Below are 116335 nucleotides of genomic sequence, written 5' to 3' on the forward strand. Positions count from 1 at the left end.
TAAGCCCTCTATCTCCATCATTCATTGGAAAGTCATTATAGACAGGGTCACCATTTTGGTAACTCTTGCCAAAGCCCTTAGAAATTTATAGATCTAATATAATTTAACCATTTGGTAACATTTCCCAGAGGTACTCTTACTTTCAACCATTTTTTTTTTTAATTGTGGGAGACTATATTAGTTTAAAGGAAGGAAAGAGATGATAGTATGAAGAGCTCCTGCCCATGAGAAGGCAGAGGTGGTACGGTCCACCTAGAGACCGAAATTGGGGTCTTCATAGGTTCTGAATGGGGGCTGAGCTAACCAGCCATTATGCCGAGTTTTAGGTGCTGAGCCTAACCAAGCACAAAGCTGGGTTCAAATGCGGCCCTCCCAGGGGTCTAAATCCAAGGAAAGGGGAACTATTTCCTAGGGAAGGACTTGGGTTGTTTATGCAAAACTGGATCTAGGGAACTCCTTCAGGCAAGTGATAAGGAGAGGCCAGGTCCTTCTCTGACCTCCAGCACAGTGGAGACTGAAGGTCAGCCTCAACGACATCCCTGCTTTTACTTTCCAGGACACAGTCCCCTTAACCTGCTTCAAGCCCCTTCTCAAGAGGCAAACCTCCCTGCGTTTGGGGAGTTGGAGCCATGGCCAAATTGGCTTCTTCGGGAGGAATGGAGCTGTTGGGTGTGGCAGTTAGGAAATTTCCCCCATGTGAATATCTAAAGGACCTGAAAGTGTGTTGGTATAATATGAAGAGAGTACTGAATGAGACATTGTCGGGGATGGAGGGGGGGGGAAGCAAGAGTTAACTGAAAGAGGAAACACAAGACTGGAGCCCTATAGGGTGCCTGCTCTTGTAGACTTTCAGGAATTGGAGGGTGTTGGAGTAGACCCAGGTATATGGAGTTAGATGCTTACAGGACCCTCTGAGTGTGACTGACTGTAAGCAAGAGGAGATCTAATTTAAACAACAGCTGAGTCCACAAGGTCCCAAAATAAGCAGAGTTACTATTACCAGACAAAATTCTCTTTCTCCATTTTACTGAAGACCCTTCCCAGTTTCCCATCTTCTCTGTCTCAATGTTTAAGACCCAGCCTCCCAGACTGACATCCCCACCCGGACATCTCCCCAGAACCCGATGGAGAGCATCCCTGGGCTGCAAGTCATTTCCCGAGGGTGGTTAATACTTCCATGTTTGCTCTGGCCTCCATCCTCCCTGGGCCCTGTAGCCAGCCTGAGCTTAGCTCAGGGCTCAGCTGCAGCCCCGCCCCCTCCTGCACTGCTCACTCCTGCCCTACTCCAGTCACCTCCACCTTCACAGCTGCGTGCACTGAGCTGGCTGAGCCCAGTCCTGGACTTCTGCCTTAGCAAATACGAGGTAGACGATGAGGCTTGTCACATTAATGCCTGCCGCCAGGAGGAAGATGACATGCCAGGAAAATTCAGCACTCTATAGATTAAAATACAAAGGACAAGACACTGTTCCAATTGTTCATCTTCTAACATTTAAAATGCAGTGTTAATGTGTACACTCGACACAGTTATTTCAACATGGAAAATGTCATGATCAATAAAACCAGCATTTCCTTCTGTATGAATGATTGCTTTCATTATGGTATGACATAAACAACGGATAAAATTCTATTTTTTCACTAGATAAATACACCTGTCTGGTATTCATAATTGATGCACATTTTCTTGTTTTGTTTTATTTCAAAACCTCCTCTTTCTTTCACAGTGTTTCATGTAGCTAAAGGTGGGATGACTCAGAAGGTATCACGATGCTGGAAAGAAGTGTCCGCCACGCACAGTACTGCAATATCTCTATCACACCTTCCAAGGCTCAGGGTCAAATGCGGAAAGAATGTAAGAGCCAAAGGAATGGTAGGACTCCTTTCAACGTGCTCCTTTCAGACATAAATGGCCTGGATATCCATGGCCTCACAGTGCCTGACACTACCTGCATAAGACCATCATAAGACGAGGAAAAGATGATGACATCAAAATTAAAAGAGAGACTGATTGAGATGGGGATGGGATATGATGGAGAGTGGAATTTCAAAGGGGAAAGTGGGGGAGGGGAGGGTATTACCATGGGGTATTTTTTATAATCATGGAAGTTGTTAACAAAAATTTGGAAAAAAATGACTGAGTCCTACTTTCTTTCCAATGAGTAACAACATGAGGATTCCCAGCAGAACAAATGGACATGTAACAAGAAAGAATCTGTTGACCAAAACAACTGCCTAATTTAGTGAAATCTGTTTACAATTTACTTTCAAACTCATCATTAAATTGCTACTGACCTCTAGTCTCTGACTTTTTTATACACACAGAGTATTTGAAAACACACACACAAACACATACACACACGTGCATGTGCAAATTTATGTCTTTCTCTGCACAATTAATAGTGGAACAACAGCTTTGTGTGTGTGCGAGGTACGCACCTGACTGAGTACTTGCCCAGCAACAGTGGTAGAAATCATGGCTCCTACAATTCCTATTAACATGGTGACTCCTCTGAGAAACCCATAATACCTGAAAGAAAATTAATGTTGATACACACATGCCACATGTCAGATGAAGCAGATGCCTTGGTAGAAGCTAACCTCGCCAAGTGGGATTTAAGAGTGGTGATTCCATGAGTTAACCTTCCCTAATTCTCACTCATTAAAATGTCAGAATATTGTCTACACATGAGCAGCTTTCTGGATAATCAATAGTGTCAGGAAGACTGAATCAAGCGGGACAGAATGTTCAAGGAGATCAAGATGATGGGGGCATGTCTAGAATGACTCCAGCAGACACTGGAAACTCCAAGCACGATCAAGAATTCAGAGATTACCTATGTTGTGACCGGAATTGGTTTCCGATTATTTTTTCAACTACTTCTTGTCGCTGTTCTTAAATAGAAACTTTGTATGGACACGTCACATGTGGGTACCATCATTTCCCTCCTCTCTGGACCCTCTCCCCTGAGGGCGCTCTTAGGGGGATCGCTGGCGTTCTCCAGGGAGTTGTGCTATGAGTCCTGAGAGGACACTGTCCTCATGGGGGGGGGGGGCGGGGCAAGGCCTCTGGATATTTCTCCAGCCCTGTGGCTCTTACATTCTTCCTGCCCCTTCTCCCTCGAAATCCCCGAGCCTTGGTGATTGTGTAGTAGGTCCACTTTAGTGCTGAGCTTTCAGCACCTTCTGAATTTCTGCTTGGGCGCATGTCGAGTGTCCTCAGCGTCTGTCTCCATCACCCTGGGGCAGGCCGTCAGGCTCGGCGAGGAGGCAGCGCCTGTGCGCATCCTGCCCCGCCATGCTTACCTCTCTCTCTCTCTCCCTGGAGTAAATCATGAATGAATAAATAGTAGATGAATAAATAATTAACTGTGAACTAGAAAACAGAAGGGGTGTTTCAAGGTAATTAGTAATTTTTATTTTTTAATTGACTTTGGTTAAAGGAAGAAGTTCAGTTATGCAGGAATAAATTCAACAGATCCATTGTAGCACAGGGTGTCTTCAGTTAATAGCAATGTGCGTTATTCTTGAGCCTCTTAGCACAATAGACTTCAAGCACCTCATCACAAAGTAACGGATTATGTGGGTAGTACATGTGTGTCCACAGTTCAAACTATTCTTTGGTACAAAATAACATATGTACTTCAGTTTGTTAATAAAATAAGCAAGTTTTGAGGTCACCCTACCTGGGGGCAATGTCCAGAGCATTGATATGTCCTCCAGCTGCTGAGAGATTGAACAATGCATTGGCAAGTACCAGGAAGGTGACGGTGACATGGAAGCCGAGGCCGGGGGCCAGCAGGCTCAGGCTGAAGATCACAGGAAGGAGGAGTCCTGGCAGTGACGCAGACAGCAGTTAGGTGCGTCCTGAGCATGGGGTGTTGGCTCCCCCAGGTGTCTGAATGTCCCGGCTGTTCTTACCTAATGTGGTGAAAAGCTTCCGGATGGTAAGTAGGCTGAAAATCTTCCTGGACTGGAAGAAGTCTGCCATCTCACCGGCTACGATAGCACAGATGTAGGCACACAAACCGGGGAGACCCGACAGCAGCCCGTTCTGAGGAGGAAACGTTATTCTGAGAGTGAGTACGATGGAGAAGCAGTGTTGTTTGTACACAGCAATCTTTTCACTGACGTTCACTTACTAATGCATGTGCTGACCTGAGGGTGCGCCCAGTGTCACATCTCCTGCCTGGTGTGTACCAAACCCTGGGTTCAATCCCAGTGCCATAAATAAAAATAGATAAGTGGATACACACATATATGCATATAGAAAAATAGTTAAATGGTTAAATTTTATACATAATACCATGAACATGCAACATCAGAGATCTGTCTAGGACCTCACAATCCAATGTAAAGAGAAAACAAGTTTTGTGGTCAGTAATATTTGTCACATCTGGGCTGGAGAGATGGATTAGCAGTTAAGACACTTGCCTGTGAAGCCTAAGGACCCAGGTTCGATTCTCTAGGTCCCACGTAAAACAGATGCACAAGGTGGTGTATGAGTCTAGAGTTCGTTTGCAGTAGCTACAGGCCCTGACACACCACTTTTTTCTCTCTTCCACTCTCTCTGTCTCAAATTCAAAAGAGAAGTATTTGTCGCATCCCTACTTTTAAAAAAACAGTTGTGAGTTTCACGGGATCTACAGTATGAGGAGAGGACCATGTTGAGAACAGCAGAGAGCCAACCTTGTGGAAAATGAGAGAGTATAATGAAAATTACATATGCATGGTGCCAACACTAACTCAGGCATGGTTAATCTTGCCTAAAACACTGTGGTTTCAGGCTAGAGAGATGGCTTAGCGGTTAATCGCTTGCCTATGAAACCCCAGGACCCCGATTTGAGGCTTGATTCTCCAGGACCCAAGTTAGCCAGATGCACAAGGGGGCGCACGCATCTGGAGTTCGTTAGCAGTGGCTGGAGGCCCTGGTGTGCCCATTCTCTCTCTTACTCTCTCTCTCTCTTCTCTCTACCTCTTTCTTTCTCTGTTGCTCTCAAATAAATAAATAAATATTTTTTTAAAAAATAGTGTGGTTTCATGGAAGTTTAAATGGTGTCAATGAGCCTTTGTATGGTCCGTGCTATTCTGCGTCCTGGCCTGAGGACTGGGTCACTGTAGAAAGCTTCAAAGTGAAAGCCCAGCTCCATTTCTGAGGGAATCTGTTCTGGTTACTTTAGTGTAAAAAAAAAAAAAAAAAAAAAAAAAGGAGGTTCCAAGCATTAGAGACCCCAAGTCAGATAGATAATGGAATGCCAGTCCGCTCAGGGCAAGACCCACGCCATAGACATGGAGCCCAGCACTCTGGTCCTTTTAGAGTTGAGCGTGGTGGCAGGGCCTGGCCCAGGTACTTTGAGAGAAGGACCACAGCCCCTGAGGGGAATGATTTAGTCAAGTTCTTTTCTCGTGTTTTGTATCCCAAGGTGGCATTGAGTAACAGCAATCATCCCACCTCGGCCACGTAAGTGCTATAATTAATGGTGTTCACCACCACACCTGGCTTGTATTACGTCCCAAGTTACACAAAGAGCAGTTATGGATGGGGGAGGCGGAACATGAGTGCATGTCCATTTGTAGTTTGAGACAGTTTATTTATAATTTAAAAAATTATATTTCTGGGCTGGAGGGATGGCTTAGCAGTGAAGGCACTTGCCTGCAAAGCCAAAAGACCCTGGTTTGATTCCCCAGGACCCACGTTAGCCCGATGTAGGAGGGGGCACATGCATCTCGAGTTCATTTGCAGTGGCAGGAGGCCCTGGCACACCCATTCTCTCTCTCTCTCTTTCTATCTCTCTCCATCTTTCTCTGTCAATTAAATAAATAAAAATTTAGCCAGTCTGGGTGGCATGTGAATTTAATCCCAGCACACAGGAGGCAAAGGTAGTAGGATCAACTAACTTCAAGTCCACCATGAGACTACAGAGTGAATTCCAGGTCAGCCTGGGTTAGAGTGAGACCCTCCCTCGAGAAAAAAAAAAAATTAAATTTCTTAAAATTATATTTCTACTTATATATTTGAGGGAGAGAGAGAAAGGGTGCACCAGTGACTTTTGACAAGGCAAAGAAACTCCAGATGACCACAACACTTTGTAATCTGGCTTTACTTGGGTCCTGGGGAATCAAACCTGAGTCAGCAGGCTTTGGAAACAAGTGCTTTACATGAAGAGCCATGTCGCCAGCCCATATTGATAGCTTTTATTAGGGGCAGTGTTCCCATAAGAATGAAAAACCATGCATCTCCAGCTACAGAGCAGCGGTAGGAGGTAAACAGACAACAGGCTGCTGTCACACGGGATCAAGTCCTTCATACACTTGAAGATGAGGACGAGGGCGGCACTCACCTCTCTCACGTTGACATGAAGCATGGAGCTGAGATACGTTGGCGTGTACACATCAAAGAGGGAGGTTGACCACACGAAAGCAAAGACAGAAAGGGTGATGGCCCATACAGGAAGAGACTTCAGCATAGCCTTGATTGGCAGACGTCGTCCACATGCGCTGACCTGTAAAATACACCATTAATCCTTCTCCAGTGTGGACACGCGGAGCCTGTTTGGTTGGAGCAGGACGGAGGGGAGACAGAGCGGCGCTCTACCTGCTGGGCAAGAGAAGAGTTGATGTATTCCTTCTCCCTGATGCTTATCCACGGGTGGTCCTTGGGGTCATCATAGAACAGGATGAACCAGAGAAGAGACAGAACACAGCCAAATGCACCTGCCAAAGGCACACAAATAACAAGTGCAAGTTCAATTCGCAGTTCTTTCTATAGTGGGTCTCTTTTTTTTTTTAATTTTTTATTTATTTATTTGAGAGCAACAGACACAGAGAGAAAGACAGATAGAGGGAGAGAGAGAGAATGGGCGTGCCAGGGCTTCCAGCCTCTGCAAATGAACTCCAGACGCGTGCGCCCCCTTGTGTATCTGGCTAACGTGGGACCTGGGGAACCGAGCCTCGAACCGGGGTCCTTAGGCTTCACAGGCAAGCGCTTAACCGCTAAGCCATCTCTCCAGCCCCTTTTCTTTATTTTTAAGTCAGGGTCTCTCATCATCCTAGATCTTACCAGCTAGATGCTTGCCACCATGACTGGCCTTTTTACATGGATTCTGGAAATCCAATTCAAGTCCGCATGCTTGCAAAGCAAGCATGTTATTACTGACTGAGCCACCTTCCCAGGTCCAAATACACAGTTTGAGACCTCGGCCTTACCTGTGTTCTGATACACAGCCAAGGCTTCAGAGGTAATCAAAATCATGTAAAGATTTGCCAAAAGTTGTGTTGTTTTAGAAGTTGTTATCCTAATAAGCTGATCATGAGGATATGTCAAACTACTGCAGAGAGTATGTAACACTGAATATTTAGTCTTTTATGGAACAAACATGGACAAAATGCTTTTCATATACCACATTCTAGCCTAATGCTTGAGGTAATAGTGGTGGATAGGCAAAAATTCCGATTTTCATGGAGGTCACTGGTAAGTGGTTTAGAGATTATTTTCCTTTCCCCTCACACTCAGCCATGTGAGGTTTAAGTTCGGGAAGGCCAAGAAGGGAAAATGCCAAATACAAATACACCCAGCTTGTTGGCTCCACATCTTGCACATTATCAATCCCCAGAGGCAGACATTGTCTTCATCTGCACAGGAATGCTGGGATTGGTTAAGGTGAGCAACAACACCAGAGCTGATTAAACAGCAGCCTTGGTCCAGTTTTTACTCTGCCTCTAACTTGGGCATTGACTGCTTTTCCTGAGACTTCCATTACGGTTTGGGGGGGCTAAATCCCTAAATCACTGCCCTCTGACCCCATTCTGTCACATCTCTGTGTGTCCTATGACCCTCTCTCCGCCCCTTTCCTCCTGCTTTGTCCCCAGGGGGCTGCATTGAGGGGCATGGACAGCCTTCATGCATCTTTCCCATGGATCTGACGAGTGGAAAATCCGGGCACAGGTGAAAGGGAAGGATTAGACAGAGAAGGGTCTTTCCAAACCTGGATCTCTCTCAGATTTACCCCCGATTTGTGTTCACTATGAAGAAGTCATCCGTCCTCTGAAGGTTGTGCTCTCCAAAAGAGTCTCTGGTGGATTCTGATAACAGCTTCCTATGTCGCTTCCTTTGGTTCCGGGGCAGTGGTAACTCTCACAGACCAGCCCCACGTTACTGCCGCACTGACCTCTCCTCGTGCCTGTGATTCCTCCCGCTTCCCACAACTACCCTTTCAAATAGTCACTTTGTACATAATAAATCCTGAATTTGCCTGTTACGTGACATTGCACAATGTTGTAGTTTGAATATAAAATGTCCTCCGCTGGGTCATGTGTCTGCACATGGGGTCTCCCCAGCCCACGGCTCTCCCTGCACGATGGTGGTCCCTTCATGAGGTGAAGGACCTGAGTCCGCGGGAGGGCCTCAGGCCCCAAGCCTCTTCCTGGCCACTCTCTGCTTGGCCCGACAGACGCACCGTGACCAGCCGCCTCACACTCCCCCACCGAGCCTTCCCCCCACCGTGGACTGTGTTCCTTATTCAACTAAACCAAAACAGCCCTTCCTCGTTTTAAGCTGTGTGCTCAAGCAATGGGAAAAGTAACTAATAAGGACCTGCTTCCCAAGCCCCTCTTTTGTTCTCATCTAAATGTGCATAATGTGCCCATCCACTCTCCGCCAGCCTCAAATCCAAAACCCTGAGGAGAAAACCAAAGTCATTCATGACTTATTTGGCAACAGTGATTCTTCATGCTTTTTATCTTTTCCAATTTGTGTAGAATTTATTTTTCACTGAAGAAATCAATGTGTCTGACAATGGCTGGGTGGTATTATAGAGCATGCTCGAGGTATAGAGCATTCTAGAATATTCATCATATGACCTTTCAGAAATCTGGCAAGTTAACAAAGATTAAAGGAAAAAAGTGGAAGGGGCTCAGGAAGAAAGTGAGACACTCCGGAGAGCATGGGTGTGGGCTTCTCTAAGGAGAGCCCCTGTCCCCCATCTTCACAATAGTCATGTGAGGAATAGGGTGGGTCTGCAAGCTCTTCTCTTCACAGGGTTGCCAAGCAATTACATGATGCCACAGAGTAGCTCCTGAGGGACACCGGACAGGGTTCTATTGAAGAGGAAAAACTCTAGATTCCAGAGAAGCTGGAAACTGTCCACGACAATGAGGCTTTTCCCAAGGCTATGTACACCCAGGGCGTGAGAATAGGTAACTGCTACTTTAACACAAAATGTCTACATACAAAACAGACATTATTTCTACATGAGTAATAAATGTTGTTGACTGCTGGCATTTAATTTTGTTTTTCATTTGTCAAAGTAGGGTCTCACTCTAGCTCGGGTTGACCTGGAATTTACTATGTTGTCTCAGGCTGGCCTTGAACTCAAGGTGATCCTTCTACCTCTGCCCCCCAAGTGCTGGGATTAGAGGCGTGCGCCACTATGCCTGGCTTGACTGCTGGAATTCTTGATTCCCAATGCACAGGTTTCAACCTGTCAATGGGGTGAGGGCTCCTTCCCTTCCCCAAGTCCCCTCAGTCTAACTGTCTTTCTACCTTTCCAAAGAATTTTTCATGTAAAATGTACAGAATTATTCTATTGATTAATCTGTGTACTATAATATATGTAGTTCTTACAGTGACTATGTCCTGAGAATTTCATGAAAATTGACTGATCTTTTCCTCAGTGAAGTGCATAGTATTTAATGTAGAAATCAGGTAAATTGTAACATATTCAGTTTTCCATCCTAAATTCTGAACCATAACTGAGCTTTTATCAAATATATACTCTCGGCCAGAGAGATTGCTCAGTCAGTAGAAAAGTCACTTGCCTGAAAATCCTAAGAACTGAGGTTTGATCCCCAGTGCCCAGGTAAAGCCAGATGCACAAGTCGGCACATGCCTTGTTTGCAGAGACTAGATGCCCAAGTGAGCCTATTCTCTCCCTCACTCTATCTGCCTCTTTGCCTCATAAATAAATAAATTAATTATACTCACCCAAAATATAGAAGACCATGGGCCAGCCCAGAAGATCACAGATGAATCCACTCACAAGCATGACCAGGAATGATCCCAATGTGAACCCTGGTCAAAGGACATTTCTGTTACATTAATGAAGACATCATACAATGCAGGCCATGTGGTCTCAGCGTCTCCCGTGGGAGAGCTTCAGGGGTGGGGAGGAAAGAGAAGGTGTTTGCTTGTGTCTCTTCTGTTCTTTGAGATGAGGCTGCCTGATTTTCATTCTGATTAACTTCCCTCTCTCTCTGTCTCTCTCTCTCTCTGTCTGTCTCTCTCTCTCTCTCTCTCTCTCTCTCTCTCTCTCTCTCTCTGTGTGTGTGTGTGTGTGTGTGTGTGTAGGTATGTTAGGTTTGCGTAAGGGTGCCCATATATGCGTGTTGGAGGCTGGAAGTTCATGTCTGGTGTCTTCCTCAGCATCTTTCTATCATGTTTACGGAGGCAGCGTTTCACTTGAAACCAGGCCTAACAACTTTTGCTGAGTGTAGCCAGCCAGCTTACCCTGTGAATTCCTTGTCTCACTCTAGAATTCTGGGATTACAGCTCTCTATACCACCCAGCCATTTTAATCCCACTGGGGATCTGAATCCAGGTTCTCACACCTGTACAGGTTTTTTTCACTCTGATCCATTGATGGAGCCCTAACGTACTTATCTTTGAAACAAGAATGCTGGAAGGGATTATTTTTTCAACCCCGTTGACAGTTCAAAGCACATAATTCTGTGGCCTGCATAAAGAATGTGATTTGAGGGCTGGAAATTAATTCAACCATTCTTGGCATAAGTCCTTACCTGAGTAACTCACAGAGGTAAGTCGGCCTCGTTCTAAGGGAGGAGCCCATTTGACCCATATTGCGTTCTGGGCTGCCAAAACTGTGCCCTGAAATGAGAAGAGGAGGACATTTTTTCTCCGTTATTTACTATGGATTCATACCCTGTGTATTTTGTCCCATTGTCTTAATACCTGGGCTATTCCCTGGAGCACTCGACACACGATGACCAAAGCTGGTCCAAGGCGAGCTGCTCCTGGGGTGAGCAGGGAGAACACAGAGCTGAGGAACACGGCAGAGCCAATCAACTTCTTCACAGGGAATCTTCCAGATAGGTAGCCAACAGGAACGTGTGGTATGAGTGCACCATATGAAATGGCACTGAGTATGATCCCCTGGATATCAGGGCTCCAGTTATAGGCAGGGTTCTGGAAGAAAGGGGTGACAAGTCTAGCTGCTCTGCATAGTAGACTTACAGTGAAAGGTAGGAATTCTGGAAGTTTTGTCTTCCTGATTAATTCTGGTCTAACTTGTTTTTTAAAAGACTCCTTTTTTCTCTCATAATGCCTGTATATGTAACATATACTAACATATACACTCTACACATATATATTTCTTTGAAAATTTTATCTTGAGTATCTTTTAAGAAATGTTTGACATCACAAGTGTTTCTTATTATTGATTCTAAAGTATTCACATATATTGTTGTTTTGGGACAGAATGGAATTCTAAATATGAAATCAACTCAGGCTTTATAAACACCTTCTCCAGTCATGTAGATAATTATACATAATATTTAAAACACCTGCATTTTGTCCATGACCTGCCTCATGGCATCAGGTGTGGAATTCTGTATTTATGCCATCATGCCACAGCTTGGAAGTTTCAGATTTTAGAGCACTTAGGATTTTTGGATGCGGAACTCTCAGGCCATATAACATAAAATCCTCAAGGTCAAAGGCACCATCATGAAGTCCAGTACCTGTCACAGTACGGCAGTTAGCAGTTGTTTCATGAACTTGTCTGTAAATTTCATTTCTGCTTTATAAACTCTCTCTCTCTCTCTCTCTCTCTTTCTCTCTCTCTTCCTATTTCCTAACCACCTCATTCCAACCCTTAGATATGGTTATTTTAAAAGTCATACAAGCCCTTCACAAATACATCATACTTTAATCATAGGGTATGCTTTTTAGGAGGCTACTGATTGACTGAGATTGGAGCTTCTTTGTCGAATCAGGATTGTCTTGTCAACAGTATTCAACCACAACACAAATTAGTTCATTTGGGTCACATTTTGGATTTACCTTTGTGTCGTCCAGCTTCTGCCCTGCAGATATGTTGGGCACACCACTTGTGTCTGTTCTGTTCACCATGGTTACTATGGTGAGGCTCAGACACGCACGCTGTGCGCTGACTCCAAGGTTAATGAAGTGCAAAAGCACACTGAGTCCATAGCGACAAGAACAAAGCCCTGGGACTGAGAAGTACAACGAAAGATCTCAGTTATTAACTGATACAGAAGAAGTCAAGATAGGCATTTAGAATTCAAGGCATAAATAAAAATTTTGTTTATTTTATGGACTTTGAGAAATTACCAAGAAGATGTGTGACCTATATGATAATCCCATTTTACTGCAAAATATAGTTCCAATTGGGACGACCAATTAAATTTAGCCACTTTGGCAACGATTTTGACTCATGTCTATGGCAAAGGGACACTGCTCTGTGCTTCAAACGATTAAGATGGAGTCTTACATTTTCATGTTGCAAAGAAAAATCACATTTACAAAATACAATTGAATATTGAGGTAGTACCTATATAGCTATGAACAATTCTGGTGTGAAACCAAGCGAATTCACCAGCAGAGAAAGCTTGAAGTCCAGAAACACAAATGTACCTAATGTTAATTGATTTTGAATGAATGTGCTAATGTGATTCATTGGAGAAAAATGAAGTCTTCCTTGAAGAATATAATTTTGCAAGAAAAATAAGAATATTTGTTCACCAAAAAAGTCTTGTGCAGAAAACCATCTTGCAGCTTTCCTTTTTAAAAGCAGAAAGAGAGGCTGGAGAGATTGAACAGTGGCGAAAGGCACTTGTTTGTAAAGACTAATGGTCTGGGTAGAATTTCCCAGTAACTAAGTAAAGAGAGACGCACAAAGTGGCACATGTATCTGGAGTTCATTTGTATGATCAGGAGGCTCCAAGAAACCCATTCAGATTCATGCTCTCTCTTTCTGTCTCTCATTCTCTCTCTCTCTTGGGTGTGTGAGTGTGTGTGTTAGTCTCCCTCTGCCTCTTTCTCTCTGTATCACTAAATTAATGAATAAGTATTTTTAAAAAATCAGAAGGAAACCAGAAATGGAGGTGCACACCTTTAATCCAACTACTTGGGAGGCAGAGGTTGGAGGATTACCATGAGTTTGAGGCCATCCTGAGACTACATAGTGAATTCCAAGTTGGCCTGGACTACAGCAAGACTCTACCTCAAAATTATAAACTAGAAAAGAACGAAGAAGAAAGAGGACGGGGGGTGGGGGGGGCAGAGAAGAAGTAGGAGAAGGAGAAGAAGAAGAATCAGAAAGATCTGGGTTTGTTGCCACATGTATCGTCCCAGCACTGAGAAGCCTGAAGTGGGAGCCTCACCTTGGTTTCAGGCCCAACCTAGGGCTGCAGAGTGAGGTCCAAGTCAACCAGAGACAGATTAAGACCAGGCTTCAAAAAATAAGAAATCCAAGCTGCTTAGAAGCAGGAAGGCATAGTAATGACAACCATGCCACTCTGAATTAATAGCTAAATGAGCCTGATATACTCGGCATCAACCTGGACTAATCTCAACAAAAACTTGCTGTGCTAAAGACACTGCATATCAAGGAGCAGGAATCTATTTATATGACGTCTGAACACAGATCAAATTATCAACATGGCACGCTCCATCTCCAGAACCAGCTATGGAAATCTATATAATGGCAAGTCTCTTTCATTTCCAAATCTCTCTAAGTGCTCCATCTCTGAGTTCTACGTCTAGATTGAATGGGCTCATGTGACAAAATCTCTCTCATCTGCATAATTTTTTTGTTGTTGTTTAAGATCATCAGGTTGTAGATCATAATGACATATATAAAACTGGTTTAAGCTGCACCTATCTTAATATCTGCCTAAGAACCTGTGAGAGAATAAGCATATATCAGGACCCAGGAAATTTATGTGAAATCATGCAATTTTGTTTATCATTGCCCATTGTATTATCATTATTTCATTGCTGTAGCAAATGCGTACGAAGCAACCTAAGGAAGGAAGGTTTTGCTTGGTCATGGCTCAAGGACACAGCCCGTAATGGAGGGAGGTTTGGCGGCAGGAGGAGGAGGCAGCCGGCCCTGTGTCTGTGGTCAGGAAGGAGAAAGGATGACAGCTAATGCTCAGCCTGCTGTCTCCTGTAGTTATGTGCAGGACCCCAGCCACGGACGATGCAGCTGCATGGAGATGACTGCTCCTTTAACCTTAGGCAGAAACTCCCTCACAGACATGCCCAGAGGATTTTCTTCTATGTGATTCCAAATCCATTCAGCTTGACAACTGACATAAAGATCACTTCGATCCTCTAGCCCCTAAAGACTGGAAACTAGAAGTGGCTCTACTCATCACTACCCCTAGTCACCCAGCAGAAAAGACCTTACTTTCTATTCTCATAAAGTTCGGCTCTGCTGGCCCAGAAGTCCTCATTCCAGAGGGCAGAGTTCTATGTTCAGAAAGATCCTCATCCCTATGAACCCATGGTTCATAGGCATGAGGAATCTTAGGAGCCATCCATCCTTTACTTAGACTTTTTATCTGAATAAATTTCCCCAATAAAGGGAATTTTCTAGATCTGTTGATCATATAATTTTTCTCTTTTAATTAATTTCTTATCTAATATACCACAATATTTTACATATCTCAGATAACCTTGACTGTGACTTAGTGCCCTTTAAAACAATAAATTAAAACAGAGATGAGGCAAAAATTTTAAAGTATCACAATAACCAAGTACCACCTTTATAAGAATATATAATTTTATAGACCACTAAATTTTAGTATAAACCAAGTGTTTTGTATTTCCACGTTCTCCTCCTTTGGTATATGCATTGACATGACATAGACATAAGTCTAGACATAATGATAATTTTTTATTGTCCTTAAACTGCCTCTGCTAATACACTTTCTTGCAAATTGTTCAGTAAACACCTAGATGATAGACATCCAGGGACAAAGTGATTGAGAACATTCTGCTGCCTCATTTCCACAACAAGCTAGAGTCCTTGAGGAGGGAACCAAAGTGGTGTGCCTTTTCTGACATTAGCCACCTGTGATAAACTGACAACAATGGGAATGTTGGAATATTTCTCTTTAGAAATTATTCTATTTTTTAACATCACTTTGTGAATATTTCACTTTTTCTTCTGAGATAGAATCTCATATAACACAGGTTAGCCTCAAACCTACTATGTAGCTAAGAATGACCTTGAACATCTTATTCTTGTGCCTCCCTGTCCTGAGTGATGGGATTATAGGCATGTGTCGCTATGCCTAGTTTATGCAGTGGGAGTTTGACCTCAGGATTTTGTGATGTTGAGAAAGCACTCTCCCAATCGAGTTTCTTCACCAGTCCTTGCCTGAACCTCCTAAGACTTTGTTTCCACAGAAAGATTCTCTCCCATGACTCCGAGGTTGTACATGGAAGGACAATCCCCTGTAAGGTGCTGTGTTACCTTTGCCAGGAGAGTGCTGATTCTCCATTGGGTATCTCTCTTCCTGCTTGGCAGCATTGGTTTCCATCCACTGTGAGTGCAAAACACACTGAGGTCAGACAAGTCAAAGAAAGCAACTGGCCAAGTACCCAGAACTCCTCTGTGGCTTGAAACCTTGATCACTTGGCAGCTGGTTCCATTTCAACCAGTGCCCTTTCAACTCCACTAAGGACCTCAGAGGATATTCCATTTGGGAAGCTGTGTAACTGATTTAAAATACATGGGCCACTCGCAACCTATGCAAAAGAAACTTCTTTGTCAACGGAGAATTACATGGCCATTGACAATACCCCTCCAAAGCTTAAGAAAAAAGTAAAGATTTTATCAAACAAAGAACAAATGAGTGAAGTATTTATCTGTAGTTTTGCCCTAAGAGCCATAATAAAAGAAGGCCGCAGGTGAAAAGAGGCTGCCACTAATTCGAAGAGTTCATGCATGAAAATTGCAGAACACAGTGGAGATGGAATGAATATATATATATATATATATATATATATATATATATATATATATATGAATTGAAGTTCCTGAAAAGTTGTCAGTACCTATTTCCAACAAGTTTAGTTGACTGATTAGGATTTCTGGGATGGTGGACAGATGGAATGTTACACATAAGGAGGAAAATAGCCTTGGTCTGTGTTTAGTCCCCTCAGTTACCTATTTCCCATCTCTGTGTCTAACTTCACTTGCTTGTGACCCTCAGGAAAAACCTGTCAGGATGTACTAAAACCCCATTGCCCACCAGCTCAAAGGTTCTCATCTCAAAAAGAACAAAACAGAGATTATAGAGCACATTTTGATTTACCATGGCCTTAGAACACAGATTCAGGTTCCCCTAAATTCCATGCTCCATTTGATGACAATTCCATGAAGATGTTATAGTTGCAGAAGAAAAGACAATCACTAACCAAGACTGTTCAAACGCAGTGGAGGAAACCCCAGGCGGGTGATTAGAGCCAATGGGGAAATCTCTGCTGTGGGCTTCTGACACTCTGTGATGACGGTCTCAGCTTTCAGGATGGTGGAAGTTACCAGCTCTGTTCATATGTTCCAAATGGACTTACCTAATAAACACCGGATGTCAGATCACACACAGAGGTGGGTGATAGCATGTCATATAAGGGGCTAAGACAGCCCATGGTAACTCGGATGTAATATTTCAACCACTCCAAAATCATTGAAATTATAATAAGGGAATCTGCCTGGTAGGGTGTAATTCCACTTCGGAACACTTACTGAGACCCAGCACACAGCGTGCACCAGACACAGCACACAAGGCACGGGGAGCCACAGTACTTCACCAACACAGACACGCTTCACCACTCACAGGAGCCTAGGAACCCTGACATCACATTCTTTCTCCTCTCATATCTGGGAGAAATGCCCATTTTACACTCATTCCTTAATAAAGGGTCTTATTCTTTTCCTGTGAGAAGTCTCAGAAGATAAGCAGCCTTTTTTCTCTCAAAAATTTCCCCATATTAATTACCATCTATAACCTTTCTTCCATGAAAGGCTACCCGAAGGCCTCTCAAGAAGTGATGCTAATTTCACCTGACAGGGGTAAGACTCAGACTAACCTGATTCAGGATGGAATAGAAGCTCCTCTTCCCAGAAATTTGTTTCCATGAACTTTACACAGCACTGAATAATCCATTTTGCTAGAAAGTGTCAGTATATCTTAGTTCAAAGACTTTGACCTCATCTTGCTAAATCTAGAAGTTTAATTTTTAACTATTGTTATGTTACTTTGTGTTAGGTCAGGATGGGATCCCAAAATGGATCACCAAGCACAACGGAATGGCAACAGAGGCCTAAGGAACTGGATCATCTCCATTTTTCAAGAAACCACCCAGCCATCATGCCTTCCTGGCCTGTCAATGACACTAGGCCACGGTTTATGACCCTTTATCTTGTAAGTCACCTGGACATTGTTCTGCTCTCACACCCTAGCTATTTGAAATGGCTAGGGTAAAGATCTCCCCTAAAGGAATATTTTTTGTTGTTTTTTTGAGGTTGGGTTTCACTCTAGCTGAGGCTCTCCTGGAATTCCCTATGTAGTCTGAGGATGGCCTCAAACTCACAGTGATCCTTCTACCTCTGCCTCCCTAGTGTTGGGGTAAAAGTTGTGTGCCACTATGCCGGGCTTAAAGGAACTTTTCTTATTCAATTTTACAAATGAGTTCATTTCCCTTCCTCACCTTCCTTCAAGTGAAAAAGCCCTATAAAACCCACAGCCTAAAATCTCAGGTTGGCTGTACTCCTCTCTTGAGAGTCAATCCTGACAGCTTATGCTTTCCGGAAGAAGAGCTTTCATCTTTGCCTCACTAAGGTTTGCATGGTCTTTGTCACTCCCAAACCTTGTTTGCCCTCTTGGGTACACAGACCTCTTTTTCTCTGACCAAATTGCCAAGCTGCCACTGACCCTCTGAAGGCTTCAGACCATCTCTGCCTGATACCGGCTTTAACTTCCACCAAAATTCAGCCTCACTCTTCTTCCCCTCTTCATCTCCTTCCTCCTTCTCAGTAAGTGTCCCTCTCAGATCAGCCTGCCCTTGGGTTTAATCCCTCCTTGCGAAAGGCATGCCAGCACACCAGGCTACAACTCCTCGCTCACATTAGGGCCCAATCCCAGGTCTGGAGAAAGGCGCACTCTCGACACCTCGGATCTCTCGCTATCTGGTCCACTGTACCCTAAGGGGCGCCTTTTGGTTCTATTGCACAATCTCGGAACACTCTCTACTTCCCTCCTCTCTCTCCTGAGATCTCATCTTTCACTGCCAAATGCTTAGACATGTACATCAGGAACACAGATACTTCCTCATAGAGATACAGCTGTAGAACAATGAAGTTTGGGGAACAAAAGGTGGGGAAGGAAATATTTATGTATGTATAAGGATATGTATGTATAAAGGATGAGTACTATCATAGTCAGTGGATGAAATAAATGTCAGTGACAGGAAAGGATTAACTGGAAGGGAGTAAAGCTGTGAGATTTCTTAACTTACAGGAATAGATATCTGAGCTGGTCACAGAGAGATGTCAGATCACATGCAGAAAAATAATATGATTGGCCATTACAGGGCTAATATAGCCCAACATATTATTGGATCTGGACTGATAACATTTACTTCTCCATAATCATTGTATTCAATTCTTGAAGTTTTAGTCACACAGGTGTTGCTTTTAGGACTCTCAGCTTTTGGTTCTCTATTTGCCAATGTTCACTTTCCAGTTTATGTCCACAGTAGGCTGTTATCTCACATGGATCTTATGAACAGGCAAGGAGGCAGCTCATCAAGACAGTGATACTTATCAGAGCCATTAGGAAACAAACTCCTAGGTCATGTTAAATCCGTTAGCCATTACGATCTGGTTATTATATATGTATCAATTTTCTTGCATGTGACATGATATTTACAGGTAACACAAATATTGGATTTAATGTTGAAAAATATTTATAATATATGTGATATGTAAGGGAGAAGGAAATGTTAACTTGTATGGAAATTTAATTGGAATACTTGGAAATATAAAGATTTGCTTTAAGTAAGGTAGGGAGTATAAGAGATTAGTATTGAAAAAATATTTGAAATATCTTAAGCTATTTTAAATTTAAACATAATAGGAACTATGAAGTTAACAAATTTGAAGTTTAGGTTTAAAGAGTTTTTTATAAGTCTTTAATAAAGAAGCCTCATACTCTTTATTTTCTTGGTCCGAAGGTCAAAAGTTCTTAGCTTTACAAGAACTAGTAAACTATCAGCACTCAGGAGGCAGAGGTAGGAGGATCACCATGAGTTCAAGGCCACCCTGAGACTACAGAGTTAATTCCAGGTCAGCCTGGACCAGAGTGAGACTACCTCGAAAAACCAAAAATAAATAAATAAATAAATAACTAGTAAAGTATGTTAGACTGAAAAAGCTAAACATTTGATTAGTCTTGATAATTCTCTGTGATCTGTTGATTATTTTATAAACATAATGAAATTATGTTTATATAATTATATTGATTATGTAATAAAGTGAAATGCTTTTATATAATGAGGCCCAGTTTTATCTATCAGAATAACCTTATAGCAAACAAATAAAGAGTAGAATACTTAAGATACCTATTTTTGTAAACAGGCACCCTATGCAACAAAATGAAGGCTTTATCAGATAGAAAACATATGAGCTTAATATTTGGATATGATTTAGTTATCTCAGTCAGAAGTTAAATAACTTTACAACCCTTTTAATGTTATCAGGGGCAAAGCATGGGCCTGCATGTTAATGACCTCCAAGCCTAATGGCTGTGTATAAAAGAAAAAAAAAAAAAGAAAGATAAGCTGGGTGTGATGGTGCATGCTTTCAGTCCCAGCACTTGGGAGGCAGAGGTAGGAGGATTGCTGTGAGTTCGAGGCAGTAAATTCAAGGTCAGCCTGGGCTAGAGAGAGACCCTACCTCAAAAAAAAAAAAAAAGATAGGAGAAAGACCCCATGTTTTAGAAAGTTGGGTGACAATTTTTTTTTAACACTGCAGTAGAAGAACATTTTTATCCAGTAGAACTCTGATTAGAAAACTACAATGCGACATTCTCATTTCAGCCAAACAGGAGATGATATGGAGACACTAGTGGATTTGCGATTATGTACAAAGATAAAGGCTTTAAAGCGACACTGGGGATAGTTATGCAAATCAATAGGGTTTTATGCTTGGTTTGGATATGGCAGAGAAATGCAACTGAGTAACACAGGAGGTGGTTTGGTAGTTTTGAAGACAAAGGTTTTTGCTGGCTGCCCTACTGCCATCGTCGTGACTGCTGACCAGTGGAGAAGAGTTCTGCGATTTCTTTTAGAGTTGCATATGGAGAGGAACCTGACTGGAAAAGGAGGCCATTACAGGTGACTCCACACAATACTTGGGTTAACACAACCTGTCTAATGGGGTTGATAGATACAGGAGGGTAAGCCTATAGTCATGAAGATACTCTGGTCTAGAACCAGTAACATCATTCTTGTTGCTTAAAAGTTTGTGTGGGGGCTGGAGAGATTGCTTAACCATTAAGGTGCCTGCCTGCAAAGCCAAAGGATCCTGGTTTGATTCTCCAGGACCCACATAGGTCAGATGCACAGGGGGCACATGGGTCTGGAGTTGGTTTGCAGTGGCTGGAGGCCCTGGTGCGCCCATTCTCTCACTCTCTCTCACTTTCTCTCCGTCAAATAAATAAATAAAAATGTTTTGTAAAAAAGTTTCTGTGGAAGGTCTTGCTAATAGCCCACTGGCCTTGGAATTGCAATTCTACTGCCTCCGCCTCATACACTGCTGGGATTATAGAAGTGGCCACCACAAATGTCTTGCTAGTTTATATTTATGCTCTAGAATTTGTATTCATGTTACACACTTATTCCATGAGCTAAACTTAAGGCTAGGCATTTACTACTAAACATATTCACTACTTTGAGGTATAATTTAAGCCTTTATTTTTAAATGTGTAATTCAAAAAAATTAGCATATTGCAGAAAATGGGGAACTGAAATTTTGCGGGATGGTATGCACAGTCCCACAGTGGAAACACTGTTTAAATGTCGAAGCTCAGCCGTGTGAATCCTCTTTTGTCTTCTCTTACATGGGAATGACATATCATGTTGGCAGAATGAGTGAAATTACCCAAACAATTCGACACGTAGAAATTGAGGGGTTTTATTTACTTGCACATGTGTGTGCATGTGTGCACCTGGGCCTCTTGCCACTGCCACCAATGCCTGTCTGGCTTTGCCTGAGTGTCTGGGAATTGAACCAAGGCTGGCAGGCTTTGTAAATGAGTGCCTTTCCCCAATGAGCAATCTCCCAGGCTAGGTTTTTTTTTTTTTTTTTTTAAGATAAACTGGACATGTAAATGATATTTTATCTGATTTTATAAGTGGTCTTGGGTCAGTCATTAACTAGACTCACTCCATTAAGAAACTGTAACACTTCCAATTTATAAATACTGGTTGGTTCGTGGGGAAAATACAAGAGTTTTAATATCTTAATTGGGAACTTGAGATTAGGTAAGACTGTTTTCTTCCCATTTTCTCTTTGAAATAATCACTAAATCTAGAAAATAAATATCTAAAAGCCTACTGATTTGAAATGCAAAAATTGCTTTCCCAGAAGTGTGTTAGACAGTTGCCATTTTCTCATTTAGTACAGCTACTCCAGCACACAGCATTAAAAAGGATGCATTCAGGCAATTCTGACCTTTTAAATCTTTCTGTTCTAAAGCCAATAGGTTGGCTTTCTCGTTAATTTCCAACCTATATAGTAGAAATCACCAAAACTCCTTATTACGTAGGTTCTCACAAATTATTTCTGATTTACTGGGTTAGAATTGAGGGATGTTTTCCAGAAACACCTTTATTTTTAATTTCTTAGGTTACTCTGATGACTACTGGGTCTAGTTGATTACTATGCCTACTTCTGCTGAATGGCAGGTTCGAATGTGAGAGTATGTTACTATTTCCCGGCTTTCCAGCCATTACTCTTGCATTTTTTATGCACCTGTGGGTATGTGCATGCTCGTGTGCAAGTTCAAGTAGTGCACATGGAGAGGCCGGATGGCAACCTGATGGGTTACCCTCAGGGTTGCCACACAACATTTTTTTTCCTCAACTTTAATCAACATTTTCCATGATTATAAAAAATATCCCATGGTAATACCCTCCCTTCCCCCACTTTCCCCTTTGAAACTCCATTCTCAATCATATCCCCTCCCCATCTCAATCAGCCTCTCTTTTATTTTGATGTCATCATCTTTTCCTCCTCTTATGATGGTCTTGTGTAGGAAGTGTCAGGCACTATGAGGTCATGGATATCCAGGCCATTTTGTGTCTGGAGGAGCATGTTGAAAGGAGTCCTACCCTTCCTTTGGCTCTTACATTCTTTCCACCACCTCATCTACATTAGACCCTGAGCCTTGGAAGATGTGATCGGGATTTTACTCAGGATGCCAGTCACCTCTTTCCAGCACTATGACACTTTATAAGTCGTTCCAAGGTCACTGCCATCTGCAAAGAGAAGATTCTCTACCAAAAGGTTGAGTAGCATTAGTATTAGGGTATGAATATTAAGAGAAGTGCGTACTGGGCAGTTTGATGAGCATAGTATATACATTTATCCATACATCAGCAGATATTACACCCCTAGGTCTCATGACTACCCCTGTTTTAAGTTTTCTCTATAGGGATGTATTCCCTCCCATGGAGCGGGACTCCAGTCCAATTGTAGGACAGTTGGTTTCCACCAACTGTTAGACATGTTGGACATGCCACTATTGCACCTATTGGCTCATTTGGCCTGGCTGGCCAATTATAAGACTTGCAGTGTCCACTGTTGAGTATCTTCACTGGTCGTACCTCTTTCTCCTATTGAACTGCATGTCAAATGGCTTCTTCAAGCTTTCTGTCAGCTGGTCTACATGGAGGAGGTTATCAGCTCAATTCCAGCAAGATTTCTCAGTGGCTTTGCAGCCCAAGTATGTGGAGTCTTCAACAATAGGGTCTTACCATGTACTCCTGGTAGGAAACCAAGGGCCTTGGCAATGGCCTATAATGTTTTGGGGGACATCAGGCACCTCCCTGGCGAACAACTACCTGGAAGGTATCCCATCCCTGGCACTGAAAATTATCTAGCCACGATCTACAGCTCCTGAGTGTTCCATTGTCCAAAACTGGAGAATTCCATATGATTTATTTATATCCTCTGAGATTTTTATTAGCCCTCCCACCACCTTTCCTTTACTAAATCTCTTCCCCTGACCTCACTTTGGGGCTTTTCACCCCCATAAATCTATTCTTCTACTTCCATATATACAATACCAACCTATTAAGTACTCTCCTCCCTTCTTTTCTCTTCCCTTTATATCTCTTTTTTAGCTTACTGGCCTCTACTACTGAAATTTTTCCTTCTCACACAGAAGCCCAATCATCTGTAGCTAGGATCCACATATGAGAGAGAACATACAGCTTTTGGCTTTCTGGGCCTGGGTTACCTCACTTAATATAAACCTTTCCAGATCCATCCATTTTCCTGCAAATTTCATAACTTCATTTTTCTTTACCACTGAGTAGAACTCCAGTGTATAAATGTGGCACATCTTCATGATCCACTCATCAGTTGAGGGACATCTAGGCTGGTTCCATTTCCCAGCTATTATGAACTGAGAGGCAATAAACGTGGTTGAGCATGTACTACTAAGGAAATAGGATGAGTTCTTAGGAAAATGCCTAGGAATGCTATAGCTGGGTCATATGGTAGATCAACTTTTAGCTGTCTTAGGAACCTCCACACTGATTTCCACAATGGCTAGACCAAATTGCATTCCCAACAACAGTGTAGAGGGGTTCCTCTTTTTCCACATCCCCACCAGCATTTATGATCATTTGTTTTCATGAGGGTAGCCAATTTGACAGGAGTGAGATGGAATCTCAATGACTTTTAACCTGCATTTCCCTGATGACTAGGGATGTAGAACTTTTTTTTAGATACTTATACACCATCTGTATTTCTTCTTTTTGAGAACTCTATTTAGCTCCATCGCCCATGTTTTAATTGGCTTGTTTGATTTCTTATTATTTAACTTTTTGAGGTCTTTTGATATCCTAGCATTAATCCTCTATCAGATATATAGCTGACAAAGATATTTTCCCATTCTGTAGGTTGCCTCTTTGTTTTATTCACAGTGTCTTTTGCAGTCCAAAATCTTTGTAATTTCATGAGGTCCCAGTGGTTAATCTGTGGTTTTATTGCCTGAGCAATTGGGATTATATTCAGAAAGTCTTTGACAAGACCAATATGTCGAAGGGTTTCCCCTACTTTTTCCTCTAGCAGTTTTAGAGTTTCAGGTTTGATGTGAAGGTCTTTAATCCATTTGGACTTAATTCTTGTGCATGGAGAGAGAGAGAGAAGAATCTATTTTCATCCTTCTATAGATACATGTCCAGTTTTCCCAGCACCATTTGCTAAAGAGGCTGACTTTTCTTCAATGAGTATTTTTGGCATTTTTCATCGAATATGTGTACCAGCTGGTAACCGCACCCCCCCTCGCCCCGCTTTGGTAATTTGTGATAGATATCTAGAAATTTCCTAAACCATTAATGTAGCTTACAGATGCCATGTGTGTTACTTTTTCTTATAAGTAAACTGAGGCCCTGTAACACTCAAACATGTCAAGGTACAACTTGCTCCTAGAGCTTCATCCATTAATTCAGTGAGTATTTAGTGGGAACCTGCTTTCCCCTTGGCTCCAGAGCGCACTACTGAAAGTGCACCTGCTCACGCTCCGGCTCTGGGTCATGAGCCTTCAATTCACCCTGCAAGTCACGCAGAGACCACGGTTTTCTCTGTACCGGCAAAGCTTTCTTTGGACTTTCATCAGGGGTATTTCTGAAGTGTTCACATTTATCTAATGTCGCCTCCTCTCTTTGTCTGTCATTTGGTACTTAAATCTATGTCATGTATTTTGTCTTCATTTTCAGTTTTCTACAACCTATTCTTTTAGTTTTGTCCAGCCTGTGGACTTTCCTGCAACTCAGTGCTGTTCCTTGTCACTGCTTCCCTTTGCTTTTCTTGACCCAGTCTGGTCATTTGGGCTTTCCCATCCTCCCTCCTCAGGCTTCTTATCCACCAGGTGACTAGTAGTGACACAGCCTTAAAGGCCAGGTATCCAGTGAGTTCTGCTCATCAGCACTTCCAGTCAGTGCTGCTTTGCTCAAAGACACGCGTACACTTCAGATCTCCTCTGCAACAACGTTCTTACTGAACGCTGTTCAAAACTATCCACAAAAAATGGTTCCTTGAGGATTTCTGTCATGTAAGTGGGTATTAAAAGAATACATAACACAACAAAAGATGTTTCTACTCTTGTCAATTAAATTATAAATACTGAGTTTTGCAAGATCTCAGTTAAAATATTTGGTTAAGACATCAATTTATAGATACAACGGATACATCTAAAAATTCACATTTTGGCTTCATGATGAGAAATTAAAATTTATAGAATATATTAAGGTTGAAACTTAAAAAAAAAAAGACCCTAAACAAAGTTGGAGAGATGACTTAGCGGTTAAGCGCTTGCCTGTGAAGCCTAAGGACCCCGGTTCAAGGCTGGATTCCCCAGGACCCACGTTAGCCAGATGCACAAGAGGGTGCATGTGTCTGGAGTTCGTTTGCAGTGGCTGGAGGCCCTGGCATTGCCCATTCTTTCTTTACCTGTCTATCTGCCTCTCTCTTGCTCTGTCTGTTGCTCTCAAATAAATAAAAACAAATAAATAATTTTTTAAAACCCTAAACAATAAAAAACTAAGACTTTTCACTGAAATGTCTATTAACTTCATCAGACTATATAGTAATCAAACTACGAGTTTGCAAGTAAGATAATATCAAGTCAATTGTCATAATCCATTTACATTTCAACTCAAATACAAGTATGATGTAAGAGTAAGTAAACTTTAACTTTCCAAACGTTCTGGCTAAGAATTATCAGTCAAGTCAGATAATTCATTTACTACAAGTGAACTCTCAATTGTTCTGAGGTAGCAGTCAATGGTACCACCTTCTCTGGAGGTCATGCCCTCCACCCATGAGGCTTCCCATTTCATATGAAAACTACGAACAACAAGGGACAGAAGAGCCACCATTCATTGGTTCTTTGATTCTTGGCATTTTCATAGAATCTTAAGTACCTGATTTCAATTTTACAGCAACAACAAACATCAATATTTATTCTGGTTGGTAACTGTGCTCCAAGTTGCATGTATTAATGACTTCCATCACCATCTCTAGGAATAATTCGTAGTTCTGAACCATGCTTTAGAAAAACATTCCCAGCAGCCTGAGCAGGATTTATTCCTAGTCCATCATTGGTAATAATTGCACTTGTGGCTGCAGGAACTTTCAGTCCTTCTGCTGCAAACTTTAAGACTGCTGTAAAAGGTGTACTTTCAGGAACACTGAGTGGAATCTATTCCCAGAGGAGCTCGTAGTGGGCCCACCTTCCCTCCAGGCCCGGGTGGCCCTCAGGGGTCAGCATGCACAGGGCATCTCCCTGCAGGCTTCGGGACAAGGGGACAAGCTCAGGGCCTACAGCCGTGCGATGAAGGCAGACGAGGAAGGAGAGCAGCGGAGGGCAGACCGGGGACCCCGCGCACCCCAGCCTGGGCCCAAGCCCGCCACAACCACTGTACTCACACTTTGTAGGGCAGCGGCGGGTCCCAGGTGAGTGTGATCTTAAAGGACTCCTGCGACATGATGGAGCCGCATGGACGCCCCGCCGCCCAGGGCTTGAGCCAGTGGAGTAGGTGACGATTTTGAGTCTTACTTTTTCAAGCTGAAGTGGGATGGTGGAAAACAACTGGATGACAGCCTCTGCTCACAATATACATATATATATATATATATATATATATATATATATATATATATATATATATATATGACACTATAAATAAATTTACTGCCTTATTATAGAGAATTAAGTTTGAATTTATAAACAAATAAGGTGAGAGAAATACAGAGAAACAGTTTTTTAGAAGGTAGGCAATCTTATTTTTTAATAGACAGAACATATTATCAGTTTTGAAAATGCTATTTTTATTAACAAATCTCAACCAATTAGTTTAATTTAGAAATTGTCAGGAAAAGATAAGAAAGACCACATAAAGTTTTGGCATTTGTATTTGATAACATCTTTGATTAGTTTAGATAACTGTGTGGGTACCAGCAATTACCCAGGGAAGGGTGGAAACGGGGTGTATAGTTTGAAATCATTTACTTTAGATAAAGACCATTGTTTGAGCATGGGGCTCTACCCTGAGGAAGAGAATATGTCTTACAAGTTAATTTACCTATGAGCAGTGAACTTGAGATATCACAGATGAGAGAGGAGGAGGGATGGGAGAAAGGAGGAGGGAGCGGTACAGGAAGAGAAAGAGGAGTGGGTGACGTGGAGAAAGAGCATATGGAAAGGGAAAGGAGAAAGGATGGAGAAGGACAAAAAAGAGAAAGTAGGCTCAAAGAAAGGAGAAGAGAAAAGAAGGGAAGGAGGAAAGAATGCATGGAAACCCCCATTGTCCCCAGGGCTTTGAAGTCACTCAGCTGCAGTGTGGATTGTTTTCCAAGTCTTGATGGTATTCATCCTGCTCCACAGGCTACAGGACACTTGAACCATCCGAGGTCACAGCCGGCACCTTCTGCTGCTTTCTGGAAAAGGGGCCCTTTTAATGATTGAGAAACCCACAAGTCAGCACTTGTTGAAGGCGCATGAGATGAATAAACGTCATTCCCATGTACAGTCCTTGTCCTAAGTCCTGAGTGCTGGTTACCCAAGGCGGAGGTGTCCTTCTGTTCACAGGCCCTAAGACGTTCTGCTGCTCTGTGGGAGGTGACCACACGTGAGTGAGTTGAGGAACGACGCACAGGGAAGCAGCCACACAGGCAGGACATGCTCGGCCAGAGCAGACGCTCCTCTTGCACCTGGGCAGCCTTCGGTCCTGGAAGGGCTTCTAGGGTAACCAGTCTAGCCTGGGCATGTCTGCAACCCCAGCGCTAAAGAGGGCAGCCTGGGCTACACTGCAACACCCTGCCACAAAATAAATAAAGAAGCCAGGAGAACGATGGCCCTCTGCTGGGAGCGAGCAGATTGGCAGAGAGGGGAGCAGATTAGATGCTATAGCAGACACCCTCATAGCCCTCCATGAGAGGGTGAGGATGGAGGGTGGCCAGGGCAACACCCACACATCTGGCTTCTACCAGATCAGTGGGAACAGTGCTCAGAAAGACAGCAAGAAAGTCACTTCTAGGGAAGACCCAAAAAAGGCAAAAGAGTCAGGTCTGGGCTGCACCTGTGAGATTTGGACAATTCTTGTAACTTTTGGAATATATCAGATGTACGTTGTGATTAGATCTTCAAGAAGGTTGAGATTTCCGCAATCAAGAACATAGCTAACGGAGAAGGCAGGCTTGGGGCGAATCCTCGAAGAACTCCAGCCTTTATTGATCACAGGAAGGAGGCATCAGTAACAAGCAGGTTTCAGAAGCAGCAGAGCAGTTAGACAAAGGGTTATTGAAAGCAGCTGTATTTTCAGATGAGGTTTGGCAACAGGATATAACAGCTCTTGGCTTCGTGCCGCACCACTTCAAAATCCAGACACGTCACTTGTTACACACGACACACGAGACAGAAGGGCAGCGCGCAGGCTGTGACAGGTGAGCCTGGCCGCCAGCGCCCCTGGGTCCACCTCGTCCCGGGGCTGCCGCTGCCTCCAGCTCGGGCCTCGTGCACGTTCCTCTGCTCTTCAGAAAGGAGGCTCCAGGCTCTCCGTGCGCTCCCCCTTCACTGAGTGCGCAGAAGAAGGAAGAAGCGCATCAAGAACGTCGCTGCTGAGCATCTAACCCAGAGGACACGAGGCTTTTCAACGTTTCAAAGGAATGATGGATACTTTTGTCCAGTCATCTCCCTTGTCCAGAATTGGGTTATCTGACCTGTTTTCACACGTCTTACCTCAAACAGGCCCTTGGTTGAGGCACGTCTCTGTGCCTCTCTTTTGGCCAATGTAACAGCGTCTGCCCTTCAAGACCTGAATGGAAGGCTTCAGTGTGGCCACAGAATGGGTCCAATTAGCATTGTTGTTTCATACCTTTGTATGTGGTGAAAAGCTTCAGCATTCCTGTCCTCCCCTTTTAACTCTCCCTGGCTAGTTTATGTGGCTCCCTTTGAGCACACCTTCATATGCCCTCTGTCTCTGTCATTCATTTGAAAGTCATTCAATTCAAGGTCACCATTTTGGTCACTCTTACCAAACCCATCAAAAATTTTTTGACCTAATATAATTTAGTAGCATTTCTCAGAGGTTCCCTTACCCTTTTACATTACTTTTTTTTTTAATTTTAGAGAAACTTTATTGGTTTAAGGGAAGGAAAGAGACAATAGTATGAAGAGCTCATGTCCATGAGAAGGGAGGAGTGGTACGGTCCACCTAGAGACCGAAATTGGGTTCTTCATAAGTTCTGAATGGGGGCTGAGCTAACCAGCCATTATGTTTTATGTGCTGAGCCTAACCAAGCACAAAGCCGGGTTCAAATGCGACCCTCCCAGGGGTCTAAATCCAAGGAAAGGAGAACTATTTCCTAGGGAGGGAATTGGGTTGTTTATGGAAAACTGCATCTTGGGAACTCCTTTAGGCAAGTGATAAGGAGAGGCCAGGTCCTTCTCTGACCTCCAGCACAGTGGAGCCTGAAGGTCAGCCTCAAGGACATCTCTGCTTTTACTTTCCAGGACACTGGTCCCTTAACCTGCCTCAATCCCCTTCTCAAGAGGCAAACCTCCCTGCGTTTGGGGTGCTGGGACGATGGTCCACCTGGCTTCTTTGGGAGGAATGGAGCTGTTGGGTGTGGCAGTTAGGAAACTTCCCACGTGTGTCTTTCTAAGGAACTGAACGTGCCTTGGTGCAATATGAAAAGACAGTCTTGAATGAAGACATTGTGGGGGAGAGGGGAGCAAGGAGTTAACCGAAAGTGGAGACACAAGACGGGAGCTTTTTAGGGTGCCTGCTCTTGTAGACTTTCAGGCCTTGGACGGTGTTCGAGTGGACCCAGGTAGATAGAGTTAGATGGTCACAGGGCCCTCTGAGTGTGACTGACTGTAAGCGAGAGGAGATCTAATTTAAACAACAGCTGATTCTACAAGGTCCCAAAATAAGCAGAGTTACTGTTACCAGACAAAATTCTCTTTCTCCGTGAACCTTTCTCATTTCTTAAGACACCACATTCCCCAGTGCTGACTGCACTTTACTGAAGACCCTTCCAAGTGTCCCGTCTTCTCTGTCTCAATGTTTAAGACCCAGCCTCCCAGACTGACAACCCCGCCCGGACATCTCCCCGGAACCCCATGGAGAGCATCCCTGGGCTGCAAGGCATTTCCCGAGGGTGGTTAATACTTCCATGTTTGCTCTGGCCTCCATCCTCCCTGGGCCTTAGCCAGCCTGAGCTTAGCTCAGGGCTCAGCTGCAGCCCCGCCCCCTCCTGCACTGCTCACTCCTGCCCTACTCCAGTCACCTCCACTTCACAGCTGCGTGCACTGAGCTTGCTGAGCCCAGTCCTGGACTTCTGCCTTAGCAAATACGAGGTAGACGATGAGGCTTGTCACATTAATGCCTGCCGCCAGGAGGAAGATGACATGCCAGGAAAATTCAGCACTCTGTAGATTAAAATGAAAAGGACATGACACTGTTCTAAGTGTTCATCTTCTAACATTTAAAATGCAGTGTTAAAGTGTAGACTCAACACAGTTATTTCAACATGGAAAATGTCATGATCAATAAACCCGCATTTCCTTCTACATAAACGATTGCTTTCATTCTGCTATGACATAAACAATGCATAAAATTCTATTTTTTTTCACCATATAAATACACCTGTCTGGTATTCATAATTGATGCACTTTTTCTCATTCTCTATAATTTCAAAACCTTTTTCTTTCACAGTGTTTCATGTAGCTAATGGTGAGTTGTGGCATATAAGCACGTATAGATAGGTATGTAGAGAGGGAGTGTTTTATATACTAGTTGGCAGATTAACCAGTTCCGTCAGCCATATCATTTTGTGAATATACTTTCCATGCTATTCTGTATTCTCTCTTGGCATTTTCTATTACCATGCAGAGTTTAAATCCCAACTTCTCTTCCTCAGGACTCTTGTAATTCTTTATAGTGTGGGGCCTACCTACACCCTAGCACTTGGGAGTCGGAGGCAGGTTTTTGGCCAGCTTCAAAGAAAACCTCAATGTGAGACCTAGAGAGATGGCGTAGCAGTTAAGGTGCTTGTCTGTGAACCCTAAGGGCCCTTGTTCAGTTTTCTAGTACCCATGTAATGCAGATGCATAAAATAATGGATGTGTCTGGAGTTTGTTTTGCAGTGGCCAGAGGCCCCAGTGCACCCATTTGCTCTCCTTCTCTCTCTCTCTCATAAATAACTAAATAAATAACATATTACATAAAACTCCAGTGTATATATTACCATATGGTCATTATCCATTCATCAATTGCTGGGCATCTACAGTGATTTCATTGCCAGCTCTTGTGAGTGGAAAAGCCACAAGATGGATGTGCAAGTACTTATTAAGGCACATGTAAAGTCCCTAGGGTATATGCCTGTTGAGAGACCTGGACGTGAGGCCTAGTGGGACTTCCTGAGCCTAGCTAAAGTTTGGTGATCTGTGTCTGGACAGCTAGGACTCAGCAAGACACCTAGTGGCTTCTTGCCTGCTACTTCCTCACAGGAGTTGGAATTATCATTTCAATAGTCACAGTTTACTATTGGCCCTTACCTCTTCCCCTATCCTAAAATCCCCACCTTCAGCCCCAACATTATATAGGCAATTGGTTGTAACAATAGCAAGTTCCTGTGAGTACCTGCTTCCACAAGACGCCCGACTCAGTGTGGTTTTTCTCCAGTAAACAGGAGAGGTTCTGAGTCGTCTGACACTCATCTTCCTCCTCAACCCCTTGGAGGGAACCAGCTGGCCTGTCCCTCCTCAGCACTACCTGCCTGCCGGGGAGGAGCCTGGCATATGCCCAGGAGGACTATGCCTGGGTCATATGGTACATCAATCTTTAGGTTTTTGAGAAAACTCCATACTGATTTCCATAGTGCATGGACAGGTCTACACGCCAGAAGTAGGAAAAAAAGGTGTTTCTCTGTCTCAACCACATGTTAGGTTTTGTTGTCATCTATTTTTTTATGATAACTATGTTGAATGGAGGAAGAGAGACTCTCAGTGTAGTTTTAATTTGCATTTCCATGATTGCTACATATGTTGAATAGTTTAAGATATATTTATTGGGCTGTAGAGATGGCTTAGCAGTTAAGGCATTTGCCTGCAAAATCCAAACGATACTGGTTCAACTCTCCAGGACCCACGTAGGCCAGATGCACGAGGGGGTGCATGCATGTGGAGTTCGTTTGCAGTGACCACAAGCCCTGGGGTGCCCATTCTCTCTCTCTCTCTTTCTCTCTCTCTTTCTCTGTCAATACATAAAATTATATATACATATATATATATAATTATATTTTAATATATAATTTATATATAATTATATATTTATATATATATATATATATATATATATATATATATATATATATGTGCCATTAACCATTGGCCATGTGAGCTTCTTCTTTTGAAAACTCTGTTCAGTTTAATGGCACATTTCTTTGATTTGGGTTGCTCGATATTTGTATTAGTTTTTGCTTTTGAGGTGGGGTCTCTCCTAGCCCACATTGACCCAGAATTAACTCAGTGGTCTCAGGCTGTTATTGAACTCACTGCAATCCTACCTCTACCTCACGAGTGCTGGGATTAAAGGCATGCACCACCATTCCCAGCTTGCTTGATATTTTTGTTTAGTTTCAGTTCTTCATATATTCTGCTATAAATCTTCTATCAGGTAGTTAGCAGTTGAAGATTTTCTCCCACTCTGAAGCTGGTCTTTTGAATCTATTGCTGTGCAATAGCTTTTTAGTTTCAAAAGATCCCATTTGTGAACTCTTTGTCTTATGTCCTTGGCTACGTGGGGTGAAAATTCAGAAAGTTCTCCCCTATGTCTGTATCTTGAAATGTTCTCTCTGCTTTTCCCTCTCATCATATTAAGGATTCAGGTCTTACTGTGTTAACTTGGGGGCCTGGTGAGAGATAATGCTCTAGATTCATTCTTCTGTAGGCAGACATTGCCCCTTCAACGTGAAAGTGACATTTCCCCACCATGCAGCCCAGTGCTCTCCACTCTCCATCCCCTCAGATCACAGAAGTGTGCGACCACACCCTGCTTTTTAAGTAGGTTCTAGGGAACCTCATCTCCAAGATAGACATGTCTTTTATCTAACTGTTAAATTGGGTAGAGCATTTTAGATATGCTCACTAGGAAAATATTAAACAAATTTGTAGGTGACAATGCCAAAAAGTTTTCATAGTTCCGTCTTTAGTCCATGTATTTGATTTTTTTTTTCTGACAAAACTTTATCTTGTTACTTTTGCCACCACTCACCATGTTTTTTGTTTTACTTATTTATTTATTTATTTTTATTTTTTGGTTTGTCAAGGTAGGGTCTTGCTGACTTGGAATTCACTATGTAGTCTCAGGTGGCCTTGAACTTGTGGTGATCCTCCTACCTCTGCCTCCTGAGGGTACAGATTAAAGGCATGCAACACCATGCTGGGCTTCAACATTGTTTTTGGACAAAGCCATGCATTTCTTGTTAAAAAAAAAAAAATGACTGAGTCCTACTTTCTTCCCAATGAGTAATGACACGAGGGTTCCCATCAGAAATAATGGGTGTGTAACAAGAAAGTAAATGACATCGGTTGACCAAACAGCTGCCTAATTTACTCAAATCTGTTTACAAATGACACTAAACTTGTCATTGGCCTGCTACTGACCTCTAGTCTCTGATTTTTTTTATACACACACAGTATCTTCACACAAACACATACACACATGTGCGTGTGCAAATTTATGTCTTTCTCTGCACAAAAATAGTGGAACAATAGCTTTGTGCGTGTGCATGGTACGTACCTGGCTGAGTACTTGCCCAGCAACAGTTGTAGACATCATGTATCCTACCAGTCCTATTAACATGGTAACTCCTCTGAGAAATCCATAATACCTGAAAGAAAATTAATGTTGATATACACATGCCACATGTCAGATGAAGCAGATGCCTCGGTAGAAGCTAACCTCGCCAAGTGGGATTTAAGAGTGGTGATTCCATGAGTTAACCTTCCCTAATTCTCACTCATTAAAATGTCAGAATATTGTCTACACATGAGCAGCTTTCTGGATAATCAATAGTGTCAGGAAGACTGAATCAAGCGGGACAGAATGTTCAAGGAGATCAAGATAATGGGGGCATGTCTAGAATGAACTCCAGCAGAGACTGGAAACTCCAAGCACGATCAAGAATTCAGAGATTACCTATGTTGTGACCGGAATTGGTTTCCGATTATTTTTTCAATTACTTGTTGTTGCTGTTGTTAAATAGAAACTTTGTATGGACACGTCACGTGTGGGTACCATCATTTCCCTCCTCTCTGGCCCCACCCCCCAGAGGGCGCTCTTAGGGGGATCGCTGGCGTTCTCCAGGGAGTTGTGCTATGAGTCCTGAGAGGACACTGTCCTCATGGGGGGGGGGGGGGGGCGGGGGCAAGGCCTCTGGATATTTCTCCAGCCCTGTGGCTCGTACATTCTTCCTGCCCCTTCTCCCTCGGAATCCCCGAGCCTTGGTGAATGTGTAGTAGGTCCACTTTAGTGCTGAGCTTTCAGCCCCTTCTGAATTTCTGCTTGGGCGCATGTCGAGTGTCCTCAGCGTCTGTCTCCATCACCCTGGGGCAGGCCGTCAGGCTCGGCGAGGAGGCAGCGCCTGTGCGCATCCTGCCCCGCCATGCTTACCTCTCTCTCTCTCTCCCTGGAGTAAATCATGAATGAATAAATAGTAGATGAATAAATAATTAACTGAGGAGGGTTTTCAAGGTAATAAGTAATTTTTATTTTTTAATTTACTTTGGTTAAAGGAAGAAATTCAGTTATGCAGGAATAAATTCAAGAGATCCATTGTATAGGTTGATATTGTATATATGCAAGTACAATGATTGAAATGGGGAGGTAATATGATGAAGAATGGAATTTCAAAGGGGAAAGTGTAGGGGGTGGGGAGGGAAGGAACTACCATGGGATTTTTTTTTATAATCATGGAAAATGCTAATTGATATTTTTAAACTTAAAAAAAAAAAAGAGATCCATTGTAGCACAGAGTGTCTTCAGTTAATAGCAATGTGCGTTATTCTTGAGACTCTGAGCACAGTAGATTTCAAGCACCTCATCTCAAAGTAACATGTGTGTCCACAGTTCAAACTATTCTTTGGTACAAAATAACATATGTACTTCGATTCATTATTAAAATAAGCAAGTTCTGAGGTCACCCTACCTGGGTGCGATGTCCAGAGCATTGATAAGTCCTCCAACTATAAAGAATCTAAATGATATGGAGATGAGAACCAGGAAGGTGACGGTGCCATGGAAGCCAAGGCCCGGGGCCAGCAGGCTCAGGCTGAAGATCACAGGAAGGAGGAGTCCTGGCAGTGACGCAGACAGCAGTTAGGTGCGTCCTGAACGTGGGGTGTTGGCTCCCCCAGGTGTCTTAATGTCCAGGCTGTTCTTACCTAATGTGGTGAAGAGCTTCCGGATGGTAAGTAGGCTGAAAATCTTCCTGGACTGGAAGAAGTCTGCCATCTCTCCGGCTACGATACCACAGATGTAGGCAAACAAACCGGGGAGACCAGACAGCAGCCCATTCTGAGGAGGAAACGTTATTCTGAGAGTGAGTACGATGGAGAAGCAGTGTTGTTTGTACACAGCAATCTTTTCACTGACGTTCACTTACTAATGCATGTGCTGACCTGAGGGTGCGCCCAGTGTTACATCTCCTGCCTGGTGTGTACCAAACCCTGGGTTCAATCCCAGTGCCATAAATAAAAATAGAAAAGTGGATACACACATATATGCATACAGAGAAAAATAGTTAAATTTTATACATAAAATCATGAACATGCAACATCAGAGATCTGTCTAGGACCCCACAATCCAATGTAAAGAGAAAACAAGTTTTGTGGTCAGTAATATTTGTCACATCTGGGCTGGAAAGATGGATTAGCAGTTAAGACACTTGCCTATGAAGCCTAAGGACCCAGGTTCGATTCTGTAGGTCCCACATAAACCAGATGCACAAGGTGGCGTATGAGTCTAGAGTTCATTTGCAGTGGCTAGAGGCCCTGACACACCACTTTTTTCTTTCTTCCTCTCTCTCTGTCTCAAATTAAAAAAAGAAATATTTGTTGCATCCCGACTTTTAAAAAACAGTTGTGAGTTTCATGGGATCTACAGTATGAGGAGAGGACCATGTTGAGAAAAGGAAAGAGCCAACCTTGAGGAAAATGAGACAGTACAATGAAAATTACATATGCACGGTGCCAACACTAAGTCAGGCATGGTTAATCTTGCCTAAAATACTGTGGTTTCAGGCTAGAGATATGGCTTAGTTGTTAAGCGCTTGCCTATGAAGCCCAAGGACCCTGATTTGAGGCTTGATTCTCCAGGACCCACATTAGCCAGATGCACAAGGGGGCGCACGCATCTGGAGTTCGTTAGCAATGGCTGGAGGCCTGGTGCGCCCATTCTCTCTCTCTCTGCCTCTTTCTCTCTCTGTTGCTCTCAAATAAATAAATAAATATATATATATATATTAATTTTTTATATATTTTTTTATTTATTTGAGCACGACAGACACAGAGAGAAAGACAGATAGAGGGAGAGAGAGAGAATGGGCGCACCAGGGCTTCCAGCCTCTGCAAACGAACTCCAGACGCGTGCGCTCCCTTGTGCATTTGTCTAACGTGGGACCTGGAGAACCGAGCCTCGAACCGGGATCCTTAGGCTTCAGAGGCAAGCGCTTAACCGCTAAGCCATCTCTCCAGCCCAATAAATATATTTTTTAAAATATTGTGGTTTCATTGAAATTTAAATGGCGTCAATGAGCCCTTGTATGGTCTCCGTGCTATTCTGCGTCCTGGCCTGAGGACTGGGTCACTGTAGAAAGCTTTAAAGTGAAAGCCCAGCTCCATTTCTGATGGAATCTGTTCTGGTTACTTTAGTGTCAAGCAAAGAAAAGGGCGGTTCCAAGCATCAGAGACCCCAAGTCAGATAGATAATGGAATGCCAGTCTGCTCAGGGCAAGACCCACGCCATAGACATGGAGCCCAGCACTCTGGTCCTTTTAGAGTTGAGCGTGGTTGCAGGGCCTGGCCCAGGTACTTTGAGAGAAGGACCACAGCCCCTGAGAGGAATGATGGAGTCAATTTCTTTTCTCGTGCTTTGTATCCCAAGGTGGCTTTGAGTAACGGCAATCATCCCACTTCAGCCTCTTAAGTGCTAGAATTAATGGTGTTCACCACCATACCTGGTTTGTATGACGTCCCAAGTTAGCCAAAGAGCAGTTATAGAGGGGGGAGGGGAGCATGATTGCATGTCTATTTTCAGTTTGAGACAGTTTATTTATAATTTTAAAAATTATACTTCTGGGCTGGAGGGATGGCTTAACTTGCCTGCAAAGCCAAAAGACCCTGGTTTGATTCCCCAGGACCCACATTAGGCTGATGTAGGAGGGGGCACATGCATCTTAAATTCATTTGCAGGAGCAGGAGGCCCTGGCACGCCCATTCTCTCTCTCTCTCTCTCTCTCTCTCTCTCTCTCTCTCTCTCTCTCTCTCCCTCCATCTTTCTCTGTCAATTAAATAAATAAAAAATTAGCCAGGCAGGTGGCACACCCTTTTAATCCCAGCACACAGGAGGCTGAGGTAGTAGGATATCCATGAGTTCGAGACCACCATGAGATTACAGAGTGAATTCCAGGACAGCCTGGGTTAGAGTGAGACCCTACCTCGAAAAAAAATATTAAATTTCTTAAAATGATATTTCTATTTATATATTTGAGAGAGAGAGAGAAAGGGTGCACCAGTGACTTTTGACAAGGCAAAGAAACTCCAGATGACTACAACACTTTGGAATCTGGCTTTACTTGGGTCCTGGGGAATCATACCTGAGTCAGTAGGCTTTAGAAACAAGTGCTTTACATGAAGAGCCATTTCGCCAGCCCATATTGATAGCTTTTTTTTTGGTTTTTTTGAGGTAGAATCTTGCTCTAGCCCAGGCTGACCTGGAATTCACTATGTAGTCTCAGGGTGTCCTTGAACTTACAGTGATCCTCCTACCTATGCCTCCCAAGTGCTGGGATTAAAGGCGTGCGCCACCACGCCCGGCTTCATATTGATAGCTTTTATTACGGGCAGTGTTCCCATAAAAATGAAAAACCGCGCATCTCCAGCTACAGAGCAGCGGCAGGAGGTAAACAGACAACAGGCTGCTGTCACACGGGATCAAGTCCTTCATACACTTGAAGATGAGGACGAGGGCGGCACTCACCTCTCTCACGTTGACATGAAGCATGGTGCTGAGATACGTTGGCATGTACACAGCAAAGAGGGAGGTTGACCACACGAAAGCAAAGACAGAGAGGGCGATGGCCCAGACTGGAAGAGACTTCAGCATAGCCTTGATTGGCAGACGTCGTCCACATGCGCTGACCTGTAAAATACACCATTAATCCTTCTCCAGTGTGGACACGCGGAGCCTGTATGGTTGGAGCAGGACGGAGGGGAGACAGAGCGGCGCTCTACCTGCTGGGCGAGAGAAGAGTTGATGTATTCCTTCTCCCTGATGCTTATCCACGGGTGGTCCTTGGGGTCCTCATAGAACAGGATGAACCAGAGAAGAGACAGAACACAGCCAAATGCACCTGTCAACGGCACACAAATTAGAAGTGCAAGTTCCATTCTTAGTTCTTTCTATAGTGGGTCTCTTTCTGAAAGTAATATTTTGGGCAGGAGAGATGGTCCAACTGTTAGGGGTACCACCTTGCAAAGTCTCATGTCATGGGTTCTATTCTCAGCACTCAAATAAGACAGATGTACAAAGTGGCACATGCACATTCAGTTTTCTTCTGCTGCTGCTTTTTTTTTTTTTTTTTTTTTACCCTTTCTCTCTCCCTCCCTTGCTTTGATTGCAAATATATAAATGCATAATTTAAAATGGGAATTTTCATTCGGAGAACTGAAACTTTTCCTTTCCTTGTTGAAACTCTCCAAGAGAACTCAGTGGCATATATCCTCTTTATAACCATCTTTGTTATCCTGCAGCACAAATTGTTATGGAAGCGAATTCTTTCACTGTCCTGATCTAAGGGCTCCTAGGTTCCTCCACTCACCTGCCTGTCTACACTGAGCCTCTGTCTTCTCAGATTCTGAATGTGTTTGCCCTCCAGAGCATGACATGACCAAACCTATACAGGACTACAGTCATCGGGTTTGGGGTTGATTTCAGCACGTGCGTGGGGGGGGGGGTGTCCCTGTATATGTGTGTCACAATGCTTGACACCCGGGTGACAACCTGGGTGTCCTAAGATGCCTCCCACTTCTTCTTCTTCTTCTTTTCTTTATTTTTAAGTCAGGGTCTCTCATCATCCTAGATCTTACCAGCTAGATGCCTGCCACCATGACTGGCCTTTTTACATGGATTCTGGAAATCCAATTCAAGGCCTCATGCTTGCAAAGCAAGCATGTTATTACTGACTGAGCCACCTTCCCAGGTCCAAATAAACAGTTTGAGACCTCGGCCTTACCTGTGTTCTGATACAGAGCCAAGGCTTCAGAGGTAATCAAAATCATGTAAAGATTTGCCAAAAGGTGTGTTGTTTTAGAAGTTGTTATCCTAATAAGCTGGTCATGAGGATATGTCAAACTACTGCAGAGAGTATGTAACACTGAATATTTAGTCTTATATGGAACAAACATGGACAAAATGCTTTTCATATACCACATTCTAGCCTAATGCTTGAGGTAATAGTGGTGGATAGGCAAAAATTCCGATTTTCATGGAGGTCACTGGTAAGTGGTTTAGAGATTATTTTCCTTTCCCCTCACACTCAGCCATGTGAGGTTTAAGTTCGGGAAGGCCAAGAAGGGAAAATGCCAAATACAAATACACCCAGTTTGTTGGCTCCAAAACTTGCACATTATCCATCCCCAGAGGCAGACATTGTCTTCATCTGCACAGGAATGCTGGGATTGGTTAAGGTGAGCAACAACACCAGAGCTGATTAAACAGCAGCCTTGGTCCAGTTTTTACTCTGCCTCTAACTTGGGCATTGACTGCTTTTCCTGAGACTTCCATTACGGTTTGAGGAGGCTAAATCCCTAAATCACTGCCCTCTGACCCCATTCTGTCACATCTCTGTGTGTCCTATGACCCTCTCTCCGCCCCTTTCCTCCTGCTTTGTCCCCAGGGGGCTGCATTGAGGGGCATGGACAGCCTTCATGCATCTTTCCCATGGATCTGACGAGTGGAAAATCCGGGCACAGGTGAAAGGGAAGGATTAGACAGAGAAGGGTCTTTCCAAACCTGGATCTCTCTCAGATTTACCCCCGATTTGTGTTCACTATGAAGAAGTCATCCGTCCTCTGAAGGTTGTGCTCTCCAAAAGAGTCTCTGGTGGATTCTGATAACAGCTTCCTATGTCGCTTCCTTTGGTTCCAGGGGCAGTGGTAACTCTCACAGACCAGCCCCACGTTACTGCCTCACTGACCTCTCCTCGTGCCTGTGATTCCTCCCGCTTCCCACAACTACCCTTTCAAATAGTCACTTTGTACATAATAAATCCTGAATTTGCCTGTTACGTGACATTGCACAATGTTGTAGTTTGAATATAAAATGTCCTCCGCTGGGTCATGTGTCTGCACATGGGGTCTCCCCAGCCCACGGCTCTCCCTGCACGATGGTGGTCCCTTCATGAGGTGAAGGACCTGAGTCCGCGGGAGGGCCTCAGGCCCCAAGCCTCTTCCTGGCCACTCTCTGCTTGGCCCGACAGACGCACCGTGACCAGCCGCCTCACACTCCCCCACCGAGCCTTCCCCCACCGTGGACTGTGTTCCTTATTCAACTAAACCAAAACAGCCCTTCCTCGTTTTAAGCTGTGTGCTCAAGCAATGGGAAAAGTAACTAATAAGGACCTGCTTCCCAAGCCCCTCTTTTGTTCTCATCTAAATGTGCATAATGTGCCCATCCACTCTCCGCCAGCCTCAAATCCAAAACCCTGAGGAGAAAACCAAAGTCATTCATGACTTGTTTGGCAACAGTGATTCTTCATGCTTTTTATCTTTCCCAATTTGTGTAGAATTTATTTTTCACTGAAGAAATCAATGTGTCTGACAATGGCTGGGTGGTATTATAGAGCATGCTCGAGGTATAGAGCATTCTAGAATATTCATCATATGACTTTTCAGAAATCTGGCAAGTTAACAAAGATTAAAGGAAAAAAAGTGGAAGGGGCTCAGGAAGAAAGTGAGACACTCCGGAGAGCATGGGTGTGGGCTTCTCTAAGGAGAGCCCCTGTCCCCCGTCTTCACAATAGTCATGTGAGGAATAGGGTGGGTCTGCAAGCTCTTCTCTTCACAGGGTTGCCAAGCAATTACATGATGCCACAGAGTAGCTCCTGAGGGACACCGGACAGGGTTCTATTGAAGAGGAAAAACTCTAGATTCCAGAGAAGCTGGAAACTGTCCACGACAATGAGGCTTTTCCCAAGGCTATGTACACCCAGGGCATGAGAATAGGTAACTGCTACTTTAACACAAAATGTCTACATACAAAACAGACATTATTTCTACATGAGTAATAAATGTTGTTGACTGCTGGCATTTATTTTTGTTTTTGTTTTGTCAAAGTAGGGTCTCACTCTAGCTCGGGTTGACCTGGAATTTACTATGTTGTCTCAGGCTGGCCTTGAACTCAAGGTGATCCTTCTACCTCTGCCTCCCAAGTGCTGGGATTAGAGGCGTGCGCCACTATGCCTGGCTTGACTGCTGGAATTCTTGATTCCCAATGCACAGGTTTCAACCTGTCAATGGGGTGAGGGCTCCTTCCCTTCCCCAAGTCCCCTCAGTCTAACTGTCTTTCTACCTTTTCCAAAGAATTTTTCATGTAAAATGTACAGAATTATTCTATTGATTAATCTGTGTACAATAATATATGTAGTTCTTACAGTGACTATGTCCTGAGAATTTCATGAAAATTGACTGATCTTTTCCTCAGTGAAGTGCATAGTATTTAATGTAGAAATCAGGTAAATTGTAACATATTCAGTTTTCCATCCTAAATTCTGAACCATAACTGAGCTTTTATCAAATATATAATCTCGGCCAGAGAGATTGCTCAGTCAGTAGTTAAGTCACTTGCCTGAAAATCCTAAGAACTGAGGTTTGATCCCCAGTGCCCAGGTAAAGCCAGATGCACAAGTCGGCACATGCCTTGTTTGCAGAGACTAGATGCCCAAGTGAGCCTATTCTCTCCCTCACTCTATCTGCCTCTTTGCCTCATAAATAAATAAATTAATTATACTCACCCAAAATATAGAAGACCATGGGCCAGCCCAGAAGATCACAGATGAATCCACTCACAAGCATGACCAGGAATGATCCCAATGTGAACCCTGGTCAAAGGACATTTCTGTTACATTAATGAAGACATCATACAATACAGGCCATGTGGTCTCAGCGTCTCCCGTGGGAGAGCTTCAGGGGTGGGGAGGAAAGAGAAGGTGTTTGCTTGTGTCTCTTCTGTTGTTTGAGATGAGGCTGCCTGATTTTCATTCTGATTAACTTCCCTCTCTCTCTGTCTCTCTCTCTCTCTGTCTCTCTCTCTCTCTCTCTCTCTCTCTCTCTCTCTCTCTCTCTCTCTCTGTGTCTGTGTGTGTGTGTGTGTGTGTAGGTATGTTAGGTTTGCGTAAGGGTGCCCATATGTGCGTGTTGGAGGCTGGAAGTTCATGTCTGGTGTCTTCCTCAGCATCTTTCTATCATGTTTACGGAGGCAGCGTTTCAATTGAAACCAGGCCTAACAAATTTTGCTGAGTGTAGCCAGCCAGCTTACCCTGTGAATTCCTTGTCTCACTCTAGAATTCTGGGATTACAGCTCTCTATACCACCCAGCCATTTTAATCCCACTGAGGATCTGAATCCAGGTTCTCTCACCTGTACAGGTTTTTTTTCACTCTGATCCATTGATGGAGCCCTAACGTACTTATCTTTGAAACAAGAATGCTGGAAGGGATTATTTTTTCAACCCCGTTGACAGTTCAAAGCACATAATTCTGTGGCCTGCATAAAGAATGTGATTTGAGGGCTGGAAATTAATTCAACCATTCTTGGCATAAGTCCTTACCTGAGTAACTCACAGAGGTAAGTCGGCCTCGTTCTAAGGGAGGAGCCCATTTGACCCATATTGCGTTCTGGGCTGCCATAACTGTGCCCTGAAATGAGAAGAGGAGGACATTTTTTCTCCGTTATTTACTATGGGTCATACCCTGTGTATTTTGTCCCATTGTCTTAATACCTGGGCTATTCCCTGGAGCACTCGACACACGATGACCAAAGCTGGTCCAAGGTGAGCTGCTCCTGGGGTGAGCAGGGAGAACACAGAGCTGAGGAACATGGCAGAGCCAATCAACATCTTCACAGGGAATCTTCCAGATAGGTAGCCAACGGGAACATGTGGTATGAGTGCACCATATGAAATGGCACTGAGTATGATCCCCTGGATATCAGGGCTCCAGTTATAAGCAGGATTCTGGAAGAAAGGGGGTGACAAGTCTAGCAGCTCTGCATAGTAGACTTACAGTGAAAGGTAGGAATTCTGGAAGTTTTGTCTTCCTGATTATTTATGGTCTAACTTGTTTTTTAAAAGACTCCTTTTTTCTCTCATAATGCCTGTATATGTAACATATACTAACATATACACTCTACACATATATATTTCTTTGTAAATTTTATCTTGAATATCTTTTAAGAAATGTTTGACATCACAAGTGTTTCTTATTATTGATTCTAAAATATTCACATATATTGTTGTTTTGGGACAGAATGGAATTCTAAATATGAAATCAACTCAGGCTTTATAAACACCTTCTCCAGTCATGTAGATAATTATACATAATATTTAAAACACCTGCATTTTGTCCATGACCTGCCTCATGGCATCAGGTGTGGAATGCTGTATTTATGCCATCATGCCACAGCTTGGAAGTTTCAGATTTTAGAGCATTTAGGATTTTTGGATGCGGAACTCTCAGGCCATATAACGTAAAATCCACATGGTCAAAGGCACCATCATGAAGTCCAGTACCTGTCACAGTATGGCAGTTAGCAGTTGTTTCATGAACTTGTCTGTAAATTTCATTTCTGCTTTATAAACTCTCTCTCTCTCTCTCTCTCTCTCTCTCTCTCTCTCTTTCTCTCTCTCTTCCTATTTCCTAACCACCTCATTCCAACCCTTAGATCTGGTTATTTTAAAAGTCATACAAGCCCTTCACAAATACATCATACTTTAATCATAGGGTATGCTTTTTAGGAGGCTACTGATTGACTGAGATTGGAGCTTCTTTGTCGAATCAGGATTGTCTTGTCAACAGTATTCAACCACAACACCAATTAGTTCATTTGGGTCACATTTTGGATTTACCTTTGTGTCGTCCAGCTTCTGCCCTGCAGATATGTTGGACACACCACTTGTGTCTGTTCTGTTCACCATGGTTACTATGGTGAGGCTCAGACACGCACGCTGTGCGCTGACTCCAAGGTTAATGAAGTGCAAAAGCACACTGAGTCCATAGCGACAAGAACAAAGCCCTGGGACTGAGAAGTACAACGAAAGATCTCAGTTATTAACTGATACAGAAGAAGTCAAGATAGGCATTTAGAATTCAAGGCATAAATAAAAATTTTGTTTATTTTATGGACTTTGAGAAATTACCAAGAAGATGTGTGACCTATATGATAATCCCATTTTACTGCAAAATATAGTTCCAATTGGGACGACCAATTAAATGTAGCCACTTTGGCAACGATTTTGACTCATGTCTATGGCAAAGGGACACTGCTCTGTGCTTCAAACGACTAAGATGGAGTCTTACATTTGCATGTTACAAAGAAAAATCACATTTACAAAATACAATTGAATATTGAGGTAGTACCTATATAGCTATGAACAATTCTGGTGTGAAACCAAGCGAATTCACCAGCAGAGAAAGCTTGAAGTCCAGAAACACAAATGCACCTAATGTTAATTGATTTTGAATGAATGTGCTAATGTGATTCGTTGGAGAAAAATGAAGTCTGCCTTGAAGAATATAATTTTGCTAGAAAAATAAGAATATTTGTTCACCAAAAAAGACTTGTGCAGAAAACCATCTTGCAGCTTTCCTTTTTAAAAGCAGAAAGAGAGGCTGGAGAGATTGAACAGTGGCGAAAGGCACTTGTTTGTAAAGACTAATGGTCTGGGTAGAATTTCCCAGTAACTAAGTAAAGAGAGACGCACAAAGTGGCACATGTATCTGGAGTTCATTTGTATGATCAGGAGGCTCCAAGAAACCCATTCAGATTCATGCTCTCTCTTTCTGTCTCTCATTCTCTCTCTCTCTTGGGTGTGTGAGTGTGTGTGTTAGTCTCCCTCTGCCTCTTTCTCTCTGTATCACTAAATTAATGAATAAGTATTTTTAAAAAATCAGAAGGAAACCAGAAATGGAGGTGCACACCTTTAATCCAAGTACTTGGGAGGCAGAGGTTGGAGGATTACCATGAGTTTGAGGCCATCCTGAGACTACATAGTGAATTCCAAGTTGGTCTGGACTACAGCAAGACTCTACCTCAAAATAATAAACTAGAAAAGAAAGAAGAAGAAGGAGGACGGGGGGTAGGGGTGGGCAGAGAAGAAGTAGGAGAAGGAGAAGAAGAAGAATCAGAAGGATCTGGGTTTGTTGCCACATGTATCGTCCCAGCACTGAGAAGCCTGAAGTGGGAGCCTCACCTTGGTTTCAGGCCCAACCTATGGCTACAGAGTGAGGTCCAAGTCAACCAGAGACAGATTAAGACCAGGCTTCAAAAAATAAGAAATCCAAGCTGCTTAGAAGCAGGAAGGCATAGTAATGACAACCATGCCACTCTGAATTAATAGCTAAATGAGCCTGATATACTCGGCATCAACCTGGACTAATCTCAACAAAAACTTGCTGTGCTAAAGACACTGCATATCAAGGAGCAGGAATCTATTTATATGACGTCTGAACACAGATCAAATTATCAACATGGCACGCTCCATCTCCAGAACCAGCTATGGAAATCTATATAATGGCAAGTCTCTTTCATTTCCAAATCTCTCTAAGTGCTCCATCTCTGAGTTCTACGTCTAGATTGAATGGGCTCATGTGACAAAATCTCTCTCATCTGCATAATTTTTTTGTTGTTGTTTAAGATCATCAGGTTGTAGATCATAATGACATATATAAAACTGGTTTAAGCTGCACCTATCTTAATATCTGCCTAAGAAACTGTGAGAGAATAAGCATATATCAGGACCCAGGAAATTTATGTGAAATCATGCAATTTTGTTTATCATTGCCCATTGTATTATCATTATTTCGTTGCTGTAGCAAATGCCTACGAAGCAACCTAAGGAAGGAAGGTTTTGCTTGGTCATGGCTCAAGGACACAGCCCGTAATGGAGGGAGGATTGGCGGCAGGAGAAGGAGGCAGCCGGCCCTGTGTCTGTGGTCAGGAAGGAGAAAGGATGACAGCTAATGCTCAGCCTGCTGTCTCCTGTAGTTATGTGCAGGACCCCAGCCACGGACGATGCAGCCGCATGGAGGTGACTGCTCCTTTAACCTAAGGCAGAAACTCCCTCACAGACATGCCCAGAGGATTTTCTTCTATGTGATTCCAAATCCATTCAGCTTGACAACTGAGATAATGATCACTTCGATCCTCTAGCCCCTAAAGCCTGGAAACTAGAAGTGGCTCTACTCATCACTACCCCTAGTCACCCAGCAGCAAAGACCTTACTTTCTATTTTCATAAAGTTCGGCTCTGCTGGCCCAGAAGTCCTCATTCCAGAGGGCAGAGTTCTATGTTCAGAAAGATCCTCTGCTGTGTCTTCAGTGCCCATGGTTCATAGGGTTGAGGAATCTTAGGAGCCATCCATCCTTTACTTAGACTTTTCATCTGAATAAATTGCCCCTATAAAGGGAATTTTCTAGATCTGTTGATCATATAATTTTTCTCTTTTAATTAATTTCTTATCTAATATACCACAATATTTTACATATCTCAGATAACCTTGACTGTGACTTAGTGCCCTTTAAAACAATAAATTAAAACAGAGATGAGGCAAAAATTTTAAATTATCACAATAACCAAGTACCACCTTTATAAAAGAATATAATTTTATAGACCACTAAATTTTAGTATAAACCAAGTGTTTTGTATTTCCACGTTCTCCTCCTTTGGTATATGCATTGACATGACATAGACATAAGTCTAGACATAATGATAATTTTTTATTGTCCTTACACTGCCTCTGCTAATACACTTTCTTGCAAATTGTTCAGTAAACACCTAGATGATAGACATCCAGGGACAAAGTGATTGAGAACATTCTGCTGCCTCATTTCCACAACTAGCTAGAGTCCTTGAGGAGGGAACCAAAGTGGTGTGCCTTTTCTGACATTATCCCCCTGTGATAAACTGACAAAAATAGGAATGTTGGAATATTTCTATTTAGAAATTATTCTATTTTTTAACATCACTTGGTGAATATTTCACTTTTTCTTCTGAGATAGAATCTCATATAACACAGGTTAGACTCAAACCTACTATGTAGCTAAGAATGACCTTGAACATCTTATTCTTGTGCCTCTCTGTCCTGAGTGATGGGATTACAGGCATGTGTCACTATGCCTAGTTTATGCATTGGATGTTTGACCTCAGGATTTTGTGATGTTGAGAAAGCACTCTCCCAATCGAGTTTCTTCACCAGTCCTTGCCTGAACCTCCTAAGACTTTGTTTCCATGGAAAGATTCTCTCCCATGACTCCAAGGTTGTACATGGAAGGACAATCCCCTGTAAGGTGCTGTGTTACCTTTGCCAGGAGAGTGCTGATTCTCCATTGGGTATCTCTCTTCCTGCTTGGCAGCATTGGTTTCCATCCACTGTGAGTGCAAAACACACTGAGGTCAGACAAGTCAAAGAATGCAACGGGCCAAGTACCCAGAACTCCTCTGTGGCTTGAAACCTTGATCACTTGGCAGCTGGTTCCATTTCAACCAGTGCCCTTTCAACTCCACTAAGGACCTCAGAGGATATTCCATTTGGGAAGCTGTGTAACTGATTTAAAATACATGGGCCACTCGCAACCTATGAAAAAGAAACTTCTTTGTCAACGGAGAATTACATGGCCATTGACAATACCCCTCCCTAGCTTAAGAAAAAAGTAAAGATTTTATCAAACAAAGAACAAATGAGTGAAGTATTTATCTGTAGTTTTGCCCTAAGAGCCATAATAAAAGAAGGCCGCAGGTGAAAAGAGGCTGCCACTAATTCGAAGAGTTCATGCATGAAAATGGCAGAACACAGTGGAGATGGAATGAATATATATATATATATATATATATATATATATATATATATTTATTTATTTATTTATTTATATATGAATTGAAGTTCCTGAAAAGTTGTCAGTACCTATTTCCAACAAGTTTAGTTGACTGATTAGGATTTCTGGGATGGTGGACAGATGGAATGTTGCACATACAGAGGAAAATAGCCTTGGTCTGTGTTTAGTCCCCTCAGTTGTTACCTATTTCCCATCTCTGTGTCTAACTTCACTTGCTTGTGACCCTCAGGAAAAACCTTTCAGGATGTAATAAAACCCCATTGCCCACCAGCTCAAAGGTTCTCATCTCAAAAAGAACAAAACAGAGATTATAGAGCACATTTTGAGTTACCATGGCCTTAGAACACAGATTCAGGTTCCCCTAAATTCCATGCTCCATTTGATGACAATTCCATGAAGATGTTATAGTTGCAGAAGAAAAGACAATCACTAACCAAGACTGTTCAAACGCAGTGGAGGAAACCCCAGGCGGGTGATTAGAGCCAATGGGGCAATCTCTGCTGTGGGCTTCTGACACTCTGTGATGACGGTCTCAGCTTTCAGGATGGTGGAAGTTACCAGCTCTGTTCATATGTTCCAAATGGACTTACCTAATAAACACCGGATGTCAGATCACACACAGAGGTGGGTGATAGCATGTCATATAAGGGGCTAAGACAGCCCATGGTAACTCGGATGTAATATTTCAACCACTCCAAAATCATTGAAATTATAATAAGGGAATCTGCCTGGTAGGGTGTAATTCCACTTCGGAACACTTACTGAGACCCAGCACACAGCGTGCACCAGACACAGCACACAAGGCACGGGGAGCCACAGTACTTCACCAACACAGACACGCTTCACCACTCACAGGAGCCTAGGAACCCTGACATCACATTCTTTCTCCTCTCATATCTGGGAGAAATGCCCATTTTACACTCATTCCTTAATAAAGGGTCTTATTCTTTTCCTGTGAGAAGTCTCAGAAGATAAGCAGCCTTTTTTCTCTCAAAAATTTCCCCATATTAATTACCATCTATAACCTTTCTTCCATGAAAGGCTACCCGAAGGCCTCTCAAGAAGTGATGCTAATTTCACCTGACAGGGGTAAGACTCAGACTAACCTGATTCAGGATGGAATAGAAGCTCCTCTTCCCAGAAATTTGTTTCCATGAACTTTACACAGCACTGAATAATCCATTTTGCTAGAAAGTGTCAGTATATCTTAGTTCAAAGACTTTGACCTCATCTTGCTAAATCTAGAAGTTTAATTTTTAACTATTGTTATGTTACTTTGTGTTAGGTCAGGATGGGATCCCAAAATGGATCACCAAGTACAACGGAATGGCAACAGAGGCCTAAAGAACTGGATCATCTCCATTTTTCAAGAAACCACCCAGCCATCATGCCTTCCTGGCCTGTCAATGACACTAGGCCACAGTTTATGACCCTTTATCTTGTAAGTCACCTGGACATTGTTCTGCTCTCACACCCTAGCTATTTGAAATGGCTAGGGTAAAGATCTCCCCTAAAGGAACATTTTTTGTTGTTTTTTTGAGGTTGGGTTTCACTCTAGCTGAGGCTCTCCTGGAATTCCCTATGTAGTCTCAGGATGGCCTCAAACTCACAGTGATCTTTCTACCTCTGCCTCCCTAGTGTTGGGGTAAAAGTTGTGTGCCACTATGCCGGGCTTAAAGGAACTTTTCTTATTCAATTTTACAAATGAGTTCATTTTCCTTCCTCACCTTCCTTCAAGTGAAAAAGCCCTATAAAACCCACAGCCTAAAATCTCAGGTTGGCTGTACTCCTCTCTTGAGAGTCAATCCTGACAGCTTATGCTTTCCGGAAGAAGAGCTTTCATCTTTGCCTCACTGAGGTTTGCATGGTCTTTGTCACTCCCAAACCTTGTTTGCCCTCTTGGGTACACAGACCTCTTTTTTTCTGACCAAATTGCCAAGCTGCCACTGACCCTCTGAAGGCTTCAGACCATCTCTGCCTGATACTGGCTTTAACTTCCACCAAAATTCAGCCTCACTCTTCTTCCCCTCTTCATCTCCTTCCTCCTTCTCAGTAAGTGTCCCTCTCAGATCAGCAAGCCCTTGGGTTTAATCCCTCCTTGTGAAAGGCATGCCAGCACACCAGGCTACAACTCCTCGCTCACATTAGGGCCCAATCCCAGGTCTGGAGAAAGGGGCACTCTCGTCACCTCGGATCTCTCGCTATCTGGTCCACTGTACCCTAAGGGGCGCCTTTTGGTTCTATTGCACAATCTCGGAACACTCTCTACTTCCCTCCTCTCTCTCCTGAGATCTCATCTTTCACTGCCAAATGCTTAGACATGTACATCAGGAACACAGATACTTCCTCATAGAGATACAGCTGTAGAACAATGAAGTTTGGGGAACAAAAGGTGGGGAAGGAAATATTTATGTATGTATAAGGATATGTATGTATAAAGGATGAGTACTATCATAGTCAGTGGAAGAAATAAATGTCAGTGACAGGAGAGGATTAACTGGAAGGGAGTAAAGCTGTGAGATTTCTTAACTTACAGGAATAGATATCTGAGCTGGTCACAGAGAGATGTCAGATCACATGCAGAAAAATAATATGATTGGCCATTAAAGGGTAATATAGCCCAACATATTATTGGATCTGGACTGATAACATTTACTTCTCCATAATCATTGTATTCAATTCTTGAAGTTTCAGTCACACAGGTGTGGCTTTTAGGACTCTCAGCTTCTGGTTCTCTATTTGCCAATGTTCACTTTCCAGTTTATGTCCATAGTAGGCTGTTATCTCACATGGATCTTATGAACAGGCAAGGAGGCAGCTCATCAGGACAGTGATACTTACCAGAGCCATTAGGAAACAAACTCCTAGGTCATGTTAAATCCGTTAGCCATTACGATCTGGTTATTATATATGTATCAATTTTCTTGCATGTGACATGATATTTACAGGTAACACAAATATTGGATTTAATGTTGAAAAATATTTATAATATATGTGATATGTAAGGAAGAAGGAAATGTTAACTTGTATGGAAATTTAATTGGAATACTTGGAAATATAAAGATTTGCTTTAAGTAAGGTAGGGAGTATAAGAGATTAGTATTGAAAAAATATTTGAAATATCTTAAGCTATTTTAAATTTAAACATAATAGGAACTATGAAGTTAACAAATTTGAAGTTTAGGTTTAAAGAGTTTTTTATAAGTCTTTAATAAAGAAGCCTCATACTCTTTATTTTCTTGGTCCAAAGGTCAAAAGTTCTTAGCTTTACAAGAACTAGTAAACTATCAGCACTCAGGAGGCAGAGGTAGGAGGATCACCATGAGATCAAGGCCACCCTGAGACTACAGAGTTAATTCCAGGTCAGCCTGGACCAGAGTGAGACTACCTCAAAAAACCAAAAATAAATAAATAAATAAATAACTAGTAAAGTATGTTAGACTGAAAAAGCTAAACATTTGATTAGTCTTGATAATTCTCTGTGATCTGTTGATTATTTTATAAACATAATGAAATTATGTGTTTATATAATTATATTGATTATGTAATAAAGTGAAATGTTTTTATATAATGAGGCCCAGTTTTATCTATCAGAATAACCTTATAGCAAATAAATAAAGAGTAGAATACTTAAGACACCTATTTTTGTAAACAGGCACCCTATGCAACAAAATGAAGGCTTTATCAGATAGAAAACATATGAGCTTAATATTTGGATATGATTTAGTTATCTCAGTCAGAAGTTAAATAACTTTACAACCCTTTTAATGTTATCAGGGGCAAAACATGGGCCTGCATGTTAATGACCTCCAAGCCTAATGGCTGTGTATAAAAGAAAAAAAATAAAAGAAAGATAAGCTGGGCATGATGGTGCATGCTTTCAGTCCCAGCACTTGGGAGGCAGAGGTAGGAGGATTGCTGTGAGTTCGAGGCAGTAAATTCAAGGTCAGCCTGGGCTAGAGAGAGACCTACCTCAAAAAAAAAAAAAAAGATAGGAGAAAGACCCCATGTTTTAGAAAGTTGGGTGACAATTTTTTTTTAACACTGCAGTAAAAGAACATTTTTATCCAGTAGAACTCTGATTAGAAAACTACAATGCGACATTCTCATTTTAGCCAAGCAGGAGATGATATGGAGACACTAGTGGATTTGCAATTATGTACAAAGATAAAGGCTTTAAAGCGACACTGGAGATAGTTTTGCAAATCAATAGGATTTTATGCTTGGTTTGGATATGGCAGAGAAATGCAACTGAGTAACACAGGAGGTGGTTTGGTAGTTTTGAAGACAAAGGTTTTTGCTGGCTGCCCTACTGCCATCGTCGTGACTGCTGACCAGTGGAGAAGAGTTCTGCGATTTCTTTTAGAGTTGCATATGGAGAGGAACCTGACTGGAAAAGGAGGCCATTACAGGTGACTCCACACAATACTTGGGTTAACACAACCTGTCTAATGGGGTTGATAGATACAGGAGGGTAAGCCTATAGTCATGAAGATACTCCGGTCTAGAACCAGTAACATCATTCTTGTTGCTTAAAAGTTTGTGTGGGGGCTGGAGAGATTGCTTAACCATTAAGGTGCCTGCCTGCAAAGCCAAAGGATCCTGGTTTGATTCTCCAGGACCCACATAGGTCAGATGCACAGGGGACACATGGGTCTGGAGTTGGTTTGCAGTGGCTGGAGGCCCTGGTGCGCCCATTCTCTCACTCTCTCTCACTTTCTCTCCGTCAAATAAATAAATAAAAATGTTTTGTAAAAAAGTTTCTGTGGAAGGTCTTGCTAATAGCCCACTGGCCTTGGAATTGCAATTCTACTGCCTCCGCCTCATACACTGCTGGGATTATAGAAGTGGCCACCACAAATGTCTTGTTAGTTTATATTTATGCTCTAGAATTTGTATTCATGTTACACACTCATTCCATGAGCTAAACTTATGGCTAGGCATTTACTATTAAACATATTCACTACTTTGAGGTATAGTTTAAGCCTTTATTTTTAAATGTGTAATTCAAAAAAATTAGCATATTGCAGAAAATGGGGAACTGAAATTTTGCGGAATGGTATGCACAGTCCCACAGTGGAATCACTGTTTAAATGTCGAAGCTCAGCCGTGTGAATCCTCTTTTGTTTTCTGCAACATGGGAATGACATAGCATGTTGGCAGAATGAGTGAAATTACCCAAACAATTCGACACGTAGAAATTGAGGGGTTTTGTTGATTTGCACATGTGTGTGCATGTGTGCACCTGGGCCTCTTGCCACTGCCACCAATGCCTGTCTGGCTTTGCCTGAGTGTCTGGGAATTGAACCAAGGCTGGCAGGTTTTGTAAATGAGTGCCTTTCCCCAATGAGCAATCTCCCAGGCTTGATTTTTTTTTCAGATAAACTGGACATGTAAATGATATTTTATCTGATTTTATAAGTGGTCTTGGGTCAGTCATTAACTAGACTCACTCCATTAAGAAACTGTAACACTTCCAATTTATAAATATTTGTTGGTTCGTGGGGAAAATACATGAGTTTTAATAACTTAATTGGGAACTTGAGATTAAGTAAGACTGTTTCTTCCCATTTTCTCTTTGAAATAATCACTAAATCTAGAAAATAAATATCTAAAAGCCTACTGATTTCAAATGCAAAAATTACTTTCCCAGAAGTGTGTTAGACAGTTGCCATTTTCTCATTTAGTACAGCTACTCCAGCACACAGCATTAAAAAGGATGCATTCAGGCAATTCTGACCTTTTAAATCTTTCTGTTCTAAAGCCAATAGGTTGGCTTTCTCATTAATTTCCAACCTATATAGTAGAAATCACCAGAATTCCTTATTACATAGGTTCTCACAAATTATTTATGATCTACTGGGTTAGAATTGAGGGATGTTTTCCAGAAACACCTTTATTTTTAATTTCCTAGGTTACTCTGATGACTACTCGGTCTAGTTGATTACTATGCCTACTTCTGCTGAATGGCAGGTTCGAATGTGAGAGTATGTTACTATTTCCCGGCTTTCCAGCCATTACTCTTGCATTTTTTATGCACCTGTGGGTATGTGCATGCTCGTGTGCAAGTTCAAGTAGTGCACATGGAGAGGCCAGATGGCAACCTGATGGGTTACCCTCAGGGTTGCCACACAACATTTTTTTTTCCTCAACTTTAATCAACATTTTCCATGATTATAAAATATATCCCTTGGTAATACCCTCCCTCCCCCACTTTCCCCTTTGAAACTCCACTCTCCATCATACCCCCTCCCCATCTCAATCAGCCTCTCTTTTATTTTGATGTCATCATCTTTTCCTCCTTTTATGATGGTCTTGTGTAGGAAGTGTCAGGCACTATGAGGTCATGGATATCCAGGCCATATTTTGTGTGGAGAGAGCACGTTGAAAGGAGTCCAACCCTTCCTTTGGCTCTTACATTCTTTCCGCCACCTCATTTACATTAGACCCTGAGCCTTGGAAGATGTGATCGGGATTTTACTCAGGATGCCAGTCACCTCTTTCCAGCACTATGACACTTTATAAGTCGTTCCAAGGTCACTGCCATCTGCAAAGAGAAGATTCTCTACCAAAGGTTTGAGTAGCATTAGTATTAGGGTATGAATATTAAGAGAAGTGCATATTGGGCAGTTTGATAAGCATAGTATATACATTTATCCGTACATCAGCAGATGTTAGGGCTCATGACTACCCCTGTTTTAAGTTTTCTCTATAGGGATGTATTCCCTCCCATGGAGCGGGACTCCAGTCCAATTGGAGGACAGTCGGTTTCCACCAACTGTTAGACATGTTACACATGCCACTATTGCACCTGTTGGCTCATTTGGCCTGGCTGGCCAATTATAAGACTTGCAGTGTCCACTGTTGAGTATCTTCACTGGTCGTACCTCTTTCTCCTATTGAACTGCATGTCAAATGGCTTCTTCAAGCTTTCTGTCAGCTGGTCTACATGGAGGAGGTTATCAGCTCAATTCCAGCAAGATTTCTCAGTGGCTTTGCAGCCCAAGTATGCGGAGTCTTCAACAATAGGCTCTTACCATGTATTCCTGGTGGGAAACCAAGGGCCTTGGCAATGGCCTATAATGTTTTAGGGGGCATTAGGCACCTCCCTGGCCAACAACTCACTGGAAGGTATCTCATCCCTGACACTGAATATTATCTAGCCACGATCTACAGCTCCTGAGTGTTCCATTGTCCAAAACTGGAGAATTCCATATGATTTATTTATATCCTCTGAGATTTTTATTAGCCCTCCCACCACCTTTCCTTTACTAAATCTCTTCCCAAACCTCACTTTGGGGCTTTTTACCCCCGTAAATCTATTCTTCTACTTACATATATACAATACCAACCTATTAAGTACTCTCCTCCCTTCTTTTCTCTTCCCTTTATATTTCTTTTTTAGCTTACTGGCCTCTACTACTGTGACGGGTGAGCCTGGCCGCCAGCGCCCCTGGGTCCACCTTGTCCCGGGGCTGCCGCTGCCTCCAGCTCGGGCCTCGTGCACGTTCCTCTGGTCTTCGGAAAGGAGGCTCCAGGCTCTCCGTGCGCTCCCCTTTCACTGAGTGCGCAGAAGAAGGAAGAAGCGCATCAAGAACGTCGCTGCTGAGCATCTAACCCAGAGGACACGAGGCTTTTCAACATTTCAAAGGAATGATAGAAACTTTTTTCCAGTCATCTCTCTTGTCCAGAATTGGGTTATCTGACCTGTTTTCACACGTCTTACCTCAAACAGGCCCTTGGTTGAGGCACGTCTCTGTGCCTCTCTTTTGGCCAATGTAACAGCGTCTGCCCTTCAAGACCTGAATGGAAGGCTTCAGTGTGGCCACAGAATGGGTCCAATTAGCATTGTTGTTTCATACCTTTGTATGTGGTGAAAAGCTTCAGCATTCCTGTCCTCCCCTTTTAACTCTCCCTGGCTAGTTTATGTGGCTCCCTTTGAGCACACCTTCATATGCCCTCTGTCTCTGTCATTCATTTGAAAGTCATTCAATGCAAGGTCACCATTTTGGTCACTCTTACCAAACCCATCAAAAAATTTTGACCTAATATAATTTAGTAGCATTTCTCAGAGGTTCCCTTACCCTTTTACATTACTTTTTTTTTTAATTTTAGAGAAACTTTATTGGTTTAAGGGAAGGAAAGAGACGATAGTATGAAGAGCTCATGTCCATGAGAAGGGAGGAGTGGTACGGTCCACCTAGAGACCGAAATTGGGTTCTTCATAAGTTCTGAATGGGGGCTGAGCTAACCAGCCATTATGTTTTATGTGCTGAGCCTAACCAAGCACAAAGCCAGTTTCAAATGCGACCCTCCCAGGGGTCTAAATCCAAGGAAAGGAGAACTATTTCCTAGGGAGGGACTTGGGTTGTTTATGGAAAACTGCATCTTGGGAACTCCTTTAGGCAAGTGATAAGGAGAGGCCAGGTCCTTCTCTGACCTCCAGCACAGTGGGGCCTGAAGGTCAGCCTCAAGGACATCTCTGCTTTTACTTTCCAGGACACTGGTCCCTTAACCTGCCTCAATCCCCTTCTCAAGAGGCAAACCTCCCTGCGTTTGGGGTGCTGGGACGATGGTCCACCTGGCTTCTTTGGGAGGAATGGAGCTGTTGGGTGTGGCAGTTAGGAAACTTCCCACGTGTGTCTTTCTAAGGAACTGAACGTGCCTTGGTGCAATATGAAAAGACAGTCTTGAATGAAGACATTGTGGGGGAGAGGGGACCAAGGAGTTAACCGAAAGTGGAGACACAAGACGGGAGCTTTTTAGGGTGCCTGCTCTTGTAGACTTTCAGGCCTTGGAGGGTGTTCGAGTGGACCCAGGTAGATAGAGTTAGATGGTCACAGGGCCCTCTGAGTGTGACTGACTGTAAGCGAGAGGAGATCTAATTTAAACAACAGCTGATTCCACAAGGTCCCAAAATAAGCAGAGTTACTATTACCAGACAAAATTCTCTTTCTCCGTGAACCTTTCTCATTTCTTAAGACACCACATTCCCCAGCGCTGACTGCACTTTACTGAAGACCCTTCCAAGTGTCCCGTCTTCTCTGTCTCAATGTTTAAGACCCAGCCTCCCAGACTGACATCCCCGCCCGGACATCTCCCCGGACCCCATGGAGAGCATCCCTGGGCTGCAAGGCATTTCCCGAGGGTGGTTAATACTTCCATGTTTGCTCTGGCCTCCATCCTCCCTGGGCCCTTAGGCAGCCTGAGCTTAGCTCAGGGCTCAGCTGCAGCCCCGCCCCCTCCTGCACTGCTCACTCCTGCCCTACTCCAGTCACCTCCACCTTCACAGCTGCGTGCACTGAGCTGGCTGAGCCCAGTCCTGGACTTCTGCCTTAGCAAATACGAGGTAGACGATGAGGCTTGTCACATTAATGCCTGCCGCCAGGAGGAAGATGACATGCCAGGAAAATTCAGCACTCTGTAGATTAAAATGAAAAGGACATGACACTGTTCTAATTGTTCATCTTCTAACATTTAAAATGCAGTGTTAAAGTGTAGACTCAACACAGTTATTTCAACATGGAAAATGTCATGATCAATAAACCCGCATTTCCTTCTACATAAACGATTGCTTTCATTCTGCTATGACATAAACAATGCATAAAATTCTATTTTTTTTCACCATATAAATACACCTGTCTGGTATTCATAATTGATGCACTTTTTCTCATTCTCTATAATTTCAAAACCTTTTTCTTTCACAGTGTTTCATGTAGCTAATGGTGAGTTGTGGCATATACGCACGTATAGATAGGTATGTAGAGAGGGAGTGTTTTATATACTAGTTGGCAGATTAACCAGTTCTGTCAGCCATAATATCATTTTGTGAATATACTTTCCATGCTATTCTGTATTCTCTCTTGGCATTTTCTATTACCATGCAGAGTTTAAATCCCAACTTCTCTTCCTCAGGACTCTTGTAAATCTTTATAGTGTGGGGCCTACCTACACCCTAGCACTTCGGAGTCGGAGGCAGGTTTTTGGCCAGCTTCAAAGAAAACCTCAATGTGAGACCTAGAGAGATGGCGTAGCAGTTAAGGTGCTTGTCTGTGAACCCTAAGGGCCCTTGTTCAGTTTTCTAGTACCCATGTAAGGCAGATGCATAAAATAATGGATGTGTCTGGAGTTTGTTTTGCAGTGGCCAGAGGCCCCAGTGTACCCATTTGCTCTCCTTCTCTCTCTCTCTCATAAATAACCAAATAAATAACATATTACATAAAACTCCAGTGTATATATTACCATATGGTCATTATCCATTCATCAATTGCTGGGCATCTACAGTGATTTCATTGCCAGCTCTTGTGAGTGGAAAAGCCACAAGATGGATGTGCAAGTACTTATTAAGGCACATGTAAAGTCCCTAGGGTATATGCCTGTTGAGAGACCTGGACGTGAGGCCTAGTGGGACTTCCTGAGCCTAGCTAAAGTTTGGTGATCTGTGTCTGGACAGCTAGGACTCAGCAAGACACCTAGTGGCTTCTTGCCTGCTACTTCCTCACAGGAGTTGGAATTATCATTTCAATAGTCACAGTTTACTATTGGCCCTTACCTCTTCCCCTATCCTAAAATCCCCACATTCAGCCCCAACATTATACAGGCAACTGCTTGTAACAATAGCAAGTTCCTGTGAGTACCTGCTTCCACAAGACGCCCGACTCAGTGTGGTTATTCTCCAGTAAACAGGAGAGGTTCTGACTCGTCTGACACTCATCTTCCTCCTCAACCCCTTGGAGGGAACCAGCTGGCCTGGTCCCTCCTCAGCACTACCTGCCTGCCGGGGAGGAGCCTGGCATATGCCCAGGAGGACTATGCCTGGGTCATATGGTACATCAATCTTTAGGTTTTTGAGAAAACTCCATACTGATTTCCATAGTGCATGGACAGGTCTACACGCCACAAGTAGGAAAAAAAAGTGTTTCTCTGTCTCAACCACATGTTAGCTTTTGTTGTCATCTATTTTTTTATGATAACTATGTTGAATGGAGGAAGAGAGACTCTCAGTGTAGTTTTAATTTGCATTTCCATGATTGCTACATATGTTGAATAGTTTAAGATATATTTATTGGGCTGTAGAGATGGCTTAGCAGTTAAGGCATTTGCCTGCAAAATCCAAACGATACTGGTTCAACTCTCCAGGACCCACGTAGGCCAGATGCACGAGGGGGTGCATGCATGTGGAGTTCGTTTGCAGTGACCAGAAGCCCTGGGGTGCCCATTCTCTCTCTCTCCCTTTCTCTCTCTCTTTCTCTGTCAATACATAAAATTATATATATATATATATATAATTATATTTTAATATATAATTTATATATAATTATATTTATATATATTATATATATATATATATATATATATATATATATATATATGTGCCATTAACCATTGGCCATGTGAGCTTCTTCTTTTGAAAACTCTGTTCAGTTTAATGCCACATTTCTTTGATTTGGGTTGCTCGATATTTGTATTAGTTTTTGCTTTTGAGGTTGGGTCTCTCCTAGCCCACATTGACCCAGAATTAACTCAGTGGTCTCAGGCTGTTATTGAACTCACTGCAATCCTACCTCTACCTCACGAGTGCTGGGATTAAAGGCATGCACCACCATTCCCAGCTTGCTTGATATTTTTGTTTAGTTTCAGTTCTTCATATATTCTGCTATAAATCTTCTATCAGGTAGTTAGCAGTTGAAGATTTTCTCCCACTCTGAAGCTGGTCTTTTGAATCTATTGCTGTGCAATAGCTTTTTAGTTTCAAAAGATCCCATTTGTGAACTCTTTGTCTTATGTCCTTGGCTACGTGGGGTGAAAATTCAGAAAGTTCTCCCCTATGTCTGTATCTTGAAATGTTCTCTCTGCTTTTCCCTCTCATCATATTAAGGATTCAGGTCTTACTGTGTTAACTTGGGGGCCTGGTGAGAGATAATGCTCTAGATTCATTCTTCTGTAGGCAGACATTGCCCCTTCAACGTGAAAGTGACATTTCCCCACCATGCAGCCCAGTGCTCTCCACTCTCCATCCCCTCAGATCACAGAAGTGTGCGACCACACCCTGATTTTTAAGTAGGTTCTAGGGAACCTCATCTCCAAGATAGACATGTCTTTTATCTAACTGTTAAATTGGGTAGAGCATTTTAGATATGCTCACTAGGAAAATATTAAACAAATTTGTAGGTGACAATGCCAAAAAGTTTTCATAGTTCCGTCTTTAGTCCATGTATTTGATTTTTTTTTTCTGACAAAACTTTATCTTGTTACTTTTGCCACCACTCACCATGTTTTTTGTTTTACTTATTTATTTATTTATTTTTATTTTTTGGTTTGTCGAGGTAGGGTCTTGCTGACTTGGAATTCACTATGTAGTCTCAGGTGGCCTTGAACTTGTGGTGATCCTCCTACCTCTGCCTCCTGAGGGTACAGATTAAAGGCATGCAACACCATGCTGGGCTTCAACATTGTTTTTGGACAAAGCCATGCATTTCTTGTTAAAAAAAAAAAATGACTGAGTCCTACTTTCTTCCCAATGAGTAATGACACGAGGGTTCCCATCAGAAATAATGGGTGTGTAACAAGAAAGTAAACGACATCGGTTGACCAAACAGCTGCCTAATTTAGTCAAATCTGTTTACAAATGACACTAAACTTGTCATTGGCCTGCTACTGACCTCTAGTCTCTGATTTTTTTTATACACACACAGTATCTTCACACAAACACATACACACATGTGCGTGTGCAAATTTATGTCTTTCTCTGCACAATTAATAGTGGGACAATAGCTTTGTGCGTGTGCATGGTACGTACCTGGCTGAGTACTTGCCCAGCAACAGTTGTAGACATCATGTCTCCTACCAGTCCTATTAACATGGTAACTCCTCTGAGAAATCCATAATACCTGAAAGAAAATTAATGTTGATATACACATGCCACATGTCAGATGAAGCAGATGCCTCGGTAGAAGCTAACCTCGCCAAGTGGGATTTAAGAGTGGTGATTCCATGAGTTAACCTTCCCCAATTGTCACTCATTAAAATGTCAGAATATTGTCTACACATGAGCAGCTTTCTGGATAATCAACAGTGTCAGGAAGACTGAATCAAGCGGGACAGAATGTTCAAGGAGATCAAGATAATGGGGGCATGTCTAGAATGACTCCAGCAGAGACTGGAAACTCCAAGCACGATCAAAAATTCAGAGATTACCTATGTTAAGACCGGAATTGGTTTCCGATTATTTTTTCAACTACTTCTTGTCGCTGTTGTTAAATAGAAACTTTGTATGGACACGTCACATGTGGGTACCATCATTTCCCTCCTCTCTGGCCCCACCCCCCTGAGGGCGCTCTTAGAGGGATCGCTGGCATTCTCCAGGGAGTTGTGCTATGAGTCCTGAGAGGACACTGTCCTCATGGGGGGGGGGGCGGGGGCAAGGCCTCTGGATATTTCTCCAGCCCTGTGGCTCTTACATTCTTCCTGCCCCTTCTCCCTCGAATCCCCGAGCCTTGGTGATTGTGTAGTAGGTCCACTTTAGTGCTGAGCTTTCAGCACCTTCTGAATTTCTGCTTGGGCGCATGTCGAGTGTCCTCAGCGTCTGTCTCCATCACCCTGGGGCAGGCCGTCAGGCTCGGCGAGGAGGCAGCGCCTGTGTGCATCCTGCCCCGCCATGCTTACCTCTCTCTCTCTCTCCCTGGAGTAAATCATGAATGAATAAACAGTAGATGAATAAATAATTAACTGAAGAGGGTTTTCAAGGTAATAAGTAATTTTTATTTTTTAATTTACTTTGGTTAAAGGAAGAAATTCAGTTATGCAGGAATAAATTCAAGAGATCCATTGTATAGGTTGATATTGTATATATGTAAGTACAATGATTGAAATGGGGAGGTAATATGATGAAGAATGGAATTTCAAAGGGGAAAGTGTGGGGGGTGGGGAGGGAAGGAACTACCATGGGATTTTTTTTTATAATCATGGAAAATGCTAATTGACATTTTAAAACTTAAAAAAAGAGATCCATTGTAGCACAGAGTGTCTCCAGTTCATAGCAATGTGCGTTATTCTTGAGACTCTGAGCACAGTAGACTTCAAGCACCTCATCTCAAAGTAACATGTGTGTCCACAGTTCAAACTATTCTTTGGTACAAAATAACATATGTACTTCGATTCATTATTAAAATAAGCAAGTTCTGAGGTCACCCTACCTGGGTGCGATGTCCAGAGCATTGATAAGTCCTCCAACTATAAAGAATCTAAATGATACGTAGATGAGAACCAGGAAGGTGACGGTGCCATGGAAGCCAAGGCCCGGGGCCAGCAGGCTCAGGCTGAAGATCACAGGAAGGAGGAGTCCTGGCAGTGACGCAGACAGCAGTTAGGTGCGTCCTGAACGTGGGGTTTTGGCTCCCCCAGGTGTCTGAATGTCCAGGCTGTTCTTACCTAATGTGGTGAAGAGCTTCCGGATGGTAAGTAGGCTGAAAATCTTCCTGGACTGGAAGAAGTCTGCCATCTCTCCGGCTACGATACCACAGATGTAGGCAAACAAACCGGGAAGACCAGACAGCAGCCCGTTCTGAGGAGGAAACGTTATTCTGAGAGTGAGTACGATGGAGAAGCAGTGTTGTTTGTACACAGCAATCTTTTCACTGACGTTCACTTACTAATGCATGTGCTGACCTGAGGGTGCGCCCAGTGTTACATCTCCTGCCTGGTGTGTACCAAACCCTGGGTTCAATCCCAGTGCCATAAATAAAAATAGATAAGTGGATACACACATATATGCATACAGAGAAAAATAGTTAAATGGTTAAATTTTATACATAAAACCATGAACATGCAACATCAGAGATCTGTCTAGGACCCCACAATCCAATGTAAAGAGAAAACAAGTTTTGTGGTCAGTAATATTTGTCACATCTGGGCTAGAAAGATGGATTAGCAGTTAAGACACTTGCCTATGAAGCCTAAGGACCCAGGTTCGATTCTGTAGGTCCCACATAAACCAGATGCACAAGGTGGCGTATGAGTCTAGAGTTCATTTGCAGTGGCTAGAGGCCCTGACACACCACTTTTTTCTTTCTTCCTCTCTCTCTGTCTCAAATTACAAAAAGAAATATTTGTTGCATCCCGACTTTTAAAAAAACAGTTGTGAGTTTCATGGGATCTACAGTATGGAGAGGACCATGTTGAAAAAAGGAAAGAGCCAACCTTGAGGAAAATGAGACAGTACAATGAAAATTACATATGCACGGTGCCAACACTAAGTCAGGCATGGTTAATCTTGCCTAAAATACTGTGGTTTCAGGCTAGAGATATGGCTTAGTTGTTAAGCGCTTGCCTATGAAGCCCAAGGACCCTGATTTGAGGCTTGATTCTTCAGGACCCACATTAGCCAGATGCACAAGGGGGCGCACGCATCTGGAGTTCGTTAGCAGTGGCTGGAGGCTGTGGTGCGCCCATTCTCTCTCTCTCTGCCTCTTTCTCTCTCTGTTGCTCTCAAATAAATATATATATATATATATATATATATATATATATATTAATTTTTTATATATTTTTTTATTTATTTGAGCACGACAGACACAGAGAGAAAGGCAGATAGAGGGAGAGAGAGAGAATGGGCGCACCAGGGCTTCCAGCCTCTGCAAACGAACTCCAGACGCGTGCGCTCCCTTGTGCATTTGGCTAACGTGGGACCTGGAGAACCGAGCCTCGAACCGGGATCCTTAGGCTTCAGAGGCAAGCGCTTAACCGCTAAGCCATCTCTCCAGCCCAATAAATATATTTTTTAAAATATTGTGGTTTCATTGAAATTTAAATGGTGTCAATGAGCCCTTGTATGGTCTCCGTGCTATTCTGCGTCCTGGCCTGAGTACTGGGTCACTGTAGAAAGCTTTAAAGTGAAAGCCCAGCTCCATTTCTGATGGAATCTGTTCTGGTTACTTTAGTGTCAAGCAAAGAAAAGGGAGGTTCCAAGCATCAGAGACCCCAAGTCAGATAGATAATGGAGTGCCACTCTGCTCAGGGCAAGACCCACGCCATAGACATGGAGCCCAGCACTCTGGTCCTTTTAGAGTTGAGCGTGGTGGCAGGGCCTGGCCCAGGTACTTTGAGAGAAGGACCCCAACCCCTGAGAGGAATGATGGAGTCAAGTTCTTTTCTCGTGTTTTGTATCCCAAGGTGGCTTTGAGTAACGGCAATCATCCCACTTCAGCCTCTTAAGTGCTAGAATTAATGGTGTTCACCACCATACCTGGCTTGTATTACGTCCCAAGTTAGCCAAAGAGCAGTTATGGAGGGGGGAGGGGGAGCATGAGTGCATGTCTATTTTTAGTTTGAGACAGTTTATTTATAATTTTAAAAATTATATTTCTGGGCTGGAGGGATGGCTTAACTTGCCTGCAAAGCCAAAAGACCCTGGTTTGATTCCCCAGGACCCACATTAGCCTGATGTAGGAGGGGGCACATGCATCTTAAATTCATTTGCAGGAGCAGGAGGCCCTGGCACGCCCATTCCCTCTCTCTCTCTCTCTCTCTCTCTTTCTCCCTCCATCTTTCTCTGTCAATTAAATAAATAAAAAATTAGCCAGTCAGGGTGGCACACCCTTTTAATCCCAGCACACAGGAGGCAGAGGTAGTAGGATATCCATGAGTTCGAGACCACCATGAGATTACAGAGTGAATTCCAGGTCAGCCTGGGTTAGAGTGAGACCCTACCTCGAAAAAAAAATATTAAATTTCTTAAAATGATATTTCTATTTATATATTTGAGAGAGAGAGAGAGAGAAAGGGTGCACCAGTGACTTTTGACAAGGCAAAGAAACTCCAGATGACTACAACACTTTGTAATCTGGCTTTACTTGGGTCCTGGGGAATCAAACCTGAGTCAGTAGGCTTTAGAAACAAGTGCTTTACATGAAGAGCCATGTCGCCAGCCCATATTGATAGCTTTTTTTTTGGTTTTTTTGAGGTAGAGTCTTGCTCTAGCCCAGGCTGACCTGGAATTCACTATGTTAGTCTCAGGGTGTCCTTGAACTTACAGCGATCCTCCTACCTCTGCCTCCCAAGTGCTGGGATTAAAGGCGTGCGCCACAACGCCCGGCTTCATGTTGATAGCTTTTATTAGGGGCAGTGTTCCCATAAAAATGAAAAACCACGCATCTCCAGCTACAGAGCAGCGGCAGGAGGTAAACAGACAACAGGCTGCTGTCACACGGGATCAAGTCCTTCATACACTTGAAGATGAGGACGAGGGCGGCACTCACCTCTCTCACGTTGACATGAAGCATGGTGCTGAGATACGTTGGCGTGTACACAGCAAAGAGGGAGGTTGACCACACGAAAGCAAAGACAGAGAGGGCGATGGCCCAGACTGGAAGAGACTTCAGCATAGCCTTGATTGGCAGACGTCGTCCACATGCGCTGACCTGTAAAATACACCATTAATCCTTCTCCAGTGTGGACACGTGGAGCCTGTTTGGTTGGAGCAGGACGGAGGGGAGACAGAGCGGCGCTCTACCTGCTGGGCGAGAGAAGAGTTGATGTATTCCTTCTCCCTGATGCTTATCCACGGGTGGTCCTTGGGGTCCTCATAGAACAGGATGAACCAGAGAAGAGACAGAACACAGCCAAATGCACCTGTCAACGGCACACAAATTAGAAGTGCAAGTTCCATTCTTAGTTCTTTCTCTAGTGGGTCTCTTTCTGAAAGTGATATTTTGGGCAGGAGAGATGGTTCAACTGTTAGGGGTACCACCTTGCAAAGTCTCATGTCATGGGTTCTATTCTCAGCACTCAAATAAGACAGATGTACAAAGTGGCACATGCACATTCAGTTTTCTTCTGCTGCTGCTTTTTTTTTTTTTTTTTTTTTTTTTTACATTTTCTCTCTCCCTCCCTTGCTTTGATTGCAAATATATAAATGCATAATTTAAAATGGGAATTTTCATTCGGAGAACTGAAACTTTTCCTTTCCTTGTTGAAACTCTCCAAGAGAACTCAGTGGCATATATCCTCTTTATAACCATCTTTGTTATCCTGCAGCACAAACTGTTATGGAAGCGAATTCTTTCACTGTCCTGATCTAAGGGCTCCTAGCTTCCTCCACTCACCTGCCTGTCTACACTGAGCCTCTGTCTTCTCAGATTCTGAATGTGTTTGCCCTCCAGAGCATGACATGACCAAACCTATACAGAACTACAGTCATCGGGTTTGGGGTTGATTTCAGCACGTGCGTGGGGGGGGGTGTCCCTGTATATGTGTGTCACAATGCTTGACACCCGGGTGACAACCTGGGTGTCCTAAGATGCCTCCCACTTCTTCTTCTTCTTTTCTTTATTTTTAAGTCAGGGTCTCTCATCAACCTAGATCTTACCAGCTAGATGCCTGCCACCATGACTGGCCTTTTTACATGGATTCTGGAAATCCAATTCAAGGCCTCATGCTTGCAAAGCAAGCATGTTATTACTGACTGAGCCACCTTCCCAGGTCCAAATAAACAGTTTGAGACCTCGGCCTTACCTGTGTTCTGATACACAGCTTAGGCTTCAGAGGTAATCAAAATCATGTAAAGATTTGCCAAAAGGTGTGTTGTTTTAGAAGTTGTTATCCTAATAAGCTGATCATGGGGATATGTCAAACTACTGCAGAGAGTATGTAACACTGACCACTGAATCTTATATGGAACAAACACAGACAAAATGCTTTTCATGTGCCCCTTTCTAGCCTAATGCTTGAGGTAATAGTGGTGGATAGGCAAAAATTCCGATTTTCATGAAGGTCACTGGTAAGTGGTTCAGAGATTATTTTGCTTGCCCCATACACGCAGCCATGTGGAGTAGAAGTTCGGGAAGGCCAAGAAGGGAAAATGCCTAATACACACACACCCAGTATGCTGGCTCCACCTCTTCCACAGTATCCATCCCCAGAGGCAGACATTGTCTTCATCTGCACAGGAATGCTGGGATTGGTTAAGGTGAGCAACAACACCAGAGCTGATTAAACAGCAGTTTTGGTCAGGTTTTTACACTGCCTCAAAATTGGACATTAACTGCATTTCCTGAGACTTCCATAACGGTTTGGGGGGGGGGGCTAAATCCCTAAATCACTGCCCTCTGACCCCATTCTGTCACATCTCTGTGTGTCCTGTGACCCTCTCTCCGCCCCTTTCCTCCTGCTTTGTCCCCAGGGGGCTGCATTGAGGGGCATGGACAGCCTTCATGCATCTTTCCCATGGATCTGACGAGTGGAAAATCCGGACACAGGTGAAAGGGAAGGAATAGACAGAGAAGGGTCTTTCCAACCCTAGATCTCTCTCAGCATTACCCCTGATATGAGTTCACTATGAAGAAGTCATCCGTCCTCTGAAGGTTGTCCTCTCCAAAAGAGTCTCTGGTGGATTCTGTTAACAGCTTCCTATGTCGCTTCCTTTGGTTCCAGGGGCAGTGGTAACTCTCACAGACCAGCCCCACGTTACTGCCGCACTGACCTCTCCTCGTGCCTGTGATTCCTCCCGCTTCCCACAACTACCCTTTCAAATAGTCACTTTGTACATAATAAATCCTGAATTTGCCTGTTACGTGACATTACACAATGTTGTAGTTTGAATATAAAATGTCCTCCGCTGGGTCATGTGTCTGCACATGGGGTCTCCCCAGCCCACGGCTCTCCCTGCACGATGGTGGTCCCTTCATGAGGTGAAGGACCTGAGTCCGCGGGAGGGCCTCAGGCCCCAAGCCTCTTCCTGGCCACTCTCTGCTTGGCCTGACAGACGCACCGTGACCAGCCGCCTCACACTCCCCCACCGAGCCTTCCCCCCACCGTGGACTGTGTTCCTTATTCAACTAAACCAAAACAGCCCTTCCTCGTTTTAAGCTGTGTGCTCAAGCAATGGGAAAAGTAACTAATAAGGACCTGCTTCCCAAGCCCCTCTTTTGTTCTCATCTAAATGTGCATAATGTGCCCATCCACTCTCCGCCAGCCTCAAATCCAAAACCCTGAGGAGAAAACCAAAGTCATTCATGACTTATTTGGCAACAGTGATTCTTCATGCTTTTTATCTTTTCCAATTTGTGTAGAATTTATTTTTCACTGAAGAAATCAATGTGTCTGACAATGGCTGGGTGGTATTATAGAGCATGCTCGAGGTATAGAGCATTCTAGAATATTCATCATATGACTTTTCAGAAATCTGGCAAGTTAACAAAGATTAAAGGAAAAAAGTGGAAGGGGCTCAGGAAGAAAGTGAGACACTCCGGAGAGCATGGGTGTGGGCTTCTCTAAGGAGAGCCCCTGTCCCCCATCTTCACAATAGTCATGTGAGGAATAGGGTGGGTCTGCAAGCTCTTCTCTTCACAGGGTTGCCAAGCAATTACATGATGCCACAGAGTAGCTCCTAAGGGACACCAGACAGGGTTCTATTGAAGAGGAAAACCTCTAGATTCTAGAGAAGCTGGAAACTGACAACGACAATGAGGCTTTTCCCAAGGCTATGTACACCCAGGCCATAAGAATAGGTAACTGCTACTTTAACGCAAAATGTCTACATACAAAACAGACATTATTTCTACATGAGTAATAAATGTTGCTGACTGCTGGCATTTATTTTTGTTTTTGCTTTGTTAAAGTAGGGTCTCACTCTAGCCCGGGTTGACCTGGAATTTACTATGTTGTCTCAGGCTGGCCTTGAACTCAAGGTGATCCTTCCACCTCTGCCTCCCAAGTACTGGGATTAGAGGCGTGCAGCACTATGCCTGGCTTGACTGCTGGAATTCTTGATTCCCAATGCAGAGGTTTCAACCTGTCAATGGAGTGAGGGCTCCTTCCCTTCCCCAAGTCCCCTCAGTCTTACTGTCTTTCTACCTTTTCCAAAGAATTTTTCATGTAAAATGTACAGAATTATTCTATTGATTAATCTGTGTACAATAATATATGTAGTTCTTACAGTGACTATGTCCTGAGAATTTCATGAAAATTGACTGATCTTTTCCTCAGTGAAGTGCATAGTATTTAATGTAGAAATCAGGTAAATTGTAACATATTCAGTTTTCGATCCTAAATTCTGAATAATAAGTGAGTTTTTATCAAATATATACTCTCGGCCAGAGAGATTGCTCAGTCAGTAGTTAAGTCACTTGCCTGAAAATCCTAAGAACTGAGGTTTGATCCCCAGTACCCAGGTAAAGCCAGATGCACAAGTCGGCACATGCCTTGTTTGCAGTGACTAGATGCCCAAGTGAGCCTATTCTCTCCCTCACTCTATCGGCCTCTTTGCCTCATAAATAAATAATTTAATTATACTCACCCAAAATATAGAAGACCATGGGCCAGCCCAGAAGATCACAGATGAAACCACTCACAAGCATGACCAGGAATGCTCCCAATATCAACCCTGGTCAAAGGACACTTCTGTTACATTAATGAAGACATCATACAATGCAGACCATGTGGTCTCAGCGTCTCCCGTGGGAGAGCTTCAGGGGTGGGGAGGAAAGAGAAGGTGTTTGCTTGTGTCTCTTCTGTTCTTTGAGATGAGGCTGCCTGATTTTCATTCTGATTAACTTCCCTCTCTCTCTGTCTCTCTCTCTCTCTCTCTCTCTCTCTCTCTCTCTCTCTCTCCTCTCTCTCTTTCTCTCTCTCTCTCTCTCTCTCTCGGTGTCTGTGTGTGTGTGTGTGTGTAGGTATGTTAGGTTTGCGTAGAGGTGCCCATATGTGCGTGTTGGAGGCTGGAAGTTCATGTCTGGTGTCTTCCTCAGCATCTTTCTATCATGTTTACGGAGGCAGCGTTTCACTTGAAACCAGGCCTAACAACTTTTGCTGAGTGTAGCCAGCCAGCTTACCCTGTGAATTCCTTGTCTCACTCTAGAATTCTGGGATTACAGCTCTCTATACCACCCAGCCATTTTAATCCCACTGGGGATCTGAATCCAGGTTCTCACACCTGTACAGGTTTTTTTCACTCTGATCCATTGATGGAGCCCTAACGTACTTATCTTTGAAACAAGAATGCTGGAAGGGATTATTTTTTCAACCCTGTTGACAGTTCAAAGCACACAATTCTGTGGCCTGTGGAAAGAATGTGATTGAGGGGTTGAAATTAATTCAACCATACTTGGCGTAAGTCCTTACCTGAGTAACTCACAGAGGTAAGTCGGCCTCGTTCTAAGGGAGGAGCCCATTTGACCCATATTGCGTTCTGGGCTGCCATAACTGTGCCCTGAAATGAGAAGAGGAGGACATTTTTTCTCCGTTATTTAATATGGATTCATAACCTGTGTATTTTGTCCCATTGTCTTAATACCTGGGCTATTCCCTGGAGCACTCGACACACGATGACCAAAGCTGGTCCAAGGCGAGCTGCTCCTGGGGTGAGCAGGGAGAACACAGAGCTGAGGAACACGGCAGAGCCAATCAACTTCTTCACAGGGAATCTTCCAGATAGGTAGCCAACAGGAACGTGTGGTATGAGTGCACCATATGAAATGGCACTGAGTATGATCCCCTGGATATCAGGGCTCCAGTTATAGGCAGGGTTCTGGAAGAAAGGGGGTGACAAGTCTAGCTGCTCTGCATAGTAGACTTACAGTGAAAGGTAGGAATTCTGGAAGTTTTGTCTTCCTGATTAATTCTGGTCTAACTTCTTTTTTAAAAGACTCCTTTTTTCTCTCATAATGCCTGTATATGTAACATATACTAACATATACACTCTACACATATATATTTCTTTGAAAATTTTATCTTGAATATCTTTTAAGAAATGTTTGACATCACAAGTGTTTCTTATTATTGATTCTAAATTATTCACATATATTGTTGTTTTGGGACAGAATGGAATTCTAAATATGAAATCAACTCAGGCATTATAAACACCTTCTCCAGTCATGTAGATAATTATACATAATATTTAAAGCACCTGCATTTTGTCCATGACCTGCCTCATGGCATCAGGTGTGGAATGCTGTATTTATGCTATCATGCCACAGCTTGGAAGTTTCAGATTTTAGAGCATTTAGGATTTTTTGGATGTGGAACTCTCAGGCCATATAACGTAAAATACTCAAGGTCAAAGGCACCATCATGAACTCCAGTACCTGTCACAGTATGGCAGTTAGCAGTTGTTTCATGAACTTGTCTGTAAATTTCATTTCTGCTTTATAAACTCTCTCTCTCTCTCTCTCTCTCTTTCTCTCTCTCTTCCTATTTCCTAACCACCGGATTACAACACTTAGATCTGGTTATTTTAAAAGTCATACAAGCCCTTCACAAATACATCATACTTTAATCATAGGGTATGCTTTTTAGGAGGCTACTGGTTGACTGAGATTGGAGCTTCTTTGTCTAATCAGGATTGTCTTGTCAACATTATTCAACCACAACACAAATTAGTTCATTTGGGTCACATTTTGGATTTACCTTTGTGTCGTCCAGCTTCTGCCCTGCAGATATGTTGGACACACCACTTGTGTCTGTTCTGTTCACCATGGTTACTATGGTGAGGCTCAGACACACACGCTGTGCACCGACTCCAAGGTTAATTACGTGCAAAAGCACAGTGAGTCCATAGCGACAGGAACAAAGCCCTAGGACTGAGAAGTACAACGAAAGATCTCAGTTATTAACTGATACAGAAGAAGTCAACATAGGCATTTAGAATTCAAGGCATAAATAAAAATTTTGTTTATTTTATGGACTTCGAGAAATTACCAAGAAGATGTGTAACCTATATGATAATCCCATTTTACTGCAAAATATAGTTCCAATTGGGATGACCAATTAAATTTAGCCACTTTGGCAACGATTTTGACTCATGTCTATGGCAAAGGGACACTGCTCTGTGCTTCAAACGACTAAGATGGAGTCTTACATTTGCATGTTACAAAGAAAAATCACATTTACAAAATACAATTGAATATTGAGGTAGTACCTATATAGCTATGAACAATTCTGGTGTGAAACCAAGCGAATTCACCAGCAGAGAAAGCTTGAAGTCCAGAAACACAAATGCACCTAATGTTAATTGATTTTGAATGAATGTGCTAATGTGATTCGTTGGAGAAAAATGAAGTCTGCCTTGAAGAATATAATTTTGCAAGAAAAATAAGAATATTTGTTCACCAAAAAAGACTTGTGCAGAAAACCATCTTGCAGCTTTCCTTTTTAAAAGCAGAAAGAGAGGCTGGAGAGATTGAACAGTGGCTAAAGGCACTTGTTTGTAAAGACTAATGGTCTGGGTAGAATTTCCCAGTAACTAAGTAAAGAGAGACGCACAAAGTGGCACATGTATCTGGAGTTCATTTGTATGATTAGGAGGCTCCAAGAAACCCATTCAGATTCATGCTCTCTCTTTCTGTCTCTCATTCTCTCTCTCTCTTGGGTGTGTGAGTGTGTGTGTTAGTCTCCCTCTGCCTCTTTCTCTCTGTATCACTAAATTAATGAATAAGTATTTTTAAAAAATCAGAAGGAAACCAGAAATGGAGGTGCACACCTTTAATCCAACTACTTGGGAGGCAGAGGTTGGAGGATTACCATGAGTTTCAGGCCATCCTGAGACTACATAGTGAATTCCAAGTTGGCCTGGACTACAGCAAGACTCTACCTCAAAATAATAAACTAGAAAAGAAAGAAGAAGAAGGAGGACGGGGGGTGGGGGGGGGCAGAGAAGAAGTAGGAGAAGGAGACGAAGAAGAATCAGAAGGATCTGGGTTTGTTGCCACATGTATCGTCCCAGCACTGAGAAGCCTGAAGTGGGAGCCTCACCTTGGTTTCAGGCCCAACCTAGGGCTGCAGAGTGAGGTCCAAGTCAACCAGAGACAGATTAAGACCAGGCTTCAAAAAATAAGAAATCCAAGCTGCTTAGAAGCAGGAAGGCATAGTAATGACAACCATGCCACTCTGAATTAATAGCTAAATGAGCCTGATATACTTGGCATCAACCTGGACTAATCTCAACAAAAACTTGCTGTGCTAAAGACACTGCATATCAAGGAGCAGGAATCTATTTATATGACGTCTGAACACAGATCAAATTATCAACATGGCACGCTCCATCTCCAGAACCAGCTATGGAAATCTATATAATGGCAAGTCTCTTTCATTTCCAAATCTCTCTAAGTGCTCCATCTCTGAGTTCTACGTCTAGATTGAATGGGCTCATGTGACAAAATCTCTCTCATCTGCATAATTTTTTTTGTTGTTGTTTAAGATCATCAGGTTGTAGATCATAATGACATATATAAAACTGGTTTAAGCTGCACCTATCTTAATCTGCCTAAGAACCTGTGAGAGAATAAGCAAATATCAGGACCAACGAAATTTATGTGAAATCATGCAATTTTGTTTATCATTGCCCCTTGTATTATCATTATTTCATTGCTGTAGCAAATGCCTACGAAGCAACCTAAGGAAGGAAGGGTTTGCTTGGTCATGGCTCAAGGACCCAGCCCGTAATGGAGGGAGGATTGGCGGCAGGAGGAGGAGCAGCCGGCCCTGTGTCTGTGGTCAGGAAGGAGAAAGGACGACAGCTGATGCTCAGCCTGCTGTCTCCTGTAGTTATGTGCAGGACCCCAGCCACGGACGATGCAGCCACATGGAGGTGACTGCTCCTTTAACCTAAGGCAGAAACTCCCTCACAGACATGCCCAGAGGATTTTCTTCTATGTGATTCCAAATCCATTCAGCTTGACAACTGAGATAATGATCACTTCGATCCTCTAGCCCCTAAAGACTGGAAACTAGAAGTGGCTCTACTCATCACTACCCCTAGTCACCCAGCAGCAAAGACCTTACTTCCTATTCTCATAAAGTTCTGCTCTGCTGGCCCAGAAGTCCTCATTCCAGAGGGCAGAGTTCTATGTTCAGAAAGATCCTCATCCCTATGAACCCATGGTTCATAGGGATGAGGAATCTTAGGAGCCATCCATCCTTTACTTAGACTTTTTATCTGAATAAATTTCCCCTATAAAGGGAATTTTCTAGATCTGTTGATCATATAATTTTTCTCTTTTAATTAATTTCTTATCTAATATACCACAATATTTTACATATCTCAGATAACCTTGACTGTGACTTAGTGCCCTTTAAAACAATAAATTAAAACAGAGATGAGGCAAAAATTTTAAATTATCACAATAACCAAGTACCACCTTTATAAAAGAATATAATTTCATAGACCACTAAATTTTAGTATAAACCAAGTGTTTTGTATTTCCACGTTCTCCTCCTTTGGTATATGCATTGACATGACATAGACATAAGTCTAGACATAATGATAATTTTTTATTGTCCTTACACTGCTTCTGCTAATACACTTTCTTGCAAATTGTTCAGTAAACACCTAGATGATAGACATCCAGGGACAAAGTGATTGAGAACATTCTGCTGCCTCATTTCCACAACTAGCTAGAGTCCTTGAGGAGGGAACCAAAGTGGTGTGCCTTTTCTGACATTATCCCCCTGTGATAAACTGACAACAATAGGAATGTTGGATTATTTCTATTTAGAAATTATTCTATTTTTTAACATCACTTGGTGAATATTTCACTTTTTCTTCTGAGATAGAATCTCATATAACACAGGTTAGACTCAAACCTATTATGTAGCTAAGAATGACCTTGAACATCTTATTCTTGTGTCTCTCTGTCCTGAGTGATGGGATTACTGGCATGTGTCACTATGCCTAGTTTATGCAGTGGGAGTTTGACCTCAGGATTTTGTGATGCTGAGAAAGCACTCTCCCAATCGAGTTTCTTCACCAGTCCTTGCCTGAACCTCCTAAGACTTTGTTTCCACGGAAAGATTCTCTCCCATGACTCCGAGGTTGTACATGGAAGGACAATCCCCTGTAAGGTGCTGTGTTACCTTTGCCAGGAGAGTGCTGATTCTCCATTGGGTATCTCTCTTCCTGCTTGGCAGCATTGGTTTCCATCCACTGTGAGTGCAAAACACACTGAGGTCAGACAAGTCAAAGAAAGCAGCTGGCCAAGTACCCAGTACTCTCTGTGGCATGAAACCTGGATCACGTGGCAGCTGGTTCCATTTCAACCAGTGCCCTTTCAACCCCACTAAGGACCTCAGCTTCCTTTTGGGAAGCTGTGTAACTGATTTAAAAAACATAGGCCACTTGCAACCTATGAAAAACAAACTTCTTTGTCAACGGAGAATTACATGGCCATTGACAACACTCCTCCCTAGCATAAGAAAAAAGTAAAGATTTTATCAAACAAAGAACAAATGAATGAAGTATTTATCTGTAGTTTTGCCCTAAGAGCCATAATAAAAGAAGGCCGCAGGTAAAAAGAGGCTGCCACTAATTCGAAGTGTTCATGCATGAAAATGACAGAACACAGTGGAGATGGAATGAATATATATATGAATTGAAGTTCCTGAAAAGTTGTCAGTACCTATTTCCAACAAGTTTAGTTGACTGATTAGGATTTCTGGGATGTTGGACAGATGGAATGTTACACATACAGAGGAAAATAGCCTTGGTCTGTGTTTAGTCCCCTCAGTTGTTACCAATTTCCAATGTCTGTGTCTAACTTCACTTGCTTGTGACCCTCAGGAAAAACGTTTCAGGATGTACTAAAACCCCATTACCCACCAGCTCAAAGGTTCTCATCTCAAAAAGAACAAAACAGAGATTATACTTTGAGTTACCATGGCCTTAGAACACAGATTCAGGTTCCCCTAAATTCCATGCTCCATTTGATGACAATTCCATGAAGATGTTATAGTTGCAGAAGAAAAGACAATCACTAACCAAGACTGTTCAAACGCAGTGGAGGAAACCCCAGGCGGGTGATTAGAGCCAATGGGGAAATCTCTGCTGTGGGCTTCTGACACTCTGTGATGACGGTCTCAGCTTTCAGGATGGTGGAAGTTACCAGCTCTGTTCATATGTTCCAAATGGACTTACCTAATAGACACCGGATGTCAGATCACACACAGAGGTGGGTGATAGCACGTCATATAAGGGGCTAAGACAACCCATGGTAACTCGGATGTAATATTTAAACCACTCCAAAATCATTGAAATTATAATAAGGGAATCTGCCCGGTAGGGTGTAATTGCACTTCGGAACACTTACAGAGACCCAGCACGCAGCGTGCACCAGACACAGCACACAAGACACGGGGAGCCACAGTACTTCACCAACACAGACACGCTTCACCACTCACAGGAGCCTAGGAACCCTGACATCACATTCTTTCTCCTCTCATATCTGGGAGAAATGTCCATTTTACACTCATTCCTTAATAAAGGGTCTTATTCTTTTCCTGTCTCAGAAGATAAGCAGCCTTTTTTCTCTCAAAAATTTCCCAATATTAATTACCATCTATAACCTTTCTTCCAGGAAAGGCTCCCAGAAGGCCTCTCAAGAAGTGATTGCTAATTTCACCTGACAGGGGTAAGACTCAGACTAACCTGATTCAGGATGGAATAGAAGCTCCTCTTCCCAGAAAGTTGTTTCCATAAACTTTACACAGCACTGAATAATCCATTTTGCTAGTAAGTGTCAGTATATCTTGGTTCAAAGACTTTGACCTCATCTTGCTAAATCTAGAAGTTTAATTTTTAACTGTTGTTATGTTACTTTGTGTTAGGTCAGGACGGGATCCCAAAATGGATCACCAAGTACAACAGAATGGCAACAGAGGCCTACGGAAGTGGATCATCTCCATTTTTTTTTTTTTATCAAGAATAATTTTTATTAAGATCACAATTAGCAAAAGGTTAGTTTTAAAAACATTCCACCTCTAGGATGGGGAACAGGCACTAGGAATAAACGTCAGAGCAGAACCGCACACAGTGCTCTTCTCGGCTACATTAACCTGGTCATTTGCCTCCTTAAATCCTTCCCTCTAGCTCACAGAAAAGGTGACACGTGTGATCAGAGTGGCTCATAGGATGGGAGTGCTGTGCTGCTCACCCTTGTCCTGGGTTTGTCCCTGAAGGGGACCAGGTGATGGATCCAACTGCACAGGAGACGGACATGGAAGCCTTGGTCTTTTAAATAGCTTGACTTATTTGAAAGCTCACCGTGCTGCAGAGAAACATACCATGTATGTAATGAAAGGGAAGAAAAATAATGCAGTTCCTCCCAGGCAATAATGTAAATTTCATAGTAAACAAACTCTTTCTAAGGAAGGTTTTCTTTCTTTCTTTCTTTTTCTTTTTTTTTTTTTTTGAAACAAGTCAACGCCAAATAAACCTTACAATGAATTTTGTATTTGGTCTCACTTTTTTAAAAGTCTGGTTGTGAACACTGAGATATATTATTTTTCACACTTTTTCTTCCCCTTAACACACCTGTTTTGAGATTAGTCAAGACAACATGGCACTGAGACAGCAACACCCAGGACGAAAGCTACGACCCCTTCCCCGCCGCCCACTTTTCTTAAACTTTTGAGGTTTTAAAGACAAAATACATTCGTTTAAAGTCTTAAAATGACCCTTCCCCAAAAGAAGGCAGCTTTATGCTGTGAAAACATCAGTTTTTGGCAAACATCATATCCTTCTGTCCTTGTTTGTCCAACAGCTGTCAGGATCTCTAAAGATCTGTTTTTTCTTCATAACGACACCAACATGCGGCTCGCTGGCTGTCCAGGTACGGCTTACAGCCTAGATGTATGACACTGTCGAACGAGAGCTCCACTGTGGTTTCACATGCCTGAACGTTTTGGGCAAGCCCCAGGGTCTTCTGTACGTCTCGGCAGATCCTGGAGAGGCAGTACTGGAACTCCTCATCGCAGTCATTCTTGCTCTTACCGCAGGTCTCATAGCACCTGTCCTGCTGGTTGCAGCAATGAGCACCAAACGATGGAGAGCCACAGCCATTTGGTGGGGATGGTTTATATCCATAGCGTGGAACAGGCTTCGATCCGTCGCTGCACTTGTACTGGCAGAGCCCGTCCTCGCCGCCCAGCAGGTCCAGGGCGGCGTCCAGGTACGTGTCGATCTTGTGGATGCCATTCCGGATGGTCTTCAGCGTGGCCCTCCAGTCGGTGGTCTGGTCCTGCTCCTGGCCTCCCACGCCCGCGGCCAGAAGCAGCAGGAGCGCGAGCGCGGGCCGCGCGCTCGGGGCCATCGGCGGGTCCAGGTCCGGGTCGCCGCGCCCTGCCCTGCCCTCCGCGTCCCTAGGCCGCGGTGCCCGCCCGGGACCCCACGGCGGCCCGCTCCATGCCCACGCCTCCTCCCCGGCTCGCACGCCGACTCCCGCCGCGGGCTCAGGGCAGCTTCGGGAGGCGGTGCCTCGATCATCTCCATTTTTCAAGAAACCACCCAACCATCATGCCTTCCTGGCCTGTCAATGACCCCAGGTCACGGTTTATGACCCTTTATCTTGTAAGTCACCTGGACACTGTTCTGTTCTCACACCCTAGCTATTTGAAATGGCTAAGGTAAAGATCTCCCCTAAAGGAACATTTTTTGTTGTTTTTTTGAGGTTGGGTTTCACTCTAGCTGAGGCTCTCCTGGAATTCCCTATGTAGTCTGAGGATGGCCTCAAACTCACAGTGATCTTTCTACCTCTGCCTCCCTAGTGTTGGGGTAAAAGTTGTGTGCCACTATGCCGGGCTTAAAGGAACTTTTCTTATTCAATTTTACAAATGAGTTCGTTTCCCTTCCTCACCTTCCTTCAAGTGAAAAAGCCCTATAAAACCCACAGCCTAAAATCTCAGGTTGGCTGTACTCCTCTCTTGAGAGTCAACCCTGACAGCTTATGCTTTCCCGAAGAAGAGCTTTCATCTTTGCCTCACTGAGGTTTGCATGGTCTTTGTCACTCCCAAACCTTGTTTGCCCTCTTGGGTACACAGACCTCTTTTTCTCTGACCAAATTGCCAAGCTGCCACTGACCCTCTGAAGGCTTCAGACCATCTCTGCCTGATACCGGCTTTAACTTCCACCAAAATTCAGCCTCACTCTTCTTCCCCTCTTCATCTCCTTCCTCCTTCTCAGTAAGCGTCCCTCTCAGATCAGCCTGCCCTTGGGTTTAATCCCTCCTTGCGAAAGGCATGCCAGCACACCAGGTACAACTCCTCGCTCACATTAGGGCCCAATCCCAGGTCTGGAGAAAGGCGCACTCTCGACACCTCGGGTCTCTCGCTATCTGGTCCACTGTACCCTAAGGGGCGCCTTTTGATTCTATTGCACAATCTCGGAACACTCTCTACTTCCCTCCTCTCCCTCCTGAGATCTCATCTTTCACTGCCAAATGCTTACACATGTACATCAGGAACACAGATACTTCCTCATAGAGATACAGCTGTAGAACAATGAAGTTTGGGGAACAAAAGGTAGGGAAGGAAATATTTATGTAAGTATAAGGATATGTATGTATAAAGGATGAGTACTACCATAGTCAGTGGAAGAATTAAACGTCAGTGACAGGAGAGGATTAACTGGAAGGGAGTAAAGCTGTGAGATTTCTTAACTTACAGGAATAGATATCTGAGCTGGTCACAGAGAGATGTCAGATCACATGCAGAAAAATAATATGATTGGCCATTACAGGGCTAATATAGCCCAACATATTATTGGATCTGGACTGATAACATTTACTTCTCCATAATCATTGTATTCAATTCTTGAAGTTTTAGTCACACAGGTGTGGCTTTTAGGACTCTCAGCTTTTGGTTCTCTATTTGCCAATGTTCACTTTCCAGTTTATGTCCATAGTAGGCTGTTATCTCACATGGATCTTATGAACAGGCAAGGAGGCAGCTCATCAGGACAGTGATACTTATCAGAGCCATTAGGAAACAAACTCCTAGGTCATGTTAAATCCGTTAGCCATTACGATCTGGTTATTATATATGTATCAATTTTCTTGCATGTGACATGATATTTACAGGTAACACAAATATTGGATTTAATGTTGAAAAATATTTAATATATGTGATATGTAAGGAAGAAGGAAATGTTAACTTGTATGGAAATTTAATTGGAATACTTGGAAATATAAAGATTTGCTTTAAGTAAGGTAGGGAGTATAAGAGATTAGTATTGAAAAAATATTTGAAATATCTTAAGCTATTTTAAATTTAAACATAATAGGAACTATGAAGTTAACAAATTTGAAGTTTAGGTTTAAAGAGTTTTTTATAAGTCTTTAATAAAGAAGCCTCATACTCTTTATTTTCTTGGTCCGAAGGTCAAAAGTTCTTAGCTTTACAAGAACTAGTAAACTATCAGCACTCAGGAGGCAGAGGTAGGAGGATCACCATGAGTTCAAGGCCACCCTGAGACTACAGAGTTAATTCCAGGTCAGCCTGGACCAGAGTGAGACTACCTCGAAAAACCAAAAATAAATAAATAAATAAATAACTAGTAAAGTATGTTAGACTGAAAAAGCTAAACATTTGATTAGTCTTGATAATTCTCTGTGATCTGTTGATTATTTTATAAACATAATGAAATTATGTTTATATAATTATATTGATTATGTAATAAAGTGAAATGTTTTTATATAATGAGGCCCAGTTTTATCTATCAGAATAACCTTATAGCAAACAAATAAAGAGTAGAATACTTAAGACACCTATTTTTGTAAACAGGCACCCTATGCAACAAAATGAAGGCTTTATCAGATAGAAAACATATGAGCTTAATATTTGGATATGATTTAGTTATCTCAGTCAGAAGTTAAATAACTTTACAACCCTTTTAATGTTATCAGGGGCAAAACATGGGCCTGCATGTTAATGACCTCCAAGCCTAATGGCTGTGTATAAAAGAAAAAAAATAAAAGAAAGATAAGCTGGGCGTGATGGTGCATGCTTTCAGTCCCAGCACTTGGGAGGCAGAGGTAGGAGGATTGCTGTGAGTTCGAGGCAGTAAATTCAAGGTCAGCCTGGGCTAGAGAGAGACCCTACCTCAAAAAAAAAAAAAAAAAAAGATAGGAGAAAGACCCCATGTTTTAGAAAGTTGGGTGACAATTTTTTTTTAACACTGCAGTAAAAGAACATTTTTATCCAGTAGAACTCTGATTAGAAAACTACAATGCGACATTCTCATTTTAGCCAAGCAGGAGATGATATGGAGACACTAGTGGATTTGCAATTATGTACAAAGATAAAGGCTTTAAAGCGACACTGGGGATAGTTATGCAAATCAATAGGATTTTATGCTTGGTTTGGATATGGCAGAGAAATGCAACTGAGTAACACAGGAGGTGGTTTGGTAGTTTTGAAGACAAAGGTTTTTGCTGGCTGCCCTACTGCCATCGTCGTGACTGCTGACCAGTGGAGAAGAGTTCTGCGATTTCTTTTAGAGTTGCATATGGAGAGGAACCTGACTGGAAAAGGAGGCCATTACAGGTGACTCCACACAATACTTGGGTTAACACAACCTGTCTAATGGGGTTGATAGATACAGGAGGGTAAGCCTATAGTCATGAAGATACTCCGGTCTAGAACCAGTAACATCATTCTTGTTGCTTAAAAGTTTGTGTGGGGGCTGGAGAGATTGCTTAACCATTAAGGTGCCTGCCTGCAAAGCCAAAGGATCCTGGTTTGATTCTCCAGGACCCACATAGGTCAGATGCACAGGGGACACATGGGTCTGGAGTTGGTTTGCAGTGGCTGGAGGCCCTGGTGCGCCCATTCTCTCACTCTCTCTCACTTTCTCTCCGTCAAATAAATAAATAAAAATGTTTTGTAAAAAAGTTTCTGTGGAAGGTCTTGCTAATAGCCCACTGGCCTTGGAATTGCAATTCTACTGCCTCCGCCTCATACACTGCTGGGATTATAGAAGTGGCCACCACAAATGTCTTGTTAGTTTATATTTATGCTCTAGAATTTGTATTCATGTTACACACTTATTCCATGAGCTAAACTTAAGGCTAGGCATTTACTACTAAACATATTCACTACTTTGAGGTATAGTTTAAGCCTTTATTTTTAAATGTGTAATTCAAAAAAATTAGCATATTGCAGAAAATGGGGAACTGAAATTTTGCGGGATGGTATGCACAGTCCCACAGTGGAATCACTGTTTAAATGTCGAAGCTCAGCCGTGTGAATCCTCTTTTGTCTTCTCTTACATGGGAATGACATAGCATGTTGGCAGAATGAGTGAAATTACCCAAACAATTCGACACGTAGAAATTGAGGGGTTTTATTTACTTGCACATGTGTGTGCATGTGTGCACCTGGGCCTCTTGCCACTGCCACCAATGCCTGTCTGGCTTTGCCTGAGTGTCTGGGAATTGAACCAAGGCTGGCAGGCTTTGTAAATGAGTGCCTTTCCCCAATGAGCAATCTCCCAGGCTAGGTTTTTTTTTTTTTTTTTAAGATAAACTGGACATGTAAATGATATTTTATCTGATTTTATAAGTGGTCTTGGGTCAGTCATTAACTAGACTCACTCCATTAAGAAACTGTAACACTTCCAATTTATAAATACTGGTTGGTTCGTGGGGAAAATACAAGAGTTTTAATATCTTAATTGGGAACTTGAGATTAGGTAAGACTGTTTTCTTCCCATTTTCTCTTTGAAATAATCACTAAATCTAGAAAATAAATATCTAAAAGCCTACTGATTTGAAATGCAAAAATTGCTTTCCCAGAAGTGTGTTAGACAGTTGCCATTTTCTCATTTAGTACAGCTACTCCAGCACACAGCATTAAAAAGGATGCATTCAGGCAATTCTGACCTTTTAAATCTTTCTGTTCTAAAGCCAATAGGTTGGCTTTCTCGTTAATTTCCAACCTATATAGTAGAAATCACCAAAACTCCTTATTACGTATGTTCTCACACATTATTTCTGATTTACTGGGTTAGAATTGAGGGATGTTTTCCAGAAACACCTTTATTTTTAATTTCCTAGGTTACTCTGATGACTACTGGGCCTAGTTGATTACTATGCCTACTTCTGCTGAATGGCAGGTTCGAATGTGAGAGTATGTTTCTATTTCCCGGCTTTCCAGCCATTACTCTTGCATTTTTCATGCACCTGTGGGTATGTGCATGCTCGTGTGCAAGTTCAAGTAGTGCACGTGGAGAGGCCAGATGGCAACCTGATGGGTTACCCTCAGGGTTGCCACACAACATTTTTTTTTCCTCAACTTTAATCAACATTTTCCATGATTATAAAAAATATCCCATGGTAATACCCTCCCTCCCCCCCACTTTCCCCTTTGAAACTCCATTCTCAATCATACCCCCTCCCCATCTCAATCAGCCTCTCTTTTATTTTGATGTCATCATCTTTTCCTCCTCTTATGATGGTCTTGCGTAGGAAGTGTCAGGCACTATGAGGTCATGGATATCCAGGCCATTTTGTGTGTGGAGGGAGTATGTTGAAAGGAGTCCTACCCTTCCTTTGGCTCTTACATTCTTTCCGCCACCTCATCTACATTAGACCCTGAGCCTTGGAAGATGTGATCGGGATTTTACTCAGGATGCCAGTCACCTCTTTCCAGCACTATGACACTTTATAAGTCGTTCCAAGGTCACTGCCATCTGCAAAGAGAAGATTCTCTACCAAAAGGTTGAGTAGCATTAGTATTAGGGTATGAATATTAAGAGAAGTGCGTACTGGGCAGTTTGATGAGCATAGTATATACATTTATCCATACATCAGCAGATATTACACCCCTAGGGCTCATGACTACCCCTGTTTTAAGTTTTCTCTATAGGGATGTATTCCCTCCCATGGAGCGGGACTCCAGTCCAATTGGAGGACAGTTGGTTTCCACCAACTGTTAGACATGTTAGACATGCCACTATTGCACCTATTGGCTCATTTGGCCTGGCTGGCCAATTATAAGACTTGCAGTGTCCACTGTTGAGTATCTTCACTGGTCGTACCTCTTTCTCCTATTGAACTGCATGTCAAATGGCTTCTTCAAGCTTTCTGTCAGCTGGTCTACATGGAGGAGGTTATCAGCTCAATTCCAGCAAGATTTCTCAGTGGCTTTGCAGCCCAAGTATGTGGAGTCTTCAACAATAGGGTCTTACCATGTACTCCTGGTAGGAAACCAAGGGCCTTGGCAATGGCCTATAATGTTTTGGGGGACATCAGGCACCTCCCTGGCGAACAACTACCTGGAAGGTATCCCATCCCTGGCACTGAAAATTATCTAGCCACGATCTACAGCTCCTGAGTGTTCCATTGTCCAAAACTGGAGAATTCCATATGATTTATTTATATCCTCTGAGATTTTTATTAGCCCTCCCACCACCTTTCTTTACTAAATCTCTTCCCCTGACCTCACTTTGGGGCTTTTCACCCCCGTAAATCTATTCTTCTACTTCCATATATACAATACCAACCTATTAAGTACTCTCCTCCCTTCTTTTCTCTTCCCTTTATATCTCTTTTTTAGCTTACTGGCCTCTACTACTGAAATTTTTCCTTCTCACACAGAAGCCCAATCATCTGTAGCTAGGATCCACATATGAGAGAGAACATACAGCTTTTGGCTTTCTGGGCCTGGGTTACCTCACTTAATATAAACCTTTCCAGATCCATCCATTTTCCTGCAAATTTCATAACTTCATTTTTCTTTACCACTGAGTAGAACTCCAGTGTATAAATGTGGCACATCTTCATGATCCACTCATCAGTTGAGGGACATCTAGGCTGGTTCCATTTCCCAGCTATTATGAACTGAGAGGCAATAAACGTGGTTGAGCATGTACTACTAAGGAAATAGGATGAGTTCTTAGGAAAATGCCTAGGAATGCTATAGCTGGGTCATATGGTAGATCAACTTTTAGCTGTCTTAGGAACCTCCACACTGATTTCCACAATGGCTAGACCAAATTGCATTCCCAACAACAGTGTAGAGGGGTTCCTCTTTTTCCACATCCCCACCAGCATTTATGATCATTTGTTTTCATGAGGGTAGCCAATTTGACAGGAGTGAGATGGAATCTCAATGACTTTTAACCTGCATTTCCCTGATGACTAGGGATGTAGAACTTTTTTTTAGATACTTATACACCATCTGTATTTCTTCTTTTTGAGAACTCTATTTAGCTCCATCGCCCATGTTTTAATTGGCTTGTTTGATTTCTTATTATTTAACTTTTTGAGGTCTTTTGATATCCTAGCATTAATCCTCTATCAGATATATAGCTGACAAAGATATTTTCCCATTCTGTAGGTTGCCTCTTTGTTTTATTCACAGTGTCTTTTGCAGTCCAAAATCTTTGTAATTTCATGAGGTCCCAGTGGTTAATCTGTGGTTTTATTGCCTGAGCAATTGGGATTATATTCAGAAAGTCTTTGACAAGACCAATATGTCGAAGGGTTTCCCCTACTTTTTCCTCTAGCAGTTTTAGAGTTTCAGGTTTGATGTGAAGGTCTTTAATCCATTTGGACTTAATTCTTGTGCATGGAGAGAGAGAGAAGAATCTATTTTCATCCTTCTATAGATACATGTCCAGTTTTCCCAGCACCATTTGCTAAAGAGGCTGACTTTTCTTCAATGAGTATTTTTGGCATTTTTCATCGAATATGTGTACCAGCTGGTAACCGCACCCCCCCCTCGCCCCGCTTTGGTAATTTGTGATAGATATCTAGAAATTTCCTAAACCATTAATGTAGCTTACAGATGCCATGTGTGTTACTTTTTCTTATAAGTAAACTGAGGCCCTGTAACACTCAAACATGTCAAGGTACAACTTGCTCCTAGAGCTTCATCCATTAATTCAGTGAGTATTTAGTGGGAACCTGCTTTCCCCTTGGCTCCAGAGCGCACTACTGAAAGTGCACCTGCTCACGCTCCGGCTCTGGGTCATGAGCCTTCAATTCACCCTGCAAGTCACGCAGAGACCACGGTTTTCTCTGTACCGGCAAAGCTTTCTTTGGACTTTCATCAGGGGTATTTCTGAAGTGTTCACATTTATCTAATGTCGCCTCCTCTCTTTGTCTGTCATTTGGTACTTAAATCTATGTCATGTATTTTGTCTTCATTTTCAGTTTTCTACAACCTATTCTTTTAGTTTTGTCCAGCCTGTGGACTTTCCTGCAACTCAGTGCTGTTCCTTGTCACTGCTTCCCTTTGCTTTTCTTGACCCAGTCTGGTCATTTGGGCTTTCCCATCCTCCCTCCTCAGGCTTCTTATCCACCAGGTGACTAGTAGTGACACAGCCTTAAAGGCCAGGTATCCAGTGAGTTCTGCTCATCAGCACTTCCAGTCAGTGCTGCTTTGCTCAAAGACACGCGTACACTTCAGATCTCCTCTGCAACAACGTTCTTACTGAACGCTGTTCAAAACTATCCACAAAAAATGGTTCCTTGAGGATTTCTGTCATGTAAGTGAGTATTAAAAGAATACATAACACAACAAAAGATGTTTCTACTCTTGTCAATTAAATTATAAATACTGAGTTTTGCAAGATCTCAGTTAAAATATTTGGTTAAGACATCAATTTATAGATATAACGGATACATCTAAAAATTCACATTTTGGCTTCATGATGAGAAATTAAAATTTATAGAATATATTAAGGTTGAAACTTAAAAAAAAAAAAACCCTAAACAAAGTTGGAGAGATGACTTAGCGGTTAAGCGCTTGCCTGTGAAGCCTAAGGACCCCGGTTCAAGGCTGGATTCCCCAGGACCCACGTTAGCCAGATGCACAAGAGGGTGCATGTGTCTGGAGTTCGTTTGCAGTGGCTGGAGGCCCTGGCATTGCCCATTCTTTCTTTACCTGTCTAGCTGCCTCTCTCTTGCTCTGTCTGTTGCTCTCAAATCAATAAAAACAAATAAATAATTTTTTAAAACCCTAAACAATAAAAAACTAAGACTTTTCACTGAAATGTCTATTAACTTCATCAGACTATATAGTAATCAAACTACGAGTTTGCAAGTAAGATAATATCAAGTCAATTTTCATAATCCATTTACATTTCAACTCAAATACAAGTATGATGTAAGAGTAAGTAAACTTTAACTTTCCAAACGTTCTGGCTAAGAATTATCAGTCAAGTCAGATAATTCATTTACCACAAGTGAACTCTCAATTGTTCTGAGGTAGCAGTCAAAGGTACCACCTTCTCTGGAGGTCATGCCCTCCACCCATGAGGCTTCCCATTTCATATGAAAACTACAAACAACAAGGGACAGAAGAGCCACCATTCATTGTTTCTTTGATTCTTGGCATTTTCATAGAATCTTAAGTACCTGATTTCAATTTTACAGCAACAACAAACATCAATATTTATTCTGGTTGGTAACTGTGCTCCAAGTTGCATGTATTAATGACTTCCATCACCATCTCTAGGAATAATTCGTAGTTCTGAACCATGCTTTAGAAAAACATTCCCAGCAGCCTGAGCAGGATTTATTCCTAGTCCATCATTGGTAATAATTGCACTTGTGGCTGCAGGAACTTTCAATCCTTCTGCTGCAAACTTTAAGACTGCTGTAAAAGGTGTACTTTCAGGAACACTGAGTGGAATCTATTCCCAGAGGAGCTCGAGGTGGACCCACCTTCCCTCCAGGCCCGGGTGGCCCTCAGGGGTCAGCATGCACAGGGCATCTCCCTGCAGGCTTCGGGACAAGGGGACAAGCTCAGGGCCTACAGCCGTGCGATGAAGGCAGACGAGGAAGGAGAGCAGCGGAGGGCAGACCGGGGACCCCGCGCACCCCAGCCTGGGCCCAAGCCCGCCACAACCACTGTACTCACACTTTGTAGGGCAGCGGCGGGTCCCAGGTGAGTGTGATCTTAAAGGACTCCTGCGACATGATGGAGCCGCATGGACGCCCCGCCGCCCAGGGCTTGAGCCAGTGGAGTAGGTGACGATTTTGAGTCTTACTTTTTCAAGCTGAAGTGGGATGGTGGAAAACAACTGGATGACAGCCTCTGCTCACTATATATATATATATATATATATATATATATATATATATATATATATGACACTATAAATAAATTTACTACCTTATTATAGAGAATTAAGTTTGAATTTATAAACAAATAAGGTGAGAGAAATACAGAGAAACAGTTTTTTAGAAGGTAGGCAATCTTATTTTTTAATAGACAGAACATATTATCAGTTTTGAAAATGCTATTTTTATTAACAAATCTCAACCAATTAGTTTAATTTAGAAATTGTCAGGAAAAGATAAGAAAGACCACATAAAGTTTTGGCATTTGTATTTGATAACATCTTTGATTAGTTTAGATAACTGTGTGGGTACCAGCAATTACCCAGGGAAGGGTGGAAACGGGGTGTATAGTTTGAAATCATTTACTTTAGATAAAGACCATTGTTTGAGCATGGGGCTCTACCCTGAGGAAGAGAATATGTCTTACAAGTTAATTTACCTATGAGCAGTGAACTTGAGATATCACAGATGAGAGAGGAGGAGGGATGGGAGAAAGGAGGAGGGAGCGGTACAGGAAGAGAAAGAGGAGTGGGTGACCTGGAGAAAGAGCATATGGAAAGGGAAAGGAGAAAGGATGGAGAAGGACAAAAAAGAGAAAGTAGGCTCAAAGAAAGGAGAAGAGAAAAGAAGGGAAGGAGGAAAGAATGCATGGAAACCCCCATTGTCCCCAGGGCTTTGAAGTCACTCAGCTGCAGTGTGGATTGTTTTCCAAGTCTTGATGGTATTCATCCTGCTCCACAGGCTACAGGACACTTGAACCATCCGAGGTCACAGCCGGCACCTTCTGCTGCTTTCTGGAAAAGGGGCCCTTTTAATGATTGAGAAACCCACAAGTCAGCACTTGTTGAAGGCGCATGAGATGAATAAACGTCATTCCCATGTACAGTCCTTGTCCTAAGTCCTGAGTGCTGGTTACCCAAGGCGGAGGTGTCCTTCTGTTCACAGGCCCTAAGACGTTCTGCTGCTCTGTGGGAGGTGACCACACGTGAGTGAGTTGAGGAACGACGCACAGGGAAGCAGCCACACGGGCAGGACATGCTCGGCCAGAGCAGACGCTCCTCTTGCACCTGGGCAGCCTTCGGTCCTGGAAGGGCTTCTAGGGTAACCAGTCTAGCCTGGGCATGTCTGCAACCCCAGCGCTAAAGAGGGCAGCCTGGGCTACACTGCAACACCCTGCCACAAAATAAATAAAGAAGCCAGGAGAACGATGGCCCTCTGCTGGGAGCGAGCAGATTGGCAGAGAGGGGAGCAGATTAGATGCTATAGCAGACACCCTCATAGCCCTCCATGAGAGGGTGAGGATGGAGGGTGGCCAGGGCAACACCCACACATCTGGCTTCTACCAGATCAGTGGGAACAGTGCTCAGAAAGACAGCAAGAAAGTCACTTCTAGGGAAGACCCAAAAAAGGCAAAAGAGTCAGGTCTGGGCTGCACCTGTGAGATTTGGACAATTCTTGTAACTTTTGGAATATATCAGATGTACGTTGTGATTAGATCTTCAAGAAGGTTGAGATTTCCGCAATCAAGAACATAGCTAACGGAGAAGGCAGGCTTGGGGCGAATCCTCGAAGAACTCCAGCCTTTATTGATCACAGGAAGGAGGCATCAGTAACAAGCAGGTTTCAGAAGCAGCAGAGCAGTTAGACAAAGGGTTATTGAAAGCAGCTGTATTTTCAGATGAGGTTTGGCAAACAGGATATAACAGCTCTTGGCTTCGTGCCTCACCACTTCAAAATCCAGACACGTCACTTGTTACACACGACACACGAGACAGAAGGGCAGCGCGCAGGCTGTGACGGGGGAGCCTGGCCGCCAGCGCCCCTGGGTCCACCTCGTCCCGGGGCTGCCGCTGCCTCCAGCTCGGGCCTCGTGCACGTTCCTCTGCTCTTCGGAAAGGAGGCTCCAGGCTCTCCGTGCGCTCCCCCTTCACTGAGTGCGCAGAAGAAGGAAGAAGCGCATCAAGAACGTCGCTGCTGAGCATCTAACCCAGAGGACACGAGGCTTTTCAACGTTTCAAAGGAATGATGGATACTTTTGTCCAGTCATCTCCCTTGTCCAGAATTGGGTTATCTGACCTGTTTTCACACGTCTTACCTCAAACAGGCCCTTGGTTGAGGCACGTCTCTGTGCCTCTCTTTTGGCCAATGTAACAGCGTCTGCCCTTCAAGACCTGAATGGAAGGCTTCAGTGTGGCCACAGAATGGGTCCAATTAGCATTGTTGTTTCATACCTTTGTATGTGGTGAAAAGCTTCAGCATTCCTGTCCTCCCTTTTTAACTCTCCCTGGCTAGTTTATGTGGCTCCCTTTGAGCACACCTTCATATGCCCTCTGTCTCTGTCATTCATTTGAAAGTCATTCAATGCAAGGTCACCATTTTGGTCACTCTTACCAAACCCATCAAAAAATTTTTGACCTAATATAATTTAGTAGCATTTCTCAGAGGTTCCCTTGCCCTTTTACATTACTTTTTTTTTTTATTTTAGAGAAACTTTATTGGTTTAAGGGAAGGAAAGAGACGATAGTATGAAGAGCTCATGTCCATGAGAAGGGAGGAGTGGTACGGTGCACCTAGAGACCGAAATTGGGTTCTTCATAAGTTCTGAATGGGGGCTGAGCTAACCAGCCATTATGTTTTATGTGCTGAGCCTAACCAAGCACAAAGCCGGGTTCAAATGCGACCCTCCCAGGGGTCTAAATCCAAGGAAAGGAGAACTATTTCCTAGGGAGGGAATTGGGTTGTTTATGGAAAACTGCATCTTGGGAACTCCTTTAGGCAAGTGATAAGGAGAGGCCAGGTCCTTCTCTGACCTCCAGCACAGTGGAGCCTGAAGGTCAGCCTCAAGGACATCTCTGCTTTTACTTTCCAGGACACTGGTCCCTTAACCTGCCTCAATCCCGTTCTCAAGAGGCAAACCTCCCTGAGTTTGGGGTGCTGGGACGATGGTCCACCTGGCTTCTTTGGGAGGAATGGAGCTGTTGGGTGTGGCAGTTAGGAAACTTCCCACGTGTGTCTTTCTAAGGAACTGAACGTGCCTTGGTGCAATATGAAAAGACAGTCTTGAATGAAGACATTGTGGGGAGAGGGGAGCAAGGAGTTAACCGAAAGTGGAGACACAAGACGGGAGCTTTTTAGGGTGCCTGCTCTTGTAGACTTTCAGGCCTTGGAGGGTGTTCGAGTGGACCCAGGTAGATAGAGTTAGATGGTCACAGGGCCCTCTGAGTATGACTGACTGTAAGCGAGAGGAGATCTAATTTAAACAACAGCTGATTCTACAAGGTCCCTAAATAAGCAGAGTTACTATTACCAGACAAAATTCTCTTTCTCCGTGAACCTTTCTCATTTCTTAAGACACCACATTCCCCAGTGCTGACTGCACTTTACTGAAGACCCTTCCAAGTGTCCCGTCTTCTCTGTCTCAATGTTTAAGACCCAGCCTCCCAGACTGACAACCCCGCCCGGACATCTCCCCGGAACCCCATGGAGAGCATGCCTGGGCTGCAAGGCATTTCCCGAGGGTGGTTAATACTTCCATGTTTGCTCTGGCCTCCATCCTCCCTGGGCCCTTAGGCAGCCTGAGCTTAGCTCAGGGCTCAGCTGCAGCCCCGCCCCCTCCTGCACTGCTCACTCCTGCCCTACTCCAGTCACCTCCACTTCACAGCTGTGTGCACTGATCTGGCTGAGCCCAGTCCTGGACTTCTGCCTTAGCAAATACGAGGTAGACGATGAGGCTTGTCACATTAATGCCTGCCGCCAGGAGGAAGATGACATGCCAGGAAAATTCAGCACTCTATAGATTAAAATACAAAGGACAAGACACTGTTCCAATTGTTCATCTTCTAACATTTAAAATGCAGTGTTAATGTGTACACTCGACACAGTTATTTCAACATGGAAAATGTCATGATCAATAAGACCAGCATTTCCTTCTACATAAACGATTGCTTTCATTCTGCTATGACATAAACAATGTAAAAAATTCCATTTTTTCACCAGATAAATACACGTGTCTGGTATTCATAATTGATGCATATTTTCTCGTTCTGTTTTATTTCAAAACCACTTTCTTTCACAGTGTTTCATGTAGCTAATGGTGAGTTGTGGCATATAAGCATGTATAGATAGATATGTGGAGAGGGAGTGTTTTATACAGTAGTTGGAAGATTAACCGGTTTCTCTCAGCCATAATATCATTTTGTGAATATACCTTCCATGCTATTCTATATTCCCCCTTGGCATTATCTATTACCATGCAGAGTTCAAATCCCAACTTCTCTTCCTCAGGACTCTTGTAATTCTTTATACTGTGGGGCCTACCTACACCCTAGCACTTGGGAGTTGGAGGCAGGTTTTTCGCCAGCTTCAAAGAAAACCTCAATGTGAGACCTAGAGAGATGGCGTAGCAGTTAAGGTGCTTCTGTGAACCTAAGGACCCTTGTTCAGTTTTCTAGTACCCATGTAAGGCAGATGCATAAAATAATGGATGTGTCTGGAGTTTGTTTTGCAGTGGCCAGAGGCCCCAGTGCACCCATTTGCTCTCCTTCTCTCTCTCTCTCTCATAAATAACTAAATAAATAACATATTACATAAAACTCCAGTGTATATATTACCATATGGTCATTATCCATTCATCAGTTACTGGGCATCTATAGTGATTTCATTCCCAGCTCTTGTGAGTGGAGAAGCCACAAGATGGATGTGCAAGTACTTATTAAGGCACATGTAAAGTCCCTAGGGTATATGCCTGTTGAGAGAGCTGGACGTGAGGCCTAGTGGGACTTCCTGAGCCTAGCTAAAGTTTGGTGATCTGTGTCTGGACAGCTAGGACTCAGCAAGACACCTAGTGGCTTCTTGCCTGCTACTTCCTCACAGGAGTTGGAATTATCATTTCAATAGTCACAGTTTACTATTGGTCCTTACCTCTTCCACTATCCTAAAATCCCCACCTTCAGCCCCAACATTATACAGGCAACTGCTTGTAACAATAAAGCAAGTTCCCGTGAGTACCTGCTTCCACAAGACGCCCGACTCAGTGTGGTTTTTCTCCAGTAAACAGGAGAGGTTCTGAGTCATATGACACTCATCTTCCTCCTCAACCCCTTGGGAGGAACCAGCTGGCCTGGTCCCTCCTCAGCACTACCTGCCTGCTGGGGAGGAGACCGACATATGCCCAGGAGGATTATGCCTTAGGTTTTTGAGAAAACTCCATACTGATTTCCATAGTGCATGTACAGGTCTACATGCCCACCAGTAGGAAAAAAAAGTGTTTCACTTTCTCAACCACATGTTAGCTTTTGTTGTCATCTATTTTTTTATGATAACTATGCCGAATGGAGCAAGAGAGACTCTCAGTGTAGTTTTAATTTGCATTTCCATGATTGCTACATATGTTGAATAGTTTAAGATATACTTATTGGGCTGGAGAGATGGCTTAGCAGTTAAGGCATTTGCCTGCAAAATCCAAACAATCCTGGTTCAACTCTCCAGAACCCATGTAGGCCAGATGCACGAGGGGGTGCATGCATGTGGAGTTCGTTTGCAGTGACTAGAAGCCCTGGGGTGCCCATTCTCTCTCTCTCTTTCTTCCTCTCTTTCTCTGTCAAATAAATAAATAAAATTATATATATATTCCATTAGCCATTGGCCATGTGAGCTTCTTGTTTTGAAAACTCTGTTCAGTTTCATGCCACATTTCTTTGATTTGGGTTGCTCGATATTTGTATTAGTTTTTGCTTTTGAGGTGGGGTCTCTCCTAGCCCATATTGACCCAGAATTAACTCAGTGGTCTCAGGCTGTTATTGAACTCACTGCAATCCTACCTCTACCTCATGAGTGATGGGATTAAAGGCATGCACCACCATTCCCAGCTTGCTTGATATTTTTGTTTAGTTTGAGTTCTTCATATATTCTGCTATAAATCTTCTATCAGGTAGTTAGCAGTTGAAGATTTTCTCCCACTCTGAAGCTGGTCTTTTGAATCTATTGCTGTGCAATAGCTTTTTAGTTTCAAAAGATCCCATTTGGGGACTCTTTGTCTTATGTCCTTGGCTACGTGGGGTGAAAATTCAGAAAGTTCTCCCCTATGTCTGTATCTTGAAATGTTCTCTCTGCTTTTCCCTCTCATCATATTAAGGATTCAGGTCTTACTGTGTTAATTTGGGGGCCTGGTGAGAGATAATGCTCTAGATTCATTCTTCTGTAGGCAGACATTGCCCCTTCAACGTGAAAGTGACATTTCCCCACCATGCAGCCCAGTGCTCTCCACTCTCCATCCCCTCAGATCACAGAAGTGTGCGACCACACCCTGATTTTTAAGTAGGTTCTAGGGAACCTCATCTCCAAGATAGACATGTCTTTTATCTAACTGTTAAATTGGGTAGAGCATTTTAGATATGCTCACTAGGAAAATATTAAGCAAATTTGTAGGTGACAATGCCAAAAAGTTTTCATGGTTCCGTCTTTAGTCCATGCATTTGATTTTTTTTTTTTCTGACAAAACTTTATCTTGTTACTTTTGCCACCACTCACCATGTTTTTTGTTTTACTTATTTATTTATTTAATTTTATTTTTTGGTTTGTCGAGGTAGGGTCTTGCTGACTTGGAATTCACTATGTAGTCTCAGGTGGCCTTGAACTTGTGGTGATCCTCCTACCTCTGCCTCCTGAGGGTACAGATTAAAGGCATGCAACACCATGCTGGGCTTCAACATTGTTTTTGGACAAAGCCATGCATTTGTTGTAAAAAAAAAAAAATGTCTGAGTCCTTCTTTCTTCCCAATGAGTAATGACACGAGGGTTCCCATCAGAAATAATGGGCATGTAACAAGAAAGAAAACGTCATCTGTTGACCAAACAGCTGCCTAATTTAGTCAAATCTGTTTACAAATGACAATAAACTTGTCATTGGCCTGCTACTGACCTCTAGTCTCTGATTTTTTTTATACACACACAGTATCTTCACGCAAACACATACACACATGTGCGTGTGCAAATTTATGTCTTTCTCTGCACAATTAATAGTGGAACAACAGCTTTGTGTGTGTTCGAGGTACGCACCTGACTGAGTACTTGCCCAGCAACAGTGGTAGAAATTATGCCTCCTACCATTCCTATTAACGTGGTGACTCCTCTGAGAAATCCATAATACCTGAAAGAAAATTAATGTTGATACACACACGCCACATGTCAGATGAAGCAGATGCCTTGGTAGAAGCTAACTTCGCCAAGTGGGATTTAAGAGTGGTGATTCCATGAGTTAACCTTCCCCAATTGTCACTCATTAAAATGTCAGAATATTGTCTACACATGAGCAGCTTTCTGGATAATCAACAGTGTCAGGAAGACTGAATCAAGCGGGACAGAATGTTCAAGGAGATCAAGATAATGGGGGCATGTCTAGAATAACTCCAGCAGAGACTGGAACCTCCAAGCACGATCAAAAATTCAGAGATTACCTATGTTATGACCGGAATTGGTTTCCGATTATTTTTTCAACTACTTCTTGTCGCTGTTGTTAAATAGAAACTTTGTATGGACACGTCACATGTGGGTACCATCATTTCCCTACTCTCTGGCCCCACCCCCCTGAGGGCGCTCTTAGGGGGATCGCTGGCGTTCTCCAGGGAGTTGTGCTATGAGTCCTGAGAGGACACTGTCCTCATGGGGGGGGGGGGGCGGGGCAAGGCCTCTGGATATTTCTCCAGCCCTGTGGCTCTTACATTCTTCCTGCCCCTTCTCCCTCGAAATCCCCGAGCCTTGGTGATTGTGTAGTAGGTCCACTTTAGTGCTGAGCTTTCAGCACCTTCTGAATTTCTGCTTGGGCGCATGTCGAGTGTCCTCAGCGTCTGTCTCCATCACCCTGGGGCAGGCCGTCAGGCTCGGCGAGGAGGCAGCGCCTGTGCACATCCTGCCCCGCCATGCTTACCTCTCTCTCTCTCTCCCTGGAGTAAATCATGAATGAATAAATAGTAGATGAATAAATAATTAACCGTGAACTAGAAAACAGAAGGGGTGTTTCAAGGTAATTAGTAATTTTTATTTTTTAATTGACTTTGGTTAAAGGAAGAAGTTCAGTTATGCAGGAATAAATTCAACAGATCCATTGTAGCACAGGGTGTCTTCAGTTAATAGCAATGTGCGTTATTCTTGAGCCTCTTAGCACAATAGACTTCAAGCACCTCATCACAAAGTAACGGATTATGTGGGTAGTACATGTGTGTCCACAGTTCAAACTATCCTTTGGTACAAAATAACATATGTACTTCAGTTTGTTAATAAAATAAGCAAGTTTTGAGGTTACCCTACCTGGGGGCAATGTCCAGAGCATTGATAAATCCTCCAGGTGCTGAGAGATTGAACAATGCATTGGCAAGTACTAGGAAGGTGACGGTGCCATGGAAGCCGAGGCCCGGGGCCAGCAGGCTCAGGCTGAAGATCACAGGAAGGAGGAGTCCTGGCAGTGACGCAGACAGCAGTTAGGTGCGTCCTGAGCATGGGGTGTTGGCTCCCCAATCTGTCTGAATGTCCCAGCTGTTCTTACCTAATGTGGTGAAGAGCTTCCGGATGGTAAGTAGGCTGAAAATCTTCCTGGACTGGAAGAAGTCTGCCATCTCACCAGCTACGATAGCACAGATGTAGGCACACAAATGTGGGAGACCAGACAGCAGCCCGTTCTGAGGAGGAAACGTTATTCTGAGAGTGAGTATGATGGAGAAGCAGTGTTGTTTGTACACAGCAATCTTTTCACTGGCGTTCACTTACTAATGCATGTGCTGACCTGAGGGTGCACCCAGTGTCACATCTCCTGCCTGGTGTGTACCAAACCCTGGGTTCAATCCCAGTGCCATAAATAAAAATAGATAAGTGGATACACACATGTATGCATACATAGAAAAATAGTTAAATGGTTAAATTTTATACATAAAACCATGAACATGCAACATCAGAGATCTGTCTAGGACCTCACAATCCAATGAAAAGAGAAAACAAGTTTTGTGGTCAGTAATATTTGTCACATCTGGGCTGGAGAGATGGATTAGCAGTTAAGACACTTGCCTGTGAAGCCTAAGGACCCAGGTTCGATTCTCTAGGTCCCACGTAAAACAGATGCACAAGGTGGTGTATGAGTCTAGAGTTCGTTTGCAGTAGCTACAGGCCCTGACACACCACTTTTTTCTCTCTTCCACTCTCTCTGTCTCAAATTCAAAAAAGAAATATTTGTCGCATCCCTACTTTTAAAAAAACAGTTGTGAGTTTCACAGGATCTACAGTATGAGGAGAGGACCACGTTGAGAACAGGAGAGAGCCAACCTTGAGGAAAATGAGAGAGTATAATGAAAATTATATATGCATGGTGCCAACACTAACTCAGGCATGGTTAATCTTGCCTAAAATACTGTGGTTTCAGGCTAGAGAGATGGCTTAGCGGTTAATCACTTGCCTATGAAGCCCCAGGACCCCGATTTGAGGCTTGATTCTCCAGGACCCACGTTAACCAGATGCACAAGGGGGCGCACGCATCTGGAGTTCGTTAGCAGTGGCTGGAGGCCCTGGTGTGCCCATTCTCTCTTACTCTCTCTCTCTCATCTCTCTGCCTCTTTCTCTCTCTGTTGCTCTCAAATAAATAAATAAATATTTTTTTAAAAAAATATCGTGGTTTCATGGAAGTTTAAATGGAGTCAATGAGCCTTTGTATGGTCCATGCTATTCTGTGTCCTGGCCTGAGGACTGGGTGGCTGTAGAAAGCTTCAAAGTGAAAGCCCAGCTCCATTTCTGAGGGAATCTGTTCTGGTTACTTTAGTGTAAAAAAAAAAAAAAAAAAGGAGGTTCCAAGCATTAGAGACCCCAAGTCAGATAGATAATGGAATGCCAGTCCGCTCAGGGCAAGACCCACGCCATAGACATGGAGCCCAGCACTCTGGTCCTTTTAGAGTTGAGCGTGGTGGCAGGGCCTGGCCCAGGTACTTTGAGAGAAGGACCCCAACCCCTGAGAGGAATGATGGAGTCAAGTTCTTTTCTCGTGTTTTGTATCCCAAGGTGGCTTTGAGTAACAGCAATCATCCCACCTCGGCCACGTAAGTGCTATAATTAATGGTGTTCACCACCACACCTGGCTTGTATTACGTCCTAAGTTACACAAAGAGCAGTTATGGATGGGGGATGGGGAGCATGAGTGCATGTCCATTTGTAGTTTGAGACAGTTTATTTATAATTTAAAAAATTATATTTCTGGGCTGGAGGGATGGCTTAGCAGTGAAGGCACTTGCCTGCAAAGCCAAAAGACCCTGGTTTGATTCCCCAGGACCCACGTTAGCCCGATGTAGGAGGGGGCACATGCATCTCGAGTTCATTTGCAGTGGCAGGAGGCCCTGGCACACCCATTCTCTCTCTCTCTCTTTCTCTCTCTCTCCATCTTTCTCTGTCAATTAAATAAATAAAAATTTAGCCAGTCAGGGTGGCACGCGAATTTAATGCCAGCACACAGGAGGCAGAGGTAGCAGGAGCAACTGAGTTCAAGCCCACCATGAGACTAAAGAGTGAATTCCAGGTCAGCCTGGGTTAGAGTGGGACCCTCCCTCGAAAAAAAAAATTTTAATTTCTTAAAATTATATTTCTACTTATATATTTGAGGGAGAGAGAGAAAGGGTGCACCAGTGACTTTTGACAAGGCAAAGAAACTCCAGATGACTACAACATTTTGTAATCTGGCTTTACTTGGGTCCTGGGGAATCAAAACTGAGTCAGCAGGCTTTGGAAAAAAGTGCTTTACATGAAGAGCCATGTCGCCAGCCCATATTGATAGCTTTTATTAGGGGCAGTGTTCCCATAAAGATGAAAAACCGCGCATCTCCAGCTACAGAGCAGCGGCAGGAGGTAAACAGACAACAGGCTGCTGTCACGCGGGATCAAGTCCTTCATACACTTGAAGATGAGGACGAGGGCGGCACTCACCTCTCTCACGTTGACATGAAGCATGGTGCTGAGATACGTTGGCATGTACACAGCAAAGAGGGAGGTTGACCACAGGAAAGCAAAGACAGAGAGGGCGATGGCCCAGACTGGAAGAGACTTCAGCATAGCCTTGATTGGCAGACGTCGTCCACATGCGCTGACCTGTAAAATACACCATTAATCCTTCTCCAGTGTGGACACGCGGAGCCTGTTTGGTTGGAGCAGGACGGAGGGGAGACAGAGCGGCGCTCTACCTGCTGGGCGAGAGAAGAGTTGATGTATTCCTTCTCCCTGATGCTTATCCACGGGTGGTCCTTGGGTTCTTCATAGAACAGGATGAACCAGAGAAGAGACATAACACAGCCAAACGCACCTGTCAAAGGCATACAAATTACAAGTGCAAGTTCAATTCGCAGTTCTTTCTATAGTCTGTCTCTTTTTTTTTTTTAATTTTTTATTTATTTATTTGAGAGCAACAGACACAGAGAGAAAGACAGATAGAGGGAGAGTGAATGGGCACGCCAGGGCTTCCAGCCTCTGCAAACGTACTCCAGATGCTTGCGCCCCCTTGTGCATCTGGCTAACGTGGGACTTGGGGAACCGAGCCTCGAACCGGGGTCCTTAGGCTTCACAGGCAAGCGCTTAACCGCTAAGCCATCTATCCAGGCCAATGGGTCTCTTTTTGAAAGTTATATTTTTGGACTGGAGAGATGGCTCAACTCTTAGGGGTACCAGCTTGCAAAGTCTCATGTCAGGGGTTCCATTCCCCAGCACACAAATAAGACAGATGTACAAAGTGGCACATGCACATTCAGTTTTCTTCTGCTGCTGCTTTTTTTTTTTTTTTTACATTTTCTCTCTCTCCCCATTGCTTTGATTGCAAATATGTAATTGCATAATTTAAAATGGGAATTTTCATTCTGAGAACTGAAACTTTTCCTTTCCTTGTTGAAACTCTCCAAGAGAACTCAGTGGCAGATATCCTCTTTATAACCATCTTTGTTATCCTGCAGCACAAACTGTTATGGAAGCGAATTCTTTCACTGTCCTGATCTAAGGGCTCCTAGGTTCCTCCACTCACCTGCCTGTCTACACTGAGCCTCTGTCTTCTCAGATTCTGAATGTGTTTGACCTCCAGAGCATGACATGACCATACCTATACAGGACTACAGTCATCGGGTTTGGGGTTGATTTCAGCACGTGCGTGGGGGGGGGGGGTCCCTGTATATGTGTGTCACAATGCTTGACACCCGGGTGACAACCTGGGTGTCCTAAGATGCCTCCCACTTCTTCTTCTTCTTCTTTTCTTTATTTTTAAGTCAGGGTCTCTCATCATCCTAGATCTTACCAGCTAGATGCCTGCCACCATGACTGGCCTTTTTACATGGATTCTGGAAATCCAATTCAAGTCCTCATGCTTGCAAAGCAAGCATGTTATTACTGACTAAGCCACCTTCCCAGGTCCAAATAAACAGTTTGAGACCTCGGCCTTACCTGTGTTCTGATACACAGCCAAGGCTTCAGAAGTAATCAAAATCATATAAAGATTTGCCAAAAGGTGTGTTGTTTTAGAAGTTGTTATCCTAATAAGCTGATCATGAGGATATGTCAAACTACTGCAGAGAGTATGTAACACTGAATATTTAGTCTTTTATGGAACAAACACGGACAAAGTGCTTTTCATGTACCACATTCTAGCCTAATGCTTGAGGTAATAGTGGTAGATAGGCAAAAATTCCGATTTTCATGGAGGTCACTGGTAAGTGGTTTAGAGATTATTTTCCTTTTCCCTCACACTCAGGCATGTGGGGTTTAAGTTCGGGAATCCAAGAAGGGAAAATGCCAAATACAAATACACCCAGCTTGTTGGCTCCACATCTTGCACATTATCAATCCCCAGAGGCAGACATTGTCTTCATCTGCACAGGAATGCTGGGGTTGGTTAAGGTGAGCAACAACACCAGAGCTGATTAAACAGCAGCCTTGGTCCCGTTTTTACTCTGCCTCTAACTTGGGCATTGACTGCTTTTCCTGAGACTTCCATTACGGTTTGGGGGGGCTAAATCCCTAAGTCACTGCCCTCTGACCCCATTCTGTCACATCTCTGTGTGTCCTATGACCCTCTCTCCGCCCCTTTCCTCCTGCTTTGTCCCCAGGGGGCTGCATTGAGGGGCATGGACAGCCTTCATGCATCTTTCCCATGGATCTGACGAGTGGAAAATCCGGGCACAGGTGAAAGGGAAGGAATAGACAGAGAAGGGTCTTTCCAAACCTGGATCTCTCTCAGATTTACCCCCGATTTGTGTTCACTATGAAGAAGTCATCCGTCCTCTGAAGGTTGTGCTCTCCAAAAGAGTCTCTGGTGGATTCTGATAACAGCTTCCTATGTCGCTTCCTTTGGTTCCAGGGGCAGTGGTAACTCTCACAGACCAGCCCCACGTTACTGCCGCACTGACCTCTCCTCGTGCCTGTGATTCCTCCCGCTTCCCACAACTACCCTTTCAAATAGTCACTTTGTACATAATAAATCCTGAATTTGCCTGTTACGTGACATTGCACAATGTTGTAGTTTGAATATAAAATGTCCTCCGCTGGGTCATGTGTCTGCACATGGGGTCTCCCCAGCCCACGGCTCTCCCTGCACGATGGTGGTCCCTTCATGAGGTGAAGGACCTGAGTCCGCGGGAGGGCCTCAGGCCCCAAGCCTCTTCCTGGCCACTCTCTGCTTGGCCCGACAGACGCACCGTGACCAGCCGCCTCACACTCCCCCACCGAGCCTTCCCCCCACCGTGGACTGTGTTCCTTATTCAACTAAACCAAAACAGCCCTTCCTCGTTTTAAGCTGTGTGCTCAAGCAATGGGAAAAGTAACTAATAAGGACCTGCTTCCCAAGCCCCTCTTTTGTTCTCATCTAAATGTGCATAATGTGCCCATCCACTCTCCGCCAGCCTCAAATCCAAAACCCTGAGGAGAAAACCAAAGTCATTCATGACTTGTTTGGCAACAGTGATTCTTCATGCTTTTTATCGTTTCCAATTTGTGTAGAATTTATTTTTCACTGAAGAAATCAATGTGTCTGACAATGGGTGGGTGGTATTATAGAGCATGCTCAAGGTATAGAACGTTCTAGAATATTCATTATATGACCTTTCATAAATCTGGAAAGTTAACAAAGATTAAAAGAAAAAAGTGGAAGGGGCTCAGGAAGAAAATGAGACACACCGAGAGCATGGGTGTGGGCTTCTCTAAGGAGAGCCCCTGTCCCCCATCTTCACAATAGTCATGTGAGGAATAGGGTGGGTCTGCAAGCTCTTCTCTTCACAGGGTTGCTAAGCAAATAAATTATGCCACAGAGTAGCTCCTGAGGGACACCGGACAGGGTTCTATTGAAGAAGAAAAACTCTAGATTCCAGAGAAGCTGGAAAGTGTCCAAGACAATGAGGCTTTTCCCAAGGCTATGTACACCCAGGCCTTGAGCATAGGTAGCTGCTACTTTAACACAAAATGTCTACATACAAAACAGACATTATTTCTACATGAGCAATAAATTTTGTTGACTGCTGGCATTTATTTTTGATTTTGGTTTCTCAAAATAGGGTCTTACTCTAGCCCAGGTTGACCTGGAATTCACTATCTTGTCTCAGCCTGGCCTGGAACTCAAGGTGATACTTCTAGCTCTGCCTCCCAAGTGCTAGGATTAGAGGCGTGCACCACTATGCCTGGCTTGACTGCTGGAATTCTTGATTCCCAATGCAAAGAGGTTTCAACCTGTCAATGGGGTGAGGGCTCCTTCCCTTCCCCAAGCCCCTCAGTCTTACTGTCTTTCTCCCTTTTCCAAAGAATTTTTCATTTAAAATGTACAGAATTATTCTATTGATTAATCTGTGTACAATAATATATGTAGCTCTGACAGTGACTATGTCCTGAGAATTTCATGAAAATTGACTGATCTTTTCCTCAGTGAAGCGTATGGTATTTAATGTAGAAATCAGGTAATTTGTAACATATTCAGTTTTCCATCCTAAATTCTGAATCATAAGTGAGTTTTTATCAAATATATACTCTCGGCCAGAGAGATTGCTCAGTCAGTAGTTAAGTCACTTGCCTGAAAATCCTAAGAACTGAGGTTTGATCCCCAGTGCCCAGGTAAAGACAGATGCACAAGTCGGCACATGCCTTGTTTGCAGTGACTAGATGCCCAAGTGAGCCTATTCTCTCCCTCACTCTATCTGCCTCTTTGCCTCATAAATAAATAAGTTAATTATACTCACCCAAAATATAGAAGACCATGGGCCAACCCAGAAGATCACAGATGAATCCACTCACAAGCATGACCAGGAATGATCCCAGTGTGTATCCTGGTCAAAAGGACACTTCTGTTACATTAATGAAGACATCATACAATGCAGGCCATGTGGTCTCAGCGTCTCCCGTGGGAGAGCTTCAGGGATGGGGAGGAAAGAGAAGGTGTTTGCTTGTATCTCTTCTGTTGTTTGAGGTGAGGCTGCCTGATTTTCATTCTGATTAACTTCCCTCTCTTTCTCTCTTCTCTCTCTCTCTCTCTCTCTCTCTCTCTCTGTGTGTGTGTGTGTGTGTGTGTGTGTGTGTGTGTGTGTTTGTGTGTGTGTGTGTGTGTGTGTGTGTAGATAAGTTAGGTTTGCGTAAGGGTGCCCATATGTGCATGTTGGATGCTGGAAGTTCATGTCTGGTGTCTTCCTCAGCATCTTTCTATCATGTTTACTGAGGCAGCGTTTCATTTGAAACCAGGACTTATAAATTTTGCTGTGTGTAGCCATCCAGCTTACCCTGTGAATTCCTTGTCTCTCTCTAGAATTCTGGGATTACAGCTCCCTATACCACCCAAACTTTTTAATCCACTGGGGATCTGAATCCAGGTTTTCACACCTGTATAGGTTTTTTTCACTCTGAGCCATTGATGGAGCCCTAACATACTCATTTTTAAAACAAGAATGCTGGAAGTGATTTTTTTTTCAACCCCCTTGACAGTTCAAAGCACAGAGTTCTGTGGCCTGCAGAAAGAATGTGATTGAGGGGTTGAAATTAATTCAACCATTCTTGGCGTAAGTCTTTACCTGAGTAACTCACAGAGGTAAGTCGGCCTCGTTCTAAGGGAGGAGCCCATTTGACCCATATTGCGTTCTGGGCTGCCATAACTGTGCCCTGAAATGAGAAGAGGAGGACATTTTTTCTCAGTTATTTAATATGGATTCATACCCTGTGTATTTTATCCCATTATCTGAATACCTGGACTATTCCCTGGAGTACTCGGCACACGATGACTAAAGCTGGTCCAAGGCAAGCTGCTCCTGGGGTGAGCAGGGATAACACAGAGCTGAGGAACATGGCAGAGCCAATCAACTTCTTCACAGGGAATCTTCCAGATAGGTAGCCAACAGGAATGTATGGTATGGGTGTACCATATGAAATGGCAGTGAGTATGATCCCCTGGATATCAGGGCTCCAGTTATACACAGGGTTCTGGAAGAAAGGGGGAGACAAGTCTAGCTGCTCTGCAATGTGGAGACTTACAGTGTAAAGTAGGAATTCTGGATGTTTTGTCTTCCAAATTAGTTCTGGTCTAACTTGTTTTTTAAAAGACTCTCCTTTTTTCTCTCACAATGCCTGTATATGTAACATATACTAACATATAACGTACACATATATATTTCTTTGTAAATTTTATCTTGAATATCATTTCAGAAATGCTTGATGTCACAAGTGTTTCTTATTCTTGATTCTAAAATATTCACATATATTGCTGTTTGGGGGCAGAATGAAAGTCTGAATATGAAATCAACTCAGGCTTTATACACACCTTATGCAGTCATGTAGATCATTTTACATAATATTTAAAACACCTGCATTTTGTCCATGACCTGCCTCATGGCATCAGGTATGGAATTCTGTATTTATGCCATCATGCCACAGCTTGAAAGTTTCAGATTTTAGAGCATTTAGGATTTTAGGATGAGGAGCTCTCTGGCCATATAATGTAAAATCCTCATGGTCAAAGGCACCATCATGAAGTCCAGTACCTGTCACAGTACGGCAGTTAGCAGTTGTTTCATGAACTTGTCTGTAAGTTTCATTTCCGCTTTATAAACTCTCTCTCTCTCTCTCTCTCTCTCTCTCTCTCTCTCTTTCTCTCTCTCTTCCTATTTCCTAACCACCTCATTCCAACCCTTAGATCTGGTTATTTTAAAAGTCATACAAGCCCTTCACAAATACATCATACTTTAATCATAAGTTATGCTATTTAGGAGGTTACTTGTTTATTGAGATTGGAGTTTCTTTGTCTAATCAGGATTGTCTTGTCAACAGTCTTCAACCACAACACAAATTAGTTCATTTGGGTCATATTTTGGATTTACCTTTGTGTCGTCCAGCTTCTGCCCTGCAGATACGTTGGACACACCACTTGTGTCTGTTCTGTTCACCATGGTTACGATAGTGAGGTTCAGACATGCACGCTGTGCACAGACCCCAAGGTTAATGAAGTGCAAAAGCACAGCGAGTCCATAGCGACAGGAACAAAGCCCTGGGACTAAGAAGTACAACAAAAATCTCAGTTACTAACTGATACAGAAGAAGTCAAGATAGGCATTTTGAATTCAAGACATAAATAAAAATTTTGCTAATTTTATGGACTTTGAGAAATTACCAAGAAATGTGTGACCTACATGATAATCCCATTTTACTGCAAAATATAGTTCCAATTGGGATGACCAATTAAATTTAGCCAGTTTGGCAACTATTTTGACTCATGTCTATGGCAAAAGGACACTGTTCTGATCTTCAAACACATAAGATAGAGTCTTACATTTTCGTGTTGCAAAGAAAAATCACATTTACAAAATACAATTGAAAACTGAGGTCATACCTATATAGCTATTTACAATGCTGGTGTGAAACCACGCAAATTCACCAGTAGAGAAATCTTGAAGTCCAGAAACACAAATGCACCTAATGTTAAGTGATTTTGAATGAATGTGCTAATGTGATTCATTGGAGAAAAATGAAGTCAGCCTTGAAGAATATAATTTTCACAAGAAAAATAAGAATATTTGTTCACCAAAAAAGACTTGTGCAGAAAAACATCTTGCAGCTTTTCTTTTTAACAGCAGAAAGAGACGCTGGGGAGATTGAACAGTGGCTAAAAGCACTTGTTTGTAAAGACTAATGGCCTGGGTATAATTTCCCAGTAACTAAGTAAAGTGAGACCTACAAAGTGGCACATGTATCTGGAGTTCATTTGTATGATTAGGAAGCTCCAAGACACCCATTCAGATTCATGCTCTCTCTCTCTCTCTCTTTCTCTGTCTCTCTCATTCTCTCTCTCTCTCTTGGGTGTGTGAGTGTGTGTGTTAGTCTCCCTCTGCCTCTTTCTCTCTGTATCACTAACATTAATGAGTAAGTATTTAAAAAAAAAAATCAGAAAGAAACCAGAAATGGAGGTGCAAACCTTTAATCCAACTACTTGGGAGGCAGAGGTTGGAGGGTTGCGATGAGTTTGAGGCCATCCTGAGACTACATAGTGAATTCCAAGTTGGCCTGGACTACAGCAAGACTCTACCTCAAAATCATAAACTAGAAAAGAAAGAAGAAGAAGTTGGGGGGACAAGGAGTAGGAGAAGGAGAAGAAGAAGAATCAGAAGGATCTGGGTTTGTTGCCACATGTATCGTCCCAGCACTGAGAAGCCTGAAGTGGGAGCTTCACCTTGATTTCAGGCCCAACCTAGGGCTACAGAGTGAGATCCAAGTCAACCACAGACAGATTAAGACCAGGCTTCAAAAAATAAGAAATCCAAGCTGCTTAGAAGCAGGAAGGCATAGTAATGCCAACCATGCCACTCTGAATTAATAGCAAAATGAGCCTGATATACTCGGCATCAACCTGGACTAATCTCAACAAAAACTTGCTGTGCTAAAGACCCTGCATACCAAGGAGTGTTTACTACAGGAATCTATTTATATGACATCTGAACACAGGTCAAAATTATCAACATGGCGCACTCCATCTCCAGAACCAGCTATGGAAATCTATATAATGGCAAGTCTCTTTCATTCCCAAATCTCTCTAAGTGCTCCATCTCTGAGCTCTACGTCTAGATTGAAAGGTCTCATGTGACAAAATCTCTCTCATCTGCATGATTTTTTTTGTTGTTTAAGATCATCAGGTTGTAGATTATAATGACATATATAAAACTGCTTTAAGCTGCACCTATCTTAATACTGCCTAAGTACCAGTGAGAAAATAAGTATGTATCAGGACCAAGGAAATTTATGTGAAATCTTGCAGTTTTGTTTATCATTGCCCATTGTGTCATCAGTATTTCTTTGCTGTAGCAAATGCCTACGAAGCAACCTAAGGAAGGAAGGTTTTGCTTGGTCATGGCTCAAGGACACAGCCCGTCATGGAGGGAGGATTGGTGGCAGGATAAGGAGGGAGCCAGCCCTGTATCTGTGGTCAGGAAGGAAAAAGGATGACAGCTGATGCTCAGCCTGTTGTCTCCTGTATTTTCGTGCAAACCCCAGCCACAGATGATGCAGCCGCATGGAGGTGACTGCTCCTTTAACCTAACGCAGAAACTCCCTCACAGACGTGCCCAGAGGATTTTCTTCTATATGATTCCAAATCCAATAAGGTTAACAACTGAGTTAATGATCACTTCTATCCTCTAGCCCCTAAAGGCTTGAATCTAGAAGTGGCTCTACTCATCACTACCCCTAGTCACCCAGCAGCAAAGATCTTACTTCCTATTCTCATAAAGTTCTGCTCTGCTGGCCCAGAAGTCCTCATTCCAGAGGGCAGAGCACTGTGTTCAAAAAGATTCTCTGCTCTATCTTCAGGGCCCATGGTTCACAGGGATGAGGAATCTTGGGGGCCATCCATGATTAACTAAGATGTTTTATCTGAATAAATTGCCCCTATAAAGGGATTTTTCTAGATCTGTTGATCATATAATTTTTCTCTTTTAATTAATTTCTTATCTAATATAACACAATATTTTACATATCTCAGATAACCTTAACAGTGACTTAGTGCCATTTAAAATAATAAATTAAAACACAGATGAGGTAAAATTTTAAATTATCACAATAACCAAGTACCAACTTTAAAAAAGAATATAATTTTATAGACCACTAAATTTTAGTATGAACCAAGAATTTTATATTTTCATGTACTCCTCCTTTGGTATGTGCATTGACATGACATAAACATAAGTCTAGACATAATGATAATTTTTTATTGTCATTACCCTGCCTCTGCTAATACACTTTCTTTCAAAATGTTCAATAAACACCTAGATGATAGACATCCAGGAACAAAGTGACCCAGAACATTCTGCTGCATCATTTCCACAACAAGCTGGTGTCCTTGAGGAGGGAACCAAAGTGGTGTGCCTTTTCTGACATTAGCCCCCTGTGATAAACTGACAACAATGGGAATGTTGGAATATTTCTATTTAGAAATTATTCTAGTTTTTAACATCACTTTGTGAATATTTTACTTTTTCTTTTGAGATAGAATCTCATATAACACAGGTTAGCCTCAAACCTAGCTAAGAATGACCTTGCGCATCTGAAACTTGTGCCTCTCTGTCCTGAGTGATGGGATTATAGGCATGTGTCACTATGCCTAGTTTATGCAGTGGGAGATTGACCTCAGGATTTTGTGATGCTGAGAAAGCACTCTCCCAATCGAGTTTCTTCACCAGTCCTTTCCTGAACCTTCTAAGACTTTGTTTCCACAGAAAGATTCTCTCCCATGACTCTGAGGTTGTACATGGAAGGACAATCCCCTGTAAGGTGCTGTGTTACCTTTGCCAGGAGAGTGCTGATTCTCCATTGGGTATCTCTCTTCCTGCTTGGCAGCATTGGTTTCCATCCACTGTGAGTGCAAAACACACTGAGGTCAGACAAGTCAAGAATGCAACTGGCCAAGTACCCAGAACTCCTCTGTGGCATGAAACCTGGATCACGTGGCAGCTGGTTCCATTTCAACCAGTGCCCTTTCAACTCCACTAAGGACCTCAGAGGATATTCCATTTGGGACACTGTGTAACTGATTTAAAATACATGGGCCACTTGCAACCTATGAAAAAGAAACTTCTTTGTCAACGGAGAATTACATGGCCATTGACAATACCCCTCCCTAGCATAAGAAAAAAGTAAAGATTTTATCAAACAAAGAACAAATGAGTGAAGTATTTATCTGTAGTTTTGCCCTAAGAGCCATAATAAAAGAAGGCCACAGGTGAAAAGAGGCTGCCACTAATTCGAAGTGTTCATGCATGAAAATGGCAGAACACAGTGGAGATGGAATATATATATTTATATATATATATATATATATAAAGAGGTGAACTGAAGTTCCTGAAAAGTTGTCAGTACCTATTTCCAATAAGGCTAGTTGACTAATGAGGATTTCTGGGATGGTGGAGAGATAGAATATTACACATCCAGAGGAAAATTGCCTTGGTCTGTGTTTAGTCCCCTCAGTTGTCACCTATCTCCTGTCTCTGTGTCTAACTTCACTTGCTTGTGACCCTCAGGAAAAACCTTTCAGAATGTACTAAGACCCTATTGCCCACCAGCTCAAAGGTTCTTGTGTCAAAAAGAACAAAACAGAAATTATAGAGCAAAGTGTGAGTTACCATGGCCTTAGAACACAGATTCAAGTTCCCCTTAATTCCATGCTCCATTTGATGACAATTCCATGAAGATGTTATAGTTGCAGAAGAAAAGACAATCACTAACCAAGACTGTTCAAATGCAGTGGAGAAAACCCCAGGTGGGTGATTAGAGCCAATGGGGAAATCTCTGCTGTGGGCTTCTGACATTCTGCAATGACAGTCTCAGCTTTCAGGATGGTGGAAGTTACCAGCTCTGTTCATATGTTCCAAATGGACTTACCTAATAAACACCGGATGTCAGATCACACACAGAGGTGGGTGATAGCACGTCATATAAGGGGCTAAGACAGCCCAAGGTAATTCTGCTATAGTATCAACCACTCCAAAATCAATGAAATTATAATAAGGGATTCTGCCTGGTAGGGTGTAATTCCACTTCGGAACACTTACAGAGACCCGGCACACAGCGTGCACCAGACACAGCACACAAGTCACGGGGAGTCACAGTACTTCACCAACACAGACACGCTTTACCACTCACAGGAGCCTAGGAACCCTGACATCACATTCTTTCTCCTTTCATTCCTGGGAGAAATGCCTATTTTACACTCATTCCTTAATAAAGGGTCTTATTCTTTTCCTGTGAGAAGCCTCAGAAGATAAGCAACCTTTTTTCTCTCAAAAATTTCCCCGTATTAATTACCATCTATAACCTTTCTTCCAGAGAAGGCTCCCAGAAGGCCTCTCAAGAAGTGATTGCTAATTTCACTGGACAGGGGTAAGACTCAGACTAACCTGATTCAGGATGGAATAGAAGTTCCTCTTCTCAGAAAGTTGTTTCCATGAACTTTACACAGCACTGAATTACCCATTTTACTAGTAAGTGTCAGTATATTGTAGATCAAATCTTTTGACCTCATCTTGCTAAATCTAGAAGTTTAATTTTTAACTATTGTTATGTTACTTTGTGTTAGGTCAGGACAGGCTTCCAAAATGGATCACCAAGTACAACAGAATGGCGACAGAGGTATAAGGAAGTGGATTTCACATTCTTCAAGAAACCACCCAGCCATTATCCCTTCCTGGCCTACGAATGACCCCAGGTCATGGTATTACCCCCTTATCTTGTAAGTCACCTGGACACTGTTCTGGTCTCACACCCTAGCTACTTGAAATGGCTAATGTAAAGATCTCCCCTAAAGGCACTTTTTAAATTCAACTTAACAAATAGTTCATTTCCCTTCCTCACCTTCCTCAACTGAAAAGCCGTAGAAAGCCCACTGCCTAAAAGCTCAGGTTGGCTGTGCTCCTCTCTTGAGAGTCAGCCCTGGAAGCTGGTGCTTTTCCTAAATAAAAGCTGTCATCTTTGCTTCACTATGGTTTGCATGGTCTTGGTCACTCTCAAACCTTACATATGGTGCCATGACTCATATAGGAGGCTTCTGGTTGCCCTCTTAGGTACACAGACCTCATTTCCTCTGACCAGACTGCCGAGCTGCCACTGACCCTCTGAAGGCTTCAGACCACCTCTGCCTGATGATGGCTTTAACTCCTACCACAATTTGGCCTCACTCTTCTTCCTCTATTCATCTCCATTCTTGTTCTCATAAGTGTCCCTCTCGGGTCAGCCTGCTCTTGGGTTTAATCCCTCCTTGTGGAAGCCATGCCAGCACACCAGGCTACACCCCTCACCCACTTTAGGGACCCAATCCCAGGTCTGGAGAAAGGCGCACTCTCGACATCTTAGGTCTCTCACTATCTTGTGTACTGTACCCTAAGCGGCACCTTTTGGTTCTGTTGCACCATCTCGGGACACTCTCTGCCTCCCTCCTTTCACTCTCCCTCTCCCTCCTGTGATCTCATCTTTCACTGCCAGCTTCTTACACATGTACATCAGGAACACCGATATGCACCTTGCCCACTAAGAAGTTAAAAACCGACAGGTACAACCTCTATGGCCTCTCCCCACATGGACAGTGCAGGCCCCATGCTCCCCGATGTGGCAGGGGGTCATATTGTAGGAAAAAACCCCCACAGGGGGTCCCCACGTTCTGCCCGGATAAGGCGACACCCCAAATCACTCACTCACGAGAAGCGGTCTTGATGCAAACTGCAAGAGGATTTTATTCCAAGCGCGCTGGGGCCCACAGTCGTACACCGCACAGGGGTAGAGGACTGCAGAGCCCCGAATGCAGGAATGGGGTAGTTTTTATAGGGTTTCTAACAAAGCCTGTGCCTTAGACCAATCATTTTCTAATATTAGGAGCCCCGCAGGGTGTTAGCCAGTCAGTTGGTGCCACCCCATAGTTTCTAAGCCAATTAGTTTATGACCTTGGTGGTCAGCGTTTGCGCAGGTCCTTGGGTGGGAGTAGCAGAGTGTGGTATCAGTCTCCTGTGACCTTGGAGGTCAGCACTTGTGCAATTCCTTAGGTGGGGGTAACAGAGTATGGTATCAGCCTCCTATGACCTTGGTGGTCTGAGGCAGGCTGCTACAGCCTATGGTGCGAGTTACTAAGGCTTACAGTGTAGGCTACTAAGGCTTACAGTGTGGGCTATTAAGGCTTATGGTGCAGGCTATTTACAGAAACCAAATAAGTGGTTCACTTCATTACTCATTTCCCATCCTTGAGGGCTATCTCATGCCCTTTTACCTAGTTTTATATTAGGAGTGGGCTCTGATACAATGAGAAGAGGGATTCTTTACTTGCTTCTGACAGAGAGTAAAACCTGGAGTTTGAGGTACGCAGGTGGCCCGCTTAAGCTCCCTTTGGAGCGTGATAGTATTTCTGAGCTTCTGAATTCTTGGGCCTTTCAATATTGGTGTACTGTGTAAACCCAGCTTAAGCCCTGGATCCTTTCTCTCACCCTTGTTTTGCTCTTTCCCTGTCTCCTTAAGAACTTAAAGCCTCTACGACTCTTTGACAACATTAAGCCTCGCTGTCTGATCTTTCTCTGAAACTCTGCATGGCCATTATATAAGCTGGACAGTGGGTCCAAATGGACTGAGAATGGTGCTTCTGATTTCCAAATTCTCACTGATTTAAAAAGTTCTGCCAACATACAGGCCGGTGGTCAGAAGTACCCTATAGTTAAGCATTTTTCTCTCTGCATGCACAGGCTTCTCGCTGCTCCACCTGCTCTTCTCACCAAGTCCTTCTAGCCAAGGTCTCAGGAATGCTGTCTAATGCAACCCCTCCCTCATTCTCATCCTCACCCTCTGCTTTTAGCCCAGTTGCCATAGATGGCCTGTCCCCAACAGCTTCATCGCCTCCTCTTCCATCTCCATGCCTCCCTCCTCACCATCTCCCATCTCTCCTCCTCTGACTGCTCCTTCCCAGCATACTCATTCTCGCAAGGATGGAATGCACCCTTCACGTGAGGTCCCAGGCACTAAATGGATTGCTCCCATTCAAGATTTGATTTTGGTCTCCAGAGTTGTAAATAGAATAGAAATTTAAAATGAGAATGCATATCTTCTAAATGAATGAATGAATGAGTGAGTGATAATTGGTTGAAGTCTATGAAAAGTGCACCTGAAATGCGTGTGTTTGTATGAGTATATATGTGGCTCACAGCCCTAAGGCTATAGGATAATTTTTGTTCTGAGCAGTACCATTTCATTGTAGAGGATAGTCTCTCACCAAGCCCACTGTACTAGGCAGCATGGCCAACTTTTACTGTTGAGTGTCCCCCAAAAGGACCACTGAAAGTAATTAAGAACATAGTCAAGAAAAAAGAGCCCCTACTCTTAAAGAGTTGTAAAAAGGCAGAAGTCCAAAACTGTCCCTGGAATTTATGAGAAAATAGAGGGGAGGGTTATGCTGTCCCACTGTGTCCCCCAGGAACACTGAGCAAGTTTACCAGACTTATATATTGTGTCATGAAATTTTGTGTATGATTTGGAGGAGATTGAAAATATTTCTTTCTGACTCAGCAGCTATACATACTTATTTGCAAAGCCAGATTCACATAGCGGAGCATGCATTTGGAGATTGTTTGCAGTGACAAGTGGCCCTGGCATGTCTATTCCCTCTCTTTTCCATGAGACTTGTCTCCTTTCTCATTAGATCGTGGCAGGTTAGTACAGTTCCCCTATTCTTTGGGTATGTTAGATATAGCTAAATTAATTTCAGAAACTGATTATAGATTGAATGGACATATTATTTAGCTTTTAAAAGTGCTAAATCTCCTCATAAAGAATATATATATATATGGAGAGGGAGAGAGAGAAAGAGGGAGAGAGAGGGAAATATGTTTGTTTGTGTGTGTGTGTGTGTGTGTGTGTGTGTGTGTGTGTATGTGTGTATGTCAATTCTGATGAGCTTTAAAAGTTGTAAAATTTTTCACATCTTCATATTGAATCCAAAATGTTACAAGATAACATAGATTTCTGATTTACTTTGAATTCTGTTAACAGATCATTTCTTCATAGATTCTTTGTAGCTTGTGCCTTAAATATGCAAACTCTATTTTTTGCTAATATCAGACTTTTCCAGGTATCAGAATATTATAATTTGGTTTATACAAAGTCCATGATGTTTGGCTATCAATAAACATGCATCACCATGCCTGGCTAAATCTCTGAAATTTTAAGATCGTTCTTGTCTTGTTCATGCTGGTTTTACTGGGTGATTATCACTGAAATTATAATCTAAGTCTTAGAAAAAGTGACTTATTGTAATATTGTCCTTAGAAAAACTGAAAAAGCTCCCCATGTCTTCTATAAAAAATTTCACTGTATACAATCAATGTAATGTATAATCAGTCTCAGTCAAGTTTTCACTTGTCTCATTTCCAGTAAACTCTTGACCACATATGTTCTACACCTTTTTAACTAATCTATTTTACTAATAAAATATGTACAGTCTCTCTAAGTGATTAATAACCATGTACAGAAACCAAAATCAATTGAAAACATTGGAGTTAAAGTGATAACCATTATTATCATTCCTGTTCCCAGGTCAGAAGGCCACAGGAGATGATGGGACACTTGCTAATTTTTAGCCTCTGGTAAGTTACCTGTCTTCTTGATCAAAGAGGATGGATGTGGAGACCCAGAGATGAATTCCAAGTCAGTGGGTCTGCAACAAGAGAGTCACATTGAATTAAAATCAGTCCTCCAAGCTTCCCAAAAGAGGGAGGGCCACTCGGTCAGCATGGCCTTGACTTATCCTAGCAGATGACAATGCTGAGAGTCATAGAACTCCTCACAGGTCCCTAAAAGTCTCTCCTACAGTGGCATTATTGACCTCCCAAAATATACAGTTAATTCTGGCAGGAGAATTATGACTTCAAGGTCAGCCTGGGTTGCAGAGCAAATGTCAGGGAAACCTGGGCTGCATAATCCGACTGCATTTATAAAAGAAACATGAAGAGGAGGAGGGGAAGGAGGAAGACTGAAAGGAAGAGGGAGAGGAGAAAAGGAAGAGAAGGAGAGACAGGGAGAGGGATAGAATAAAAAGGAGAAAGAGGGTGGAGAGAAGGAGCAGACATGGGAGGAGAGGAAGGGGAAGAGGGGGAGAAATGGAGTAAGTGGAGGATAGAAGAAGAATCAGGGAGAGTGTTGTGGGAATCCAATGAGACCCAGAGACACTGGGACAGAGGACAGGAAAATTTATTCATGCTAGCAAACCGACACCAAGATCTGTCTGTAATGGCATCAGCCCTGGGTTTAGGTATGTGGGGCTTTTTATATCTTTCTTCTACAAGCAAGCAAGGTTACAGAATCACAGTTGACATGAGTGGGCAGCTACATAGTTTAAATTTCTTGCCATTCTTGTTCCAGTCAGCCAAAAACTATCAGTCACTCATAGCATGGGCAGGGAACTTACCTCCATTCCCTGGTTTCTCCCTGAGGGTAAACTGTGGGCAAGAAACTGACCTTTCTGTTCTTTGGTCTCTCCCTGTGGGTGGCTCAAGGGTGACCAGGGTCTTATTTCAGTTCTCTGTGTGTAACTTCTGGCCTCTTGTATGTCTCTGTAACCCAGTGCGAGTTTATTTTCACATTTCTCTTTTTTTGCTTGAAGTGGAGAAGAGGTAGAGGAAGAAAAACATTAGGAGTTTGGGACTTTTCCATCTATTAACAAGGTAAGTTTTAGCTCCTCAGTAATTGACTCTTAGAGTAACTCAATGAGTCAGTTCAACTTCTGCTGAACTTCTGTTC

General features: G+C 43.0%; 5 protein-coding genes and 1 long non-coding RNA gene across 18 annotated transcripts; all 6 read right to left on the reverse strand.

Moving 5' to 3' along the window:
• Positions 1–973: 973 nt before the first annotated feature.
• Positions 974–17257, reverse strand: LOC123454020 (sodium-dependent phosphate transport protein 1-like). 3 transcript variants are annotated; one of them, XM_045131986.1, is made up of 13 exons: positions 17138–17257; positions 16466–16621; positions 15519–15588; positions 12074–12246; positions 10964–11197; positions 10792–10879; positions 9980–10066; positions 6593–6711; positions 6339–6500; positions 3919–4051; positions 3684–3831; positions 2437–2527; positions 974–1436 (listed from the first exon to the last, which is right to left on the reverse strand). In XM_045131986.1, exons 3-13 carry the CDS (start codon positions 15583–15585, stop codon positions 1302–1304), a joined length of 1437 nt encoding a protein of 478 aa, XP_044987921.1. In that variant the 5' UTR covers positions 15586–15588; positions 16466–16621; positions 17138–17257; the 3' UTR covers positions 974–1301. The 3 variants fall into 3 exon arrangements, with proteins under 3 accessions (XP_044987921.1, XP_044987920.1, XP_044987922.1); XM_045131985.1 differs by having other exon boundaries at positions 16363–16621; XM_045131987.1 differs by lacking the exon at positions 16466–16621 and having other exon boundaries at positions 17138–17239.
• Positions 17258–26225: 8968 nt separating this feature from the next.
• On the reverse strand, positions 26226–26927 carry LOC123454025. The gene is made up of 2 exons (XR_006633149.1): positions 26769–26927; positions 26226–26632 (listed from the first exon to the last, which is right to left on the reverse strand). It is a non-coding gene; the product is annotated as an uncharacterized LOC123454025 (long non-coding RNA).
• A 1856-nt stretch (positions 26928–28783) lies between these two features.
• LOC123454022 (sodium-dependent phosphate transport protein 1-like) lies at positions 28784–49960 on the reverse strand. Of its 5 annotated transcripts, XM_045131998.1 has the most exons (14): positions 49841–49960; positions 49169–49324; positions 48201–48270; positions 44750–44922; positions 43625–43858; positions 43454–43541; positions 42639–42725; positions 38860–38978; positions 38606–38767; positions 35791–35923; positions 35556–35703; positions 34148–34238; positions 30633–30774; positions 29429–30217 (listed from the first exon to the last, which is right to left on the reverse strand). In XM_045131998.1, exons 3-13 carry the CDS (start codon positions 48265–48267, stop codon positions 30640–30642), a joined length of 1437 nt encoding a protein of 478 aa, XP_044987933.1. In that variant the 5' UTR covers positions 48268–48270; positions 49169–49324; positions 49841–49960; the 3' UTR covers positions 29429–30217; positions 30633–30639. The 5 variants fall into 5 exon arrangements, with proteins under 5 accessions (XP_044987931.1, XP_044987933.1, XP_044987932.1 ...); XM_045131996.1 differs by lacking the exons at positions 29429–30217; positions 49841–49960 and adding an exon at positions 28784–28914 and having other exon boundaries at positions 49066–49204; XM_045131997.1 differs by lacking the exon at positions 49169–49324 and having other exon boundaries at positions 49841–49942.
• On the reverse strand, positions 28804–77250 carry LOC123454021 (sodium-dependent phosphate transport protein 1-like). 7 transcript variants are annotated; one of them, XM_045131991.1, is made up of 14 exons: positions 77146–77250; positions 76377–76635; positions 75579–75648; positions 72135–72307; positions 71023–71256; positions 70851–70938; positions 70027–70113; positions 66244–66362; positions 65990–66151; positions 63165–63297; positions 62930–63077; positions 61534–61624; positions 58013–58155; positions 28804–28914 (listed from the first exon to the last, which is right to left on the reverse strand). In XM_045131991.1, the coding sequence occupies exons 2-13, from the start codon at positions 76377–76379 to the stop codon at positions 58021–58023; spliced, it is 1443 nt and encodes a 480-aa protein (XP_044987926.1). In that variant the 5' UTR covers positions 76380–76635; positions 77146–77250; the 3' UTR covers positions 28804–28914; positions 58013–58020. The 7 variants fall into 7 exon arrangements, with proteins under 7 accessions (XP_044987926.1, XP_044987927.1, XP_044987925.1 ...); XM_045131992.1 differs by lacking the exon at positions 28804–28914 and adding an exon at positions 54988–55281; XM_045131990.1 differs by lacking the exon at positions 28804–28914 and adding an exon at positions 55913–56295.
• A 659-nt stretch (positions 77251–77909) lies between these two features.
• Positions 77910–78808, reverse strand: LOC123454024 (group XIIA secretory phospholipase A2-like). The gene has a single exon (XM_045132001.1). The coding sequence runs from the start codon at positions 78806–78808 to the stop codon at positions 78272–78274; it is 537 nt and encodes a 178-aa protein (XP_044987936.1). The 3' UTR covers positions 77910–78271.
• Positions 78809–91139: 12331 nt separating this feature from the next.
• On the reverse strand, positions 91140–111019 carry LOC123454023 (sodium-dependent phosphate transport protein 1-like). The gene is made up of 13 exons (XM_045132000.1): positions 110968–111019; positions 109358–109427; positions 105907–106079; positions 104780–105013; positions 104608–104695; positions 103786–103872; positions 99769–99887; positions 99515–99676; positions 97104–97236; positions 96869–97016; positions 95621–95711; positions 92213–92354; positions 91140–91796 (listed from the first exon to the last, which is right to left on the reverse strand). Exons 2-12 carry the CDS (start codon positions 109422–109424, stop codon positions 92220–92222), a joined length of 1437 nt encoding a protein of 478 aa, XP_044987935.1. The 5' UTR covers positions 109425–109427; positions 110968–111019; the 3' UTR covers positions 91140–91796; positions 92213–92219.
• Positions 111020–116335: the final 5316 nt, after the last annotated feature.

Source organism: Jaculus jaculus, chromosome 13 (genome assembly GCF_020740685.1).
Source record: "Jaculus jaculus isolate mJacJac1 chromosome 13, mJacJac1.mat.Y.cur, whole genome shotgun sequence".
Lineage (NCBI taxonomy): Eukaryota > Metazoa > Chordata > Mammalia > Rodentia > Dipodidae > Jaculus > Jaculus jaculus.

Bases quoted from the DNA above. Each gene is read 5' to 3' on its own strand.
- LOC123454020 (XM_045131985.1), bottom strand. The intron at 12,247-15,518 runs GTAACACAGCAC...TGTACTTCTCAG, and splicing joins TCAGCACTCTCCTGGCAAAG to TCCCAGGGCTTTGTTCTTGT. The intron at 6,712-9,979 runs GTGAGTATAATT...TGCCTTTGGCAG, and splicing joins CATGGTCTTCTATATTTTGG to GTGCATTTGGCTGTGTTCTG.
- LOC123454022 (XM_045131996.1), bottom strand. The intron at 38,979-42,638 runs GTGAGTATAATT...TGCCGTTGACAG, and splicing joins CATGGTCTTCTATATTTTGG to GTGCATTTGGCTGTGTTCTG. The intron at 38,768-38,859 runs GTAGAGCGCCGC...TGTATTTTACAG, and splicing joins ACTCTTCTCTCGCCCAGCAG to GTCAGCGCATGTGGACGACG.
- LOC123454021 (XM_045131991.1), bottom strand. The intron at 70,114-70,850 runs GTAAGGACTTAC...TCCTTTGACCAG, and splicing joins TACCTCTGTGAGTTACTCAG to GGTTGATATTGGGAGCATTC. The intron at 58,156-61,533 runs GTACGTACCATG...TTTAATCTACAG, and splicing joins CTGGGCAAGTACTCAGCCAG to AGTGCTGAATTTTCCTGGCA.
- LOC123454024 (XM_045132001.1), bottom strand. From the start codon at position 78,808: ATGGCCCCGAGCGCGCGGCCCGCGCTCGCGCTCCTGCTGCTTCTGGCC.
- LOC123454023 (XM_045132000.1), bottom strand. From the start codon at position 109,424: ATGGAAACCAATGCTGCCAAGCAGGAAGAGAGATACCCAATGGAGAAT. The intron at 106,080-109,357 runs GTAACACAGCAC...TGTACTTCTTAG, and splicing joins TCAGCACTCTCCTGGCAAAG to TCCCAGGGCTTTGTTCCTGT. The intron at 99,888-103,785 runs GTGAGTATAATT...TGCCTTTGACAG, and splicing joins CATGGTCTTCTATATTTTGG to GTGCGTTTGGCTGTGTTATG.